We start from the raw sequence: 142,767 nt of genomic DNA, 5'->3' as shown, positions 1-142,767 counted from the left end.
CCAGAAGTTCAGGAAGGAACTAGGCTATTATTTTGGTTGGCTTTGGATGCATTTTCTTGCAGTGTAAATAGAGAACAGTTGGTCGTGATGGAACAGACGCTGCTGGGCTTCACGGATACAGAAACAAGAATTGTGCCGGCTTCCCTTAGTACTGCTCAGGCGCCACTCCTAATCTTCACCACAAGATGGCGACGGTGCTTTTCCCTATTCATATCCAGGGCTACTCAATACCAACAATACCAGTCAGACGAACCCCAACACGCTGCAGTGCTGACAGTGACACGAGCTGTGCTCTCCTCCAGATTCCCCGCATGTCCACTACTCTGACCTTTGACCCCTCCGGTCGCGGAGGATAACCGGTGATGGATCTGGCGGAGGCGCTTAAGGCCAGGAGAGAGGCGCAGGCCTGCAGGGCTGGTGATACCCACAAGGCCACCAGCCCGTGTCGAGCACTGGCGCCCCAGATGCCCGAGGCCTGGTCACGGTGGACAGACCCTGGCCCTTCCCTCTGCCACTTCAGGAAGTAATCAAGGAAGACTGGCGACATTTCTAATAAAGCCGCCGAAACCTCATGATCTTCCACACAAGGTGGTGTACGCAGGGAATCTGACAATCATTCCCCGGGAGTTAACAATCTCTCGTCGTCGTTGCTTTGTTGACGGTTCCGAGCAAATCCCACAGCAGGTCTGCAAGAGCACTGCCACACCCCCCAGTCTGACGAGTCAGCCCACACCTGAGAGCATTTCGATCTTCTCCACTAGATGGCCCCCAAAATCGAAAGAACTGTGAGGCACCTGTCCCCAAAAGGGAGCTTGCAGAGGGCACAGCCTCTGCGTCCAGAGCAGAGATGAAAACCAATCTGAAATACCACGCTGTCCCGTCATGCGTCCACAGCACGGCCCAGCCCAAGGCACAGCCACAGAGCTGGGAGCTCCTCCTGCCCTCTCCCAACCCTCTCCAGTCTAACATGTTTTGGGCTGCTGATAAAAAGTTTTTAAAAATTCTTGACAGAAAAGTCCTGGAGTCAGACATTGTGGGCTCCTCTGCTTTCAACGTGTTCCAGGCCCGGAGGAAATGCAGAACCCAGAGAGTTAACCCGTGTGACCGCGGGAGCACAGCGCAGGCCGAGACACGCTGCTGACTGAGGCTCCTCTGCACTGGGGAGTGCTGCTGCGCCTCACATCTGACGAGTTCATCAACAGCCCCAGGGGAGCAGGTTAGTGTGAACCCGGCACGCTGAGTGCAGCTGAGGTCACGCTGCCTGTCAGCCAAAAGGAGGCCTCTTCAGACAGCAGGACTGTAATACCGTTCTGTCCCGGGAACAGAGGCTTCCAAGAAAAACCAGGACGCTGCTGGAGGTAGTGTTAGTGAACAACAGGTGGCGCTTTTTCCCCATAACACAATTTCTCTTTTTACACCAGTTCCCCAGAGACAGAGAGCAGGCGCACTGCTGCAGGAGCTGTCAACCTGAGCTTGCTTGTGGTCTTCTGTTCTTAAAGGCTTAACACTTAGCTCTTACTTTGGTAGAAACCTTCTCAGTTCTATGAAAGGTCAACAGCGCAGAAATTAAAATTTAGGAGGGAAACAGTAACTGTGCAGGTGTGGAACAGGGCTAGCAATTAGGGGAGAGTCCTGCTAGGTATTTTAGACTAAAGACAAAAAACACAGGAGAAAAAATCAGACCAGGCATGCATACTCAATATAAATCAAAGTTGTATCGACGTGGGGCTCCCTGCAGCTGCAGAGTCCTGAAACTGCTGTCCTTTTCTCTCTGTAAGAGAGTGCACCCCCTTCACTGCCTTGACCTGCGCTGAGACAGTTCACCCCGTTTTCAGTAAGATCCGGTCAGCCCTTATCTTAACAAGACTTAGCTGCCCTCCATCTGCCTGCCAAAGTGCTCTGTGCCACAGAAGGCACAAGTCCTCGTGCCCCAGGAAGCACAATTCTTAGCAGTGAACAGCAGGCTGCCAGCTTGTGACATATGTTGTAATGTCTTCTTAAATTCCATACACAACAGTTACATCCTCAACTGCGGAGTCTCTGCACACACAGCTCGGCCTCCTTTTGCTTCAGGAGCAACTCCTGTACAGTATGTGCAAACAAGCCGAACTGAACATTACTGAAGATTTTCTCGAGACCTGTAATTGCATTTCGGAGAGCTCGCGCTCCAGATCTTAATTTCCCAGGTTAAAGTGTTTGTGCTTCAGTGCACAGCTGCTTTCACCGGAGGTAAACAGTTATGGCTAGAAGGAAAGGCACCGAGACAAGTCCTTGTGCTCACTCAGGAACAGGAGCAAAAGTCATTAAGAAATCTTCAAGAGGACCCACGCATAACCCACATACATGTATATACTATATTACAGCAGTTAATAAATAAAACAAGAGGCGGAAATGCAGCAACTATTTATGCTCACGTCTTTGGTATTTAGTTTTTTTTTCCACAGCAGAAACTTCCTGAGCTCTCTACCATTAATTCTCTCTCCCTCCTGACCTCTCCTGTGGCGGGTCAGTTTCAGCCCTGACCTTGCTCTTCGCCCTGGGCACACTGCACTTCTACAGGCATGCTGAAGCCTCACTTCCTCGGTTGCAGAGACCCTGCGTGTCCACAGGGGGCGCTGTGGATCTCATCCAGCGAAACCCTCCAGCCCTCTCTGCAAGTGCCGTAGCCCAGCCAGGCCCCACCGTGCTGAACGCATCTACTCCCTGCCCCAGAAACAACGGGCTTGCCAGAGCCGTTAAAACATACTTTGGCCACAGTCATCTGCATACGGACCTGCATGATGTTGAGGGTTCGATCTCCAGAAGAGTAAGAGAAGGGGCGCGTGACACCCATCATCATACAGTGGCACTCACAGCCCATAAGCAGGCTTTTAAAGTGCAGGTACAGCACAACACGTGCAAGCCGCGTGAAAACAGGTGATTTTCCTTCTCGTTATTTCCCCCCCTTAGGGAGCAGAGCACAAAGGACTCACACACCGCAGTGAGCGGAGGAGCAGGACCGGCCTGTATGCTCCCAGTGCTCCCAGACCACGCAAACGCCAGCTGGCGCAGAGTGGGCCTTTCCCCGCCTGTGTGGTAGAACTGTTTACCGACCTGCCCTGCCGCACACACACACACACACGGAAGAGCACTTTCACAAACAGCTGAGCTGCCTGAGCCTGCGAGTGTCAGTCCTGCCACAGACTGGAGAAGAAGGCCCGTCAGGCCCGGAGGAAAAAAGGGGGGACACCGAAACGCCAGGCGGCGGCCTCAGGGTGCCCCTCATTCTCCCTGCACTCACCAGGGCCGCTCCCTGGCAACCCCAGTGGCCTGCAGGGCGGCACACAGCCAGCAGCCTGGGCGAATCCCGCCGGCCCGGGCCCAGCAGGACCCCGGACAAGTGGCCGCCAATAAATCAATCGATCGATCGATCGATCGATCACTGACAAGCGTGGCTTTCTTCCCATTAAACATTTCTGTTAAGGATAACCACATGGCCAGAACAGAGAGAAGTGAGTAATTCACTTAACACAAGACGTTAAGTGCAGAAGAGTGAGACGGAGAAGGAGTGGGACAGACAGGCTCACGCAGTAGTATTGGGGTCCAGAAAGAGGGTTTTTAAAGTGTGGGTACAGCAAAAATGCACAGGCAGGCTACAAACTGTCCATTCCTACCAAATCTGTCTAAACATATAACAACAGTCTCTCAGGTTTACTGGGGATGGATGCAAATTTCTCTAATCCAGCACAAATACTGACTATGTTCCTATCTCGGGTTGAAGTGGAAAGACAATGGTCTCTGAGCTCCGGGCCGGTGCTGTATGTGCGATCCCACCGGGGATCAAAGCCACAGCCCCCACTCTTCCCACACCGCGGGGTTCAGGGCTCTGTTTACTCCGGCACGCTGGGGGGCGGGGGCGGCGTGGACATCAGGAAAGGAACTGGTGGGCTCACTGTCAACGACAAAGCCAGATGTGCATACTGAGAGCTCGTCTGGCTGAGATCAGGTGTCTCCTGATGAAAATCTCTCTCTCTCTCAAGTGCTTGCGGGTGTCGCCAGGAAAATCCCACCAAGAGCTCTTGGAGTGGGATCTCACGTGGGATCAGAGCCTTCACACCGGGGCGTAATTTCATGCAACTCCTCCAGGAACGTCCGAATTAGACTGAACACTCGTTTTAAAGAACCCTGAGACCTGCAGCTCGAGACGACGGATTTAAAGTGCGGCTCGTGCGTGCCTGCACACCCCAGGAGCTTTCAGCTCAGTATGGCCTCTTCCTGTTGCAAGATCCTCTGTATGTCCAGCTCTTAGCTCAGGTTTCGTTCCCTGTGAGCAATGCTGGGCTTTTTTCTCGTCTTCATTAAGAGCTGACCTCTGTCATTGTGTTGTGACGAGCAGTTTTTTAGCTCTGTTTGCTTGTGGAGTACAGAAAAGTTTTGACATGGTACTGTGTTTTAGGCCAGCTCAGCCGGGTACAGGGCACTGGATGCGTTTCAGAACCGCACGGCGATGTCCAGACTTCAGATGCATCATGGGAAGAGACTGCGAAGGTCAGCGGACAGCCAGAGCACACAAACAGACACACCAGGACAGTTCCTGTCCCACTGGACAAACCTAATACCACCGATGTGTCCTGGTTTGCTTGCTGATGTTGTTTAATACTGCAGGAAACTGGATGTGGACTCTGCATTTTCTTTTAAAATCAGGTAAGCTTAACCTCACAGGGTTAATACTATCAAGAGTAGCAATGCATTCTCTCTACCACTCTTTCGGTAGTAACGGGTGCGAGGCAGGGTACGTCTTGGACAGGACACCATTCTACTGCAGGGCAGACAGACACACACTCGCAGCAGGGACAGTTTTCCCAGAAGCCAGTCGACCCACCAGTATGTCTTTCAGCTGTGGGAGGAAACCCACACGAACACGCAGACATCAAGCAGACACCACGCAGACTGCACCCCAGGAATGGGGCAGATAACCACTGCGCCACCAGAAATTCATACTGCATTTAAATTAAAAGAGTTTTGTAAATTTTTGAAGACAGATTGCTTTTTATTTTCTGTGTATACTACCTGACAGGATTAGTTATAGACATACCCAGTGTTCTGACAGCAACTGACAGCAGCTATTCGGCGTATTTTGCAATTTATTAGCACTGTGCTCTCGGCCCATGCTGTTATACTTCTGCCCTCCCTTACCAACAGCAGAAAATTAACATAATTTCCAATTTCACCGAATCCAGCATCCAGGTGAAAGGCTATTAGTGAGAGGCACGATAAAAGCTACCGTGTCTGTCTTTCGATAGGCACTGGGAGACCTTATATTACTATATCTACACCCTATTTCAATCACTGCAGAGCTCAGGTTATTAATATAAAGGCAAAGAAATTTCTTCTGGGATGAAGGAGATTTCATGTAAGAAGGAACATTCAACTTTGCACCTGGAGGATGTTTCCCATTTTTCTAGGCTTCCTGCACTGAGCAGCACCTCCTGAATGACTCTCCTCTCAGAGCTGCAGAGCTCTCAGGTCACACACACCTAAGGGCAAGCAGAGCCAACCCTGTGCCGCAGCAGTAATATCGTGTCATATATTTTTTCACGCAGTGCCAGACTGAAGCATTTTGCACTCTTTGCCAGGGTGGTGCTTCAGCTGAGAATGATCCTCATCAGACCAGCAGCAGTATTTCTGAACTCGTTACACAGTTTCCTGCCACAGTTGCCACCTCTGTTAACGACTGATACAAACTAGCCACCGAAGAGTCGTGTTTCTTACAGTATCTTACTCCCGTGTGGATGGCTGAGCTGAGAAAGCAGGGTACCAGAGCACACAGAAGAGAAATGGAGATGCTACTCACCTGCAGGGGCCATCTTGCGGTCTTGAGTTAGCAAGGGACAGAAGAGAAGAGAGAGGACAATTAGCAAGCAGACAAGCAGAGAGGCTGTGACAAGGAGTGTGTGGGGAATAATGACCCTTGATTTACACAGGCAAGTGCTTTGAGAACAAAAACCCACTGACACCGAGGAGCAGGGCTGAGAGGCACCGGAGACAGGGAGCAGGGAGAGAAACGAGGGTGCAATCAGGACGTTTATCTCACGGTTAACATGGACCAGTGTCGGGCAGAAAAGATTGAGCCACACAGCTGCAAAGACACTCACAACAGGAGGGAGAGGGGAGGGGGGGGGAGAGAGTGGAGGTGTGGGGGCTGAGAGAGACACAGCACCGTTTGAAAACTGGAAGCACTTCCAGTCCCAGCCCATCACAAGACTTCACAAGACCCGGCAAAGAAGAGAACCCGCCTGCAGACCCCAGCCAGAAAGTCTACACCACGGTTCCCACAGGACATCAGATTATTAATTAGGTTTATAATTAGATTCCAAGAGCCATAAGAAAGTTTTGAAAGTTTAATGATTAAGAAAAGAGGGACTGTTTTCTTTTCATTGATGTTTTGTGAAACAGGGGAATTCTGCCCTTGCTTTCTCAAAATCCTTGGCTTGTTGCCCTTCCTGCATATTTAAAGGCAAAGAAATTTCTTCTGGGATGAAGGAGATTTCAAATGAACCTCTTTCCTCCCACCAGCGCAATCCACTGTGTTGAGATGGGATTAGGGACCGACAGGTTCACTTGCAGCGCAGTGCTCTTCCCTATGGACTGGAAAAGCCCTGCGGAGCAGAGTTCTCACCACCTGAGCGAAGGGGCACCCGTGGGAAACTCTGCTGCTTCGCCTCTCCATCGTAAGAATCACAGATTAACCCTCGCCGCTCCGCTCACAGCAGAAACCCTCACGCTTGCAGAGGAGAGGAAGCCAGCTCCACAGCGACCAAGAGGGCCAGCTTGTGGTGCCCCCTTTCCACCAGACTCTGAGCTAATCGCAGAAAAACATCTCAAGTGATCCCCGATCCCCGATCCCCGATCCCTATGAGCCGAGCGAGTCAGGTCACACAGAATAACCACACCGAACATCAGGCTAATGATGCTTCGCGTAACAGCGAAAAATATTCAGGCAGAGAGCCAGGGAGTCTGGAGCAGGTTAGGGGTGCTGCAGTCTTGTGCCTAAACCCCGTTCCGGACTCTGCACGCAGCGTGAACAGTTCACCCGCTGCGGCTGAAGCTCAGCTCGCGACCAGGCAGCTCTAACTTCGGAGTCTCACAGCACGGCCTCGGGCTCAGCCCGGTCATTTGCGCAGTGCTCAGGGACGCCCAGAACGACTCACAGCCTTCCCCCCCCGGAGCCCAGCCGCGTGATCTGCAATAAAACAGGCCTCGTCCTGCGCTCTGTGTGGCCAGCCGGACTGATTTGAGCAGCTCGGGAACCTCATAGTAAGTTCTTTTCAGTGTCAGTCCTATTCTCATGCAGATTAAGGATGGCTGGAGGAACAGCGCCTACGTGCAGGGGCTCATCCATAAAACATGGCAACGCTGGGGGAGTGTTTACCCCAGAATAAAAGCATGTCGCACAGCCATGTATTATTAAGACCTGATTACAGAAAGACCCTTCCAGCAGCGTCAGAGACTCTTTGCAGCCCCCTTCCCACTGTCCTTTGCAGCAGCCAAAACTTTAAGCCTGTGTGTGTGTGGTGTAAATGTGGAGCTGTATCCGCTGCTGAGCCCAGGCTGAATGCTCACCTACTTTGTCAGCTACGCCTTTCTAGTTAAGTTTGTGCGTTGGTGCTGAGCAGACACTGGTCAGAGAGAACAGAGCCACAAGACCGCTTGCCCACAGTGCTTGTTTGTCTGTGGGCCTGTGACGTGCTTTAGGAGGACTGAAGCGCGCTGGGGGCTCGGCGGGTCTGGGCCGTGGAGCGGTGGGCTTCAGAAGTCAAGGGCCTTCGTCCCACCCCAGCGCCACTGTGCCGCCGCACCGCGTGTGCAGCATGGAGGTGCGCGATTTGGGTTCTCATATTTAATGATTTCTACATGCAGTGCGACTGGGAGGCCACAAATATTAGGCTACTGTCCCCCCCAGCCCTTTTGGAAATACAAAACGAAGGCTGCCAACTCCTCTGTCAGGGCAGGGCAGCATCATGGCGCAGCTGGGCACAACATCTGACACTTGGGGGCGCCGTTTCGATCCGTCCCAACTATCCAAATCTCAGTTCAAGCGACAGCAAAATATAACAGTCAAGCTTAAAGCACAAACACAGATGATGTTAAACAGCAGCGTTTGATTAAAATCTCATTTCGAGACGCCTTCTGCTTTTTTCTTTTTCCCCAGACAAAGTCTCTGGGGTTTGTTAGTCAGTAGGAACAGAACTTTAAGCTACTGCCAGCTTCTGCTGGATGTGAAGTGTGGCTCAGTGTTCGCTGTGCCTTTAGGGTTAAAAAAAAACAGCTTTGATGAAGTTCAGGATAACATTACTTGATAAAAAAGATCCAAAACATTCCAAGTCTTTTTTGTTTTGTGTCTGAGAGACAGAGTGAGCGGTGGTGTTTGATCTGAATGGAACACTTAAGCCAAGTACGCTGTGTGTGTGTGTGCGTGCGTGAGCGTGTGTGTGTGTGAAAGTGTGTGTGTGTGAAAGTGTGTGTGTGTGTGAGAGTGTGTGTGTGTGTGTGAGCGAGTGTGTGAGAGTGTGTGTGAGAGTGTGAGTGTGAGTGTGAGTGTGTGTGTGTGTGAGTGTGTGAGTGTGTGAGAGTGTGAGAGTGTGAGTGTGTGTGTGTGAGAGTGTGTGTGTGAGAGTGTGAGTGTGTGTGTGTGTGAGAGTGTGAGTGTGTGTGTGTGTGTGAGAGTGTGAGTGTGTGTGAGAGTGTGTGTGTGAGTGTGTGTGAGAGTGTGAGTGTATGTGTGAGTGTGTGTGTGTGTGAGTGTGTGAGAGTGTGTGTGTGTGTGAGTGTGTGTGAGTGTGAGTGTGTGAGAGTGTGTGTGTGTGTGTGAGTGTGTGTGAGTGTGAGTGTGTGAGAGTGTGTGTGTGTGTGTGAGTGTGTGTGAGTGTGAGTGTGTGAGAGTGTGTGTGTGTGTGAGTGTGAGTGTGTGTGTGACCCCTGGCTGTCGGGGTCTGTGATGAACTGGCAGGGGTTCAGGACTCACAGCCAGGGGAGGAGGGAAAAGAGAGAGGAATCACGCCTGCTCGGTCTTCGGGCCTCTGCGGGTCTTTCAAAAGACAACCAGTTCACTGCTTCCTTGAGCAGCCGGGTCTGTTGCTCTTTGAAAATCCTGACATCATCAAAGCCCGAAAAAGTGACTGCCTGAACAATCCCGAATCCCGAAGATGAACTCGGAACAACGGCTCTGCCTGTGAGCCTGCGCCGGCGGGCTGTGAATAGGCTATTCTCTGATCCAGATTCAAGCGCGCTGAGGCAGAGCGCTTTCACACAGCCGGGACCCTGAGCCCTGAACAGCTCCATCAGTGCCCAGCTGTGTGAGGAGCACAGTGCCCTCGGCACTTTGTCAGCCTCTCTTTCCCAGAGAAAGTAAAGCTCAGGCTCTTTACTTCTCTCCTACTGCTTCTCTCGTCTTCCTCTCCCTTCACACGCAGGGGGACTCCCAGACTTTCTGTGGCAGACAAGCAGGTTCAGGGACACAGAAAAGAAAGAGATCAAAAAGATGAAGGCGTCTGTTCGCCTTCTAATCTGAGCGCGTCTCTTCCGTGCAGATACATTTCAGACTCTCAGAGCGGCCTGACTACACCACTGTTCCAGTCCCAGGCCCGCGGAGGCTCAAAGCCCAGGTTCTGACAGGTCAACCTCCTGCATCAAAGACGCAACACCAACTTCGGGTACGACCGGCAAGTGAATTTCAGAGCCTGCGATCATCGGCCCCAGGTCCAGCATCCAAGCAGGCTCATGTCAAGCAAGCAGAGAGAAACGTGCTCCTGCACTGCTGATGACCTAGGGCTCCCAGGAACCCCTGCTTTACAAATGAGACGAGCCAATCTCAGGCGATCAATGCTTCAGAGCCTGAAGCCTGTTATCGGACAGGCTTCACCACGCCAGGCAAGCCTGCTCTTATCTGAAGGAAGGGGGATACAGATACCTTATTTCCCTCCACATTAGCAGAATTTCTCACTACCTGAGTCTGGCATTATCAAGGCCTTTGTGACTGCCTTATTTAATTTAGCATCCGAGCAGAGATTAAAGCACTTTGCCATGCCTGTCAGAAGCACCAAGCGATAAAGAAATCCCACTCTTTCATCTAGAGGGAAGCCGTGACAGTGCAGAATGCCTGCTTTTTTCTCATTCCTACACGCTGGGAAGATCTCCGCTATATTAGAATGTGATTTCGGTTTAAAAACATATATATTTTATTTATTCTGGGACACTCTCCAGGCAAAGGGGAGATGGGAAGCTCATAAACAAGCCCGATTTGAAAGGGGCGCCAGGAGGGAACCGGTGTTAATCTTTAGAGCCGACTGATTGCCCTTCTCCTCCACACTGGAATTTGTCCGTCACTGTAGATCCCATCAGCTTAACTGCTGGGTGAGAGAATCCAGGAGGCCACAGTCCGGAGGGATCCTCCCTCTGCCCAAGACAAACCCCGGGTCATTAAGACCGGTGCAGCAGCCCTGGATCATCTCAAGAGTCGCAGGCTCTCCCACGGAGCCTTGCAGCCTCCTGCTCCCGGGGTCAGGAGGGCCAACGCCAGCGCGCTGATGCCGATGCGCCCCAGCTGTGCTGTCTGCACCTTTCCTTCCTAATAGAAGCGAGAGCACAAAACGAGCTATCCAGTTGTTGCTGAAGCCCCTACCCCAGCATTTGTGGGAAACAGCTGGCTGAGATCCAGGGATCAATCAGTCGCTGACTACAAGTCTTCTCACTTCGCCCCCAGGAGGGTACTTCACTGAATCACTGCCTGGAGGACCTCAGGGGCCCTGCAAGCCCTCCACTGCTCCCGCGCCAGTGGGGAGAGGGCGAGAGGAGCAGTGTCTCGGCGCCCTGGGTGATCCCGAACATTAACCACAAAAGCTCCTGCTCTGAAACCGGTCTGTCAGACTGATCATGCCGTGGCCCTGTCGATGCTTACTCGTTTCTTCACTCTTCCTCAATAATCTTCATCATAATCAACATGGTTTTAGTTGCTGACCTCCGCTCTGGACCACACTGGTGGATGCACAGTGACAAGGCCGCTCTCTATATGTGAGACACTATTTACATGCAAGGAGATGCTGCTTATTATCATGATACTGCTTGTCATCACCAGGCTTTTCGAAACCTGTGCTCCAGCAGGTAGAGGCACTCCTGGCACAGTGCCTCCCTTGAGGAAGAGCTGGAAGACTGAATGTAAAAAATTCAAGCTATCTGCAAACAGAGCCTCTTCTCATTAAACAAATTGGCCTGTTTAATAAAACAAAAATCACCCGATTCAAAGCCAACGGCTTTTAATCACGCAGGAAAATGCCATGTAAAGCTCCTTCAGTAGCTATGTTAATTTACGGCCTGCATGTTCCAGGCACAACTCCAAGCAGAGCTAATGGGTGGCAAGTGAGCAGAGCTGCTTAATTACCTGCGCCAGTGACAGCTCCAGAGCGCTACTGCGGCTCCCCTCCGCGGCCTTTTTCATTTTCCTCCTTTCTCTTTCTCTTTTTCTGTTTCCCCCCCCTTTAATTAATGCCACTGCAGGAATCACACAACTTGCACTCATGAAAGTTTAAGTCTTACCCTCCGGAAAGCTGGAAAGACAGAGGAGATGAGGGTCTCTTGTCAGATTGTTCTCGTTTCTAAGAGCACAGTCCTTTCAGCAACACTGCAGAGCGATCAGCATTAAAAGCGCTTCTCGGTTTTACCCAGAGAAAAGGAAATATTCATTATGAGAATATTCATCAAAAGGCAACTGGAAGCCATCTGACCCACCCAGCCACTTGCAGTGAACTGACCTGACGATCTCATCCAGCTGTTTTGATTTATCCACACAGCTGGTTATTCACTGTCCCTCGTGTCCCTCATCTCAGGGAACTGAGATGTTCTGGCACGAGAAAGCTTGAAGGAGAGATGAGAACGCTTCAGGATCTCACAAATGCAACAAAGTTTCGGATCATAAATATAGGAGCTTGTCCTGAGTGTTTTAACCTTTCACACAGCTCTCGCACAAAGGACATTTATTTCACATCAGCCCTTTGGGATCCACGGAGGAACTGCCCCTGTGAAATGAGCATTCCCGGGAAATCCATCCTGGGATCCCGGGCTGTCTCCAGACACATGCCAGGGAGGGGAGATTATACAAGGATTTATGGCCGTTCAGCGGCAGGGTGTAGCCTCACTAAATCTCAGAGCAGTGTCAAATGAGGGAAGAGGAATGAATTTGCTGAAACAATTTCCACACTGATTAAGTTGTCAGCATCATCACAGAGGAGACACGAAACAGACCTTGCTCTCCGAACAAAATATTTAGCCTAAATGGCAAACCGAGGACCTCCTGACCCCAGAGGGACTGCTGCGTGTCAGAGCAGCGCTCATCAATCTTAATCAATCCTAATCGTTACGGCACAAGGCTCTGCTCCCCGCGCGCCAATGAAAACCAGTGACTTGTTCTCCTCAGCAGGTAATTGATCAGGCCGGAGAGAGCCGCTAGGTTAATCAGCACAGCGGTAATCCCAGGAGCGCCGCTTGATCGAGCACGACCGCGTGACGGCGCCACACGGCGGCCAGCGGAGAAGCGCAGAGCGGCTCGGCGGTTTTCCACGGAGGGCTGCCGGGACACCTGCGGCCTCACGGAGGAGCCCGGGGCCGCTGAAACGGAAGCAATCAGCTGGCGGGGGAGGGGAAGGCAGCTTTGCATTCGGAGCAGCTCGCCCGAGCCGCGAGCCGCGCGGAGAGGGCACTCCAAAGCAATTGCCTTAAGTGATCTGGCTGACAGCGAGGAGGGGGAATTAAACGAGTGCATTAGTTCACTTGCGATGATGCTCGGACCCCCCCCCGCACACAGCCATCCCCCTGGAATATCAATAGAGGACCTGAGGAGACTGTTCTCTAATGCGCTCTGTCTCTGCGTCACACAAGTGCGCAAAACCAGGTGACACTCAAGGTTAAACAGCCCATCATCCCCATCTCTGGCTACTAGCTCCATTAGGAGAGTCGTGGGGGGGGGGGCTGGCCCCCAAGCCCTCCTCTCAGTCTTATCCAGCCTTCCAAGGAATAGCTGGACAGGACAGCACTAGTAAGAGAGCAAGCACGATTTAACGCGGCACGTCGACAAATGCGCTCCAGACAGGTCTCAAAGACTGATGCAAAACTGGACAGAACTTTGGGAGTCACTTCATAGAAACGGCATCTTCGGCGGAGCTTGTAAAAGCCACCTACTCACTCCTTCAGTAACAGGGAATCGCAGAGTATGAACTGTTTGTGTTCTGTGCAGAAAACCTGATTTATTTGATGATGTTCAGATGACTGTAGATTTTCCTGTTTTCTGTTTAAGCAGAAGCGTGAGGCCCCCTCCCCCCTGTGCCCCCCCAGTCTCAAGTGAATCAGAAACAGGAAGCACAGCGCAGCGACGAGGAGGGCGAACTGCTGTGCAATATCGGCTTTGTGAGGTGTCATCGTTGCCTTTAACAACTCCTAGAGTGCGTCTGGGGCCTTCTGAAATGGTTTTAAGCAGGGGAGAGCCTTGCGTGTGTCACCACTCTGCAGCCTCGTGCTGGGTCGGGTGTCAGACACTAGTCCGCCGAGTGGAGGGGTGACCAGAGACCTGCCCTCCCGCCTCAGAGGCTGAGGGTTCACATCCTTGGCAGCAGAGCCACTCCTGCCGAGCCCTCAAGGGAACAGCTGTAGCCACTCTGCTCTAGCCAGCCTGGTCCTCAAGCTGGTAACTTCAGCATCAGCACAATCAACTAAGACAGAAATAAGAATTATTTACGGCTTCTTCAACTGAGCAGTTGTCAGTGAGGCCTCTTCCTGGGTTGGCTAAACACCCACTTAAGCATCAAAAGAGGTATTCAAGTGATTAAATGACTTTAAGATTCAAGGACCCAAACATCTGTCAACAGCTGGATTCCTACCTCAGGTCAGTAAACTGTACCTGCTTAGTTCTCTTATTGATATCAGGGGCCTGGCGTCAGAGCTAGTCTCCAATTCTAGTTTCCCATACCCAGGCAGTGCCCAGCCAGGAGCCCACAGGGGAACTGTGTCACAGACAGCAGGGGAGCTCGGGAGACCCCTTGAACCCGCACTTGAACCTGCGAGAGCCACCCGGAAGACCCCCAGACAAGATTCCATTACCTGCAACATACAGAGTCTTCTATGATTGGGAAGAATATAGATCCACACATACTATAGGCTCACACACAGCTGCATGGCCCCCATAGGAAACCTCAAAGCCCTTTCCATGCGTGCTGATGGAGCTCCCCCTGCTAGGGGTGTTTTGTTTGCTAAACCGAAGAGAAATTGAGCCCTGAGGTTAAAGCCATTATTCTAAGCCAATCCAACAATATCCAGGCCCTGAGCAGATGTTCTGCCATTATCTGCCCTGATCTTTTGATTGGACTAATATCATCCATTCATCCACACTAATCTAGGAGCTCACAACACAATTACAGCACTCAAAGCAGAGGGACTGTATTTAAATAGCGCCGCCCCCGACAATCCGACAGCAGCTTTGGAAATGCAGTTAATAAAAGAGCCTTGTTTAAACAAGACTGAACATCATCCATCCACTGAGCCACTGCAGTCATCATTTAAACAGCAAACCTGTGGCACAACCCCTCAGGCTCCTGCCTTCACCTCCGTTCAACAACGGTCTTCTCCAAAGGGGCATGTCTTCCTCTGCTCCGGCTTCATAAAACAGACCTATCTGATCTAAACAGAAGCACGCGCCGCCGTTTACAAAGATGCACATCTTTGTGTGGTGATCGAAAAAGATTTCCAGTAGTTAACTGATACAAGGATCTTATCCTCAGACTTCAGACTGCAGTTCTGGAAGTTAAGATTGTTGTACTGGTTTTTATCCTGTATCTACAGAAAGAGTGGGAGTGGTGGTCCAGTAACTAAGGTAGCACACAGCTGGAGGGGAGGGAATTATGGGAGTAACGCTCCCTGGCTAGACAGCAGGCTAGGACCACTGAACTCTTACTGCACCACACTGAGCAAGCAGCGTGTAAAGGCAGATCTTCCCAGCTTACATAGATAGAATACAGCTTTACTACAGGCACCTCTGCTCTGCTACAGAAAACATTTTAGCCGAGCAGATGAGAAAAACTACTACTAATGAAATAACACCATAGGAAACACCTGTCAGGTAATTGAGCAATAATCAGGTATATAAAACCAGAAGTGTGATTTATCCTCTCAGCCAGAGCTCCTTCAGTCTGCTTTTCCATAACGAGAAGACCTCAGAAAGCGGTACAGACTTTCTTTCGGGTCGCTGATGTGGCCTCCTGTCTTTGCCAATGCCAGTGCCCAGCCTTTGAAGTCTCACTTTAAAGCGGAGCGAAAAAAACAAAATTCATGAGACAAAGGGCCTGTCAAATCGGCAGCCGGGCTGTCTGGTGCACCTGTAGGAGGAGCAGACACACAACACAGAGCAAGAGCAGCCCTCGCCGCAGACCTGCGTGGGGAGAGGAAGCGAAGAAAGGACTTCAGAAGAGCCCGGAAAGCTGAAAACGGCCCAGATAATTAATATAAAAGGCATTTCTGCAACAAAAGCTTCCTGGCTGCTTTCATCTTTGCGAGGCGAGGAGCAGTTCGTTTATGAGCACAGCCTCTTCAGGGGTAATGTGCCATCAAAGAGAGATGTCAGACACGAGAGGAGATCGTGCAGGTTTGACCCTCTCACAGAAATATGGAGGAGGGGGCACTGCCACACAGGGGCAGAGACTCCAAGCCAAGGCAAGCTCCACCTCGCCAGAAACACGTTCCCCGATGGAACAATCCCGCTCCTGAAGAGCTGGCCTTCAGACTGCAGGCCTTTTATGGACGAGGCTCTTTGTGCTGATATCTAAACACGCGCTCCCAGTCCCAACGACCAGTCGCAGCCTGCCCATAAAAGCACGGGCAGCGCTTTAAGAGACGCAGCCTGGACACCGGCCGACAGGGTTTCTAATCTTGGCTGTCGACGGCGCAGGAAAACTACAGCAACAGGCCCAGGCTCCAGCCTCGCAGTGTTTTAATCCATTTCACCTTCAACCACCTGCAGCAGGAGAGCAAGGTGTTCCACAGCCCTCACATCACAGTGCTTGTCCACAAACACCTCCTCAGAAATAGGGAAAGACTGAACTAAACAAGTTCCTTCCCTGCAAAAACAAAAACCTCTCCGCCTGTGTGAGGCTCACCCACATTACCCACAACGCTCATCAGCTCTTCCCTCACTCAGCTAATTGGCCGCAGATGCGCCGGAAGTCAACTGCAATCAGTTTAACGAAGTTTCCTTGTTCACACTAAGCTATTAATTCCAGGAGCTGGAGAGGACTGCAGACCCATTCCCCACTGGGAGTGAAAGGCACTGGCGGGAGGGTTTTGTGAAGGATGTGGAGAGATTATTTGAATTGCTCACATCCCAGCCTTGGATACCACCGTTAACCACAAACCACTGCTGCAGAGCCCTTGCCTGGAACATTTCCAGGAACCTTGGCTGTTGTTGCTTTCACAGCTTTTCTTTCAAACCCTTTCTATTTCACTGCTCTATTTTTCTCCTCCTCTGCACCCTTTGCTCAGACCTGTGACCCAAGTAAACATGTTCACTTTAATGAGTCCAACACATGTTCAGTTGCAGATGTGTAGTTACTCACTGCAAGGGTCAGTTCCTCCGATGTTACAGAACCAGCAGCAGAGTCTGCTCCTGCCCCCTGCTCTCCAGACAGTTATGCCTCATCCATCCAGCAGGGGGAGCACATGGCAGAAACTTTTAGACCACTGTAGAACTCGGATTATTCAAACTCCTCCGGCCATTGTGATCCCGGGCCTTTTATTTGGGAAATAAATGGATCCATTATACAAAGGGCCTCCGTATTATCCCCTCTGCCGGAGCTAATTCAATTAATAGAGACGTTGAAAAGGAGGAGCCCCTGTCAACAGAGGGAGGCGAGAAGGGGGGTTGGCGCAGAGGGGGCTGATGCCTGATCCTACTGGCCAGGGAGGTGCGGCTCCCTCTCCCAGCAGGCGGCTCTCCAGCCCCAGCCAGACAGTCCACCTCTGTCTGCGGGGGCAGGGGATTCTGGGACGGCTTCCCGAGCCCCCGGAGCGGATGTAAAAGGAGCCCCGTGCTGGGAGCCTTTCTTAGCTTCGGCAGGGGTGCATGCAGCCGGGGCGCCACCGCGGCCACCTGGAATCACGGCGCTCGCTCCCAGACTTCAGAAACACCAGACGGGACCCTGCATCTGAACTCCTGAAGCCCCCACCCCGGCCAGCCCTTCCCCTCCTCTCCTCCAGCCCTGAGCCAGGCCAGACCAGAGAAAAACAGCAACAGAAACGAGTACAAACGCTGTTTCCTGCTCTGTTCTTTGCTCTCAAGCCGAGGAACAGGGAAGAGAAGGGAAATTATTAAATAAAGGTATTCTTGTTGCTACTAAAAATTTTGCCGCTCCGTCCAATCACTGGGTTGCCTGCTTGCTGGGAATGGAGACAGATGTGGTCCGCGCAGAGATCCCCAGTTAGTGAAAAAGAGATCGGAAAAAGTCCCTCCACTGCCCTGAACCTGCAGACACGCCACATTTTCCAGCTGCCCATCCAGCCCCTCGTGAAGCTGTTTTACGACAGCTCTTACATGAGCAGAGCTCGACCCTAACGCGATTTAAAGGACGGGGTGAAATCTGAATCCGGCGACAGAGCAGACAATTAAACGCGTTCGGGACAGAGTTTCCAGCAGCTGGTTTCCCCTCGTCTGAGGGCAGAGGCCTGTCAAGAGCAGCTCTGCTCAGCTTGGGAACAGCTCAAACCACGGAGATTCAGCAGGTGGATCTCAGGATCCCAGCCTGAGTGGAACCAGAGAGGCTACTTGAACTCCAGACAAACACACACTTGAACCCATTCCCACGGGGCTCTGCAGCTTACAAACCCCGAGACGGAACAGGCCGCTCTGCGACGGGAGCCTTACGGACTCCCCATCGTGTCCCTGCTCTGCCACCGCCCTGCAGAGGGAGGGCCCAGGTCTGCAGCATCTCCGCCGCTTCAGACCTCAGCTTCACTCAAAGCGCTTTTCTGTGCTGCAGAAAAAGCCCCACTGTGCCCCACAGGCCTTTCGGGGAAAGAATGCAGGGCAGGTCAGCACAGGCCTGCCCACTGTGGAGGAGCACTGCCTCTCGCTTCACAGAGCAGGCTCCAGCCTGCGCGCCCCAGACACACACATCGCACACACATCACACAACACACACTCATCGCACACAACGCATATACATCGCACACAACACACACATTGCACACGACACACACAACACACACACATCACACAACACACACTCATCGCACACATACACAACACACACTCATCGCACACATACATCACACACAACGCATATACATCGCACACAACACACACATCGCACACGACACACACATCACACACACAACACACACTCATCGCACACATACATCACACACACACATCACACACAACGCATACACATTGCACACAACACACACACATCGCACACGACACACACACATCACACATGTGCAACGTCTTCCAATTCCCAGACCCAGAGCCTCCCCTTGCGTCTCAGAACAAGGAGGGACTTTTCTGCAGACACACAGGGGACAGTGCAGTACGTCATCACGGCGCTGGTACCTAGCAGGCTCACTTTACACCGTGTGCGGAGGCAGGGACTGCCAGCGGTTATCAGCTCCACAAGAAGCCTTACTGTGATCCAGCCCATGCCTGCATTTCAGGCACAGACCCGGCCGGGCAGCGATCGGATCAGGTTCCCCGGGCCGCTGTCAGACGATACAGGGAGAGGTGTCACGAGTCCCAGCGTGTCGGTAAAAGAGCTTTAATTGTTTATGAGAGCCTGACTGACACACACACACACACACACACACACACACACACACACACACACACACACACACACAGCTGGGTGAGACAGACACACAAATTCACACCTCTGGCTCGATTCGCCCGAAGGTGACACAGCCCCTTGCCTGGCACAACATCCTCCTGGTCCGGAGGAACGACTTCTGCGAGATTCCAACAGACCCGGCATCAACACCAGACATGAGTATTTTAATCATTATTACAAATAAATCTCTTTGTGTCTCGTCCAGCTCATACGACACCACAGCCCAGGAGAATCAAGGTACCAGTCAGTGCATGAGGAATCCCAGCATGGAGCTGCAGTGCTGACCAGGGGACCAGAAAGCCCAGGTGTCTTCCCTGACCCAGACCCCCACTGCAGGCCAATTCACTCAGCTGCTGCCATGACGAATCTAGGCTCGGGAATCCGCACCAGAGAATACAGGCGAGCTTGACCAGCGAGCAGCTTTCAGATCGGAATGAAAAGCTTTCTCTCTTTATCTTGCATATTGTTTGGACATATAATACTGGATAGACCAAAGCGATGTGCCTGTTTTTGTTCAGTTCACTTCAGAGCACTCTGAGACATCCTTTGCACATCAAATGCAAAATACAGATTAAAAACAACAGGAATATTTTTTTAAAGATTTTTTAAGAGAGATTGGCACCTGTATGTTCTTCATAATTTATCCATCTTTTCCATCTTTAGTGTTTAACTCGATTGCGGATGAAACAAATCATCACGTTGTTTAAGAACGGACAATACTGATCCTGGAGTTTGAACCTATACAGCACAACGAGTTAGTCTGCCAAGGGCAGAGAGCAAAGACTCAGTCTGAAAAGGACACTGAAAGGGTCACAAACAAGCCCTGTGAAGGGACCGCGTGTTTAGAGTTTTGTTTAGAAAAACAACTCAGTTCTCAAGATCTTAATTATGCATCAGTGTTCAACACATAAAAAAATAAATCAAAATATTTGGGCTTTGATTCTTGCAGGAGACTTGGATTATTAGCCATTTATTTTCCATAGAACAAAAGGATTCTAAATTATTCGCACTTTTAAAAAAATCACTGGAGGAAACATATTCAGATATATTAATTTAATTTGTTTCCCCGGCTCCGGAAGAGCACAGCAGGGCCGCTAACAGTTAAAACGTCTTCCAACCCCGAATAAATCCGATTACGCGTCACAAAGAGAGCGCTGTTCCAGCCTGAAGCAGGGCTCCACTAGCCCTCCGCCCCTGGGGGGGACACAGGCTCAGTCCTGCTGGCTGGCTCCCCAGGGCAGGGAGGACAGGGATGGCCAGGACAGAGACAGAGACAGACAGAGAAGACCAGGGCAGGACCTCCGAGGACCCGGCTGGGGGTGGCGGGAGTTTGTTCAAGGGTGTGGGACAGGGACCCCGTGGTGCTCATCGCCACAGGAGCCACCCGCAGCAAGAGGGCAGTAAACACAAGCCCACCCCAGCCTTCCACTGGCTTTCCAGCTCTGCGGCGGCCTTCAGACCTTCCAGGGGGAACACCACTCTGAAACAGTGGGTGCTCCCTTATTTTTTTGAATAAAACAGTTCGGTTTTTCTTCTTAAAGTCAAAGCCATGCTGACCTGTGGCCGATTTTCTACAGGTCACGAGCCACGTCAGTCTCCTCCCCAGCAAACTCACACCCCTGGGTCCCAGATTACATTTACAGCTCCTGGCTTCAGTCATTAAACACTGCAGCTCGAAGACAAATGCTGGCAGATGTATCTTAGGCATATCCACTGGAACAGCCTAACGACGTTTGGCTGGAATTAACGAGATCAATACAGATGGCTCGATAAAAAAAAAACATTCTTCATAAATTAAACTGACATGTTCCAGAAACGGGGAGCCAGCCCAGTTATCTGCATCTGTAAATACACTTGTGAATCACTGGCTTTGGGACTGCACTGGGGCAATAAGACAGAACAATTAAAAAGCTGAAAGGCCGGTCTCCCTGTGTCTTTAGCCTGTTCGGGAGAGGGTTATAAACCTCCGTTATGAACCTCTCCTCACAGCCTCTGCTTGGCCTGACAGCTGTGGCAGCACCAAGAGCTTGGTGGGATGGGACTTCTCCCACCGTTGGGCACAAACAGAGCAGATGAATGAGTCCCCTGCACTTCTGCGAGCTTGAAGGAGATTCGAGATCCCCTCCTTCCACACAGCACCACAATAAATATTGAATGGGTCTCTTTCAGGCTCCCTTCAGCGCCCAGCGTAAGTGTTCTTGTGCAGACCGGTCGCACCTCTCTCCATTCGAACAGCAACGAGCCCGCCGACGATGAAACAAGAGCACACAAAGCCACACCAGACCAGTTTCAAAACACTTCACAGCCTCCTGGTGTCTCTACGAAAATCGGCAGCAGTCACCGGTGTTAAAATAACCCATTTGAGAAGCGCAGGTAAAGAGGACATCTGCGGCAGGCAGGTAACTACACTGCGCCATGCTCTCACCACTGTTCATACATGTGCGTGCAGGAAGGAAAGCGTGTGTGTGTGTGTCTGTCTGTGCATGCCAGTGTGTGTGTGCGCAAGGAAGGCGGGTGACTCCAGCCCAGCCACACGCTCAAAGGAAGGGAGTCATGGAGGAAGCTATTTTGCAGGGAACTGGAAACAGTGTAAAGGAAAGTTCTAAGCCCATTTGCACTCCTCAGGCACTTTACTGACTCGAAGCAGCCTGTGTGGATTTCTGTCCGACCGTGCATGTGATCCCGGTAGCGAACCTGCAGTAGTACTAGAATTAAAAGCTCAGCCTGAGCAAATCCAACGCCAGGAGACTAGAAGGACGAAGACGAGGCGCTCGGCGGAGCATGGGTCCTTCTGAAACACTGGAGCGGTATCTTCACGCTGCCCAAGGCCATGCCTTTACTATCAATCAGCCGTACTGCACCGTGACACAGCACACCCTCCTCTCCTTCCCCGTGCCTCTGCCCTGCTGCCCAGGAGCGCCCTGAATCTCGCCTGCTGCTCCCCACACTCTGAGCAGCCCACAGCCCCAGCCTGCACCAGCAGGCACCAGCAGGAGAATGGCTGATGGTGTCTTAATAATGCAAGCTGCTCTTATCACATGTACATAATTTAAAAATGGGGGTCTTACCTGGTAACAGCATATTCCCAGCATAGTCCCAGTACGCAGGGTGGGACAGCACATGAAAGAGAGAGAGGGAAAGACTCTTGTTAGTGGCAGCGAGCAGCTCCACACAAAGTGCTCCTGCTTCACTGTTTGCAACCAGCAATGCAGCAAAGCAGGCAACACCATATACAATGATGTAGGTCACACGCAGCACACTGCTTTCTGTGATGCACACAAGTGCACATTTAGACACAGGAGAGAGGACAGTTGTGGCCTCTGGTATGTGGTAACCAGTCACCACAGCTCACACCTGTCAGCGGAATCACCTGTCACCTGAAAGCTCTCAAGGTTGTGGCCAGACACCTGTGCGACCTGTGAGCACCACGGCACCTCCTGTTTCCAGCCATCAGTGCACCACCAGCTGAATTAACTTCCAGCTGAAAATGGATACCGTTCTATCAAACGTGTTGCTTTGCTCACTGATTCAGATTTCCTTTTGAAAAGGTATGGTGACGTGATAATCTAAAAACCAGACATCCAGGTTTGTCACAGCGCTAACTGTCATCACTTTGGCTTTCACTGAAGTACAGAGTAAATGACTTACAAACGTAAAGACACAACAGTCTCAGGCGTCTGACCCTGAAAAGCAGGATAAACTGTTGTCATGCAGTGCTCTTCAGCAAAAGGAGTTAAACTACAAAAGTCAGCCCTCCTGTGACACCTGAGACAGGAGAAGCCATGAAGGGCAAAGTGCTCTTCTCTTATCTCTCATACCTTGTGTCTTAGATGCCCACCTTATCTGCACTAAAAAAAGGCTTGTAGTCAAAATAACCCTAAGTCACCTGTGCAGATATGGATCTCAAGTCTCCTCATGTTCTTTTTCCTGCGCTCGGGTTTGCAGAACCTATCTGATCCCCATCACAGCCCTCGCTGGAGGAGAGGAGCCTGACGCAGGCCGCAGTGCTGCTCAGCTCTTGCTACAGTACTAACGCTGCCACAGAATCCAGAACACCAGGGTTTGTCCACACAGGCAGAGCACGACCCTGTGATTACAGAATTTCTCAGACTGCTTCAGTCCCTTTCAGCAGCTGGTGTACTCATAATCACGCGATTCTTAAATCTAACGTTTGCCTTGAACCATGTTAAAAAAACAGAATGGTGCTCAAGTTTAAAGCAGAAATTCCCAATGAAGTTCACTATTTCTGCAGCTTTGCCATGTTAACCATCCCTAAGACTACACTGTTGCTTTGCTTTGCTATGACTTAACATCTCACCCTTCGCTGCACTGCAGGAAATCTTTTCAGAATCGTGCTCCAGACTTTCAGATAAAGCATGAGACAGGGATCCCCCAGCTCAAGCAAAAGGAGCTAATATAGTGTTTCAGGAACGGTTTTAGCCAGTTGAAACGACTTAACAGAATAACTCACAGTTTTAAAGTAATTTACCAAGTTGCGCCTCCTTTGCAGCACTCAGAGTGAAACCCTACCCTGCTGTTCAGAATACAATTGCCTTTGTTATGTCAAAGTGCAGACGCAGCCATTCCCTCCAATGAAGGCAAGCTGACAGGCTGGTCGAGATGCTCCACGTCTGCGCACGTGGGAGGCAGCCCACAGAGAGGCTCTGTCCGGTACGTCCATTCACAGAGTGAAATGCGCAGCCTTGACTTTAATGCACTGAAAGTAATGAAGTTACTCAGCAATCCTCATTACGAGTGAGCACTGCACTCAAATTTGTATTGCCATTCAGCAACAGGGACCGCCAGAATGCTAAGGGCATTATATTGATTGCACTTAAAGTAATAAGTACAGAAAATCTAAAAACACTTTAATTTGTTTTCAGGGCAATGCGCTCCCATCTCTTGCTGGCAGCCACAACTGTACACGCTTTATCAAACTGAGGCCTAATGAGAAGTGACTGGCTAAGGCACAGAAAAGGACCTCAACATTTTCATTCCCTTTGCAGGGAGCGAAGAGGATCCAGAGATGACGAGGTCTGTTTCTAGTGTTTCTCTGCCTCCCCGGGACCATGTCAGTCAGTACTGCAGCCGAATTGTAGACGAGATGTGTATCAGATGCTTGTGGAACAGATGACTGTCAGCAGGTACTGTGTGCACATCAGTGTGTTAAAAGGGAAAGATCTTGTCTTCATTGCCTGAGGCAGAGAGGGTTTTAATGTCACCCACCCCAGATCTTCGTTAGGAGGGAGGAGAAACAGGGAAGTGTAGTGATCCCTGAGCGAACGACAACAGAAAGGAACATTCTGCCTGGAACTGCAGACAGTTTCCTTGTACTGCGTCGAGCACTCAGGCTCCTGTGACTCATGGCTGACAGGAAAGGTTTTAACTCCTGAAGAAACGTTTCACTGGAGTCTGGATGGAGGGATGAAGCCAGAATGTTCCTCAGAAGGAACATATCCCTGAGCTGCTGGGTACTGCCTCAATTTTCATAGTTAAATCTGCCTTTTCCCCCTATGAGCTGTTAACACCAATACCGCTCCTCCTCTTTTGGCTGGTGGGGAAATGGCCCCAGAGCTCCAGACAGAAGAATTCAGTCTCGGCACCTGAGCCGTAGCTCCCGCGGGTCCAGCTGTTTTCAGTGCGCAGCGATAATTCCCTCCAGATGTGACCTGTCATCAAGGTGCTCAGGCAGGTCGCTATCCTGCTCTGGTGCAGTGAGTCCACCACGTTTTAGACCTTAGATCCTAATTAGTTTGGTTATTTGAACAATCAACGTCTCATTTGCCATGAGATGAGGTCAACCATTCGATTAAGCTCAGCTGCTAAAAACATCGAAATGCCCATGCTTATCTGTTTCCATTTAAGAAAAACCAAAGTTCTCAGCGAAAAAATATAATATTAAACGCAAAAGGGCTTCCTCTAGATAGCCTGCTTGAACTACTTAAATTCATAATATTCATCATTTTGAATTACGTCCTATTGAAGGTTTGACATAAAGTTGATCATTTTTTAGGATGTGTAACGAAACAGGTTTAATCAAGACCCGTCTGAGCTAGTGAAGGTTTCCCCTGTTCTCCAACCAAATCACAACAACAGTTATAAGGCGCCTATTTTAAATGGCATGCCTAAACAAAATTCAAAAGAATCTCGTTTTTTTTGTATTCAGCTAAATTACATTCAATATAATATCCAATTTCGATTCCGCTTTCACAAACACAGTTGCATAGCGATTAAAAAAGTGCCAAGGCTGCTCTCGAAAGCTGTGCTTGTTTAGCCAGCACCCGGGAGAAGGGGCTCTGAATGAAATGAGAGCCCACGGGACACATTCATCAAACCCACCGCAAGAAAAACGAAAAAAGCAACATGAAAGTAATTACTAGAGTAGGAAAAAAGGGAAGCACTTCTAAATCATAGCCTCGATGTTGTCTTATTTAAAAAAAATAAATTTCAGGTCTGGAAGGTGTAATTACCTGACTGAGTCACAAGTGTTTTTACAACTACGTCCCACTCACAGCACATGTAGCCAGGAGGCCTTTTTAATGACAAGTGCAGTGGTGTGCAAGAAGCCTCAAAACCCCAGGAAGCCCTGCATCACGGACAGTGTGTAACTCGCACCAAGCGCAGCTCACGAAATCAACACCCCCCAGCCTCCCGTGAGGTCCCACTTGTTGGAAAAGTGCTCAGTCTTCACGATCTCAATGTCTCTCATTTAAACTATGGCTTCTTCAAACCACGAGACCATGAGATTCTTTTACAAAAGGGCTTAATCGCACACATTGTGACAATGGAAACAAAATATCCCCCCCCCCCACACACACACATGCTTTGCTACAAAATCCACTGGCTCCAAGCCACCCACAGTCCAGAGTGGGTGAGGGTGAGGCAGACAGGCTCTCTGTGGTTCAACGAGGGCTACAGTTACATCTCCAAGATCATCCCCGAGCGAGTGACGCTGATCTGATGGCTGCTGGAAGGGCCTGAACTCCGGATAGATGTCTCTCACGGCAACTATCACAGTACAGATACTCAAGCACAGCCAGAAAAGGTTCACCCTTGGTGCGCTCCCTCTCTCATGTGCGGACACACACGCCGACGCAGTTCAGTCGAGTTCCAATCATGGCAAAACGAGTCTTTGAACATGAAGGGGTGTCAAAATTTGGCGTTTAACTCGACCGGCTGAGGAAATCGGGGCTCAAAACTGTCACAACCCTCCGCGCTCATAAGGAATGAGCCAGGGGGGCAGCTGCGATAGTGCTGTTGGGGTGGAGGGAGGGGAGCTGGAAAGAGGAGCCCAGAGCTGTGGGCAGCCGGAGAGTATTTGAACGTAGGAGAGCGGATGTGCAGGATTAGAATTTGACCTCTTCCTGACCTTGTTAAATAACACCCTTTATTATTCCAGACTCCTCTCAAATGAAACTACACACAGGGTAAGAATAGAGTAGAAACAAACAACTTTGACACCGTCACTTTAAAAGAAGAAGCTATTTGCTTTTTTAAAAACAAGTCATCTACACTGCGGGGACCCGCCCACGACTACAATCAGAGCTGCCATCAGGAGTGGGTCCAGTGCCTTTGTAAAGCAGTACAGTTATTCAGGCAGAATTCATGGCTACTGTCAGGCTACCGCCGTATGCAAACTGCTGCTTGGTTTGGAAAGTCATCTCTTGGAAGGAAGCAGATCGGCAAAGCAGCAGCAGTAGAGACTGCCAGGGAGAGACCTTTATCCACGCGGTTGAAGGCTTGTCCAGGACATGTCTGGGACATGTTCCCGGACATGTCTTCCTTCCTCGCAGCACTGCGCCCCGCTGCCCTGTTAACCAGCCCGACGAGGGAACTACACGAGCTGCACAGCGCGGGCATCTGCATTCTGCAGCCAGCTAGGGCTCGCTGTCCGTTTCCAGGGATGCAGTTGGCTATTCAGGCAGTCCCTGAGAAAACCGAGCTGGATTTAATGAGTGCGTTCTTTCCCCGACTGCCCTCTGACATCCCCTCCCCCTCAGCAAAGGGGAGAACGGCAAAGAGGCTTGATAATCAGGGCCATGTGACCCACACTACTGTAGGTTTAGCCCGGCGGGGGGGCCCCCTTGTCATAGGTCACCCCTTAAGCAGCAGATCACATAGACCGCTTTGCAGGTCTGCAGGTCAGTAGGAGGCGCTCTTCATAGACCTCAGTCAGCTGACCAGGGACAAGGTACAATAGATGGCGCCATTCTTCAGACATGTTAAACAGAGACCTTGACCCCTTGACACAGACACTGGGGTCCACTCTGGGCCTGCACGTACTGACTTCCACCCTGTTCCCCCTTAATTCAACCTCTTCTGGTCTGCTGTGTACACTGCCTGCCCCCGTGAGGGGATCCCCCTACAGGATCCTCTGGGGTCTCGCTATTAATTTATGTTGTCAATCCGAAGGAAGCGCAAAGGACTTCACCGAACACACACCCGATGAAGAGGTAAACAACCCCCTGTCTTTGGACACCTGTGACTTCAGTCAAAAGAGCTGTGCTGGAGTGGCGGAGCTTGGTGGCTCATCGGGTCAGGGCTTCCTGTGGCCCCTCTTGTCAGTGACTTCAGATAAGGGCGAGAGGCCAGCGATGCCCGACACGTCATCGTCTTGCCGAGTCATTCCGCGACGGCAGCTCCTGCCCGCTGCTCACTCAAGAGTCCTGCAGCGACGTCATCGCAGCCTCCCCTGTGGGAGACGTCAGCGCGCACCTCGACGCCAGGTGGATACGCCTGGACGCAGCTGACCGCGGCCGCGCACTCAGAAAGGTCTGAACTGCGTTATTTATCTTATTTCCGGGCTCTTGTTCCCACTGCCACTGCACGGAGCCGCTGATCTCCACCAGCTCTTCTCCCTGCTCGTCTTCTGTAGCCCCATCTGAGACGTCCAACACAGAGAGGAAGACAGCAGAAAGGCTTCCACTTTGAGCTTTGAGCTTTAGGCTGAAGGGCCTAACAGAGAGGAACAAGTCTTGCCCTGCCCTGTGCTGGTTTCTACCATGAAGCCCACTGAGGTGGGGATCCATGAAAGACACTATAAAATAGACATGCTTCAGTCTTGAACCATTGTCAGGTATTACTGAGAATATACTATAAAAAGAGCGAGCAGAGCTCCAGTTCTGCCCTGGCACTGACCACTTTCTACATCTTCTCTGGAATTCAGAAACAAACCCAGAAGCCATTAAGGCACTGCAACACAATATCTGTGTCCCCAATGACTTTTTTTGTGTCCTGCCAGCAGAGGATTGTCTGGAGTAGAAAGATCTTTATCATTTTGGGGTAATTTGGAACAAAACAAAATGAGTCACGGATGAGCCATCGACTTCCGGCATCGTTTGATATCATTACTTTCTGCCGTTTCAGAACATAAATGGAACAGCCAGCGCAGGGCTTGTACAGAAAGGAAGGAGTCACTGGAAACAAAATCTGTTCTGCAAAAACAAAATAAACAGCCGTGTAACTGATCTTCTGCCCACGGTGTCTAACAGCGCAGATGGCCTGCACCAATTTGTGAGCTAGCGAGAATGCAAGCTGCTACTTTGTGTTATCTTAAATGTAAACAGATGGAGTCAGAAAAACCTCCGTGCTTCGCAATGTTTGTGTAATCCCCAGATCCCTCAGCTTCACTGCAGCCTGGCGGGCTCTCCCAGGGCCAGAGTCCATGGCTGAAAGGCCTGCCTCACACATCAGCCCAGGCTCGATACTCCCCTGCCTCCTCCTCCCCCAGGATCTCTCCCGGGTGGCAGAGATTTACAGGTGGGGCAGGAAGAGGGTATCCCAGCATGCCGCAGGATCAGCTGGTGGACAAAGTACACAGGCTTTACTGCTTCTCTGGGTAAACAGCCCACTCAAGTGTGTTATAACAAAAAGGGTTTCAACAGCACATGGAGGCTGTAAAACCGGGTTGACACTTAGGAGAGTCTGTAGAAGCCAGACCTTGGTTCTGGTCTAGAGGGCGCACTCCTTTCGCTAAGAGGCACCTTGTGAAAACACTTACGCACCATGGCCACCCTGTACCACTGGGAACAAAATGACTAAGCGATTCTCGCTTCTCGGGAAATTAAACTCACTCCTGCTCAGGTGAAACTGAACACGCATTTTGTTTTACAAATGAATACACATAACGGAGACCAGAAGAAAAAAAAACACTACTGCAGAAAAATACACGTGTGTGAGTTCTGAAACACTGGGTTCTAACACTTCACCGGGATCAGATTACTTCCCAAAAGCGAGAAGAGCAACAGAGGACACAACCGTGAGGAACTACACCCTCCTCACCAGCACATACATCCACACAGGATGGACATCTGGCCCGTTTGGTATGGATTAGTTGATCCCATGATCTTAACCAGCTAATTCATAAAGGACGTCAGGGTATCAGGGCTTCAACAACAGGGCTGACCAGCCTCTTCTACAATCCCACTACCCCTTGCATTGGAGAACTGCTTCCTGTTTTGGCTTTAAACCTCCCCTGGTGTTTTCACTGCTTTGTTTCACTGCTCATTCTGAAGAACTCAGCCAGGCTGACCTTGCCGGTGCCTTTGAGGACTGTGAACACTTATATCAGGTCGAAGGAGTTCAAGTAGGGAGCTGCGTCAGCATGCGCAGGCTGCGAAGGAACAAGTACAGGTTTATCCCCTGATGAAAAGAGAAGAAAATAAATACATCGTTTCGGCTGTGCAGCCTCCTTCTTGAAGAAGCCTTCTTCTCTTTTCAGCAGGAATTAACCTTCACTTGTTCACTTGTATCAGGTCCCCTGTACACCTGTAATCTTCTCTTTCCAGGACTAAAACGGTTCGCCTTCCCCTTAAACCGGCTCTGAATTTCCAAGAAACAGACGGAAACTGAGTGAAAGCCGTCCGGGAGCCGAAAGCCAGCTGCCGTTAGCAAGAGAACGCAGGCCGCAAAGGACTCCCTGCACCGCCCTGTCCTGCTCTCGCCTCGTCACGCTGGGCAAAGATCTCCTGCCGGGAATCCTTCACTCCTGATTAAACAAGCACGGGACTGAGGGAGGGAGGGGGGCTGCGCTCCCAGAAATCAGAGAGGGGCAAGCCGCCCCCCCCCCCCCCTCCACACACACACGTACAGCAGGGAATTCTAATCCCCTCTCCCCACTTTCCCCAGAGCCGCCCCTCAGCCTCCGCAGCTCCGCGAGATGATGCTCCGCCTCCCCGGAACCACGCAGGGCCCAGGCCTGGGACGGGTCCAGTTGCTGTATGAAAAGCCTGGCTGCTAAATAAACTCCAGCTGGCCGCCTGGAAGCCTTCGAGTCTCTCCGAGCGAAAGTGCTGGGCTGCAGAGCGGCCGAGGCCACGGACACAGCGTTCAATCCGCAGGAATCCTGTTCTGGACTCAGCAGTTACAAGACAATGCTGTGCAGTCTCTCTTTTTCTACTTAATCCCTCCCGGTTCAGGGACAGCTGGAGAAAAAGACTACATTGTAATCAAATATTTTCTTTAAACAATGATCGCCTAAGTTATTTGCAATCTCCTCCCCCCCTGTTCTCACTGTGGGGAAATTCCAGGAGGTTCAGTGTGAAATACAGCTCCCGTCTATTTATCTTTCAGGAGCTGTTAAGTAAACTTGACTAATCATTTTATTTTTCTTTTAATGCAGCGTGACACACAGCTTTCTAAACACAGCTGCCCACTGCGCAGTGCTTTCCCTGCAGTTTCCTTCCTCAGCTCAACTCTGCACCACCTTAAACCGCCCCGAGACCCCTCGAGGAGAGACTGTTAGGACGCTCGGTCCACAGCTCTGCGCAGCACCGACCACAGGGGGGCAAAGAGGGCTGGAGCACCAGAGCCGCCCTCGGACCCCGAGAGCAGACGAGGAGACGGTGTTCTCTCGGGGCGCCACGGCCCGAGCCCGAGTCAGCCCGGTCCAAGGCAGGTTGGCCAGGAATCACGCCGAGGCTGGCTCTGTTCACACCAAGGCCGCCCCCGCAGCCAGACGCGTTAGGAGCGGTTTCCCTTTCATTCCCCTCTCCCTTTGATCAGGCCCAGACAGGAGCAGAGCCAGGTCCTGACCCCGATGGCGGAGAGCAGATAAGATGCCATTAGCTCCTCGCTGCTTCCTTGAGGATACGGGGCTCCTGTTTCCACATCCGTCCCCAGCGCTGCTGTCAAAACCCCATTGAGAGGCTGAGCAGCATTCCTGCGGGGGAGGGGCAGGGACGGGGGAGGGGCGGCCAGTCCTCACTCCTCTCCTGGGCGTCTGACCCTGATCACCAGGCCCGTACGTCTGAAGGGAAGCCGGGATTGGGGCGGAAGAGCTTTTCCCACAGGCCAACCCGTCTCGGATTTTACTGGATATCTCAAACACGAAGGCGCAGCGCAATGCTGAGACCCGTCTTTTACTTGAACAACCATCAGCGCACTAATGCAGTTTTGGGAGGGGTTCAAACTCAGGACTGCTTTGCACAAATAGCTGGTAACGTTCTGACCCGTTTCAAGGTGGTATTTTAATTAGATTTCTGTTGTCTGCAAACACTCTCGCAACAATCACTGTTTGCTAGTCCTGATGCTGATGACAATAGCTCACCTCCTCAATGACAGGGGGGTAATTACCTGCTGCGACTTTCCTCTCCCCTCCCGTGAAAGTCACCTCTTCTCACAACAAAAGGCAAATTACTGTCGGTCGTGTACCAGGCTGTCACACAGGGGCTGGCCTGCCCCGGCAGCCCCTCCCCACGGCCCGACTTCTCCAGCAGAGCCCCAGAATCGCAGGCCGCCTGTGCAGGGGGATCCCCAATCTCCCTGAGTTTGAGGGGAGTATTTGTCAGAGCGCATGAAAGGCCCTTACAGATACAGAGATCATTTCATTAGCCGGAGAGGGGCATAATGCCAACAAAATGTGCTGATGCAAGCAAGCCTTCCATCCAATATTGCACTTACACACACTTCAGAGGGACTCGTGGAGTCGCAACAAGGTCCACAGGACAAGCTGCGGAGGACGGGTGTTCCCAAGAGGAACGGCTTCCTGCTTGATTCGATCTGCTGGGCCGAGTGGGACCGATCGGACCCCGCCTGCCCGCGTTCGGCGTTCGTTCGGTGCCGAGTGGCGAGAGAGCAGCGCGCGCAGCTGGCGCCCTGTCTCCCCGGCTCTGCAGCACGACGCGCCAGGAGGTCGGACCGCAAAGGTGACCCAAACGCGCAGGAAAGAGGGCCGCAGAGGGGCCGTCCCCCCGGGGCCACTGGCCGACACAGCTGCAATCAGCACAGGTCATCGACGGCACTTCACACCGCGAGACACACGCACGCCCGCACACACCATCCATCAGCACAAAGAGGCTGGCCAGGAAGGGGCTGAAGGTGGCAGCCGGATTGAGTTGGCTCGGGCAAATCAAACTTCCATGTAATCACGGAGATGATGCTGTACAGTAACTGTCCCCGTGCTGGGATCCCAGCTGCAGGCAGAGTGTCCCAGTGGCTGGGCAGGGGGAAAGGGTGTGGGGGGGTCTCTGGGGTAACACAGGCCAGGACAGAGCCTCTAGGCCCACTCATTCCAGAAGCCCTTTTTCAGAAGCTCCCAGGCATTTTCTCTGAGAATCCCGACTCATCCGTAACAGAGCCTTCTATAATTAAACAGGGATACAGACAAGGGTGAACTGAAGCAAAAGAAGAAATCATCAACTAAGAACAGCAAGAAAAGTCTCGTTATTTCTCTCTTCAACTGTAAATCATTGCTAATACTTAATAATATTAGCATAACACTCTCTCGTCCTATGTTAATGAATGCATATGGAAACAATTAAGTATTTTAAATTGACAGCTTAGGGAAATTTTCGTTTGCTATAATCTCATTAGTCCCAGCAATGCTGTGAAGATCACAGAGTCCTACAGCTATGGAGACTTGCAGGAGGCCTTACAGTTAGGTGTAGGTTTCCCATCCTGATCCTGAGAAAATGCAGGATGCTAGATTACATGTTTTCTACAGCAGCTACATGAAAAATACGTTCTGGGGATATTTTAATTTTTTGTCTTTTTTTCATGGAGATTTTTTACAAAGCAGTTTTGTCACGATATCCGAATGGAGGATTGCACAATACTCTGCCCTTCCGATGTTAAAAAGAACTGCAGTCGCGTTAGGGTTTTCATTCCTGACGCAGAGCGTCTGGGAAACTGGAAACTGCCCCCGTAATCCAGTGATTTTTCATTTCCGTCAGACAAGGTCACGGCCATTAGCAATGTCAAGAGGATAAAACAATGATTTCCTCTCATAAGAAGTCTCGTCTCTCAAGAACAGGCAGGCAAAAAAAACACTTCTGCCTGAACACTAAATCCACATTTTCTGAGTCGCATCCACGCTCAACTGGCAGGGCACGCGGACGGCATCCACAACAGTACCGTTCGCTTCTCATGCACTACAACTGGGACAGAGCTGACCAAGCAGGCGCGCGTCTCCCCCAGACGGGACTGCGCGGTACCGCGGTCTGGCCGAGCCAGCGCCGCAGAGACGCACTTTCCAAACGCGCTCTCACCTGACGTCTGCTTCATCACCTTCCTGCACCCGCAGGAGCGAGAACAACCAAAACAAGCAGAGAGAAAACCCAGGTCAACCCCCAGCAGTCCCCTGCAGTGAAGGAGAAGCTGAAGGCAGGAGGATGGGGAATCTGGGGACCTGCGGGAGCTGGAGCTCCGTGCAGACTCAGGGTTCCGAACGGGCCACCCGTCGGGATACGGAGTGCCCTGGGAGAACCGCGGAAGGATCGGGGGTCTCGGGCCTCTGTCGGCCTACTCGCAGCTCACGCCAAGGACAGGCAGGTCTCCTGGGGGGGCGTGACTGAGGACAGCTTCGGGGAGGGACCGCCTCAGCTTCTTCGTTTTCCTCGTACAGGTGTGGCTGAGGGAGGGTGCCAACGGGAGGGGATGATGCCAGTCTCCTGGAGCCCAGGTGCCCAGCCCAGCGGGGCACCTGGTGCCAGAGCAAGTCTGAAAGGATGGGCTTATTAACCAGGAGCTGGGAAAAGCAGGGACTTGACACACCGACACACCGTATCACACTGAAGGCACCCCAGAAACCTGCACCCCCAGCTTTCCCCCTGGGACCTGATGCCGACCCCCCACTTCACAGACGTGGCTGGACAGCAGACAGAGGGAGGGACTGAAGTTGAAGGAAAACTGAAAACACCTGAGGTTAAAATCGAAAATCGAAAACCTGTTCAAAACCCCCTTAAATGTAACTAGCGCTGTATTAAAATAACAACCAGACCTTTTTCATTAAAAAAAAACAAGTTAAAGGATTTTATAACCACATCCTCCTAATTTAATTATTCTAAAAGGGCAAAAGAGTAAAAGCCACCAGATGTTGAGGACTGTTTTTATTTGCCAAAAAAAAGGCCGACATAACAGGCAACACACTTTGCCCATTAGGAACACAGGCAGAGCAATCTGTTCTTCATTACACACAGCTAACCCCACGGCACTGCGCCTGCTCTGGAGACACACCAGCAACAGCTGGAAAAGACCCAGCCGCACGGAGGCTGACGACAAGCAGAGACGGCCCAGCGTTCCGACGGAGTCGCCCGGGCGGTGCTTTCCCTCAGCCGCGTCCCTCGTCATCCTCCCGGCGCGCAATCGCACACGCCGAGCCGAAGCCAGCCTCCTCCGAGCGGAGGCTCATAACACACGGCGGGATCCGGGCGGCAGACAGCCCCAGACGACGGAGCCGCCCCCCCCCGCCGCGAGGCGGGTCGATCCGAGATCTCCGTCGCAACCGGCTGCCAAGCGTCTCGGACACGGAGGGGAGGCGCACAGTTCCCAAGACCATGGGGTTCAACCGGTGAGCTCTGACCAAAGTCAGGTGCTTCAGAGCATTTCCCTCTGTGAAACATTCAGGCTAAGAATCCCTGTTTCCCTGCGTCGTGCATGCAGGCTCAAGACCCCCAGCTCAGACATGTCAGAACACGGCTGCTGTGATATACCGCAGTCCTTCATCGATCCACTCGTCAGTTTTCTTATTTCAAAGACATGCTGCACCAACAAGCTGGTGTCCTGAGCTTCACATACCTGTTCCGCTCCCTGCTCAGCAGAACATTCAACTTTGTGCCTCAGGCCAGGCCATGAAGTTTAACCCTGGGTGCACTCAAAAGACAGCTAGAAGATCTCAGCACACAATACGTGTGGACTGGTTCTCAGTGGTTCCTACAGTGGTGGGACACCTGCTGTGTCTTCTCTCCTCCAGAGCCCTGAAGCCTGAAGCCCCGCCCCCTTTCCTACAGGCTCCTCCCAGAGAGCGAGGTCACCAACGTCAACCTCCCACTTCCTGAAACGTCACGGGTGCGAGTCGCTCCCTTCATGGGCCAAAACACACCGGCAGCCTGGGTGGGCGCGTGTCATCGCCAGTAAAACGGGGTCCACTTTCTTCTCTGTTGGCATTCCAAAACAAAATAACAATTCTGAAAAACATCTCACCATAATAGCAAAGCTCAGCTCAGGCTCCGCGCGTCCATTAGCTGCTTACATTGGGCCACATGTGCTTCATGTCACCTGCACAGTGCCTGGCTGCGACACCAGGGGACAGCCTTAGCCTCTGTGATCACACAGCAACTTTGTTTACCTGACGGGCTGTGATCTCACTACTGCTGTCCTGGAAATGCATTAGGAATCACTGCCAGCGCACCTGTGCAAGGCCTGCTGCTTGTTTCCAGCACAGTGGCTCTGCTACTCTCCTCTTAGTCAAATACCAGGTCTCCTCAGAGCCTTGAAAACCAGGGGGGAGCTCAATCAACAAAGCTGTTACTCATTCACTCTTCAGAATGCAGCAGTGCGGCTCTGGGATTCCTGTGAATCAGTACCGGTGCATCTTAATGAGGGCAGCCTAGTCCAGCTCCAGCCTCACTGACGGGGGACCAGACCAGCACTCCGGAGAGGCGACTAACTGACCGGTCATCACTGAATCACCTGGCACAAATACAAGGCGCCTACTAAAACAGTGTCTTTTTTACCCACAGTGCTTCCTCAAGCTAGCTGGTGCCGTACGGACTGCAGACCCTGCTGTTGCACCTTAAACGAGGTGCCTGACTCCAGCTGCTCGGCCCACCCCGATGTATCAGTGGGGGCCAGTATTGCTGATGGGGGGGGTTTCCTGTGACAGACCAGTGTTCCATATCTGGGGGGGGCAGGAGGGGATGTTCTCTACTTTGATTTACGGTCCGGGAACTGGGGCGAGTTCTGGCCCAGTGAGCCCGTGCGGCTCCGATATGGAATTCACCTTCTTTTTCTACGCAATGCTGTAAGAATAACAACAGCAGCCTTGACGTTAGACGGCGTTGAGAGTCCTGCGCCATTCTGCTGCGTCTGATTTCTACAGAATCGACACGCTGGCCTCTCACACCAGCTCACAGCTGGGCTGGTCAGTGCCCCCCCCCAGAGAGCGAGACAGCTTTCCCACGCACCCCGGGGCTGTGTGAAATGTCCGGGGGGGCCACGAAGTTCGGACCGCGAACAAAACACAAACACCGGAGAAGGGCTCCGGCGCTGCGGCCAGGCTCCAGCGCGTCAGGAGCTGTGAGACCAGCGGGGTCTCGGCTCCAGAGTCTGCGCCTCCCGCCCAGCCAGGGGGACCCCCCGCCTCGCTGGCGCTCTCTTCCTCACCCACGAATCGGAGCACTCGGGAAGGCGAAGGCTCTCGTGAGCCACGCCGGCCGGGAAGCACAGCTCTCCCTTATTGGCCTCGCACGCCCTCTTGCTCAATCCATCCCGCTCCGGGGCACAAGGTTCCTTTTGTTTCCTGGCTGCAGGTAGTGGAGCAGGTAGGGAGGACGGGGGGGGAGAGACTCTTCTCCCTCACAACTCTTCTGTTTTGTGCCTTTGAACACCTGTGTCCACACCCAGCCATTTTCACTAAGCTCTCCACAATCGCAGGTGCCCACAGAGGGGGGAAAAAGACGACACGCAGCACAGACCCCCCACCCACCCACCCACAGACTCAGACACACACCCAGCAGCACTCGCCTGAGCTGCTGTTTGAAGTTCAAAGAGCACTTCAGTCCCATTAGCAGAGCAAGGGGTTTAAAGCACTCCCGTGCTGTAAAAACACTCTCTCACAATTCTCATTCAGCCAAGGAGGTTCAATTCTCATTGCAGGTTTTTTTTTTGTGGTGTTTTTACTGTTTAAAAATGAACTAGAGCATTAAAACACTTTACGTCAAGAGTGCGGTAGGAGCCCAGAAACCCCTGAGAAGAGTCAGCTACACCAGAACGCAGGGGCTGATGGGACTGGCTGTGCTCCTAGCCCAGGGGTCCTTGCCTTATATTTGACAATAAAATAGCGGGGAGACACTGCAGCTCAAAAACCCTGCTCTTTCTCTGTGAACCGGGAGTGGGGGAGTCACTTATTCCCAGTACACAACAGGCTGCTTCTCTTCTCCCAAACAAATGCGAAGCTTTCTTTTCTTCATCCCTTTCATCGTGAAAAGAGCAGGAGCACAGACCGGCCTTCCCCTAAAAGCACAGTAATGGCCGAAAGCTGCAGGCTCACGCCTGCGAATTTCCACAGGCCACGCTGCAGCCCAACTGCGCTGCCCCACTGCCAGGCGACCTGCACAATCCGACAGCTTTTTAAATGTGCAGAAGTGTAACAGGGGGAACTCTAGAACCTGGCATTTCCTGGAGTTCATTAATACAGGAAGTAATTGAAAGTTTTCCAATTCCTGTCAGGGGAGAGAGTGCAGAGCTTACAAAGCAATCGCTTTGCATGACTTGTGCTAACTTAGCAAACAAACGTATCTCTGTCACAATACATCACACCACCGTACAGCTTGAGAACTGGAGCCCCTGTTATAAATTCCCTATATTTCTCTTTTGAAGGCCAGGGAAACTGGCCATTAATTAGAAATGGCTTGAATGTTTCAGAGAGAAGGAAACCAGACGGTTCAAAACAAGGGGACAACAGAGGTTCGCCAAGGTGCCACCTGTCAACCAATTCCACGAGATTCCCGAGCTCGGCAAATCACAGATCTAGATGGAGCTGCAGAGGATGAGATGGAAATTTGGAAGGAAGAAGGCGACACAAATTACTACAAGGACACAAGCAAAGAAGTGCACCTTATCAGAGTGCAATGAGTGTAAAGGCAGAATAAACTGCTGCACAGCTCGCGAGGAACCACGCTGAAGCATCTTTAAATCAAATGCAAGACAGGACCCACCGGCGCCACCTTATTTATATCCCTCTGATCATAAAGCAGAATAAACATCATGTTTCTGGTAAAAATATGATGAATCCTGGACTGGAATCAAGAATGAAACACGAACTAGGGGACAAAGGTGGAAAGCAAGGCAAAGCGCACTTCAGAGCAAGAAGTGTGAGAGGGTGGGACAAGTGGCCCAGCCATGTTGTTCAGGCTGATACCCCGACGTCTTTCAAGAAATGGATGGATGAGACACTGGGATCCATTGAGATCTAAAAGCCCAGTGTTTTCAGGGGGGGGCACGTCTCTAAGCCCTATGAGGTGCAGTATTCACTCTCAGGGGCCACAGCACGCGGGCAGGGCAGAAAGCTCACCCTCGGAGAGCGACAGGAGCTGATGGAGTGAGGGGGGGTTCCGAACAGGTCTGCCGCGCTGCTGAACAGCGGCCTGGCTGAGGGACACAGGGAGCGGAGCGAAGTGCGAGGTCACCTGGCGGCGGCAGCTCTGGAGTTTCCACCCCCCCCAGCCTGGCCACCCTGTCACACCGCGACAGACCCCCGGCTGCCCCGCGCCGGAGAGGGCAGGACCCCAGGGCGTGCTGCCGAGGCTCTTCTCAAATCCTGGCTGGGAAAAACATCTCTTTCAGCACGAGCAGCCTGTTTTGGAAAGGCCTTGCTGGCAGGTATGTGTTTGTGCTCAGAGCTGACATTAATGCCACAACCCCACGGGGGCACCCTAGAGCAGAGGAGTGGCAGGGCAGGGAGACTGAGGGAGCGTGGGTTATGGGTCCCGGGTCTGGGTCTGGGAAAGCCTGAACTGCATGAAAGTATGGAGTGGCAGGCAGGCCCCGCTGGCTCTTATTAAGAGCTCTCCGCAGGTGCGTCATGTCAGATAGATTCATTCCAGATGATTCCGATGAATCGCTTTTGTTACATAAACCAAACCAGGCTTCTCCTGGGAATCTGGTATTTGCTTAATGTGAACCTGCCAGAGTCGGCTTTTTTTTGGGGGGGGGTGGGCTCCTATTCCTCTCCCCCGTTCTCTCAAGGGCTCTCGTTCGCACCTCGCAGGCCACTGGTGTCAGAAATGAACAGGAGCCCCTTCTCCGAGAGCAGCACACGTTTCAGCAGGAGGCCTCAAGGCTATTCACTGCCACTGCAGCGCGTTCATGCTGCCGGAGCTGCTAGCGAGTGATCTATTATCCGCCCGTTTGATGAGTTCACTCCCAACTGGGGCGGCCGGCAGCCCGGGCAGAAAAATGCGTCCCTTTTAAAATGATTCCCTGTGCTCCGTTTGTCTCCCCGGGATTTCGCAATAATCAAATTACTGCAGACGGATGCGAGCCGTCACACAAAGAGCCCGGGTCGCTGCGAATCCGCTGTGCTTGGGAGAAAAAAAAATCGATTTAATTAAATGGAAATAATAAGGAAGGGAGGTGGGGGGAGGTGGGATCGCGAATGGAAGCCAGCACTGAGGACTCGGAATGCTTTCCGATGGCCGGTTTTCCTACGATACTGTGTGCGGAGGCCGTCTCGGGCTGATTTTCAGAGCCTGGCTCTGATTGTCCCCAAACAGAAAACGAGCAGGCAGGCGCGCTCTCAGCTAGAACCCCCGCCACCTGTGCCATGCTTTGAAGAGTGGCAGACTCACCTGCGGGGATTTCAAAGGCGGCACCTGCGCGGGGTGCCTCTCATCTACAGGACCTCAAAGGCGGGCCCTGCGTCAGCAGGCACACTGCTGGAGAGGACTGAGCCCTTTATCAAAGGCCCTTGTGAAGGAATTTAACAATCCTGTCAGGTGCTGCCATGCCAACAGGGCCTGTAATTTAAGTGGCACAGGGGCAGCAGATACCGCCCTGCCAGCGTATTAAAAGCTGCATGCCTACGGCCTGGGCCTTCAATCCAGTCCCGCAGCAACAGCAGCGTGTGTAGCATTCGAATCCGTCTGCAGTTCTCAGATTTTACTTGTGTGACTTCTGATTTTATGGTCACTCGTGTATTATCTTTTCCTACATTTTTTAGACGTCACACGGAAATCCCCGAGAAACATTTCAGAGTAAATCTGGGAGGAAGCTCAATGTAGCCTGCGCACCACTGATAATCTCCCCCAGGTCACTTCCTGTCAGTGCTGATAACCGCCTTAAACTCATTCTGCAACGACAAGATCTTGGAAAGAGCAGCTCAACGATTTGGACACTTTCGTTCTCAGACACACGAAAACGAAATTCAGTTTGGGTTTAGATATTGGAAATGCCACTAGCCCTGCAGGCCTGGACTCCCGCTAAAAATCCATTTCAGTCAACAGGACCCCAGTCAGTCACAGAACGGAGACAAACTGCAGGTGACTGAGCCTCTGCCATTAAACTCACCAAACTGCGGAATGATCCGCACATGTCTACAACAGAGACTCTTTTTTAAGTCAGACTTTTGCGGAGAAAGGGTCAGTCTCAGAGAAGCAGACTTTGGGGAAAAAAACTAAAAGGATGTACTATGCCTTGCTGCCCTGCTAAGAACAGGAATCCTTTCCAAAATGCCATTCTGCCCTGTGCCCTGTTTTTTCGGGACGGGTTTGGGTTGCTGCGAACCTTGTTAGGAATAAGCAACTTCCTGGTGATGGCTGCATGAATTAAGTTCAGGTAAGTTCCTTATATGCAGAAATTGTCCTTCTGTGAGTCCCTGAAGATCACCACAGTCCTGCTGGTCTGTGCTGAGGGAGTCTCAGCATGACAGGATAGGAAATAAGCTGCCATGTGCTCCAATTTGTGATGGATTACAGTACACCGTTATCTGCGGCTCCAGATGTTACACCTCTGCCTCACAGCTGGTTTTTATTAGGAGAAATCACTTAGCCCCAGCGCTCCTCACTGGAGCCAGACACCGCAAACGAACAAAGAGGGCTGTTTGTCTTCGTCTTGTTTCGTCTCCCTCGGCAGGCCGAAGGGGGATGTCACGGCAAATTTACGGCTTTTGTTAACTTTTCCGCTGGGAAATTTGTGGGAAAACATGTTGCCGGATGACAACAACAACAGGCTTGCCTAGCAACTTCCCCTGCGGCCCCGCCCGAGGCCCGGCCTGTGGTTCCGTGGTTTTCCGCTACCAGGGCCAGAGGAAGCCACGACAACCGAGTAGCGTTGTCTCCCTCTGCCGAATCTGAGCTTCCACTGGGCAAGGTGTGAAGGGGCAGGGGAAGGAATTCACAGCATGGGCCAAAACTGCACTTCCACATTTCCACATTTCCGTGAGAATTTTCTTCTTTATCAACGGCCTGCACCCTTGCGGCCCCTGACGCAAACAGGGCAGATTTCCATCCCGGCTCCACCGCGGCGAGCCGCGTCTGAGGGCTGGAGTCCGCTGACCAGCGGCGGAACAGCAGTGCCCAGAGTGAGCACCCACACGAGACTGACCCTCCAGACCCCTCTCCGCTCGGCAGGCCGCCCCCCCACAGCAGGCATGTCCTCGAATGTCAGCCCGCTCCCCCTCCTCACCGAACCCCGAGACCCCCGCAGCCCGGCCCCCGACCCCACACTGCTCAGTCCAAGCGTCTTCTCAAGACCCTCAGAAGGGTTTGGTTCACCTTACGTGAGGCTGATGAACTGAACAAGAAGGTTTTGGAGACACAAAACAGCGCTTTTGCAGCCGTGAAGAACGCAGGGAGCACACGTCAGTGAGACCACAGGAGCTGCAGAGAGAAGACCACAGCTCGGCAGAACTGAAATCTTCCCATTTCGACGCTTGGCCGTGCACAACCGAGCACAGCCTTTTCACCACAGACGGACGACAGGTCACAAGGAGATTGGTCAATATTTCTCATGGACAAAACAAACATATTTCATTTCATTAGTCCAGCAGTTAAGCAGGAAGACTGCAGACAAAACTTACAAGAATACCACTGACAGCTTTTGAGTATGTAGCTATGAAAAGGACTCACTGCACAGGATGGATAAGACGCCAAAGTATAAAAAAAGCAGCAGACATGACAGCGATAAAAAAGCAAAGAGAGGTGCAAGTGTCTCAACGATCTGCCAAGTTCAAATCCATCATTAAAGCTGTTTAGATGGTGCAGTCAGATCAACCACATCAAGCATCTCCCATTCCTGCAGAGGAATGAAACACACCTCGATAAAAATACATTTTCACAGAAAACCTCTCTCCCAGCCACCCACTCCGTCTGTGCCGAGGCGAGGCAGACCAAACATCTGCGCTCATGTCTGCCAAGAGCCCTGCTTTCCTGTCCCGGCTCCCGCGGGACTCTGGGAAGCGGCGACTCGCACGGGCTCCCGCGGGGGCGGGGAATGAGCGGGCGAGCTGCGTCAGGACAGGCCCGGCTCGCTCCCTCGCCCTGCAGAGCCTCACGGGACACAGACACCGTCCCAGAGCCCCCCAGAAAGTCTCGCCGCTCGGAACAGCCCCTTCCTTCTCGTTCAGATTTCTGGGAAGGGAGTTACTTTCCAACCCTGAAAACTAATACCTCAATACAATGAGATATTAAAGAGGCAGTGAAAATGCTCCTTAGACTTTCACTTTCTCATCTGAGTGCCCTCTGGCCAACCACGCGTGCCAGGCCCATCACAAACACCAGGCGATTTCCCGCAGCCCAACATCGAAGGCACCCCTGTCTGTGCGCGTCCACATTTACAGCACCGGAGCGCCGGCAGCCAGGAGTCGAGGGGGCTGCCACACGCCCTCCCCGTCCCCCCCCGGCTCGGCCTGGGCCCGTGGCTCTGTGTCAATGCCACGACACCAGTCCAGCTGTGGGGCACCAGCACTTCCTTCTTCTCCTCTTCCCGGAGACACGGAAAGATGGGGAATGAGCTCCAGTCTGTTTCTATTCTAGTGAGCCGCACTATTAGAACAGAACTCCATATCTGAACAAATGCGACTGCCCACTCTCATCGCCAATATCGCCCCTCTGGAGCCTCCGCTGTGTGCCCCTAGTCGCCATGGTGATATGGCCCACACTGACTCCTCCCTTCCACGCTACTAGCAGAATGAAAATGTTCAACTCCAGTGGTGCAGTACTTGAGTACAGTGCTTAAATATTCCATTTCTTTTTACTCCTAGAATCTCAGCAGGATAATAGCTACGCAGCAGTGAAAAGCCATAACCAATCCGAAGAACTTACACCACATTCATCAGCACTGGCTTTTATCGCAAGAGCAAGAATTTCTATGCTTTCTATAATTCCATATAGTTCCATAATTTCACTTTCCTTTCCATGAGCTAGCTGTTCAGGATTCGCTGGCATCAAACGCAGTCCGATTAAACCAGCTCGTCCCCAGAAGGCCAATGAAGTGGCTCACTGGTTCAGACAGCTCAAACCCCAGTCAACCCTGCCTCCCATTCCCGTAGATCTGTTCTCATGACTGGATTTCTGCTGATAGAAATCGGACCTTCAGGAAACGCATTTCCGCAACCCCGGAGATTCGATCAGCCCGTCCGTGATTGCGGAAACAGCAGGGAAACTCCGCTCTGCACGGCGCTCGTGACGGGAGGGAAAGACAACGGGAAAGGCTGCTCCGGCGCTGGCGGCCCACTAGGGTCTCCGATCCGCTACCCTCCAGCCAGTGGGGCACACCGAGAAATAACACGCGTTGAGGGGCTTCACTGGCACTGAGAACAACGAGAAGAGAGCTGTTCACAGGCTTGGAGAAAGGGGAAAGGAATTCAGCCTGGCCTGCGCAGCAGAGGACAATGTGACCGCGAGAACAGGAAGGGAGTCTGTTCGGCAGCTCTCTGGCTCGGACCTTTTCTTTCCGCTTTGATGAACATCCCACAACAATGCTGCGATTCTTCGGAGCCAGCATGGTCCTCTCCTTAATCCCCCCCTTTCAATGAGCCTGCCGTTCTATAGCCGGGAGACCGAGGGGCGCGCAGGGCTAGCGCCGGCTTCGCCTCTGTCTCCCTCTCTCCCGCGGGCAGGAGCCCCTCGGACACACGGCACGCCTCTCTCCGAGGGCCGGCGAGACACACCTGCTGCTTCACAGCACGGCTCGAACCCCCAGCAGGCACGGAGGCTCCACTGGCTCTTAGTGCCTCTCCGGAGACAAACTCCCACAGGGCCCTGAACGTCCCCTCATGAAAGCTGACCGCAGCACCAAGCACTGACTGCCTGACTGCCGCCTCCTCTGGGTGGCACCGAACCTCTCCAAGGCTTCAACACGCTTCCCCCTGCTTTCTGGGACCTGGATAAACACTGACACTAATCTTACAAGGGCCTGGAACATTCTGAATGTCCCCGGAGACACGGCAATCCATAACCAAGCCTTTCCATCAGGAGATTCCTTATGTGTGCTTCAAAGGCAAACAAACCACAAATTAAACACTGGACCCATGTGCAAAATTTGACAACAAACAGGAAAGCACTCTCAGCCCAGCTACAATATTTGTTTAAGAAAATTATACAAGCCAGAGGAACTACAAGAAACCCACAGTTTTAATTAAAAAGCGCAGAGGACGAGCAGAGAAAAGGAGCACTGCTCCATCTTCCTTGATGTTGGTGAATACATCATCACCTTGTTTCAATTACAATTCTACATGGAGCTATCACACCACAGTATATAACACAGCTAGGCAAACAACCAATGAGGCTGAAGGCAGTGCATCTTTTACTTGGTTTGACACCAGTGAGGAAAGATGTTTCAGTTCTGAAAGCTCTGGGGAAAGAAGTATATTCAGATCTCAAACCTTTCCACAGTAGCTGGGTTCTGAATGATGCCAGGGGACCCAGAGCCAAATTTTTCCAACACCTCCTGCTGTTTCAGAAGAGGACTAAACTAAAATAAACAAAGAAGAAAGATAAAGGCAGGCGATGCTCTTTTTCTGAGCCCACCATTGTCTAAAATCTTTTCTCTAAAATCCAAGCTATTAACACACTAAATTAGGCATGTCAGGCTCTGTTAGAGGGAGGCAGCTCTTCATTCTCTGCGATCCTGCTGTATCTTCTCCCACCAGTTGTTGAGCAACAAAGCTCAACAGATCACACCTCTGTTTTCTTAAGAGAAAAATGCCTGTATAGAAAATGGGGAGACAACAACATCCAAATCACCAGCACTGAATGTTTATCTCCTGTAAAGCTCCAGCAAAATGACAATTTCCTGGCTGCACTCTGATTGTCTGAATGCTTCAGCGGACGCCTGTAAAATACTAAGCAGCACACGCACGTTTGCGAAGCTGGAATTTTGCATCCTTGTCTCAAATGCCTACATTAAAGACGAGCAAAAGAAAGAATCGTTTTGCGGCGCCGTGTTAATGACCGGCCACTGCGATTCCTGGTAAAAAATTCATGACTGTGCAACATGACCATGGTGTATCAATGGAGGGGTTCATGCAATGAAAAACCAGAAGGCAAAACCCATTTCATTATCTACAGGCGCTCAGAGCTTCCTGTGTCCATAAGGAAATGCGGAGCACAAAACTTCTTCAGCCAGGAGACGCATCGCACACGCTGCTCAGAACGAAGGAATTAAAACCTTCCCAGAATAACGAATAAAACTGCTCCGCCTGGCCAACTGTCTAGAGCTTCACTCTGCCGAAGACACAGCTGGAAGGAAGAGGCTCATCAGGATTCCACTGGCATTCCGGCACGGAGCACAGCGCACCGGAGCTCGGCCTGGGAAGAATGGACCAGGGGGCGGGAGGGGGCTGCGGGGAGGGGGGGTGGTGGAAAAAGGCTTCCCAACGGCCGGCATTCTCAGCCCTGCGGAGCTCCTGGAATGGGGATAGGGAGGGGAATGCTCAGCAGCGCAGGACACATCCGCCCGCCGTGCGCGGCACCCCGACGAGCCCTTCCGCATGTTCAAACGTCAGAGGTGTTTCGGAAGCGCGGGCGCCGGGGGGGAGGCCCTCCCAACAGGGGAGCAGCAGTCCTGCTGGGAGGCGCCAGCTCCTGACCCAGCAGGGGACTGGTACCGAGCTGCAGTGCCGTGACCTGGGAGTCTCGCCCCCCGGCTCATCGCGGAGGGGCCACAGGCCTGGCCACCCCTGGGTGGGCCTGTAATCCCCCCGCCCGCCCGCGGGGCTCGGGGCATAGCGCACATTCCTCCCGAGGCCCAGAGAACAAAGGCAGCGGCAGCGCCGGGCTCCGATGGCAGGGAGGGAGCGGAGCCAGATCTCAGAGGCTTAAATAACTCCTGAGGCCCCGTCACCGCGCAAACAAGCGCCACTCCCTCTCCCGCTTTCCAAAATCAATAAAAAAAGCAGCTCTTCAGCCCTGGGCTATTTTCTAAACTGGAAGCCGCATCATTGTAATAATCCACTGTGGCTCTGGTGTCATGCCGTGTGCAAACTTTACACTGCGATCGGCACTGCAGGGGGGCAGCTTTGTGCTTCCTCGTGAAAAGACTGCCCAGAGTCAGCCCGTTACTCAGCTCCGTAAACACCGAGCTTCAGATCTGGAGCTGGGAAAGCAGGGCTGTGTTTGCTGAAAGCCCAGCATTAGCAAACGGCACTTTCTCTGCAGGGGCCACACCAGCGGCCTGGCCAATTGTCCCAGCTTGCCTCTCAGCACAAGGCAGGGGAGGGAGGGCTCCTCACTGCTCGGGCCAGGCCGGAGCAGTAAAATGCTTATTTTATGAGCTTCCGTTTAAACAATCTTGTAGGGCTGAAAGAATCCAGCTGCTAACCCATTCAGCACCTGCAGAAAGCACTTGTTACCAAAAAAGTAGCTTACCATCACCACACATCTTTGACATCTTTTTGACACGTTTAATTAGCAATCCCTTTTAACAAAGTGAGACCGCAAACTGTCAGCTTTTGTCAAACACAAACCATCCATGCTTGGCTTAGCCATGGGGTTCTATCATGGCCTGCCACACTCTGCCACATTTCACCATCTCCTGCATTCTCGCCCCCAGTATTTCACAAGGGAAGCCCTGCATCATCTCTGTAAGGCTCTGCCTCGCACCCTGCTCTTGAACACAGACTGGAGGTCGCTCCCCGCCCGGCTATAAAGAATGGGCTTTGCCGATTCTCACTCGCAGCTGTGATGTGATTAATACCCACAAAGCCTGCCCATCAGCCACTGAGAAAGCTGAGCAAAAAGAGGATTCGTGTGTGCTGCTTAGTTACATCAGCAAGGTTACAAGCGCAAAGGAGGCGAAGTGACCCCTCTAGCATGTTCGGTAGCAGTTAGTTGATTCAAGGATGTCGTCTGTAGTTTCCAGTTCTCTCATTCGTATTTGGCTGCTGACGCTGAAGACCCCCTCCCCCGCCCGGCTCTGTCGATACCTTTGAAGACTTTCAATACTTGAATCGTTCTCTTCCCCGATCAAGACTAAACATGATGTTAGGCTGCGCTCTGACAGGATAAAGGAGCTGGCTTGCTTGGGACGTACGTTACTGTTATACTGCCGGCAGACATCCGCCTCCGTTTAAAAAAAGACCCTTCCCTTTAAAAAACAAAACAAAATGCAATTAAAGAAAACACAGGCGGCCATCCTCCTCCATGTCTCTTCATCTCATTCAAGCACTAAAAGCAATGCAATTAGGGCACTACAGCTTTAGTACCTGCTATTGTGGCCTACCCAGCTCATAGACAATTCATTAGCGGGTGTCATCGGATACTTTGCTCTCCCAAATGGCCTATTGTTCACACCATCAGAGCTGAGAGGAGAGCCCCAGGGCAGTGCTGCCTTAAGTGGCTTTGCTAGGACAGTGCTGCCGGCCCCATTCTTTGACGTAGGATACCTGTACATACAGCACTCTTTTTTTAAATTATAAATGCCCTGGAAACTTCAGTAAGGCACGCTCCCAGCCCCTGCCCATCGGCTCCGAGGCGAGGGAGGGGCAGAGCGCCCGTACCGTCACGTACCTCTCGTCTAATTTTCCCCGCTGGAGTGGGACATCTGACCCCCAGGGTCCCATTCTAACGGGGCGCTCAGGGAGGAAGGAAGCGCAGTGGGGTTTCCACTCACACAGACACCAGTTTCCACGCTCTCCTGACGTTTGGGAGATAAAACGCCGGAATGGAAAGCTGCTGCCGCTGGAAATCATAAATATACACCAATGCTGTCATGTACCATTCTAAACGATCCTCCTAACTGCGCCTTGGCGAATTTCAAACACTGCTCCACTTATGCTCACATTACACCCCCTTTCAGCACACGGGCCCAGAGGGGCTCCAGAACTGACACTCAAGCACCCCACTCGCACGGTCTCCATCGCACCCTGGTCACCCAAACCCCCAGACGAGGCAACAGCGAACACGAGTAGACGACAAGCATGAAGGCAAAAGAATGGTCCATAAAGGAGGGATGTGGGATTTGCTGGGCGCAGGGTGAAGCGGTTTAATCCACCTCTGTTCTTACTCACTGCAGTACAATCTGTATCGGAACTGATCTGAACAGAAAAGACCATCTTTTTATTCTGTGACAAAACCGTGCAAATTCACTCCAGCCCAATTAAAGAGCATCAACTGGAGAACAGCTACTGTGAGCTTTTAAGCGTCTGCAGCCATGAAGCAGACAGGTGTGGCGTGTTACTTCAAGGATCCTGTTATCTGAATGCCCCTCATGTACACACACACACACACCCCCCAGTTGCTCAGTTCTGACCTATCTGCGCACCATGCAGACTGGAAAGAAAGCAAAGAGACCAGCCAGCAGCACCTGTACACCGAGGCCTACTCGGCCCACACGCCGAGTGACGGGCATCGGGCAGATCAAAGCACTTTAAAGAAGCGCACAGACACCGAGCCCTCAACAGCTCGGCTGCGCCGCAGGAAGAGGGGACAGGAGACATGAACAGTCCATTCTTCTCCCTGCTCCTGCCATTGGCCAAATCAAAGCTGTCTCTGTTTCGACTTGCTTCTGTTGCAAAGCTGCATTTCAGAAATTCCTTCTCCTGCTCAAATATGTGGAAACTATTCAAGTGCCGCTGACTACCAACATTTCATCCCTAATTACGAGAGGCAGGCAGTGCTGAGCGCCACACCACCCACTCCATCCTTCTCCTCCTTTGAAGAACATTTACACGTCGCAGCTCTTAACTTTGTTTTCTTTCTCTACATCACAAGAAAGGAGAGCTGCACGGCGGGCGACAGGCTTGACGTGATACTCTCTCTGCCGTCCTCGCAGGAAGTCATCACTTCAGGTGTGTCTTTGGGGGCTGCTGAACAATTTGGAGATCAAACTCGAAGGGTGAAATTCTGCTGGCAGGCAGCTATAAGCCATTCCCTTTCCGCAGCACAGATCATTAAGACCATTTCACCAAAAGAAGACCCTTATCAAAGTCTGCCACAGTAAATGGTTGTAGCGTTTTTCCAGTTTTCCGATGAACGTATAACCTTCCTTTGCTGCAGGGTCCCAGTTCAAACTCTTCACCCTAGCCCGAGACTGCCCTGTTATCGGCACTGACCAGGGTGAACAGCAGACAGCTACAGCCAGGCAGTCTGGCCTGGGGGACACCGTCACCAGTGTCGGCCCGGGGAGGAGCAGGAGGCAGGTACCCGGCAAACAAGAACAGCGGAATCCGGAACAGCTGCCCTAACAGAATCCCTAACTTCCCTCGGAAAACTGCGCCGCCCGTTAAAGGGGATTCAGAATCGCGCAGGTCACTGGGAGCCCTCACCAGACGCTCCCGGCCAAGCGCCTCCGTTTCTGTCATCCGGAGCAGCACCATGACCGGCCGCGGAAACCGCCAGCCCTCCCCGGGCACCCACCTCTGCCTCTAATCGCTCCCTGGAGCGGAGAGCAGCGCGCTCCGAATGGGAATGCCAGACTCCTCCCGCAGAAACCACATCCGCCAGCTGTCCCCGGCGAGACGTGTGGGAAAAGGACAGCGGGACACGGAAGCCGCCGAGAGGCGCACGTCACAGAAAGGCCGGACTCCCTGCGCGGTTTCCCACGTGCGGACGAGCGGCCCTGTGGGGTCCACGGCCAGGGCTGTCCGGCCTCGGCAGCAGCCACGTCGGAAAGCTCATTCCACGTCTTAGAGCAGCGCGGGATCAGGAGGCTCTCCAGCAGCCGGCCGGAACGGGAAGGTCATGTGACCGAGACTCGGCCGAGAGTGTGGTAATGACTGATCTCTGGACCGCTGGCCCATCTGTCCCCGGCGGCTACTAACCACTGTGAAAGGAATCTCCCGCGTCTGGAGGAGATGAAGACAGCTCCTTCCTACCCTCCGCACATACCAGCAGGGCAAGGTTAATCCCCCTCGCTGGCAAGTGCCACATAAAGGTTTGTTCAAGGTGGTCATTAGAAGACACCAAGTGAATATGCACGCATCGGTTTTCACAAGGAAAGCAGATGTTTAAAACACATCAGTGGAAGCTGTGAACTAATGCAAGCCAGCAACACAACCAGTTACTTAATTCCAGTAACACAAACCCACAAAGGCAGTCACATGGAGCTCTTGTGGTGCTTCCCTTGTCTCCTTTCCCAGTTCGCCCAGTGTTCAGCGCTTTGTCTGGTCCTTCATGTACTTCAAAGCCAAGCTCGCCTACCAGTGCCCTGCCTGGTGAGATCTCAGGGGCTCGGTGAGGCTGGGGCAGGTCAGCGCTGGCAAACCGATGTGCCACCCGAAGAGGTGTGCTGTTAGGGGACGCTGTGCTGTAGGCAGAGCCAGACCTCAGAGGAGACATTAAACTGGGGTCCTGACTACTTGGTCTCTGAAGATCCCATGGCTCTGTTTGTGAAAAGACATTTACTGCTGGTAGCATTAGGGCCTGGCTGAACCCCACTCTCTGGGTGAACCCCTTCCTCCCTCCTGCTCCTGACCACTGTGCCCTGCAGTGACGGTGACGCAGGTCCCCCTTGTATGTGGGGCTCTGGCAGCCCTTTGGGGTGAAAGGTGGTATCCAAAAGAGAGCCATCATTATTCTTATATTATTATTCCTACTGCTACTACAGCTTAACGGCAGGAAGTGCAGGGAAATTGACACGATTCCCTTCAGACCCACAGACAGAGCTCTTTGTTCGAGGTTTACTTGACATGGAACATAGTGGGAGGTCACACCCACCTGTCCTCCGGTCACAGGTTTCCCTCTCAGAGGCCCAGGAGACGGAGGAGTCTGTGTGCGTTTTAGAGGTCTGGTATGAGGGCTGCATTCTTATGTCCTTAGACTTAGCATCCTCGGAGAGAAGCTGATCAGCGTGCTGCCCACCGGTAACCGGAACCATCGTCCCCTCGTTTCAAACTCAACAAAAACTCGTTTTACTCTTTACGCCTCGCAGAACACTTCATTAAAACGGCTGATCTCCGTTCCACATTGTTTCACTGACTTCTGCAGGACAGCTCATGAATGTTTGATGTCAGTGAGGGCGCCGGGCCAGGCAGACTGCGGACTGCGAGCCGCGTCCCGATCTCCGGGCGTGAACGGAGGACTGACCCCCGGAGTCTTTCTCCCCCCGCATGCGAGTGTGCCCAGCTGCGGGGACCGGCACACGCAGGGCTGGGGGGCCGTCCCGTCTGCTTCTACACGCCACCGGCTCCCGGCCGTCGTCGGCCTAAATCACAGGATTCCCGGAGACGGGATTTCTCCCGTGGAGCTCCTCTCCCGGCTCAGCCCTGACAGGTCGGAGAGCTCACGCCTGCCCCCTCGCTCCCGTCGCGCCACGAGCACCCGGACACCCGGAGTCAGCTCATCGAGCCCCGACACTTCGCCCCCAGCGATCGGCCTCTGAGCGCGGCGCTCTTGCTCTGCTGCTCTAAAGCCACAGGCGCCCCTGAGCAGCCATGACCACATCCCAGCAGGGACAGAGGGGTCCTCCCCACGCACGCTCATACCCCTCCTGACCCCCCGAGGACACCCAGAGAGCCTCCCAGGCAATAGTGTCTCCCTCCTGCTCGAATTCACCCCCTCCCTAGCGTCTCCCGGCCGCAACACCAACTTGTAGAAATACCCCCTGAAATACCCCAGGCCTAGCAGTAAAAAAAGCAGTGCCATCGGTCATTAAAAAAAAGGAGCTGTGCAGAACGTTTCAGGACTGAGGAGCCTACTGCCCGTGTCTGAAAGAAGCCGCTGTCGCTCCCTGTGTCCGCGGCTCCTGCCTTGTTATTACAGGTACAGTTTTACTGCCCTGGATTCCAGGGTGATTACAGGGCCAGCAGGAGAGTGGCGACCTGCAGGTCTGTGGGGGTGGATCAGCGGATCAGGCACCAGACTGCAGGGGCTGTCGCCCAGGTCAAGTGAGCCGTAAAACTCAACGTGTCCTCTTTAACGTTTATACGGCCCTGTCCCCATGGAAAGGTACACAAGGAGACCGGCGCTGTGCCTCCCTTCTGAATCCTCCCTTCTGAATCGCTACAATTCTCTTGCACACAAAGGGCTTAACCCCTCGGAAAGCCAGCAACAATAAGAAGCTGCACGCTCGTCGGGGGACAGGAGGGGCGTGAGCAGAGTTAGTGTTTACGCCGCAGACACAGCCCACAAGCAGCAGCTCTGGGGTCCTCCTTCTGAACCAAGAAAAACACCACATGTCCTGCTGAGACGAGGATCTGTTGTATTACTAGGCTTCAGGATGAGCCCCTGATTTTGAAAACGCACCCATCCGAAGGTCGAGCAATCAGCACTACGACAGGCCCCCGCTGCACAGAGCCGGAGGAATGGTTCTCCGTGAGAACGACTCGGAGTCGACTGGATGCTTCTCCGTCTGGAGAGCCCTGCCTTTCGACAAGTGTTTACCAGTCTTCTGGAGAGGAACGCATTTTGCTGGGCACCTGTAAATGGAGCCAAGCTGCTAATGGGGCTTCTGGAATTAAAGCAGAATGTTAAAACCAATGTGCGCATAAACTGAGCGGTACAGACCGCACTTTTCAGACCTGCAGTTCAGCGACACCAATTAGTCCCACATAAAATGCAAACCAGAGGCACACAGGGAGAGAGCGAGGCAAAGCCATTATCTGAGCAACTGGAAGGTTCAGCTTCTTGTCAGACGGTGCAGGAGGAATCCCAATGAAACGCAGAGCTGCCTACTGCCTGCCTGGCGCCAGCTGTGACAGCTGCTGATGCAGAACCTCGCCTGGTCGACGGGGTTTTCCTCAGGCACAGGCCTACGGCAGGTCCTGACCCTTCACACTGGCGGCTCGAACAGAGACGTGGCCCGCAGGGCATTCGTCTGACCTTGGTCACCAACCAGCACCTGGCTTCCACAGCCAGAAGACACAAGAGAAAAGGTGCACTCACACGCACGTACGCGCCTCGTCGGGAGAGACCTCTTGCCTGCTTTACCACAGCGAACAAAGCGAACAGCTCTAAAGCCATTCCCCCTACATGCAGTCCAGCCGCCCTGCAGCGCTGCCCTGGGCCAGACAGGCCGCCCCCTAGCGAGCCAGACCACACTGAGTTGGGCTGGCCGTTCGTCCAGATAAGTGGCTGTTTACACTCTCAGGCGGAGCCCTGCACCAAGCAGGAAGTAATAAGTGCTAAAACTGAAGCAAGCAGGGTTCAGAAGGGAAATGTCCCCAACGCATTCATCTCCACAGCTCGCAGAGGTATGTTTTTTCCCCTGCTTTTCCGCAGAACGTAGCCGTTTCTTTCCATTCCCTTCACCTATAAAGTGTAGGAACATGCAAGCACGTGTATCTTTCCAGTTTTTCATCAAACTCCTGCAAGATCTCCCCACTGTGGCCCTTCACCCTGTTTCTCTGAGCTGAGCAGCCCCGCCAGTCCCAGCAGACCCGGCACACCGTCTGACAGGTAACCAGGGTGCAGAAACCCAAACCTCCGCGGCCGTCACGGCAACACAGCCCGTCCTCCGCGAGGCCCGGAGTGCAGCGGCTTCCTGAAACACCGGGCCGAAAGGAAACCGGACCGAGGAGATCGAAGTCGTGAAAGGAGCACAACAGGTCGGCATTCACTAAGCCAGAAGTCAAAAGTCCAGCAGGCAGACAGCAAGCACGGAAGGGAACACTGAGATAAGTCATCTCTGCCGTGAGAGTAACGAGCACGTTCCTCAACCGCGTGGCTAAGAATCCTCTCCGGCCCACATCAAAGCTGCTTCGGAGGCTCTCTTCTCACAGACCACTCTTCCCCTGCCCCAGGGGGCTGTCTTCCCCACCGGCCGCAGCAGCTGGACCGGCTCTGTCCCGGGCCCGGTGAGGAATGCTCATCCCCGGACCCCTGACCCCCCTCTCCCCCAGCCCGCGTCACAAACCACGACGGACGCAATGAGCCTGAGAGTGTTTCCCTTGATCGCGGGACACGGCTCCAGGGGCCCTTCCCAGCTTCCCAACCTGCGCAGGCTGGGGGTCCGGGTTGTGTTAGGTTCTACAGAACCTGCTGCAGGAGCTCACGATACTGGCAAACTTCTGCGCACAACGGCACCGCTTGGTCCGAGACCATTCCCTGGAGGTCAGGACCCGGCCCGGGTGTGCCACACAGAGGGGGGGCTATTACACGCTTTAACGATTCAGTCAGATCTGTGTTCGATCTATCGAGCTCTGTCAAATTTAAGCACCTCTGGTACAGAGTCCAGGCAGCTGTCTCCCCCTCTCCCTCTCTCTCTCGATCCCTCCCTCTGCCCTCCTCTCCCACACCATGCTGGAACGATCACAAAGCAAGTAATGGCCGAGCAGTCTTCACCCCACGCTCAGCGAAACGCGCTCCGCGCCTCTGCAGCCCCGCGGCCACGCTCCGGTCCGAGCGTCAGTCGCACAGGCACACGCCTCGCGAGGCAGGAGAAACTCACAGGGCCCCCTGGACCACGGAACCCGGCAACCCAGACAGGGCTGCCAGGGCTCTGCAGCGAGGCGGGCCGCTCTGCCTGGCTCGGTCCGGCCCACCTGAGCGAGCCCGGCGTGCGCCACAAGGCAGAACCGCCCTGCTGGAGGAGGGGTCGCAACAGTGGCAGAGGCCAGAGGACCGAGCAAAGGCCAGGAACACCCCGATCCCTCACGTGCTCAAAGATGCTTCTGGAGTCCGAGTGCCAGTGGATTTTAAACGAAAGCACTGCCCAACGGCATCTAGTTTTGTTATTATTAGTAATTATCCCTTATTATCAAATACTCACAATTGTCTACTTCTTAGGGGAACCTCAGGGAAAGACAGGGGCCTGCACAGAGAAGGATCTGTGCGTTCTGTTCACTGCAAACCAGGCCTTGAGCACTTCAGCGAGAATCGATCTTATCGTGGCTATCTGCCGTTGCCCGTGCTTGTCTACGGAAAGATTCCTCAGATGTCTAAGCCTACCAGCGCACCACCGAAATATGTGTAATGTGCTGGAGCTGTCAGAGCAAACTGCAGCTTTGTAACTGTTTTTTCTTGCCTTGTTTGGTCTTTGCTGCCCAGTCACGTCCCTGAGGACTGCAGAGCCAGCCTGGAAGGGGAGCCAGGTTATGACATGCAGGTTCTGCTAACAGCCCCTGCCTCTGCTTTTCATAGGTTTTCAGTTTAGAGGCAGTATACATCCCAGGAGAAGGACCAGTGCTATCACTGGCATCCTACCTTTTTAATAAACACAATCTAATAATCTCTCAGGATTGTCCCAGAGCGTCTGTGTGGCTGGCAGGCAGGCCCCTGATCTTGCTTTGCTGGAGAGTGACAGAGCACCCGGTCCAGAAAGTCCAGACGACTCACCCTACCCACTCTCACTCCTGACTCCTGTCTCACTCTCTCAGTGTGCTCCGTCACTCCCTCTCACTCTCTCTCTCAGTCCCTCGCTCTATCCTTGTCTCACTCTCGGTCCAACAACCTTGACAGCCCTTGGACACGTTCTCCCTCTCTCTTTCACTCTCCTCCCATCTCTCACTCTTCCACTCTCTCCCCACCACTGTCCAACTGCCTCACCCTCTCTCACTCTCTTCTTCTTCCTCTCCTCTGTTCTCCAGATGGCATGATCCTGGGAAAGCATCCTGTACTACAGACTCCCCAAATCCCGAGAGGATTCAGCCTCTTTCCTTAAAATCCCTGTGAAGCCCTAGATGTTTATGTAGATGCGCTGCAGGAAATGCACTGAAAGTCTGTTTTCAGTTGCTGAGACGGAGTCATTATGCTCATTTTAGATAAAGGGTGCAACAATCCACATTAAGTTAATTCCACTCTCTCAAAGGGTTGACAGAAGCCTTAGAAACCCTGGGCAGTGCCAGCACTGGAGACAGTGTCTTTTGAGCTGTGTGCGTGTTTTGGGGGAGCAGCCTGTTTTCTGTGAGCATTAAAATGTGAAGGCCCACTGAAAGTGAGAAATTCATGAGGTTTCGCTCATGGGTTTCGAAAACAATGAAAATAGCTGGATTTAAAAACCCTTGGTAAGAGAAGGGACTGCTCCTGAATCCGCACTCTTCCTCCCTGTGCGGAACAGGCCTCTCAGTATTTGTTTCACCCTGGGGGCAAAGGGCTTAATTCTCACAAAAAACAGACACATTCGCTCATCCTATATCTTAAAAAAAAACGAAGAAGGCACTTCATCACAATTTGCACGATCTGCGACCGGCACACCTGAAGAAGGCTCAGCTGCGCTGGGGCGCGTGCCTATCTCTCGCCTTTCAGGGTACAGCTGTGGAATTTACAACTACTGGTCACATTGCAGACAAAGCACACCGATGACGCAGCTCCTCGCTCAAGCTCCTCTTCTGCGTAACATGGAAATTTCAGCGGGGGGGGGGGTCAGACACTGCCCCCACACAGCTGGGTCTGGGATGCGCTCCCACGTTTGCAGAGCTCTGTGCTCTGTGCTCTGTGCTCCCCTTCGACGGCCGAGGCCCACAGACTGCGCCGCAATACCGCTGATGTGAGTGTGCGGGACGAGACACACAATAGAGCCTCAATCCTACAAAGCAGCCACTTGTTCGAGCCCTTGAAGAATGACTGTGTTAAACAGGAACCTCAGGGGAAGTGGAAACCTGTCCCCAAGACCCTCTGACTCATTTCGTGAGGGAGATAACTGTAAGGCCATTATCTTTTTGTCTGCCCCGGCAGAGACACAGATGATGCCTTATTCTCAGAGAAATCGCGGGCCAGTTGCTCACAGAAAGGCCGTGTTATCGTGCAAGCTGGAAGAGTTACTTTACTCTCAGATCTTTTGGAAAAAAGGGTAGTTTAATGGCCGTCCACAGAAAACACAAGAGTGGGTCACTGCGGGGGTGAGAGGAACCAGGGCTGGTGTAGAAAGCATTAACTGCCCTGAGGCCTCCTCCTTTCTCAAACACAAGCACAAAGCCACCTCATCACAGCCTCACCTCTCTGCAGCCTCACCCCTCTGCAGCCTCACCCCTCTGCAGCCTCTATACAGCCTCACCTCTCTGCAGCCTCACCCCTCTGCAGCCTCACCTCTCTGCAGCCTCACCCCTCTGCAGCCTCACCCCCTGCATGGCGCGTCAAGGGCCTGGAAAGCATCCTGACGGCCCGTAGAGTCGCCGGGTGAGCAGCCAGATGTGAGGTCAGCCGGGAGAGACCACCAGCACAGAAACCTACAGCCGTTACAAGCGTGTTGCTTGTTTGACTCCTGGCCGACCTCAGCCACCTGAGCACCTCCGGGTCCAACTGCAGGCTCACGCCAGCAGCACCGGGGGAGCTGGGAAAACAGCCCACGCTACACACACGCACCGCAGCCCCGCTCTCCGTCACGCCCAGTCCAGGCCAGCACCAGCGCAGGGCCGGGGCGTGGACACGTCTTCTAGTACTGGGCAGGCACCACTGCTCATGCTTGCAGGCACACGCCATCAGGACACGCGGGCACGTCCCTCAGAAGCGTCTCCGCCTACCGGGGGGACGGCACGAGCAGAGCTCAGAACGACAGAGGAACGGGCTGCACCGTCAGGCCCCCGCGGGCAGAATGAATCACCGGGGTATCTGTGCACATGTAAAAGCCCAGTCCAGCCCAAGCCCGAGACCAGCAGGCCAGCTTGAGGGAAATGCCCCATGTGACACACCAGCCTGTACAGCGGCAGCAGTAACTGCACAAATTCGACAGGCTTCTCTCTCTTCCCAGCGCCGTGGCGAGAGGACAAGGCAAAGAGAAACACGCCCCTCCGGGCTGCTCGTCTCCTGGCACGACCAGCTGTGGTGCAGCCCTCCTGTGCACAGGCTCTCCCGCGGGTTCCAAGGCTCTGAGGCGCGGCGCTCCGAGACGGGGAATGCGCCGCCCCAGGCCCTCCCTCCTCCCTCCTCCCTCCCCTGGGTGAGTCAGGAAGCACCACGCGCCGAGCCAAACACCGCGAGCATTCCAGTCCGCACCTGAGCGAGGAACCTCCTGCGCAACGCAGCCCTGCTCTCTGCCCCGCTGCCCCGAGCCCTCGCCCGGGAGCAGCCGACAGCACCGCCCCGGTGTCCAGGGTGCCGCAGAGACGCAGGAGGCCCACGCAGACACCGGGGTACAGCCCACAATCGACCCGCGGCTTGGCCTCCGCGCAGCTCCACTGAGGAGCTCTGACTTCGCTCGGGGAGCCGCCCGGCACGCACGAGTCATCACATCGCCCGGGAAATCAGCCATTAACAGTGGCTCAGGATCTTTTTCTTACACATCTCTTTATTGACGGGCGGCAGATCCAGGGGACAGACTTCTTTCGAAGCCGTGTCGCCCCAAAAAAAAACGACAACTGAGAAACGAAATCACTTTTCCAATGATAAACGTTTTGTTATACCACTGAAGAAAGCGGACCCTTCCACCCCCCCGCTGTCGGCTTGTCACGGGGTCTCAAATAAAGCCACTTGCTCTGGAGCTGCTGCTGAGGGGCCGTCTGTGGTCCGTGCTATGTTAAGCAATGAGTGAATGCACTAATGCAGTCTCTCGCTAATTAAAGTACTTTTCCTAACGAGATTTATAGCACAGCCTTCCCCAGCGTTTCCACATAATGAAACTTCTCCCTCAACAGGCGGCAATCATTACTTAGAGGCAATCAGCTAAGATGCAGCAGGCACTCATTCTGAAAGGCACAGTGATGGAGTCCGAACGTCTCTCATAAATGCTCCCAGGTATTTCCACATTCAGATGTGATGGCCACTCACATAACAACAAGAAGCATACGACAGCGCCAATTATTTCTCTAGAGCACAGGTGAGCAGTGAGATTTCAAAATAGACAAGAGCTTGATTAAATTTAAATTAAATTAAAATTGAGGGGTTGTGAAATATTTGTCTGAATAAAAAAAAAAGACCCACTCCATTAAACAAAACAGCTTCAGGACTAAAAAGGACACAAAAGAGAAAACCAGTAGACGAAAACATATAGAATTCATAACCAAGTTAAATATTGGTCTCCCACATGAAAGATTCCTAAGCGCATTACCACATTACCTGAAGACATTATGCAGTACGAGGACTATGCACTAATCACGTTATGGTTTATTTCAACAGGGTGCAGTTTAATAGGTGTTTTCAGGCAGGGAAATCAAAACCTCAATTATTTATTTATTTCCAAAAACACAGCCCTTAAAGGGCAAACAATATTGGGGCTTTTGAACGTGGGTGCCACTTCTCTGTCTGTTTTTCATTCCACCCCAGACCTTAATGACATAATTGAGCACAGCTGCGTCTTAGTCAGGTGCAGATTAAATATTGCGTCTAAATCCTGCGGGTAGCCAGTGCAGCGGCGCCAGGACTGGAGTCGCCCTCCCCTGCTCTGCGCTCCGCCGGCGCCGAGCCATCGCCCTCTCCGCTCGAGGGGGCTGGAGGGAAGCAGGAGGGGTTTTGCGTTCTCAGACTGATAAGGAATGATATTTGGTCGACTATCACAAAAAGCCCAGCCGCGAAGATCCCCTCCCGAGGAAACCAGCAGGAATTAGCAATAACCACCCGGAGCGACTATACACGCCGAAGCAAAAACAAACTACAACAGGAGCTTTGTATATTCTTCCCTCTAAGATACAGCGGTACGTGTCACAGACTGTAGCCCCGCCCAGGTGCCAGTGCTGTCGTTCAGCAGTCCAGCTGTGAGGTGGTGATTAATTCTGCGCGGAGGAGTGAGGATTCTGAGGCGTAAGCCGGGTTGCGGCAGCTCTTTCGGACCGGCCTGCAGAGACCCTCGCTCATTTCCTACCTGCGGAGCTCTGCCAGGAATTCCTTCCCCAACCCCCAGCGCGGCGGTAGTGCTTGACATTCCTTTCTGACCTTCTGTTTTCATACCCCAGCCCTGCCCACCCCTTGCATTTACACGGCACACGGCGCCGCTTAAACTGAGACCTCTTTCCTAGCTCCTTCAGGCTCTCATGGAGTGCAGTTCGATAGGAGGTCATGCTGTGGGCCCGCACCTCCGCTCTCTCACTAAATAGAAAGGATCGCCCGCTGAGCCCCCCATCTTCACCCCCACAGCTGCCTCCCTGGCTCATTCCTCGCACGTTAGGAGGGTTTTGTCAGCCTTGAGATCAAGGCCAGCGCCGTCGTTGCGTCAGGTGATGCCAAACGCTGAAAATACTGAGCCTGCTGTCCCTTAATAATTGTCGTCTGGTCGCTTCAATTAGAGAACTGCTCTTGACCACCCGCCTTTAAGAAACATCCCGGATTGGGACTTTAAACCAGGACAGTGAATAAGGAACAACAATCCGGTCCAAAGAGCTCATTTTCAGAACAGCGGAAACAGGTCAGGACGCGGACAGGAGAGGGGGGCCCCTCTCCGGTCTCACAGGGGACCGGACCCTCGCGTGGGAGACTGGGGCGTCCCGGCACAGGAGCGGCTGTGCAAAGAGGATCTTTCCCGCCGGCAGTTTCCATGGTGACACATTACCGAAATGTTGCTAATGTCACTGTCTGCAAAACACCTGGCTGAACGCTCGCGCGGCACACAGCGCCTTCACATAGTTCAGAAACAGGAAAGCACCACGCACACACACACACACTCACTCACACGCACACACGCACACACACGCACACACAAACACACACTCACTCACACGCACACACAAACACACGCTCACTCACACAAACACACACTCACACACACACAAACACACACTCGAACGCACACACAAACACACACTCACAAACACACACTCACACACTCACTCACAAACACACTCACACAGTCCAATCTGTCCGGCCTGCGCCTGACTGCGGATCTGAACTGGTTCTGCCACAGGAGCTGCTGCTTCTCTCAGGTTCCCAGGTCCGACTGCCTCTCCCCAGGGGGGAGCAGAGCACCTCTGCACCTGGGCTACCCCACCTGTCCAATCACTCCCAACTCCAAGGTCAGGGCTGATCCATCCCCTTGCCAAAGCAGCTCGGAGGCCCATCTCCACGTGACAACATCGAGAACGACCTCGGTCAAACCCCCCATTTCCACCTGTCCACCCCTGTCCCAAGCCCTTCATCCAGCACAGAGTCACAGGGGAGACGGGTCCTATCCCAGCGGGCACCAGACACAAGGCAGGGTGCACCCTGGACAGCACGCCAGTCCATCGCAGGGCACACTCAGACCAGGGCCAGTTTTCCCAGATGCCAGTTAGCCTGCCAGCATGTCTCAGGACTGCGGGAAGAAAGCTGGTCACCTGGGGGAGACCTACACACACACCAGGAGAACACACAGACCCCACCCAGAAGCCAACCCCTTCCAGAATCGAACCCGGGACCCAGGAGCTAAAGAGGCAGCAACATTAGCAACCATGCTGCCCTCGCCCCCAACACAACTCCCAGCGTGCTGCCCACAGAGGCTCGGCATTAGAGAGGGGAATCCCAGGGCGGACACGGATCGGACACGGAATCCCAGAGGACTGCCGGACGCCGGAGGGGACAGTCAGACCAGCAGCCCTGCCTCCACCTGGGCAACAGATCTGGCTCTCCCGGCCTCGGCGCGGGTTCGAGGGGACTCACCCTCCACGCAGTGCTCCACCTGCTCCAGGTTGCGCAGCGTGATCCTCATCAGGCTGGAGTTCAGCATCAGCTCGCCCCTGTGCGCCGGCCACAGCTGCGCGGGCGCGCGGTTGACGAAGAAGATGCGCGTGTCCCCCGTGGCCACCTGGTTGTCGCAGATCCCGGGGTCGCCGAAGCCCCCGATCATCACCTTGTTGCCCCCGTCCAGCAGGACGTCCCGGGTCACGACCTCCCGGCCCTTCAGGTAGCGCCACACCCTCACCTGTGGGGCAGGGAGAGAGAGAGACAGGGGTCAGAGACCCAGGCGCCATCCTCCTCCTCCTCCTCCTCCTCTCAGGCCCCTCCCACACGGAGCCAGGCGGACACTCCCCCGTCCAGCCCTCCAGGGCACCGACTGGCAGGGGCACACTGACCGGAGGGACACGCTAGCAAGAAACTCAACTGGAAACTTCCGGGGCACCTTCGGGGACTGGCAGTCCGGGGCTTCCCGAATCCCACAAGCTCACATGATAAAAACACGGACATGGACGGTGCTCTCACAACGCCGAGAGGAAACTTCTCATCAGGGCCCCGGGCCCCTCCTGCCAGACCCAGACCCCCCCGTATTGAGTCACACAACTCCAAAGCCTAATAATTAAAACACGAAAAACGTGGCACGCGCGGCCGACCCCCCCCTCACCGCGCGGCCGAGTCGCTTTTATATTTCCTTCCGGTGCAGCGAGAGAACTGCCCGCGTGCAAGGGAATCCGCCGCGTGACAAGCGCCGGCGGCGGTTACGTAGCAACAGGCGAGCCGCCGGGCCGCGCGTCCTCGCCCGCCTGCCTGCCTGCCTCGCGCCGCCGCTCGCGGTCAGTGGGTGCCCGTGGCCGTGCAGGGCAGCGACGATCGGTGGGGATTGAACGGATCGGATCAAACCACGCCGGGGACCCCCCCCCTCTTCAATGCACGGCGATGTCAAGTTAGCGGCAGTCTCCCGCAGCGCCCGGGGTGTCTCTGTCGCCAGAGACGGAGTTAGACTGAGGGTTGGAGCACAGTGTCGAGGTGCATCTGTCTGCCACCCCGCAGCGGGCTGAGTCGGACCGGGACAGGCGCTGGGACTCACGGCTACCTGCCCCGCCGAACTTCAGCTGGGCGAGCCGAGCCTGTCCGCCCCTGGGGACGCGCGCAGGACGCAGCGCGGCGATCTCCTTGTCGGGCCGGCTACCTGGGTCTTCGGTTGACGCTCTCTCACCCCTCGGAACCTCATCCCGAACCGAACTCACACCACAGGCTCGGTTCAGGGAAACCACGTGTTGACGGATCTGAGGATACTCGACCCGGGGATCATGTTCAAAAGCGATTCTTGTGATGTTGTTGGGGGGTTCCAATAAAAGTGTGTTAATGACAGAAGAGGCTCGGTTGTTTTTTGTCATCAGACAGTGGCGCGGTATCGACTCGCACCCCTGTCAGAAACACGCGAGCGCCGTCTGAGTGTCGCTCTCCGCCGCGAACGGCGAGCGAAGAGTTAGCGAGCAAACAGGTGCAAAATTAATCATTTCCAGACTTGAGATCTTTTCACGGTCTGGGGGGTCTGTGAAAGAAGGCGGGGCACCCTCCCCCCCTCCAAAAAAATAAGAAAAGGCGAGAAGGCTCTTTGTACATTAGAAGAGGCAACAGTTGAGCGCTCATCGACTCTCCGGGGGGGGACCTGCCCGGAGGCTGTTCCCGTCCGAGCGGAGCCGGACCGGGCCGGGCGCGGTGCTGTCTTACCCCGGCTCGCTCGCTCTCCCGCCGCCCCGGAGCCCCGGAGCCCCGGTGCCTTACCTTGCAGGAGTACGTGTTGTGCACGGGGTCCATGTTGAGGATCTCCTCCACGGTCCCGGTCAGAACTATGTTCGCCTCCTCCTCGCGCCGCTCCAGCGCTCTCTCCGGGCAGGTCGCGCGGCAGCAGCGGGCGCACAGCACGGCGAGCACGAGCAGAGCCCGCGAGCACCGGCTGGCCGCGGTCCGTCGGCGCTGCGTGGCCATGATCACGGCAGAGGCGTGTGTGCGTGTGTGTGTTCTCTCCGAAATAATCCCCCCACCTCCCAGCCCCGCGCAGGACTCCTGCTTCTCCTCGGGCACGGCGGAGTTATGAAGACGAGCCCCCCTCCTCTCTGCAGAAGAGCGCTCAGCTGAACTTTCCTGCAGCCCGCATCGATCAGGCGCTCTGGGGCGCCGGAGTCTCACGCCTCCACACTGCCAGCTCGTAGCAGCAGGGAGAACAGAAGCGAAGTGTTGCCCATAAGAGGAGGACCGAGGACGGTTGAGTCTCTCTCTCTCCCCCCCCCCTCCTTCACTCCTCCATCTCCTCCTCCTCCTCCCTTGATTTTTTTTTCGCTCGCAAGAAAGAAATGACGATGACGCTGCCGATTTGCATGCAATCTGAATTGCTGATAAGGACCCGAAGAAAGAGCGAAAGAAAAAAAAGCCCTCTTCTGCCTGTTCCCTCATTGCCCAGGCTGGTGCGAGACGCCACCCCTAGGAGGAGGAGGAGGAGGGGGACTGGGGGGGGAGGGGGTCTGCCGTCCAGGTTAATGGACAATCAGAGCTCCCGGACGTGATCTGAGTTGTTAATATGAATGAGTTTCGGAGACCTGTTACGCTCGCTCTTTCCCCGTCCCCCCCCCCAGTGGAAGAGCGGCCGCGCCGAGCTCGCGGGCTGGAGAGCCGAAGCGCCACAGCGGCTCTCGAGCGCGCGACGAGCTCGCGTTCTGTTCCGTCTCGTGTTTTTTTTTGTGTCTCTGAGCCGTTTACGGTCCGGCTCGGCTCGGCTCGGCTCGGCTCGCACCCGCGTGGGACCTCAGGCCCAGGGACTGTGAGCTCGCGTGTTCCCGAAACTGACAGGGGAGCGCAGGGCAGGGGCCGAGCGCGGCGCGGATGAGGGATGTTTGTTCCGCACATTAACAGACCGAGTCTTTTCCTTTGCTTTGCTTTGCCGCTGCTGCTGTTGTTGTTTTAACTAGACTGGCATGAATCAGATTACAAAACATGCAAATCCCCGGAGCTCTGAAGTATGGACCGGCAGTGGGTTCGCAGGCTCTCGGCATTCATCAGGAGCAGAGGCCCGATCCTGCCCCAGTCGCGGTCCAGTCGCGGTGCCGCTGTCCTGAAGGGAAGCTCAGCTGCTGGTGACACCGGCCGCAGCGGTGCTGGGATCTGGGGCAGCTCCGCCCCACTCCCGTCCGCCAAGCTCTTTACCCAGTACAGGGTGGCAGGGCGGGCGGAACCCGTCCCAGCGGGCAGCGGCGGGCCGCGCCTCGGACGGGACACCAGTCCGGCGCGGGACGGACACGCAGACGCAGACGCGCGCATGCTCGCAGCGGGGGCCCGGTCTCCCACAGGCCCCCAGCATGTCTTCGGACAGGGGGAGGGCACACCAACCCCGCCTCAGGTCCGGAACTGGACCCAGGGCCCCTGGGTGCGCTGACCTCTAGTGCGCTGAGGGCAAAGGCCAACCACTGCACCACAGCGCCGCCCTACAGGCGTGTGGGTCATCGGATGTAAACGGGGCCACTGCAGGGGGGAGAGGTGTCTGTGGCTCTGCAGGGAGCTGTGAGCACAGCGACAGTTCCCTGAGCTCCTGCGCAGGACGGGACGGGGACAGGAAAGGGACAAGAGCAAGGGGCCGGGCTTGGAGGAGCAGCCCCAGCATGCTCTTGCTCAGATTGCAAAACAAAAGGGCCCCTGAACCTCCCAAGAGCCTTTGCGAGCCAGTGGAGATGGCATGACTCTGCACGCTGGTCAGAGTGCGGGCCTTCCGGGAGACGTCCGTTGTGCAACGAAGCTCAGGAACACACAAGGGCACGGGCCCCCCTTCCACTGCGTGGCTGTGTTGTCTTCCGACCGGATCAAGGAGCCGAGGTGCTGCCCCCAGGGGGAAGGAACGCAGAGCCTGCCGGCTCGGACCCCGGTCCCGGGCTCCCTTCATCAGTCGAGGAGCGCGTGCCCCCGGAGGACCCCAGTGGGTGGGGTGGAGGAGACACTGGCTCTCTCACCTGGGTGACCATGAACCTGCAGCGCCAGGCTCCCTGCGGCAGGGGAGGAGAGAGGGAGGCGCAGCAGGGATGTGTCATCAGCGCCGCAGTGCTGGGGCCCGGGGGATGCCATTAAATCTCCCTCCTCCATCCCCTTCCCGGGTGTCTTGTTAATTGTAATGCGTCTGTTTGCTGCAGGAGGGACTCCAAGATGTGCCGCTGGCATCATCCCAGAAGAGCCCACGGCAGGCTCAGGCTGTGCTGCTTTCCAAGCGCGCGCTTACGGCTCAGAATAAACCTCGGACTACTGCGACAGTGAAGCAGCACAGCGCCCACAGCCATCGCCCGGCACCCAGGTGGAGCTGACGCACAGTTTAAAGGGAGACGACGAGCGGAGAATGAAAGCAGAGGAGCCTGGGACAGAGGGAGGGGCCCGGTGACCTCCTTCCCTGTGAGGGGCTGAAGAAAGGCGGTGGAGGCTCATGTGAGGCGCAGCCCCAGTACCCTCCCTTCTGCAGCCAAGTATGTGAACATATTCTTCTGCACAGAAACAGGCTGTAACAAGCTGAGCGCTCTTTCAGGGAAGCGCTGTGCATTTTTTTCCACTTTACATTTTCTGAACTTGATTCATAACCTCAGCTATGAGGTCGCTGGCAAGCAGTCGGCAAGCAGGCATTCCCAAAGTGAAATATCCGGGAACGGAAGACATCCCTTGCAGGCACAGAATTAAACGTGTCTGAAACAAACAACAGAGCCTGTCGAGCTATATTTCGGGGATTGTTATGAGGCGCCTCCGCTGCGCTGCCAGCGTGACCTGACCTAAAAGTGGTTTTCCAAACTGCGCAGATTAAAAGGACCGGGAGGAGCAGCGACTCCAGGGCTGTGTTATTGTTCCGGATGTCTCCCTGGACCAGTCCTGTCACAGCTATTGTATTGTGCAGTCGCCACTTCACCTGGGCTGCAGTTCCACTGCGTATGAAGTGGAGGACAAAACCTTTGTCTTCGCAGAGACACATCGCACCAGAAAAAGGGCCCTAAATACTTTTATTTTTAGTCCAAAGAAATCACAGCACGAGGGCCGTAACCTTATCTGAGCTTTCCACGAGTCTCCAAGGAGAACAGCTCCATCTCCGACCCCCAGGGCCTGAGGCCGGTCCGCAACCTCTTCCCTGTTTGTCTTTTAAAAGGCCTTTCCTCGTGTTCGCTCTGGAAGCCAGCAGCCGGGCTGCGGAGAGGGACGTCATCGTCGTCTCCACACACGGGCACCTCTCTGGGCGCAGCCCGCGAGCAGGGAGCACACTGAATCCGCCAGCAGAGGAAGGAGAAACACTAGCAATCAGAGGTGGAACCAGCAGCCTCTATTGTACGTGACAGCTATTTTCCCACTGGCTTTGTTCGGCTGTCAATGCATTCAAAAAATTCCCATGATGGCAACATCATAATATACTGCGTGTATGTCTGCACAGAAGCAGAATTCAATTGTGCATGGACCATTGTCTCCAAGACAAGACACCTGTCTGGAGGTCATACAGCACAGAGGAAGTCAATAGAGGAAACTTTATCCTGATTGGAGACGAATATTTCCCTCTGCTCACATTGGCATTTGAGTTCTCTAACAGCAGACACCACCATCCGCACGTCCGCATGGCCCGGCCCTCTGGGGAGTTTCCCTCAGCTCTCCCACGGGTTTTCCATGGTTTACTCCGAGAGGCCGAGGGCCCGCTGCCGACCTCTCAGACAGACAGCAGGGGCGCGAATCCGGAGGCCTATCCCATTGGTAACCCTGCTGTGAGTCCATCAGGGCTAAATAAGCCCGACTTTGGATGTGTTGGGATGGGAGGTCAAGAGCAGCAGAAGCCTAATTCTGCCCCAGGCTCTGGGCATTAACCTCCAGCTGCTATTGCTGATGGACTCACTGAGGGGGCTTTGTCAGAGGCGGGTAGTTTGTTTTCAGGATTGTTTAGACCAGTCGAGCCCCACGCTGTCCTGCAGGGTGTACAGGTCTCTCTAGACCTCTGGCTGTGAAGAGTCACCCCGACAGTATCTCCCTCCTCCCCTCTCTTTCTCCACATGCGCAGCAGCTGCGCGCTCTGTGTAAATACACGGGTTCCACAGCCTTCGCTTCCCAGCCCCAGACGGAGCGTTATCGCCTCCCGTGATAAGCAGGTGACCAGAAGAAAAGCAGACAGATTCTATCTCTTCCTGCCCCCCGGGCCGAGCCCACAGCCCGTGACACATTCCTCAGGGCCTGCTCATCCTCGCAGGGAGGCCGGGGCAGCGGCGCCGTGGGGCATGTGGGTTTGGGGGCTCAGGCAGCAGAGGAGGGGGCAGAAGACTCCGTCCTAACTGTGCTTAAGAACAGATCTAGCGCAGACCTGTGCCAGTGCTTCCCTCCTCCGATGAAGAGAACTGACGCCTCTGGTTCGAATGTAAACTTTACAGTGCTTTTACAATGTGTTATACATAAACCAGATATTTCAATATATTCTCTCATACACGTTACATATAAAGTCACTTGATATCAAACACAGAATCCAGAAATAATCATTTCGTTGCACCTGTGCATACGATATATAAACTGAACTAAAACGGGGATGGTGTCAGATACTAAGTCTTTTACCAGAATCATTTATTGTGACTTTGGTCTCTGTTTAGGAAGGACCGACAAGCATTGCGAAAGTGCTGCACAAACTTTTTACTCTGCCCCCGTGAGTAAAAAAATACAACAACTGTTGAATAAAAGCAAACCCAATAAGCGTTTGACTGAAACGGTGCTATGGGCTGCACCCTTTTATTGATGAACAGTTAACTTTTTGGCTAATTAGGAGCTGTATAAGAGAAGCCGAAGCTGCCAGTAACAGGGGAAAGGTCCAGCATCTCTCCTGGGAGCAGAACTCAGAGGAACAGAGTGGAGAGGGTTGGATTCGGGGGCTGCGATATTTTATAAAGACACTTATTTCCTCAGACCTTTGGCAGCCAGGATGCTGAATCAATTAGAAAATGGATTTGGGGAGTAATTCAAGTGTCTCTTACTGTCATAAATTAGCCCTGGCTGAAATGACCGTATTAGCTGATTGCCTTTTTGAGATGAAAATTGAAGGCCTTTCAGCTTGTGGAAGTGGGCTTTCCCCTCGCACTGGGAACAATGAATGTGATTAGTGGTCACTCAATGAGATGGGATAGGCCTGCATCTGCTAATTTCCTTTATTTGCTCATTTTTAATTCCAAAGCTCTGTGCATTTTTTTTATTAAATATATTTTGAATGCAATAATACAGTCTGCCTTCAGTTACCAAGAAACCTCTGGGCCATAATTTAGGTTTGGATCAATACTTCCCAGCTGGCTGTGGTATTCTGATGATCAATAAAAAACCTGGTGAGAAAAGCTAGCTTAGATTCAAACTCCCTGCATGCCAGGAGACAAGAAAGTCTGTGTTCTGAGAAGCATCAAGGAAGGTTTCTTCCAGCAATTTTCAGACCCTGGGGATTTCTTTTGAAAGACAGGTCAATCATCTAGAAAAGGTGAAAAGCTGTTACTTCCCCATCTGGTGTGATTTAAGTTTGCCTCTGCTGGAGAGTTCACTACAGAATCCTACCCCTAGTTCCTAATTCCTTGTCTCGTTCCTTTTTTATGGGGTCAGCCTCTGGTTTTGATCAGAGCAGAACCCAGATTCTGCTTACTCAACCCCAGGCTGAAAGTTGTACAGTATATGGCCCCGGAACCCCAAGAACAGAGAGACAGAGAAAGCATTACTCCTGCTCCACCTTACTTGAGCTGTGACAGAGCAGAACCAAGACTCCACGGCACTTACTGCCGCTGTTTGAAAAGAAGAGCTCCCGAGTCGTGTTCCCGTGTTGATAAATCCTTTCGTCTTGCAATCCAAAGCTGCAAACAGCGCTGAGCCCAGCAGGACAGCAGGCCTTATTTCCTGTGTGCGAGTGAGGTGTCACCTCACCCCCCATGAGGCCAGGGCAACCTTCTGTAGGTCCGCAGCTGCAAGCATAGTCTTGCATCAGGAAAGATGACAGCAGCAGATCTAGGAAGCAGAAACACCCCTTAACATCTGGAAACAGGTGTCGGAGCATGTTGCCGGAAATGTTTTTGGTCCAATTTATGACAAATATGAATCGCGCCACACAGACTGAGCCTGTGAGTCTCCAAACCATGACCCACGCTCTGCCCCTCTTACCGACACATTTTCTCAGTTGTGTTCATAAGACATAAACATGAAGAATGTGATACAACGCTTAGAAACCTAGTTTTCTAACAAACATTCTTTGGCATTGCAAAGTTATTACGGAATTACTGAGACAACAGGAAGGCCACTGCACACATGTACAGTATAAAACAAAAACAACAGTGAATGAAGATTCATTGTGTGTTTATAGCAGATCTTTCTCCCTTAATCAAATTGCAAAAAAACAGAAGGAGAGTCTCCCACACTGTGTCTGTTTGGTTCTCTCGACAAACTGTCTGCTGTCTTCTGCCAGAGCCAGAGCTTCCAGAGACGTGTGCAGTTTTTATCGCACGTGTGCAGTTTCTTCTGGAGAGATGGAGAGACAGAAACGCTGGGCTCAAATGGAAATGAAAGGGCTGTGTGTGTGTGTGTGAGTGATGAAAGAAAGTGCGTTCGTGAACGTGAATGTCTTTGCTCACCACCTGATAAAAGATTTAGACACGCTTGTCAGAACCTGCAAAACACAAATGCCAGAGCCGAGCGGCAGAGTTCAGTCCGTGGGCCGGTCACAGCAGAAAAAAAACTTTTCCCCGAAAAGACAGAGCTGCGTCTCTCTCCTCTGTGTCAGTTCGCGCTGCCAGTCTGACAGGGAGGGCCGCGGCCTAGTCCTGCTCAGTGCAACAGCTGTGTTGGCATTTCCTGTCCGGGTTCATGAAGGCAGAGTAGTTTGGGAAAAGGAGGCCTTGAGGGCTGACTTCCTTAGTTAATGTTTTCTTTTCAGCAGTGTTTCGTTGTCCAGTCAGCGTCACCGGCAAACTCATTTTCATTGCGGGGGACGAAAGTAGCTCTTATTTAAACACTAGGGCCCTTTGGAATGGGTCGCTCAGCTCGACGTGCTAGAGGCAGGGCATGGCACAGTCCTGGTGAGCCTGTGTCAAAGCATGAGGCCCGCAGTCAGGAACAGTGTCTGAGGAAAGGCAAGGTGTAACCATGGTAACGTCACGGACAAACTACAAAGGTGCTCGGTAGAGTTACCACAGTAAAGGTAGCTGAAGGGTAAAGGTACGATTACACAATGCATATAGTGCAGGTAGAGACTCCCAAACCCTGCTTCATTCCACTACTGCAAAACCTTTCTTTTAGTCTGCATGCATCTTGGGTCAGTGCCCACTGACTGTGGCGCCCCCTGGAGGTTGGTTGCAAGAACAGCTGTTCCACTGGGGGCGTGCTGTGCAGATGAGCAGACTGGGTTCGGCTCTTGCACAGCCCCATTCGCACCCTCAGGCGTCCCTTGCTGTACTGATTCAGTCGGCTGGCGCATTTATCCACGCCAGTTTGGTTTCCTTTTTTTAATTAAGCCCTCAGCCGTCGCCCCGGACTCAATAAAAAACCAAAAAAGACACCATGTGACTTTTCCCTTTGTGGGCAGAGTGAAGATATTCCAGCAAAAGCTGGACCACAGCTTGGAAGAAAGATCAACCCTGGATTCTGGACCCGAAGGTCTTGGGTCAAAGCCCTGCTGCTGTAGCCCAGAGCACTCAGAGCACTCCAAGAGCCCTGCTGTTCAGACAGGCAAACTAAATAAGAACAGAACAATCAACTTTCCAGGCAGTCATTGTAAATGAGAGCCTGTTCTTGCTCTGCTCGTGTGGTTCAATGAGGAACTAAAACAGCTGAAAACATTCTACAACGGATTCCTGCCGCCCATTTCCTTCTAAGCAGAGCCGCTGTCCAAAGCAGAGCTTCCCATGCAAACGGTCTGATCCTGTCCAGCCCCTGACTTGTGCAAAGCAGTAATCAGCTTGTTAACGATCCGCCTCGTCTTAGCCAGGAGTCAGTCAGGCCGCTGCATGCCGGGGGGGGTGTGAGTGACAGGGGGAGCTGGGCTCTGCTCGGAGGCCCTGCGCTGATCACAGCAGACATGCCGTCACGCAGGGGAAAGCTGTCCTGTGTTATCAACAACAGATAACGCCATGCTGCGCGATAAAGGCGAATAATCACCCTCCCCTTCCAGTCAGAGCCAAGGCAGAGCTTGTTAGCCTAAAATAAAACATGCAAAGTATCTAGCAAGGCCATCAAACCATAATAGGACTCCAGTCCCATCCAGGGCCTGCTTATCCAGCAGGAATACCAAGAAGGACTGAATGAAGTAAGGGAGATCCCCGGAGCTCGGGGGCTGCGTTTGTCCTTGTTGGGAATCAGCGAAGGTGGAGCCACAGGAGGTCCATTCCCCATGAGCTACACCGGGCCTTTGCTGGCTAAACCCCGCCACCTGCAGGCCTGCGGGGCATGACCGACACCCCCCCACCCCGTGCACGGAAACATTGCATGTTAGAACCCCTAACCTGAACCCTAAATCCACAGGAGCCGTGGATCGGCTTCATCAGATCCACCTGCTGGGCACAAATAACGACCACTGCCCGACACCACGTCTCCTCCGCACTGAAATGAACGCAGAGTCATCCAGCTACTGTCCAGCCCACAGCATGAGCTCGACAGTAGCACCTGTTTCTCTGGAAACGTCCCTCATTCCTGCATATCAGCACCAGGGGGGAGTGGATGCAGAATGAAGCCATAAGTGAGCACAGAAACAGAGTCATGAATGATTTGCAGCATAATTCATTCACGATGTTTGGCAGCTATTAGCTACCCGCACTGCAGTTCCAAATTGTTTGTGAGCCAGAAACGCTGGGGACGTGTACAGTACTGTTGTGTAAATGCGTCTTCCTCACGGGTATGTCTCCTCCTGCTGGTTAGTTGCTGTGCACGTTTGCAGTTGATCAAAAATACAATGAAAATGTGAACCAGACAACAATCCAGTTAAAATCACTCTATTGGCCATGTACAATTTCTTGTATTGGGAATTTGTCTTTTCACAGACCCCAGCTTGCTCTCCATGAGACACACAGACAGGGAAGCTGGGGGTCAGAGCGCAGGGTCAGCCACTTATACAGCACCCCTGGAGCAGTTGGGGTTAAGGGCCTTGTTCAGGGGCCCAGTAGGATTCCTCTGCTGGCCGCGGGATACGAACTGGCAACCCTCCAGCCACAGGCGCAGATCGGAGCCACAGCTCCGCCCTTAGTCCCACCTCAGGAAGATAATCATTTTCTTTAGAAGATCAGGGGATTAACAGACAGTCTTCTGCTCTGATCTTCTGGAGATAGGGAGGCACACACATGTCAAAGAACACTGTCATTTTTTTGTTTAGAAAAATATGTTGGGAATCTGTCCATTTTAAGGTGGGGAACCTATCGATTTACTTGTTCCAGTATTAATCTCACCCCCTCCCCAGGCTGCCCTTAAACAAACCCTGGAGACCCAGGAGAGCTCGTTCTAAATCTGGCCAGGGGATGCCATGCTGACCAGGCTAACGAGATCTAGCACCTGAGAGCTCGGTGGAGCAGGTGAGAACCAGCAGGTGAGAATCTCTGACCTGTTCATTCGAGGTGGGAGGAGTCCCTAATGCACCAGCAGGTACACTGGAAGGCCAGGACATTCGGGCACCCCACGCGCACACACGCACACACGCACACACGCACACAGAGCTCTTTCTGTGGCACCACGTCTGACTGGCTGGAGGATAGTCCCGAGACAGGCATCCATCTCCCAGCTGGCCAGCACAAGTCCCGGATCTCCACCCTTGTGGACAGGTGGTGAAACACACGGATCCATCCCATGGATCATTAGACCTCAACACTCCCTCGACAGGCCATCCTGCTACCAATGTCAGCGCCCACCACAGTCTCACAGAACAACCTGGGGGATAGACAGACATTGTACACCATTGTACTCAGTGTCACGGACAAACCTTCACGTTGCATTGTATTCAATAGAGGGTGGTGCAGTGTTTAGCATTGCATTGCACAGCGCTGGAGCCTGGGGTCTGTATGTTCTCCCCGGGCTCGTGTGGGTTTCCTCCCACAGTCCAAAGGCGTACTGGCAGGTCAACTGGCTTCTGGGAAAGCTGGCCCTGGTGCGAGTGTGTGCGTGTGTTTGTGACTGTCTGCCCTGGCGTCCTGCACCATTGCTTGGCCATTGCCCCACGCTGTGCACCACTGTGCCCGCTGCAAGCCCAGACAGGCCCGGGCTCCCCCATGACTCTGAACTGGAAGCAGCAGTTAGAAAATGGATGGATGGATTCAGAAGGAAATATTAAAGGGTGAGTTAGGAGTGTTATCAAAATTACTTAAGTCAGACAGCTGTTCCCTGACTGAATAAAGTTTAAGAGGATTTCTGTTCTCTAATTCATTCATTCATCTTGCTGGCAATACTGCAAAAACTTCTAATTCTGCAATCTAATTTCTGCAATATCCCTCACGGGATCAATAAAGTATCTATCTATCTAATTATCTAATTATTGTTTAGTCATTGGTCACTTACTTCCTCTGATGTGCTGTGTACTGCAGCTCCTGTGGGTCACACAGGTGGGGAGCAGCCCTTCAGTGGCACTAGAGTGGGTCTCCACCTGTCTGAAGAGTGGTGTAGAAATGCAATGAAATATTACTGTTTCTATTCTCTCAACCCATGTAACGAACGAGTCTCAATAGTTTACAAAGAGGAGTTATCATGACACCTTGTGGCTAAACCCTCATACTGCAGCCCACATACCGACTAGATCAGCAGCGAAGCACTCTTAGCAGGTATAATAATAATAATAATAATAATAATAATAATAATAATAATAATAATAATTCCTTACACATATATATTGAGCTTTTCTGGACACTCCACTCAAAGCGCTTTACAGGTAATGGGGACTCTCCTCCACCACCCCCAGTGTGCAGCCCCACCTGGATGATGCGACGGCAGCCATAGTGCGCCAGAACGCTCCCCACACCCCAGCTCTCAGTGGGGAGGAGAGCAGAGTGATGAAGCCAGTTCAGTGATGGGGATTATTAGGAGGCCATGATTGGTAAGGGCCAATGGGAAATTTGGCCAGGACTCCGGGGTAACACCCCTACTCTTTTCGAGAAACGCCCTGGGATTTTTTAATGACCACAGAGAGTCAGGACCTCAGTTTTACGTCTCATCCGAAGGACGGCGCCTGTTTACAGTATAGTGTCCCCGTCACTATACTGGGGCATTAGGACCCACATGGATCACAGGGTGAGCGCCCCCTGCTGGCCCCACTAACACCTCTTCCAGCAGCAACCTTAGTTTTTCCTACTACTAGTAGTAGTAGTAGTAGTAGTAGTATTACTATTACAAATATAATAATAATAATAATAATAATAATAATAATAATAATAATAATAATATCACACCTGCTGAGCTTCAACGAGCAGCCAGTTTTGCTGCAGGGTGATATGGCAGCTGGTACTTTTCAGCTGACACTATATATGCAATTCCTGGAGCTTGTCTTCAGCATAAATGTAGAGGAGGTGTAGGCGGCTCATCACCAACGCCATTAGAATACCCAGATACACTGAACGGCTTTGGTCAACACCGCTCCACCCGCGTGCCCCCCGCACGCGCCACGGGACGGCCGCGCGCCATGCCCTGTGTCTGCGCGCTCTTTGAAAGCGAGGCTGAACTGGCAACGTCACGACGCGTCGGTTGAAGACTTCATCGTCGGTTAAACCGAAAACGTGAAAACAACAACAACAACAACGTTGCTTTTATTCAATAACGCGGACATAAAAACACCACTAACCAGAGCCATCGACGTGTCGCGTCCAACGGGGGTCGGTTGTGGCTCAGAAGAGTGACGGAAACGAATCGTTTACTAACTTGAGTTTAACCGTCCATCCCAACCGGTGAGTCACCGTCGTTTATAATTACGACTTACAATGCAGACAACATGTAGTCGGAGGTGCTCTATAGTAGTTTACAATAAATGAGTTTTTCACGGAGAACCTAAAACCAGCTAAATTACTTGTACAAACCCCCCAGATAGGTGGCGGTCGTGTCGCGGGCGTCAAAATCCCCCAGAGACGGGGATTCATATTTTTACCGGTTGGTGCGAAGGGGTATTTTGGGAGTCTACCAAACGCGGGTGAGTGGGAAGTGTGTGAAGCGATAACATTTCTGCACAGTTCGGGTCATTTGAGTTGGGGAGGAGCTTGACTTTCACACGAGTGTCGCTCGCCGCCCCGAGCCGCTGTGAGGCGGTGTCGCCGCTAGGTGTCGCCCGATATCCGTGAAGCCACAGAGCTGGTTCAGGTGCCCAGCGGAGCGCTTAGAAAAACTGGTCCTTTCGGTAATTATATTTGATGTTTTTATTTACTAGAAGTGAAGGCTAGATTTCGTTTTTGTTGCTCGAGTTTCCTCTCCCTCCTTCGTCAAATGGCAACTAAGCATTTTGACACGCTGTTGTCTTTCAATTTGTTTTGCTGTAGCGCCATATGTGTCATGCTACAATGGAATTAACCTAATAGTCTTTTCCTTAGCTACTGAAACACGTCCTTTATGTGTGCTGATTGTGTTCTCGTAAGTGAAAACAGCTTTCGCACATTAGGTCGTGGTGTCTGACATCCTCCGTGAGTGCACACACGTGAGAGTGCGCACTATAGGCAGCGCGGAATGACATTTTCTTGGTGAACTGTGACTTCGCTGTGTCCTTCTTGAACGTGTCGTAATTCAACTCGGGTGTAAGCGGCACACGGTGTTTTTTTTTAAACGTCTGGATCCTCGTAGCTTACAAAGGTCTTATTCAGACACGTTTTTTTTTTCCGAGATGACTTTGATGTTGGGGGGTGAAAAAAAACAAGAAAAAAAATAAAAAAGAAACTCCCACGGTTGTGAGTTAAATGTATTAAATGACAATAGCACAATTAAATCAAAGACCCCATTCAGGCTGCGTGTCAACAGCAGTGGACTCCAGTGCATTTTGGGCAATAAAGTTGAAAATGTCTGTCCGTTTCCTCAAAGGGAGCCGCCATCGTGTCTTTTCCAGGGCGCTTTGATTTAGCCTAAATGATTCAGAAACGGGAACCATGGTTCGATTTGATTTGGGGGATTAAAGGGGGGTCCCCTCTCCCTGTTCTGCTGTTCATGAAGTCGGGAGAGGGGACAATAGCCGGCTCGGAAGGAGCATTCCAGCCGGGGTATCAATCTGCCATCGGGAGGCACGATAAAAAGAGGGGAGCTTGTAGAAATGTGCTGCAGTTGGCTCGTCTTTAGATCAGCGTGCGCTCTCCTGCTGGGCCCCGTCCAGCTCTGCTCCCCGCCTCACAATGCACAGAGCTGCTTCCTCCTTCTCCAGATGCCAAACATGTGCTCCCTTCGCTCCGACGTCCTGGGACTGGTGCGGAACCATATGGCCCCGGTGAGGGGAACAAGCCCTGACTGCCCCTCCTTCATGGGCCGCTTGTCTGGGAGCCTGTCCATACCCCCTGCTGCCACCAGAGGGCGTAAATCACTGCATCACTGTAGGATCTGTGCTGAGGCTTTATAAAATACACAGACGCACCTGAAGAAAGTAGATACACACGAAAAAGGCTCCACAGCCTGTTCCTAAAATACCTAATATCAGGAAGGCAACCAGGCAGGGTGAGGTAGGGCAATAGTAGTGTGGAGCTATTGGGTTCAACTGCCCCCAAGTGTCCAGAAAAGCGCTATATAAGCGCTTATATAATAAGTACTAATTATTATTATTATAACTCTTTCGGTCCATCTAGCCCATTTGCTCGTTAGTAGCTGATTGACCCCAAGACCTTATCCAGCTGCTTATTGAAAGAAATCGGGGTATTGGCTTCAACAGCATGGCTGGGCAGCTTGTTCCACACTCCCACAACCCTTTGGGTAAAGACGTGTCTCCGGATCTCAGTCTTTAATGTACGTCCATGTATTTTCCACTGGTGTGTATTTCACTGTAAGAATGTGGAGTGACTACAATACAGCGTACTGAGCGTTTTATAGGAGGAAGTAGCCAGGTTCACGAGTACCTGCTGACCTTTCAGAAGCTTGTTTATCATTTAACTCATTAACTTACATGAAACCAGTGATGGCTTTGGGGCCAACAATCATACATTCCTGGGATGTCAGCGTTTCACTCTTGCTGAGGTTTTAGAAGTGAATCATTTGCCACATTTTTGCCTTTTCTCATTTAAGGGAAAATGTTTTTTAAGTCATACTACTGCCGACACAAAGGTTTTATCTTTGACGACATCCGGATCGGCCGCAGTTAAGAGTAAATCTTCTCAGACCGGAGATGGGTCACCAGGTTTAATTTTGCCCTGTTCACTCAGCATTAACAGGTGCCCCCCCCGGGTGACTCTGTCACCGCACAAGGGGAGGGTCGGGCCTGTGCAGCCCTGACCTGTGGTCACATGATCATGTTAACAGTTTCCAGGTCAGTGGAAGGTAATGTGTGGAACAAAGAGCAGCATGTCAGAGGCTGGCCCAGAGGGAGTGTGTTAACACTTCATCAGCCTGGCCTGGGCCCGGCTGTGCTGGCTAGTTAGGGATATGAGGAGGAGGGGGAGGGCGAACAACTGTGGGTAATTAAAGAAATTCAAGATTCACTTAGCATGATCAGGGGATGTGACCCTCACTGATGTCTCATTGCAGTGAGGATGTAAATGACCTTTTTAAGGATTTAGGGTTGCCCGTTCCAGTGTCTTTCTGTCTTTTTGCTACATGGCTGGAAATTCACTTGTGTTGAAGAAGATGCCCGAACCGTAGGGCATCCGAGGAGCCAGTGTTTTTATAAATCAACCCGGTTGCTTGACACGAGTCACCTCCATGTCCCTCCTTCCCCACAAGTCACAGAACGGCCCTCTGTGCGGTTTCCCCTTGCTCGGCCTCGGAGCCGCAGGCGGCGCTGTGCCTGTTCCTCGTCCTGGAGCCTGGCGGAGCACCTGACGGCGAAGCCGATGGGCCGTCCGATCGCCGCCGTTGCGCAGTCGCCTCTCGCTGCCGAGCCGAGCGGCCTTTCAGAGCTCCCTTTGGGCCACACACACCGCCGCGGCCTGCATTGACAGACCTCCGTTAAGGCAATGAATGGCTTATTTATAAGCCAGAGCCCTGTTTTTTGGCCTACTTTCAACCCCCAGATTCTGACATTAACTAATGTTGACATACTGGCGAATATATTGCCATTCTGATGCTAATGATGGATTTAACCAACTCCTTAAACACACTCTCCGCTTTCTTGTCAGAGGAGCCCGGAGGCTCTCTTGCCCTTGGCTTGTGTTAGGGCCTGTGAGGCAGCATTCTTTGCCTACCCTCTCTTTTCTATTCCGGGCTGAGAGCCGGTCTTTTCAGAGCAGCAGGTTGGAGACAGAGAAAGGAGGTGCCCACCTACAGAACTGCAAAACCGCCGCGGTTCCTTGTCTTTTGTTGTTGTTTTTTTTGGGGGGGAGTGTAGCGTTATAGTGTATCTGCAATTGAGTGTCTTTGATTCTCCCTGCGCGTAATTCCTCCTCTGTTCCAAGACACCTAAGAGATTATAAACAAGAAGAGGCTATTCGGCTCATCTAGCTCGTTTGGTTGCTATTAATTAATTGATTGGAGGTTCTTATCCAGCGATTTCTTGAAAGAAATAGCAGTGTCCACCTTTGCCCTCTGGCTGATGCTGTAAAGACCGTGTTCATCCTATTTTGTCTTCCTGTTAGTGTCAGGGAAAACAGTGGGTTTCAAGTCCTGAAACTCTGTTTTGAAATTAAGGTTTTCCCAGTTCGCATGAATATGAAACCTGAAGAAATATTATTTTTATATATATTGTTCTTCAGAAATATTTTGTATTTTTATAATATCACTGCAGATTCCTATTTACATGTCCTCTCAGCTGTATATGCACTATTTAATTTGAAGCAAGAAACATTTGAGAAGATGTCCCTAATGAGTGATTTTGGGATGTCTCCACAACAGAAAGTTTTTTTTTAATAAACTAAAGGGCACGTTCTTTTAAATTGTAAAGTGCCTTTGTTTGAGAAATGCTTTAACCCTGTGTAGAGTTTAATTTCTCTGATTGGAGACTAGTGAACAGAATGTGAGTCAGTGGGAAGTCCCAGCAGTGACAGAAAAGCAGGTGTGTTTGTCTGAAAGAGAGAGTTGCTCGGCAGAAACTGATACAGATCGGCGAAGCCCAAGAAGCATGTCGCTTTACTGAGAGAAATGTGATACATGATACATACTGCTTGTGGTGACTGGTGGAGGGGTTGTTGAAACGTTACATACCTGGCAGGGACAAAGAAGACGCAACAGGAGAAAGGAGGGGTTCACTCGAGCCTCTGCTGGTCTGGGGACCCACAACTCAGCCCCATAACTTGCGCAGGGAGTGAGTGAAAAGTCTCTCTCCAGCGCAGAGCCGTGGTGCCTGAGAGCAGGTGAGGTCACCACGATTTCATGGAGTTCACAGGAAATCTGATAAGCATTATTAAGTCGTCCAGAGCTTTTGTTAGGCACTTGCAATCTCATCACTTTTTTTTCAAAACATAATGTCATACTGTCATTAAGAAACTTAATGACAAAAAAAGTCAAAACCCAGAAATGAAGAACATAAGCTTAATAATGTAGGGGGATAACTGAAAAGGTTTTAAGTGAGGAAAAGGCAGCCCACCACACTGTTACTGGTTTTGTTGTAGAGAAATGTGTAACCTGTCTGAACTTCCTTCCGTGAGAAGCACTGCTGTTAACGAACGCACCCAAACTCAAGTGCAGATCAGTCATATCTTGGCCTCCAGACAGCCCTGACACTTTAAGTAGAAATTTGATCAGATTTTACAAATAACCTCTCTTCAACATGGACTTTAGTTTTAATATATTTTGGGGGGATCTTGTCATGTATATTATTAGTCTTTCTACTGAAACCATTTTAGTATGAAGTAGACCAATTGTCATTGGTACCACAGTCTGCAAACAGAGAGGACTTGATTAAAAATAATCTTGATTAAATTCTGTAAACAGCCTGCTTGATTACAAATACCCAAAGGAACTGATTGCTTAACAGAAAGTTTTTCTTTCAGAAACTGAATGTAACATTTAGAAACCGAGAAATTATCCATATCGATCAGAGAGTTTTCATTTTCTAGAGAGACACCCAGTGCTTTAGCAATGAGTCATTTTCATAACAGTGACTACAGTCCAAATTGAGCAGGAGATCGTCAAGTTATTTAGAAAGGTCACCCAAGCAGGCATCGAGTTTCGGGACTGAAGCGCAGGAAACTGTCAAACCACATCTAGATTCAATTCAAAGCATGCAAAATAACAAGCTTTCATAGGAAGCTTTCAGATCTATAGTATAAGCATGCTCTCTAGCATAATGAATTTGCATTTTGTATTTATAGTTTTCTCATGGCTTTTATACTCTGCTGTGACCTTTGCTGGTGATGCTTTTTCAAACAGTGCATCACGCCTTACCCTGTGATGCCTGTTGGTGCTTCAGCACACTGTTGCTGTGGTCTCACTTTGCTATGGTACATGAAGCTAAGTGTACTCCTTTTTGCGGCGAAATACCACAGTAAACGTTTCTGAGATACAGTACCTCGTACCCAAGGGCAAAGCACAGAACAGCTCACCACCGGAAATAGCTGTTGTCGGAGAGGCTGTAGCAGGAGCTCTCCGAGCGGAATGGGACACTGCAGTCAGAACCGAGAACGCAGGCTGTCCAGCGCATCCCTTTTGATGAACAGAAACAGACCTGGCATTCACATCGGATTCCACTGAACTACTGCTGCTGCTTCCTCTCGCTGCTGCTAACAGCTCAGTAGGGTTCTACCGTTGCTACTACAGCAGCCACTGCTGCTACTGTTACTTCAAATATTAGTCGTACTACCTCTGCTATCACTGTGCTATAGTGTGCAACTAGTAATTATTGCTACTCCTGCTACAATTACTACCTCTACTACCAAAGTTACTACTTTTTCTGCTGTTACTGATATTGTTACTGCCAGTGCTATTGTGGTAAGTATAATGAAGGCAGCCAGAAAAGCAGAGCACATCGGCCGAGCGATGTGCAAGGCCTTTCTGCATTTTCTCTTTTTAAGTCGCACCGCGGCGATTGGTTGGGTGGACACAAAGAGGGAGAGAATGGACGGGCAGGTGGTCATTAAAAGCCCTGTAATCCTTTCCATGAATAGCTCAGAGCCTCTCTTCCTCTCGGGGGCCTGACAAGGCCTGCAAGAGGGGGACCCTGGGACTTTAATAGCGGCCCAGGCTGCGTGTCAAAGCGGATGTGTTAACAGTTTCTAGCTCAATGAAGGGAGAAATCCTCACAAAGGGAGGTGTACAAATATTGTGGGAAATCCGTCTGCTCTTTAATATTTCATGAAGCCCCCAATCTATTCATGGGAGTGAATTCCTTTTCGGGATTGGTATTCACTCCAAGTTAGGCATCTCAATGGGTAGTCCTTAATTGAGTGCCACTTCATTCGGAGGTTCTGCGGGATTGTTTCTTGTGAAAGCGCAGATTCTCCTTCTTCTGCTTCGTCTTCTTGAGGGAAAAAAAAAGAACAGAGGCCGCATCTTATGGGATCAGAAATAATAATTAAAAAAAAAATCAGTTTCTGTTCCAGGGAATTCGAGAGAAAAAAAAAGCCCTCCCCACCCCATCCACCCGAGCACTAATCCTTCAAATGGGGGAAACTAGTTTCTTTTGAGAGGCGGTGTGAAAGGAGCTGGGAGCAGGCAGGGTGGGGTAGCTGTCAGAGCCCCAGCGAGAGGCTGTTTGTGTCCCTGTTGAAAAATGGCCGGGCAGCGTATGTGTGCGCGGGTGTAAGCGGTCGGCCCGGGCTTTACAAAGTTAAGGATAAATTATTGCAATCTGGAGAATCGAGTGTTGCGAAACGCTGCCTGTTTAAATGTATTTCATTCAGGCCTCGCTGCGGCTCCTGACAGCTGGGCTGGGCTCCCGTGGGAGGGAAGGGAAAGTTGTGATTCCATCGTGCTCCTCAGGAGTGAGGTTCTCATGTTCCCATACGGCACACCAGCCCCCTGCCGCTTGCTGCACAGAGATTAAAAACAATTTAACATAACGGTGCGTTAATCCCGACTTAAACTGCCAAAGTTAAATGTGGCCCTGATGTAATGTTCTCAGCATTTTCATTTAGCAGTTTATTTATTTGTCTTTTGGTTAGGTTTGACCTTAACCTGTCAATAGCCTGTCTCCATGGATCCCCAGCATTCTTTCAAAAATATACCAAGGTTTCATCTGAATTTATTTTTCTCCATCTTCTTACTGCTCTTGCTTCAAAATAAGCATCTGGGTTTGTTTTTTTTGTTATCAGCAAAAAATGCCCAAAAAAAGTGTAAGCATTTTTCTATATCTTAGTTGTAAAGATAGATATCAGTAAAAATAATAATAATAACAACAATAATAATAATAATAATAGTTTGTGTGTTTATAAAATGTATGAAGTATATGAGACTTCATACTGTTGGAATTTCAAATTCAATTTGTTTATAAACAGCTTTTCTGTTCTTTATGGATATAATTAAATTATATATAAATACATTAATTTAATTCATTCTCAGGTTCAGAATAATAAGTATAAACATGCTGGCTGTGTAAAAATTTTAGGATTATTTCATATAAGGTTTACATCAGAGAAGTGTTAAATATAGATACTTTTGACTGTTTCAGGGTGCTGACTGACTTTCCTTGTTCTACATTTCAAACTGCAGGACAGTCTGCATGAGGTGTTTTTTTGCAACTGGCCACAGGGCCACACTTTAATTTTTATCCCAAGGAGCACAGAGCATGGGCACATTCTATAGGGTGCCTATGGATGAAGTATGTCCATAATTCATTTGAATATTTTCAGAGTTCCTTTCCCAAACTCTTGTGGGTCTAAAAGCGATACGCATTTTTTACATTTTACTTGGCATTTCTATTTATCTTATATAGTGCTAGGCAGTAACTCAGCTTGGATTTCAGACGATCAGGTATGTACAGTTTAGGAAGGTGTACTTACTTCAGGGGTAGGCTCTTCCTTCTCTTCTAATTCCTGCATGCCTGCACCACACACCCCTTCATTTCTGCATTCCTGCACTGAAGCCTACTGTATTAGTGCCTGGCGCACTGTGAACCAAGATTTATTATGGAAACGGCAATGATGTTTTCCAAGAAAACTGGAAGTGTTGCTACAGATGCAAGGCATACTTTACTGAGCCTTTGTAAGCCTGTTACAGGAGTACCATCAAAGCCCTTTTCTCCTGCGATGAGCTATGACAGGGTTCACCCTGTTGGTGTTGTTTTCATGTTCTGGGAAGTGGGGCTCAGCTGGTGAAAATAGAAGCTGCCCTTGAAACAGACCTTTCTTGCATTGCTGTTAGCGGATTCCTTCACCTCTGTAGCATTTAATTAATATGTGATTACATTGAGAAATGTCTGAACAGTGAGCATTGGAAGAGTGGCCCCTCTTTGATTTTTGCTTATAATTTTGCATAAGGACCCAAACAGCTTTGCCTGGCTGACCGGCGGAAATTGTGCTGCCGCCTTCTAAAGACGCAGAAGGAATATATGAAAGTCAAGACTGAGCTGCCTTGCAAGGCTCCAGGAGTAATGTGATTGCACCTTGCTCGTTAACCTAACAAGTAGAAGATTAATTCAGGGGCTTAATCCCTTGTAACTCAGTGAGGAGGAAATAAACCCCGGCCGTTAATCCGTGCCCCCGGCAGTCCAGAGCGCTCACTGCGCCACTCGACCCCAGAGCCGCGCCATTGTGTCCGGAGGTATTAGGCCACAAGTGTGGGCCTGGGCCAAAGCAATAACAGGATTGTGTAGGAGAGGCACAATATGAGTGCAAGGAGGCAGGAAGGGGCTTTGTGTGTTTAGTAAGGATAGAATAATATTATATTAGTGTTTTCAGCTGTTAAGTCTTTTTCCTGTTTTGGACTGCTGTGCAGTAAACTTCATGCACAGAATAATGTAGGAATTATCCTGTTCTTAGTGTATTTTGTTATTGTCTTTGAGATTATTCTGGTCTCTGCCATCCCAGGTGCTTTCAAGAGGGATAGACCTGAGGGCACCAGGTGCACAGGAGCACTTCACTGTTATGCCACAGTCGATATATACAGTATATCTCTCTCATCCTTTTTTAACCACGTTAGTCTTATTCTTGGAGCATCACCTGCAGCTCTTCAGAACAATCCATACTGGGAATAACATGAAGGCCTGTTATTCTCACAAGTATGATGGGCAGCAGATGGAAGGTGTGAACAATAATAAACACATGAAGTCACCGTGTGTGCTGTTACCCTGTTCTGAAACGGGCGCAGCTTTTTTTCCCACTCTTATAACGTAATAAAATAAATGGATGAACAGAAGAAAGTTAACAAGCTCTTCTGTGTATGAATAGCCTAGTCTGATTTATAGCGTGATTTTTGTGTGCATATTCCTGAAGCTGTCTGTTAAAGGGTTTGACCCACAGTTCCTCTCCCCAATAAATTAATACTCTTAAGTGGCAGCTTTCAGCCTAAAAAATATTTATTCCTTTACCATGTGGCACCGGGTGTCTTAGATAAACACTTCGGAGGTTCATCTCCTCCGCGACACAAAGAACATGAGTGTGTCGCTGCCACAGACATTGGCGCCCTCTGACCCCCAGGGGTCACAGGTAGCATTTTTCTTTCAGTAATTGGACAGAAGGGCCCTTTCGCTCCTCATTTAACCCTTTCTGAAGGTTTCTTTTATTTCCCTGCTGGAACAAAAGGCCCAGGCCTGACCCAGTTGTATTTTGTCCATCTCCTATGCTTAGCCTGGGCCTTTGAAACTCTTTGAAAAGCAGGAGTGTGTTGTCCCTGCCAGGGACAATGCGGGGGTTAGTGACCCTTGAACTGTGAGCCCTGCTGCTTTGTTCCTGGATTAGGGTCAGTCTCCTTCTGTGGGCGGTTATTGCTTTGCTGCCATGGAGTGGAGAAGGAGTAAACACTTGTTAAGAGGGCAGTTCTTCGTCTCTCTTTTCTCTTTCCCCTTTTCCTTTTGCTGTAGGTAGTGGCGTACAGGAGTTAAGGCTGTTTCATTTACTGTGTGCAACACTGCGTCTGTTTCAAACGCTGCCACCCAGTCCGTCATTGTAACAACAGCTCTGCACATCTGGAGTCCAGCTGCTCCAGTAAAGGTCAAGAAGATTGATCAGCCTGCGTGAGGCATAGGACTGGCATCTCTGGTTCCATTTATCTGCTGTCTGTTTACCTTTAGGCAGTAATATACAGCAACTTTCACATTAACATCTTAGAGCTCTTCTCAACAGTCAAACAAGAAAAGGTTAGGCAGGTAAAGATGTAGGAAAATCAGGTTTAAACCAGCACATTTTGAGTCCGCTGTTAAAGATGCAGACCCATCCACAGTTCAGGTACATACAAAGCCTTGGCTTTGACTGTACAGAGCATTTTCTGACTGACACTCCAGAAGCCACAGTTGTGTGGCTGGACTGTAATTGCTGGTGGTGTTTTTAAGATAACAAGGAGCCCAGCCATGAAATGTTTAAGAAGTCCAAGGAATGCAAATTCAGCCTTCATCATAAAGAAAATGAACTGATCTGTTACAACTGTCATTAAGTACAGACTGTAAATCTCAAGTCTTGTTACCAATGACCAGCTGATCATTTGTGAGATATACTCTTATAGCACAGAGATGCAAACTCAGAAATCATATACTGTAGATATTTTTAGAATAGCAGCATGTTCATATCTTAAGAAGATCAGATGCCTAGGCTTTATATTTTCAATAACTGCTCAGTGAGGTGAACCCAAAATGGGTACTGTTATTAAAAATAAACATTGCTTGAATATTAACATAAAGGTTATCCTTTACAGTTTCTGTATATCTTGTATAATAGTGATAAAAGGCACAGCTTAGGTTCTGTGACATTTCCTTGACTGTTCTATGGATTCATTCAAATCTACATGAAATGCATTGCACAAAAAAGTATTTAGGAAAATATTTAAGTAAAGTCCTTTTTCCTGTCAGCATGTGAAATGATCGTTGAGTAAGGGCCCAATTGCTTTTACAGTGACTGACCGCTATTGTAGGCCGTTGCCTAGGACACCGAAGGACACCACTGTCTCCTCCCTTACCCTCCCATGGAGTGTCCCTGTATCCACGGCAATTGCTGGTGTATTCATCATCTGTCTCCAGATGTCACCCATGTGTCCCGGCTGGGATGGCAGCCTGGGACCAACACAAAACCATATGGAGTCAAAGGGACATTGACAGTGGTGCTGACATCCCAGGGGACAGATGCACATTGTCTCAGTTCCTCCCCTCTGCAGAGGTTAACAGTGCAGAACCAAATTGTACAGTATTGTAAACCCAGCCATGGATCTGGAAAGCCCAGAGCAAAGATCCATGCACTGTGCTGTTCAGGAGTTTATTATTGCTGCTCTTTCTTTCCCTTTTAACTGCTTCCCTTTTCTACTTCTTGGAATGTTTTCTTCTCCTTTTCAGACTGTGGCATGGCTGGGATGCAGTCCCAGCTGGCAGATGCTTGTGTTGCTCTGATTTGGGTTTCTACCGTATATCTCTACAGATCCTCCCAGACCGGTTGCTGTTGCAGCCCTTGTTCGAGTCTCTAGATTTTGTGATGTGGATATAAAGAAGTTTGCTTAAGGGTGTTATTTTCAAAGGTTTTATGCTCCAGAGTGAAATATGCTTTCACTGTTCTTACAGTGTCTCTTTTATTTATCGGTTTCTGTACAGTACCTGCATTTTTGTGCTTCTCTACCCTCTTTTTAGGTTTCCATCTATCCACTCATTTTCGGCTGTCTTAAGAGGATTACAGTGAGCCAGAGCTCGAGAGGCGCAGGGCGCGAGGTGGGATATGCCTTAGAGGGGGCACACACACACCTTCACTTGCACAAGGAGGGCACCTTAGAGACCCTCATTAACCTGCAGAGCCAGTCTTTGAAAGCTGGAAGGAAACTGGACCACCTGGAGAAAACATCCATACATGGAGAACCATGTATCACAGATTTGCCACTGTGTCAGTATCGTAGCTTTAATTTAATCCAGTGTATTGTGAAAGAGCACATTATATTGTATATATGTATATATTGTTGTATGTTATGACGTATGATAATAATAATAATAATAATTGCTTACACTTATATAGCGCTTTTCTGGACACTCCACTCAAAGCGCTTTACAGGTAATGGGGACTCCCCTCCACCACCACCAATGTGTAGCATCCACCTGGATGATGCGACGGCAGCCATAGTGCGCCAGAACGCTCACCACACATCAGCTATCAGTGGGGAGGAGAGCAGAGTGATGTAGCCAATTCATAGAGGGGGATTATTAGGAGGCCATGATTGGTAAGGGCCAATTGGAAATTTGGCCAGGACACCGGGGTTACACCCCTACTCTTTTCGAGAAGCGCCCTGGGATTTTTAATGACCACAGAGAGTCAGGACCTCGGTTTTACATCTCATCCGAAGGACGGCGCCTGTTTACAGTATAGTGTCCCCATCACTATACTGGGGCATTAGGACCCACATGGACCACAGGGTGAGCGCCCCCTGCTGGCCCCACTAACACCTCTTCCAGCAGCAACCTTAGTTTTTCCCAGTTGATGTTTCCCTTGCCCTTGCCCTTGTACTTACTACGTATTTAAAACATGAAGAACCCCAGCGAAGAGTGTCTGCTTACTAAATAACAACAACAGCTTCATCTAGCATGAAATCATATATAGCTACAGAAAAAATAAACTTTTTTTCTGTTTTTAACCTTAAACCTAGTTTTGGAAAACTGAATGGTGTGTATTAGTGCAGAAAGCAGCAGGAGATGCTTAATGTACACGCTGAAGCAAACATGGCTTGGGTCTTGAGTTTCTGGCATCCGCTGAGAAACTTAGATGAATTCATACTCACGAAAAAAAAAAGGTTTCTGCTGATTCTAAATTGTACCACTGTGAAACAAACCCTTTAACTGTAAATGTTTAATTTCTAGTTTTTTGCTACTTCTAGAAAGTTTTTCTTAACTAGAGGGAAGCAAAGTGCAATACATCTTTCCTGAAACAGCCTGCAGGGCCCTATAAACCTGTCTGCAGCCCGGGGAGAGCTCGGGTGAAATACTTGCCCCTTAATTGACAGCTCACGACAGCAGCTGCTTGACAGATTTGCCCAGGATGGTTGCAGGTCTGCTATGGCACACTTTTCGGTTCAGCCCCATCATTGTGCCTGTTGTGTCACAGATGTTGCTTTCTCTTTTCTTCTCCGGTACTTGTTTTTGTCTTTCCGTTTCCTTCCGGTCCATTTACCAGGCCTTCTGCTCCCTGCAGCACGTGCCCGTGTGCCTGGGGGGTGGGTCCGCGAGACACCCCAGTGAGCCCCGGGCCCCACCCCCGTCGACAGCAGCTCCCTGGGCTGTGCATGGCGGCTCGGCCTCAGCGCCCTCCTCCAGACGAGCTTCGCCTCATATTTCTGACATTGCAGCCTTCCCCACGCAGGACTGTAAGGCATCACACTTGGGCATCATGCTGTTTTTTCCAGTTAAATCTCCGTTAGTAGTTGAAGTATTGAAGATCGTAGCTGTAGGCTCACCGGTGAAACTACTGCAAAACCCCTAGTCAATTGAACTGACTCAGCAGAGGACTAAAGAACCAAGAAACAAGACTCCCCACGACCTCCCTGGCCAGACTGATCCCCAGGTCTCAGTCCTGTTAAATAACTGGTGCCAGCAGTGGGACCTGCAGTTCAGCCCCACGCCTTGAAACGTCAGGTCAGCCTGCATGGGGTGGGATTAGGCAGGAAATATTTCAGAAGATAAGAATTGTTTTGAAAAGTCTCAAACAGATGTTTTGTAAAAACTAAAAATCATCATCTGCCAGTTTATGCAGTCTTGATCTTAAAACTTTCTTTGATTTCCTTTGCTGATTCCACAGTGCTTGTTAATCCTCCTGTTTTGGTGTGATCTGAGAATTTCACTGGTTTACCATCTATATTAGAATCTAGATGATTTATGTAAGTTAGAGAGAGCAGTGGCTGTTACACAGATCCCTGTTTTACTCTATTACCAATTACATTACCTGCACCAATACCAGGGAGCATTTACACTTTATCTATACAGCCTGTTTCCTGTTTTCTCCTATCTATCTCTTAATCCATATGTATAGATTTTCCCTCAATCCTACAGTTTCCTTGTGGAGTACAACCCATGTCCTCCCCAGACAGTTACTGCTACTCACAGTGGCCCAGAATTGTATTCACTAGGGGTTTCCTGATGTTGTGGTTGGTTAAGTTTAGTAGGGGTAATTAGTGGAGGGACTAATTAGTGTTGGTAACAGCAGCTGTAACAGTAGTAACTTCTTTGATTTTTTCTGACTAATCTTATCTAATCTAATCTTTGAATCCTGAACATTCTGCCTATGTTGCTGTGTGACCATGCCTTCAAGAGCTCCCCTCCCTGTTAGTGCACCTCACACTGTCATAGCCGAATCAGGGAACACTCCTGTTTGCTCAGGTGCACTGACATATACAGATGGCAGGGCTGGAGTAAGAGCAAGGTCAGAATTTGGGTTGGATTGAGATTATAATGCTTAAATACACAGCGGCGGTGGAGTGTACTTGTTGTGCATGTCCACATACCATGGGACCTCCTCTCTGTGCTTTTTGTTTCTTGAAGGCCTGAGGGCTGGCCTGTGACAGTGCGGCGAGGTGGTCAGATTCAAGGCTCCTGACCCGGTTGAGGATTCAAATCCTAGTTAGGGCACTAAACTCGTGAAGAATTGCTCCTGTTGCACAAATGGATACTCTGTTACGAAGTGTCTTTCAGGATGCAGATGACACAATCCGGAAGGGAGTGAACACACACAGGCAAGAGACGAGGAACAGGGATGGTAGACGAACGGGGGGGGGGGCGTGGTCCAGGGCGAACAGTCCAAAGGGAGTCCAAAGGGAAATCCGTGGGGAGGCAAATGTCCAGAGCTGGGTGATCGTTCCAAGACGAACAAGACGAAGTTAAAAGCCGGAGCGGGATTCGGCGGAGGGTCGGGGGGGAAAGGGGGGAGGGAACCAGGCGCTCCAGGTCCCAGTCCCGGCTGGTTCAGAAAACCAGTGCAGAGCCCAGAACAGAGTGAGCGTCTGGCTGTTAGAGGTGGGCTGGAACAGGGAGCAGGTGCACAAAATCAACTCAAAAGTGAATGAGCCGCTCCTTGAGAAGGTAGTGAAAACCAGTTTCTTAAAAAGGAGCAGCTTAATAGCAACGGGAAAGCCTAGGCCTTGTCGTTTTTAGAGTTTCTTTTATAAAGGAATGGAGTCCCTGTATCTAAGGGTTCAGAAACTTGTTGTTCTTCCATTATGAATTAGACCATGCTTTTCTCCGAGGTGGGGTGTGTGATCTGCCCCTGGCTTGTGCCCTTCTTGTTCATTCATTAGAGGGACAGCCTGAGCTTTTCTTTCCAGCTGATTGGGTTCCTGAGTCAGGAGGTGTGTCCATGTCATTGGGACAGTTCTCTTCCTCCTCTCTGTTCATTAAGCCACGTGTCACAGCCAACACGAAACTTACATCATCTTGAACATGAGTAGGTGACACAGAAATGGAGGGACGCAGTCAGAGAAAATGATAGGGAGAGAGAGGGTTAAGAGAGACAGTGCTACAGATACATTTTATTTGCTGTGTAACACAAACCACACAGGGAATTTGCACTGATTCCGCAGAAAACTATACCATTCAGTTGTTCTCACAGATGCAGACATTACATCATGCTGAAGAAACTTCACTACTAACATATAGACAGTTACAAATAGATTTCACCAGTTATAAAAGCACCCAAAAATAAGGTGTACTGAAAGGATTATGGAGTGTTAAGCAAAAATGTGGCTTAACCGGCTTGGCTGAGGGCTGACCTCCTGGCCAGAGCACGAGGAGGCTGGGACCCCCCTGCAGAGTGAGGGGTGACCCAGGGGCAGCTGCAGAGGTGGGGATGGGGTAGAAGTGGGATGCAAAGATACTATCTCCTTCTCTCCCTCACGTACAGTATTTATAGTGTTTTAGGAGAGGAAATGACATCAGGAGTGATTGCTTATTACTGACAGCCGTGTCTGATGGGACTTGGCAGTTGTCATCCCTCCTGAACTTTCAGTACAAACTCCATTAAGCTTTGACATGACAAAGTCTGTAGAACTGAATGATTACACTAGAATCTTCCTTCACTGGCTAGTTTCTGCATTCACACATACATAGTTTCAGCCAGGTGTGCACTGTGTCTTTTCAGTTCCAGTGTTTCTTCGCCTGTCAGTCAGGCAGAACTGACATAATCACACCCAAATTTGTGCCCTTCACATAGCCACCCTCAGAATTTGCCACAGTAATTGTGCACTATGTGATACCTCTCTGTGTTACCATGCTTTTACTGTAATTTCATGACAACACTACCTTTATAAAGTCAAACACAGGAAAACGAGCTTGTGGTGTATTTAAATGGTGACTAAGAGTAAAACATCAATGTGTCCACAAATAAAGTAGCTTTTTCCAGAGAGATAAAATGAATAAATCAAAACTCAAACTCCAGTGTAGCAGCGCTAAAGCACATTTGTAGCAACACATTTAATGCGTTCACTTCATTTGTTTTCTTTGTCACCACAGACACTTCCTGCCCGAGGCACACAATTTCTTTTTCATTTACTCAGCGTTTGGCTTGGGGCTCAGTCAAAATCAAGACTGCAGAAGCTGTGGTTTTTGACATAATTGCTGTTACAGGATACCTGCTTGCCTGGAGGAGAAGGGTGGGGGGGGATAAGGGCAGCATTAATGTCTGCTAGTGCGTTTATTCTTCTCATTTTATTAATCTTGAGCAATTTAGAACGTCTTGTAGCAAAATGCCCAGCCAATTATAGTCCACAGCTCTCTAATAAGGTGAAATCAGCTACCGCTGACGAGGGCAGTGACAGTGTGGTGCCCTCTCTTGTTCTAATGTTAAATGAAGACGGCTGCTCCTGGCCATCCTTCACGAGTCATTATCATCATTTACCCCTCACTTTGCTCAGAAAGTCGTCACTCGGGATCAGACGAGTTTCACAAATGCAAACCCCTCTCCTCCTCAGCCTCCCCACCCGCCCCCCTTCATTGTTCCAGTAAATGAGAATTAATTGGTTCACATTCAGCTCCTATCCTGGCTTGGATAATAGTTAGCTACTCCCTGTTTTTTTTGAAAATGCAGACCCCACTTCTCCACAATGGAAACCAGAGCCCAGTGCAGTTTATACATGGAAATGTGCTCTGCTGTTCAGGGTGAATGGATGACTTTAATCTCAATAGAGAATAAACAGCCATCAGTCTTGGCACACCAAAAATGTGCTTTGACTGTCCCCTCCCCCAGGTCAGTAAAGAAAAGAGCCCTCTCTCAGATAGCCCCACACTAAGTCCTGTTCGCGGGGTGTACCATTAGCTTGAGCACTCCTGTTCCTTTTTCTTTGGATTCACAATAAATACCCATCTATCTTGTCCCTTTCCCACTTTCTGCATTCCCTGCTGCCCACAAAAGGTCCGCAGTGAGCTTGAAAGCCGCTGTGTGAATACTGTGAGATAGAATGGCCCAGAAGGTGAGGTGATAGTAGATATTTTCATTTTAACTTCCCTAAAACAAAATAGCGTGTTTTTCCTTATTCATTTAGTCATAAAACCTGGTGCTGATGTTCATCCTCCTCTGCACCCAGAGCTCATCAGGGCTCAGGATGGGATTGCACAAAGTGGAATAGGGGCTGCTGGTGTGGGATGTCCTGGTTAAGCTGGGCTCTTAGGCCCAGATTTCCTCTCCCTCCACAGTGCTTTTTGCCTGATTGCAACCCACTGAGCAACCGTGCACCTTAAGTGGGAAACCAGAAGTAAAATACAAAGAAATGTATAAAAAATAACCGTCTGTGAGCCCTGTGAATCTGCCGAACAGGATGAGGCTCTGAACAGCATTTTCTTGATAAACTGACAGTGTAGACACTTCAGAGAAACGCGGGGGGAGCTCAGAGAGCCTCATGTAGAAGGCACGGGCCCCAACAAGTGTCTGCATAAGGAACATTCACTAGCCAGCAACAGGTGCTGCCTCTTGTTAGACCACTTCTTCACAGAGTTCATATTTCCTTGTTTATTAATTTATTTTTTTAATGAGATATTTAATTTCTATAAGACCTCCTGCATCACCTAAGGTAAAGTACTTATCTGTCGGATCTCTGACTGGGGCTTCTGCAGGAGGGTGACAGGCAAGATTGCAATCAGTTGCAGGAAAGCAGCTATAGATACACAGACAATCCTGCTCCACTTGTTTTCTTAGTGACACGTCGTCTTCATTTGGTTCTGTTATTGTGCTGTTTGTCCACTAATCCATCACGTTTGTACTTTGGACAGTTTGTCTTTTTTGCCCTCCCCCCCCAGCCCCTCCCGAAATGTAGAACTGGCACTAGCCCCCAGGAGAGAATGAAATGTGTCAAACATTAACCCGCTTGGAGAAAACAGAAAAGGGTCCCGAGAACAAGGTGGCTGTGATCGATGCTGCCAGGGGGTGAGAGTGGTGCGCGGTGTTTGCAGAGTCGTCATGTTGAGGGATTGGCCCTTGTCCCGTCTTGTCCTGCCAGAGCTCTGCCGGCTTTTTCCTGCCACGTTCCAGGCTTCCAGCACACCTAGTATTTGAAGTTTGGGTTGAATCAGTAAGAAACAAACAATCATAATAACTGAGTGAGGCCACTGTCGTTCTGAAATTGCTACAGCTCAGAATACCTACGACCAGTTCTTTTTTCTTACAGGTTTGTTTGCGCCGTTCCTTTCAGTTTAACATGTTTCCAGCGGAAAGGAGGATTTATTTAATGTGTTCTTGTTTATTTGTAAGCTGCGTCTTTACAGGAAAGAAAGTGGGTTTTTTTCCTCGCCAATTGTTATCAGTTTTAGTCCTGTTTCTGGGTAGTGGAAATACAGAATAAATCCATGGTGTACTCAGACTACTTGTACACTCCTCTGAGTATCTCACTCCCTCAGTGAACTGCAGTTGAAATTGAATAAACTGAAAAAAAGAGTTCTGCTTAGATCAGGAATGAATCTTGAGGCCCAGAGCTTCATCTGGTTTTCATTCCATCATGACATGTAATTGCTTAATTGCTCAAATAGTTAGATAAGAAGTCAGACTGTGTTCTTTGTGTTAATCAGCTTTTACTGGAAAAATGTCTGTAAACTCTGCAGGATTCCTGTCCTCAAGGACTAGAGTGACCCACTCCTTGCGTAGGAGTCCGAAAGTCACAGTCAAAGGGTGAATAGACAGTGAGTTGGGCTCAATGTCTTTTCATTACATGTGACTGTGTAGCCAGTACATTATTCTGAATGTTGAAACTAGCAGGTTCATTCAGACAAATCTGTCTCCTTTTACTATCTGCCCATGTATGTGCGTTTAGTTTTTTCCAGCTTCCAGAAATTCAATGATTAAGAGTTAAAAAATAATACTTGAGTAACTGTAAAAGGTCTTATTCTGCTCATGAAAAACAGGATAAAAATGTTCAATCTGGGGACCTCCCAGCAAGCTCATTTGAGTCTGTACTGAATCCCCTGCTCTGAAGACAAATGCCTTTTTGAGACAATGCTGCCACAACGATGTTCTGGGTGGCGTCTTATGATTAACATGCCTTTAAAACTTTCAGTGTACTTCTGCCAGAAAAAAAGTTTGAAAACTCAAAAAACGGAAAGTTTTGCTTGCATAAAAGGGAAGAAAGACATCATGAAAGACAAAACAGGGGGTGGCGCTGGAAGTTGGGGGGGGGCAGGGGTGTGTGTGTGTGGGGGGGGGTCATTTGCTAAGCGATCACTCACATCTAAGAGTCCAGGCCTTTGCAAGATTGTTCCCAGCGCGCAGCACTTGTCAGGGCCTTTGTGGCAGCGGGGCACAGAGTGGCTGCACAATGGGACGGGGATCAATTAAAGCTTCGACAAAGCCACACTGGACTGGGCTGTCACTCGCGCGCAGCCCTTCAGAGCCATCTGTCAGCGGCTCTGTGGCACACCGAGGGTGTGTGGGTGGGTCAGCCCGATGGGAGAGCGGGAGAGGAGATGGGGACTGGGAAAGGAGGGGTGAGCAGGGTGGTGGGCCAGTCATCACTGTCCTTTTTTTTTTTCAAAAACTGCGAGACTCTGGGGGGGGGGATACAATTTTTTTTCTCTCCCAGGCAGTTTCTGACACCTATGCTGCCTTGCTATTGTAGCAGCAGGGGTGTCGAAGTGGGGGCAGGGCCAGGGCTGCTGTCAGAACAGAGCCTGAGAATTGTGTTAATTACAAAGTGTTCCTTTGCACCGGTGTGATGGAATCCTCCAGCCCTTAGTGCAGAAACTCCCCCCCCCATTTCTACCGCGAACTCCCAGTTTTTTCCCATGGGATCCGGAGTGTACAAGGGAATCTCTCATCTACTGATCTGTGGCTCATTCTGCAGGGAGAGCCAGTGCAGCTTCCCTTAACTGGAGGACCTGAGCCTCTCAAAAGGCCATGTCACAGCCTACATTGTGAACTATCTACAAATACAGAGTTAAGCTACAGTTAAGCTACAGTAAACCCTCACTATAACTATCTGACAAAAACTGGCAGGAGAGTTCTTCATTTTCAGTTCTCCTTGGTCCTAAATGCTTCGTGACCAAGGGGAAAACCACTGAATTGTGAGCGATGACCTACATGGGGAGGAATAGGGATGACCTATTCCTGGAGGAATTCGGATAATTTTAAGAAGTCTTTCTCTGCAGTGTTTTAGCTGGTATCTGCTGTACGTAGCTTCTGAATTCACTTTTGGAAATTGCTTTCCCCATTCAGGAACTGGCCTTGCAGGCACACTCCCCTTCCGAGACCTTTGGTTTTCCGGTCCCCTGTCCAGGGTGTCACTGAGCAATGAACACTGCCAGCTGCAGTATCGGCCTCTGTGGTGTCGGTTTCCTGTACAGGTGGGATAAGAGTGGAGAGTTTGTTCATGCACCCCCTCTGCGTTCCTCGATAGAGCCCACCGTTCCTGAACCTGAACTGCTAGTGTCCCTCTGCAGCAGTGGGGGTGCAGGGTTCATGTGGGCTGTCCGGGGTAATGAGAGGAACGCTGACCCCTGACCCCCTCCGGTGACCCTTCTTGCTCCAGGGGTCAGGGGCCAGGGCAGCTGTGGGTAAACTGCTAGTGAATTTGTGAATAGGGAATGCTTGTTAAAGAGGTCTGCTTCTTCTTTTAAGCTCCAAGTAGGGCTGGAAGGTACTAATTGGGAAGGCGAGTTAGAATGTGCAGTTCAAATACCTGTCAGCACAAAGAAAGGACAATGGAAGAATTGTGACATTTGGGAAAATAGGGGGGTAGATTCTCCGAGTGAATTAAGCATGATATGTGTAATGTATATGTGAGTTACCGAGTAATTTTCAGATCGACTGTTTTTTATCATGGGTCCAGTTCAGTGCTGACGTTACAGATGTGCAGAAGTGTCCCCTGAAGAAGAAATCTGGTGGAATTTGACTTTCCGAGTTTGCTTTAACTTGGTGAACCTCCTCCTTGCATTGACCTTAATAGTCATAAATTAACTGTCCATTCAAAAGTTAAAGCATTGAGTTTGATTTCCTATGTTTCTACATTCCTATAATATTACACTAATGCCCACTACACACGGTGTAGCTCAGTGAAAGTAGGCAGCAGCGTCAGCATGCGTAGGCTGCAAAGAAACAGGGGGAGGTTTTTTTCCATGCTGTGAAAAAAGAGATGCAACGTTTCAGCTGTGAAGCCTACTTATTAACACCTGAAGAAGGCTCCACAGTTTCTGTTTTCTTTTCCTTACAGCATGGAATAAACCTTTACCTGTTCCAGTTGCTTTTTTTATTTTTACAGGGATGAGAAACAAAGTTGTAAGTAAGAAGAGCCGTAATTTTGCTTTTCTGTACTTGGCAGTGACGTGTCTATTAACCGTGTCTTGGCTTGTTAGATAGCCCGAGCTGTGTTCACCAGGGCACAGGGTAGCTGACATCCACAGCATAACCGTCACGCTCAGCCATCTCACAGGACAACCCTTCTTGTTCCTCGAGCAGCACCAGGGCAGGTGCTGTCCCGCAGGAGTGGCGTCGCGACAGGATGGGCCTGCAGGAAGGGCAGCCAGGGGCGTCCCGGGACCCTGCGGTGCAGTCAGGCTGCCATCAGTCCCACTCTGGGAGGGTGTGTTGATCGTTGATCTTGGAGAGGTATCTTAATGACTCGTGGTGACTTGTGGCCTGTCATTAAGTGCAATGTGTTGTCTTACCAATTTTGGAAAAAACCCCGTACTGTATGTGTTTTTTTGAAGTGATAGGTGCATAGTGCTTAATTAATTTTGATGCCTGAAGCAAGACAAAGGTGCACACTCCGACTGCTGACTCAATGTATTTATGAATCAACTATCGTGTTCCTAGTACAGGGCGGTATGGTGGTACAGTGGTGCACATTTCTGCCCCAGTGTTGGGGTCCTGGGTAATAATTCCTGGGATGCTATCCGCGTGGAGTTTGTATGTTCTCCCTGTGTTCCTCACACAGTCCAAAGACATGCTTGCCGATAGGTAAATGGCTTCTGTAAATATGATTGTGTGCGTGTTTGTGTCTGTGTGTGCCCTGTGATGGAGTGAGGACCAGTTTGTATCCTGCCTTGTGCGCAGTGCTTCCGCTGAATCGATTAAGGGGTCCTGCAGGTGATGTGATGTTCCCAGCTACACGCGGAATGTCCTCTCCGACATGGAGCTGTCGTTCTCCGTTGTGCCAGTACCGAGATTCCCCACTAGAGAGCGCTGTTATGTTGGATGGCGGTCTGATGGATCCCGTAAGTGAGAAAGAATACCGTTTGATCTTGCACGCGTCGAGCGTAACCTAGTTCTTCATAGTTTTTTTCTTGTACAGAATCTGTTCCCTTCTCTGCTTTATTTGGAGCTCGAGTGAACTCGGTCCTTTGTAGGGGGAACTCCGAGACTGTACGGTGACCTAAAACCAACCGTTATCACGCCCTTTTTTGTGAATGGTTAACTGGGAAAAGGTCTTTGCACATTTGTCTCAAGTTTAATTTTTTATCAAGGGATCATCTACAGATGCATTTAAAAACGAGGAATAGCATGAAATCTCTTTTATCAGACACCTGTCTCGATTCGCCCTTCAGGCTGAGAAAGAGAGATCATTTTCCAATTCATCGAAGCAGCAAGCGAGTCTGTTGGGTTACTGAGGGTCAAAACACGACAGTTAAAGAAACGTCTTTATTACTACACTGCTATATGTGTTGCAACTCTAGCCTTGTATACCAAGAAACTTCAGTCCTGACAAAATAATATTGTCAAAACTCATTCTTTGTCAAATATTTAAATTAAAACTCGAGAAATTGAGCCGCAAACTTGCAGTTTTAGTGTCCGTCACCAGGTGGTGCACTTGTACCATATTGTTACGGGTGGACTTCGGGTCGGATTGAATTTTCCAGATAACGTGCTGATCATCTGAATTTAGCGATTTCCTTAGCACATTTTGTGAAACGTAATTATTACAGCGTCGAATTAACTTCCCGCTGAACGTTAAAACTCAATAATAATTGTCACTGCTACAGCAGCAGATAAGCTATTGAGCCAAATTGGGCATATTAGAATTTCAGAATTAGCTCTGAATGGTTTAATATTTCGTCGAAATATAAGGACAAACTGTGACAAACTGATTCGATGCTCATTTTGTCTTTGAGGATGTATGGTTTTATGTTAGTTTATAGGCTGAATCTTTGATCCTCGTAAATTCGTTTCAGGAAATGAAGAGTCGGTGAAGGATATGTCCTCACTGCGCCGAACGCAACTGGCGTGGCGACGGGTTTGTACAAATTAAGTTTTAAGAGTCGAGATCATGTGCAAAGTCAGTAGGACAGGGTATGGGGTTTAATATCTTAGTTTTGTGCTGTAAAAATGAATCGGCCTGTTGCATTCGTTGTGGTGTCGTACCCAGTCCCCTGTAAATCTGTATTCGCTCTGGAGCCACAGCGGTGAGTGTCCCGTCTGTGTCTGGCTACCGGCTTGCTAACCTCCTGGCCCCTGGTCCGGCCCAGCTGCACACCGGACCGAACTCGTAATTGCAATCAAGGGACATGCAGAGCGGTGTTCCTGTCATTGTAACTCCAGTCACGGCTCCAGAGGTTTAAGAGGATTGCAGGCTCTTCAGGCTGGTTTTCATCTGGCCCGTCTCGACGGGTAAAGGCAGACGCACTGCACGGCCGAGAGGTCAGAGGGAAACGTGCTGTTCTTTTTTTACATCATAACGATAACAATAAGCTTTCAATACTACCATCAGTCCAATATCATTACTGAAGTGATGCCATTCAGAAAATTAACATGGCAAAAATCATCAGGCTAATGGATTAGTAATGCCAGGTTTTCCTGTTGAATGTTTTAAAACTACAGTGCTAATCAAAGTGCAACTGCGACTTCCCAACACACAAAGGAATAGCCCTGTACACAGCAACCTAATTGTGAGATCTGTATTTTGTGTCAGTTTGCCTTGAAAGCGGGTTATTATGCTTGCACTGTTATAAAACCATGAAGGGAAAGTGCTACTTCTTGAGCACCTCCATTACCAGCAGTGTCGGCAGCATCCCCTAAACCAGTTCCTCTGGTGGGCTAGATTAAAATGAACGCAGGGCTCATTTGTGAGCACTCCTGTCCTGTAAGAAATGTTCATTTTGGAAACTGTCCTGCTAGGTCTGGTCCAGGGTGACGTTGCATCTCGGTGGGCTGAGAAGTGGTGACCGGGATTAAGGACTCGGGCGGCTCCGGATCCTCGGACCTTCCGGTAAGTCATCTGATCCCTTCATGTCTCCTCTGGCGTTCCTGCTTTCCTGCTGACCTGGCACTTAGAGTGGATTTTTGCATGTGGGAGAGAATAAATTATTAAAAAGGAAATCAAGCTGATGCGATAACTCTATTCCAGCCATCATAGATTTGACTTTATAGAGAGAAAATGAGCTGAGGTGGTGTGCATTTCTCCGATAGACCTGCGTTTCAGTATGTATTTACTTTTTAATTTATATGTTGAGCTGTTTCAATGACAGTATACCAGGGTTGTGCAGTGTTTTGTGTTAACGTTTAGTATTCTGGATTGGTGGCCACTTGCTTTTTTCCCGTTTTCTAATGAGATATTCCCAACCGGGGAGGAATTCAGTTAGAAATCCAGCGCAGGCAAGTTCTTAGCCATTTTTCAGAACATCTGAATCTGAAGCTTGAAGTGGAACACAGCTCTGCCTGTGACGAGCAGATTCCTTTGGGATTCTCATCCATGTCATACGTGAAAAAAGGCCTTCTATGATTAAATATCCATTATCTATATGTTTTAAGAGAGCATTAAGGATAAAACAGGTGGCCGCGCACACTCATACAGTAAGTTCTTATCTGAGCTGCAGCCAGCTCCCATGGAGTTGGTGTCTCACAGGTCAAAGTGCAGGAGCAGGGAGCACCAAGGTGGGCAGCAGACAGGAGTGCCCAGTCAATCTGGCTGCCATTGCGAGGATGAGAAGATAACGTGCGCGGAATTTCACTGCCTCAGTCATCTTGAGTCGCTGTCGTCTGAGACACGGTGCTTTCAACTGCTGTAGGGAACAGGGCGACAGCCTGGAGCCCTGGTGAAGCACTGGCGATCAGATGTAAATCAGCCAGAATGGGACAAGGCTTGCTGGGCTCCAGTGCCCTCTGCTTGTGCCCTTACATTCTTGCTGCCTCCTCCTTAGAAAGGCAGGGTCCTGGTCTGGCCCTCTACTTCATGTCAAAGAGGGGTTATAGCCGCATCAGTGTCCTTGTGCAAGACTTTCATTTGTTTTCCGTGACAACAGAGTCATAAATGCCTCATTTCTATTGTCTCCTATCTCATTTTGGACATTGTTCCCAAAGATCTGCCCACCAGTAGCCAATAAGTCTTACACAGTCTCCCTCTGAGCTCCAGTCTTGCATTCCTCACATTTTCAGTCGTCTGTCCCATCCATTCTAGCGCATAATGATTTTGGTTAATTGATGCATTTAATTATTTTTGGACTTGTCGTTCAGGGTGGAATCATGAACAGACTTTGGTTGTGGAGTGAAAACTTATAAGCCTAGTTATTGTAACATTTGAAGTATATTTACAAAGAGGAGCTATACTGCCTTCTTGTCTCCATAGTAAAGCTTAATAATAAGTATTAGTTTAAAAAGATCAATTGAATAATTACTAGCTAATAACGATTGTCTAAAAGTGGTGCCAAATAATAACATTTTTGAATTTGGAGTCCAATTTATCAATTTACAACAAAAGCACACTCCAAACCGAAATGTTTCCAGTCTTCAGCAATATCTGCTGTGCATGTGCCCAGAGATGTGAAGATCTTTAATGCGAAGTAAGATTGATATTGACTCCCATATGCTGTGGTGTGTTTTGCACTAGGATGAGTCCTGTCTGTGAGCAGCCATCTGATTCATGGAGACAGTGCAGGGCCATCGTTCACCGTTTACAGTGGGGACTGCTTTAGGGTGCATGGTCTTTACTCTAGCAAATGTCAGATTTACCCTCAAGATAAAAGAGATAAATCGTGTGAGTATGGTTAAACTGGGTGAGCAGTTAACTCTGCTCTCCGTCCTGAGGACGATGCGTCTTATTTTTCAGAATGTAAAGTGTATTAACATGAACATTGTTACAGTGAATAGAAGGCCCCATAATTCCATAACAGCATGAGTGAGGCTGGAGCTACACGTCAAGATATCAAGTAATAGTTTTGGAAAACCGTGATCAAAACCTTAAAAACAAAATTGTTTATTCTAATCCCTTCATAACATAGAAAATTGTTGAGAACTGCTTTTGCAGTCCCAGTGTCAGTTATAAATAATTGTAGTGGGGGCTTATGAATGAGTGTTGTTATTATCACCAGTGTAATAGCCTTGCATTTGTCTCCATTCATGGATTTGGTATCTTTTCTGCACTTGATAATCCACTCTTAGCCTGTGTGCGTGCTGAATGTTGCCGTGCTTGAAAACCTTACACTGTGCTGCCTGCACAGAGGCACCCTTGGAGATGAGCCTTTAATCAGGAGTTTCCATGACTGAGCAAATAAATCAATAAATAAGAAATGAAAGGGTTACAGTGAGCAGAGACAGGCGGTGCCAGAGCCTGCCCTGCCACTGGGTTCTAAGCAGGAATCTCCTAATCAAGCTTCCAGCAGGAGTCCCTCCAGTTTATTACCAAGCCCTGCACTTTCCCAGGAAGGTTACCACGGGCTTCAGCATTTTATTTTAATATGCTGTGTTTAACCGTGCATTCCTGCCCGAGTGTTTTTTTAATTAAATGCCCCATGCAGGCAGTGTGCATGTTTTTTTTAAATACCATAGAAATTCCTTATTGGAAAGGAAAGACTTTTTCCATCCCTTTTCAGCCTGCTGGCGAGGGCTGTTTCAAAACAGTTTTTTTTCCCCATTAACAATTTAAAAAGTAGAAATTAAATACTTTATACTTTTTATTCGTGAATGTCTTTCACCTTCTCCTTGTGCTCTGTAGTCTTCTTCACTTAGTTGCACTGACTTCGGTTTTGTGCCCGAGCTGCTCTGCTCGGCCTGTCTGTGTGCCGGCGCTGTAGGTGAGCCGATGTGTCTGAACAGAAATCTTTGTGGGAGTCCCTTGAGCGACGGCCTTGTGGGTATTGCAGCACTGTTCGGATTTGGCTTGAACTGGAACTTCCGGAACTGGACGACACGTCCCGACAATGGGTCTAGTGGCAAGAGCTACTAGGTAATTTGTAAACAAGGCAGTGATTATCTAGAGATGATTTAGATGGTGTCAGCTTAGTTTCATTTTCTGTCATTAGGGACAGCGCAGCCTCCGTGTTTGAAGCCTGCTGTGCACAGTAAAGCAGTCCTTCTGGGGCTCGGGGCAGACACACAAGATTCCTACAGTGAAGCAGAGAGTTCAGGAGGTTATGGCAAGCTTGCAGTCTAGAGTCCGTGGTCACTAGGTTTTAAGAAACTTGTGCATTAAAAACAAAATAACAGCACTTAAGCTACTGTACCTTCAAAGCAGCCCAGTGAAATCTTGTATCAAACGTTACCATTAAGTATTGCTTAAAAGTGTGTTTTGAAATACCTGTTCCTCTGGCTCTCTGTTGTGATCTTTGTTTTGTATTTGTTTTTTAATCTCTTTCTTCATATGTCTGGCGTAACCTTTCACTGGAAATCACTATGTATTTATCTCGACAAAGATCCCATTATGGTTTTTTTTCAGATGAGTAAGGGAAAGCCAGTATTGTATAGTATTTACAGGTATTTTATGAGAAAGCGCATAACTTTAGCATTACAATGGAAAAAGACTCAGTCATTAATCTGAAGGATTAAAAAGAATGAAAGATCTCATTAAAAGCTGGGAAATGTCTCAGAGGGAAGAGAAACCTATATCAACAAGTGAAAGAGCAGAGTAACTGCTGCATGTCCATTACAAAGTAAGGCATTAGGAGGAGAAAATTAAAGTCCCATTATTGATACATTATTAACCCTAATCTAGCATGGGATCCACACACTCTAAATTGCCCTGAAGGGCTCAGTACTATTAAATGAGTGGGGGATCAGGGTGCTGTATTGAGCTGTTAATGGAAAAGAATTCTCTCTGTGAGCATAAGAGTCTGCTGAGGCCATCACAGTTGCTCTTACACTTTTAACATGTATCCAGACCGCAGCTTGTGTTACAGTTAAACAGTTGATACTGAACCTACGGCACGTAAGGGTGACAGTGTGCATGTACAGTACAGGTCTGCCAACATCTGCAGTGTTTAAGCACTTCATCTGAGGGTTTTGCATTGCTGTTACCTGTGGTGCGCGGTAACCCTGGGGGCAGCCGAAGCCATTAAACAGGAGAGGCAGGCAGCAGCCCTTTGAAGACAGGCTTCCCAGCGGCAGTGCTGTCGCGGCGGCTTCTTCCCTCAGGACGCAGGGAGCTGTCCCACCGAGCACGGAGATTGGGCCTCCTCTGGGAGCACAGAAAGAGAGGTTTAAGCCCTGAGTAAGGGCATGACCAAAGGGATCTGCAGTTAGGTCAGTGCTAATCCAGCAGAAAATGCTTCGTATTGCATCCAAATCGGAGGCTTACGTTTCATTAATAGTTCTCTGACCCAAGGATTTCTGATTTGCTTTAACAGACAAATATAAAACATGACCAATATTAATATGTATGGACTGTCTTTGCACTGTTGAGAACTTCTAATCGTCGAAAGCATGGTGCCAGCGATGGTTAGCTTTACTGGTGGAATGATAGGTGGTACAGTATGTGTCTTACTCCAGGCTCCCTGTCACCTCCGGCCTTAATTTCCAAACTGGGTTTTGCCTCTGCTTTTTTACTGAATTTAATTTTTTTTAGCTCGCGTGAAGAACTCTGAAACGTTCCGTGCAACAGTTTTGCTATTGATGGATTGGTTGATCGGTGGGTTTGAACATGTTTCAGTTGTGATCATTGAGCAGCGTGCCACCTGCATTGGTCCTCCACTCGTCACATCAGGAAGGTTTACTCACACACCGGCCTCGTTCCTGCCTGCTCTCTGCAGTGCGGCGGTTGTGCCCTTCTGCCAGAGGCGCAGGGTGGCCATTGTGCGGACAGACCAGGGGCCCTGCGGTCGGGCCGAGCTCTGTTAGCAGACCCCAGCGAGGTGCCGTCCCAGGAATCCCCACCCGAGGCCGTGCTTCATCATGAAAGTGAAACACACGAGTTGAGGGATTCCGACAGGCTGGGCCGCTCCTGATCCACCCCCCCAACCCCTTAGAAGATGGTTATCTCTTCCCCGCTGTTACTTTCAAACCAAATGTGTCCCTTCTCTCTGATCAGCAGATAGGAAGGGAAGAACAAAATGGCCTGAGGGGCAGCAGACACCTTTGGATAAAGACAAAAGCATAAGTTGCATGTTTATTTTTTATTACTGTATTTATAGCCAGTTTAAAGTGGCGCAAAGATTCCCTAAAGGTTTTTTATAACGTGTCACAGTGTGAGCCAATGACATGTCAATTAGAATCTATGGGCTTGTTTGAGAAAAAGTGAGTGTGGTTAAAATCAAGCATGGGGCCACTCTCTCCTCTGCACTGTGTACTGTATACCGTGGGCAGAACCTCAGTTTAAAGGACTTTGGATTTTATAGACAAAATCTGTTGTTGTTTGTACAGTCAGAAATACCATACTTTCGCTGTAATAACAAAGTATTGGGCTATTGGTATGGGGGTGGGCGAATAGCTTGCGATCAGTGATTGTGTTTTGTATGCTTTAGCAAATGGGAAAAAAAAGGTTGGAAGGTGCTTTAGGAGTCTTCTGGACTAGATTTGTAAATTCTGGTGAAATTCCCAAATCTGAGTTCAGTTGGACTTGTTGCTTACATGCACTGAGAACATACTAATGGAAGTTAGTCATTCAGTTCCAGGATATAAATTATTTTTAGATTCAGTTTTCTTGTATTTTTCCCTGTATGTTATCATATAACCACTTCAGATCACTGAAATGTGCTCAGTTTGCATGCCGAGAAACAGATCGTATCACGATTGGAAGCAAGTCAGACTTGAGACCACTAGAAATGAAACATGGCAAGCAGTTCATTTATTAAACATTTTCAAAACCCCCTCCCTCTCTCTTGTGACCTGATAAGTGTGGCGGGTTTTAATCACATTAACGGAATGACATGCATGCACTGTCCAAGTGCTTCAAGCTAATGAGCACCGGTGCTGTAAATTTCCCATGTGAAAAAGTAAGGTGGGTGAGAGACAAAAAGAGAATTTTTTTTTTCTCATTTTACATCAGTAGGGTAGGGGAAACTAATAACTAGGGGAGGAAAAGACACTCCGCACACTGGAGGTTTCTGCGAAAGGCATGTCTGCGGTCTGCCTGTGTGTTAATATGGGTCAAAGAGACATCAAGGAGGATCAATTGTGCATCCCTGTCAGCCCCCCCACCCGCGCTGGATACCTGGTGACCTGACAGTAAAAACATTATTAGTTCTGCAAGGATTTGATTAAAAAAGCCATGCAGGGAGGAGGCCAGGGACTGGGGGGGCATGACAAGTCAATATTGGTTTTCCGAGCAGATGGAGGAAATGGCTGCGAGCCGTCCGAGTGGTGCCGCTGGCTCAGGCCCACGGCAGGCTGCTGCTCCCGCTGTGGAGTCCCATTGTCCCGAGCCGCAGCAGGGCAGGCAGGACACAGGAGCCCAGCAGACTGGCTCTCCGCCGGGGCGAGGGAGAGAGGGGTGGAGGGACGAGGGGGGCAGGAGGAGAGGTGCAGAGATGCAGAGGCCGAGAGAGACAAAGTCCTGAAGAGACTGAGAGGAGAAACCGGGGCGTAGAAGCAGAAGCGGTTCATCTGCTTTGGTACCTCTCTGATCGCGTTGCAATCTCAGGAGATATTAAATGTCATGTTTTGTATTTGTTTGTGTCTGAATGGTTTGGTTCACACCTGCTGTCGGATAAAATTAAATGTGGTGCTTGGTCTGGAGGGTGGTCATCACCCATCTGAACTCCTAAAATAAAGTTTACCAAGACACAGCCTATTTGCACGGCATCCTCCTGCTTTCCTTCAGAATGCATCCTCTCTCACTGCACTTTCTGTCTCTTTATCCTAACGGTACTGCAGACCGTTTTGCAAGGAGCACTCCTGCGTGACGATTTGTGCTCCTGTCTTAATGGCCCTACCTTTATCTTTTGTATTTATTGAACTGAATCTATTTTTTTCTGATGTCCTCTGCATTAACAGGATTAACACTGCAGGTAAAAAAAAAAGCAACAGTTGGTGCACTGAAGGAGTTAATCTTTTTTGGAAGCTCTTGGTAAAGGTGTCCCGTCCTGAGAGCAGGGACAATTAAAGTGATTTGGTTGAGCGGGCTGAAGCGGAGAAGGTTTACACCCGAGAACGGCAGGTTACTTCCAGCCAAGCGCTGTCTGGCTGCGCTGTTGCTGCTGCTTATACTTCACCGATCAAGGCTGCTCCCCGCTGGCCACAGCCCTGCCCAGACCCTAGGTGGGCAGACTAATGAGTGAAATCTGGGCTCTCCTGCAAGTTCCCATTACTAGCGGAGCAGAGGATGTAAGGTCAGGGGGCTGAGATCAGGCCTTGGAATAAGCCGGAGATCAGAGGGAAGCCACATGCGGCGTGCACGGTGCCGCACTTGTAAGCCTGCAACAAATATTAACACCATGACATCGGGACGCGCTGGCAGGGCTGGGAGCGCGTTAAGTGTGACGAGAAGCATGCGCAGGAGCAGCCTGCCGAAGGATCCTGCTTGCTCACAAATTATTTTTATGGAGTCCTGCCGTATCTATGAGCTGACGATCTTTGCTTAAGAGCCGAAGTCCTGTCCCTCCACCCAGGGGTCTGAAAGTTGCTTATTTTTCTGATCATGTCGTAAGGTCTCATGCTTTGTGCTTGACGGTATGTTTCCTTTTACGGACAGAGTCGAAAAGATGTCATTCAGCCCATCTTGGTTGTGTGGTTGTTAGTAGGATCTCACCCAGCCGTCCTTTGCTGAAGAACCTTAGTGGAACCAACTTCAAGAAAGCTAGAGAGCTTGTTCCTGACTCCCTCGACATCTTGAATAAAGCCTTTTCACTGTCAGTCCTGCAAGATTTTGTTGGGTTGGCTCAATTTTAAAAACATGCCTAAAACAACATAACACTTCAATGAGTTGTCAATACTTTATGTATTTATGTCAATGCTGTATTACAGGGGAATAGGACTTCACAATCCTCAAAGGAATTGACCAGAAAACCACTTGACTTGAATTATTAACTGACTTGAGATAAACTTAGCCAGGGAGGGTTTATGGGCTGACATCTGTGCTGCAGTGTGCTCACTGACATGGAACATGACAAACCACTTCTGCCAGAAGTCAGGCCTGTCACATCTAAAGGGATGAATTGTTAGTTATGATTTTTGATTGGCTAGAAAAGACACTACTGCTGTTAGCAAAGCACAGCTAAGAGTTACTTGGCGTAAGTTCAATTTATACCCCCTCCCTTCACCTCTCCCCCCCAGACTAATGGCTGCATTTCCTTAAACATTGCAATCCCATCTTAAGAAGTGACATAATGTTCATGAAGAGATCAGAGATGACAAACATTTAGCATTTCTCTGCCAGCGATGTCTTCGTATCTCAGGTGTTTTTGATCTGCTTGCTACTTGGTGTTTTGGGGAAAACACAACGTCTCCTTGCACCCTGTTTGGCCCAAAACACAGCAGGGACAGGCGGAGTTCACAGAGCCTTTTCATCTCCTCTTGACAGCACGAAGAGCAGCACCGCAGTCCTCACTGGGTGGCCCTTCTGCTCCAGCAGCCCCACCACACAGATCAGGTGGAGCAGAGAGAAACTTGTTCACCAGTCCAGATAAGGGAGAAGTTTAGGGAGCCAGATCATACAAGCCTGGAGAGCATTTTAGCCAGGATATTGGGGTTAACACCCCTTCTCTTATGAACATCCATGGGATCTTAAAAGACCTAGGAATCGGGACCGGTGTTTAACATCTCATCCATTTTGTTTCTTAAATGAAAACCATTTTTGTGGTGAAATTTGAACTTTTTTGGGATTTCTACTTAGCAGAAATTGCTTTTTCCTTTCTCAGGCAGGCACAGGTCCAAAAAATGTACTGAGGCCGTTGTCCAGTCTCACAGTCTGGAGTTCAAACTATTTCCTCGGCTTAGAGGACTGCAATTTTGCGGGGCGTCTGCCTTTACTCAATGACAAAAAGACTGTTTTAAGAGGCCAGCACTGAGGGCGGGGTGGAAGGGCGGGGGGTCAGAATATTAACCTTAAAATTAGCACTGATGTCTTCGTCTAATTGATCTGTGCGCTTAGCTTTCAGAAAGCAGCTCGCGGACAGGGCACTCAAAGACATTCTTACATTAAAGAGACTTGCAGGAGCCACCGCCACTGCCACAGGCCCCAGGGCTGCGAGCTCTCTGTGCGTGAGAGAGTGGAACACAGAGCCGCTGTTACAGTGGTGGGCGACAACCCGTACGGAGAAAGTCTTGGAGGAAGAGTGTTGCTGAAGAGCAGGTCTTGTTGAGTAATTGCTTGGGGGAAAAATGCTGAAAAATAAAATGACTCACTTCTTAATTTTAAAATGAAAACTTAAACGGGGGGTCACGATTTTTTCAGAGTTCCGCAACTTTTGTGTAAGGCCCTATAAAAATCAGCAGGGTTTTTTTAAATCGTAAGAGTGGGACAACCGTCTGCAGCTCTTTAACTGCGTCCTGTAACTGGCCAGCAGCTCCTTAGTTAATGAATTTGCCAAGTCGGTTTTCTAGTGGGTCTTTAATGGGAGATCCAAGCTTGGCTTGTTCTGACTCCTAGTTTTTCCTCCATGTACCTCTAAACCTGCATGTGAAGGTCATTCAGCACTTGAAAAGTTTCTTTTGCTTGATATATACAGTATATATTAGATAATCACTCTTCCCCTCTCAGATTGTATATTATGTGTACCAGAATTAAAAATAACGTGGCCGACAGGTTTGGTGCAAATAGCCCTGAATATGGAACAGGGGCGGGAAGGGCCGGTTGCTCAGCCTGCTGTTAGCAATAATTTTCCAAAGGAAATTTTCAGCATTAGTATTCTTACAACCAGCTCTTTAATACACTTTCCTTTAACAAGGACTGTTGAGTTTCTCATGAAATTATCCACGGAAGAGTTTATTGCCAATCTTTAAAAAACTGGCGTCTCTCTTCAACTGGAATCTTAATTTTATAAATAAAATGTAGACATGCATGCTTGACTGCCCATTCGTATGTGGGTGTTGCTAGGAAAAGCAATAATTTTCTAGCATTCCAGTCTCAATAATTAGCTCCATTGGTCACAGATCAGTAGCTCTTGTCCCCCTCCTGTTGCAGCCTGAGGTGTAAGAGAGACAGTAAGTCAATAGAGCACTGTGCTAACTTAAGAGTCACATTGACCAGCTTGTGACTGGCTGCCCCACGTTATCTGAAGTCAGCAGTCAGACAACCTCTCTTCACCAGCCCGGAGTCACAATACCTCACTTGGAAGACGTTTTCTGCCATCATTTTAAATTGGTGTAATTTCAGGCTTATTTCGGGATTTTACATCCAGAATTGTTTCTGTTTTGTTGCTCTCAGAATATCCCATTGATGTGTAGTCGGACTGCAAGAACAGTTACAGATGAGAGGCCATTTGGCCTATCCACTACCCAGTCCATTTGGTAGGAGGTATTTGATGCAAGGATCTCATCTAGATCTTTCTGAAAATAAGCCAGCGTGTCTGCTTCACTGACATGGCTGGGGAAGCTTCCTCCAGACTCCTATTACCTTTGTATGAACAAGTCTCATTTTACTTGTGTCCTATGTTTCGTATTTCAGTGTTTATTCTTACAGAAGTAGGATTGGTTAACTTTGTCAGGGCCTTTGAGGATTTTGAATGCTTGTATTAGGTCCCCTCACAGTTTTCCCTGACAAGAATGAAAGGGTTCAGTTCCTTAATCCTGTCAGTGTAGGGATTTCCTTTAAGCCCAGGAATGTACAGTATCTGGTTGCTCTTCTGTGAACTAGTGACACAGCAGCAATATATCTTCTCTAATGTGGTGACCAGAATCCTACAAAACATTATAAATAAAAGTCTCAGTTTCCTTAAAACTTAGATGTTAATTTTGATTAAATAAATGAAAATGAGACATAGATGGTAGTAATGTTTAGTGTAAGGGCTTTTATAATATTATTTTTATTTGTTACTTTAGTTTTTCCAGTCTAGGAGTAATCTTTGCATAAGAATCTTTTTTTTAAGTTTCCATTCCAAGGAAGTCGAAGAAGAATAAGGAATTGTTTTTGTTGGTAGTTGTTCTTGTTGGGCTGGGAACGTGTCAGATTCCCGGTGTCCATGGCTGTGGTTGGAATTAGTCATCAGTGGTTACTGAGGAGCTCTGGTGGGAGCACTTAATTCTGCTGGTGATACATCAATGCTCCTACAATGGAGCTTCTCGGAGCAAATCGGGAGCAAATGATATTTGCTCCGTTCATTTGTTAACCAGAGAAGTCTTTGAGGTTTGGCCAGTGCCTCGGATTTTGTGGCTTGTTTTGTGTTCCCTTTGTGAGAATAAATAAAGTGCTTATTTTTCACCAACAGGAATGGCATCTGCTGGAGTTCCTGTGGAGCTGGTCAGGATCGGCTCCAGCCATAAAGGAGCCTTTGTTTCAGAAAAAAGGTCACCTCTCCTTTTCTCGCAACCAATAAATACAAAAATTCAATACTTTTGTATGTCCATGGACCAGAAGTATTGTGACATTATTTATTCACAGAAAACATAAAGGAGCAATTTGCATTGATTTCACTTTTCTACAAAAGAAGTCAAGTTTTTGGTGAAGGGGACTTTATAGTTTGTGTCTACTGGGGCCGACTAACTGACCGAAACAGAAGAGATAAATGGCACCTTTTCCTACGGTTATCAGGAGAAGAAACCTTCAGATTGTCCTTTCTCAATAATATTAATTTTGAGCATTTTTAGTTTTTTTTCTCAGTCTCCATAGTTCTTGCTTCTCTTTCTGTTGGAATGCAAATGTATGAATGAAAACGCAGAAGCCCGTGTGCGAATTTGAATATATTTTACTATTGAATATCACAATAGAAATAAGCCTGAAAAGATTTCTTTTTAAACCAAACAGATTGGAAGAAATAAGAACGACTCATGTTTTTTTTTTCCATTTTGCTGTTTTTGCCCCCATCTTTTCAGTATGTTAAACAGTATTTGTTGCAGACGTGATTTAGCGTAAGGGATATCTTTTCTTCTTTTTAAATGTCTGTGTTAGATTTTCCTGAACGAATTAGACACAATTTAAGAGGCTACCAGCATGTAAATAATGCAGATTTCCAGCTCTTGACAATCAGTGACCAGGACATAAAGGCAGGTTTCTAAACTAAAAATGTTCTTTTTGATCAAGGTGGCTGAATATATAAATCTTCAGGGACATGGAGCAATTGTTAAAATCTGTTCAATTAGATGGATTGCATATAATGATGTTATTAAACTACATTTGTCAATTCTTGTCTGAACAGTTCTAGTGAAATTTGAATTTGATTCATATGCTTAGAATGTTCATCCTAGTGCCTCTGTGGTTTATCAGACCTTGGTACAGTCTTTGCTTTTCTATTTTTAATCCTCTGATACAGCTGTGCAGCAGTTGATAGTTGCTGCTCCTCCTAGCAAGCTCGTAATGTTACAAAATATGTTAATTGTTGCCTTTTTTTTCCATACGTTAATGCAGAATGTTCCCAGGAAAACATAGTGCGTCTTAAAGGTTTGGTTCTCAATGAGCTGGTCTGCAAAATGCGAAACAAACATTTTGCACTAACTTTCATGGCCTCAGAAACACACCTAGTGTGAACAGCACTAAGATGGTGATGTCAAAGCCGTCATTAAGGGTTTAAATTTCAAAATCAGTTCCTACGCTGGGAGCACAAGGCACTCCTAACCAACTGCAGCATTAGTGCCTTTCTTTGTCACCTGAAATAATCTTCCAAATCTCAGGGCAAAGAAAATATAGTGTAGCATTTATCCTGGGAGTATGTTGGAATAGAGCTGCTCACAGTACTGTATAGGCCACAAATTAAGACTGGAAAAGTGGAGCTTAAGGATTACAGCACCTTCAAAACTTTTAAGCAGAACCTTATTGTTACTCTGTGCATTGTGCTCTGTGTGCAATAATTCACTTGACTTTTCAGTTCTGATCAAGGATAAGCATTCGCATGTCAATCCACTCTTAGTATCTTACTCTTCCTAGGTGGTTCTGAAATATCAGTTAAATAATTGGGTTTCTATCAGTTGTTTTCTATTTGATCGGCTGTGGCTATTTTCTGCCTACCTCCTTTGTATTTGGGATATTTTCTGGGGAAGAGGCGGATACTTAGTGGGCTATAGAACCGGACAGGTCATGTTCTAGTCCAGTTTATATTTCCTATACGAATGAGCAAAAAGAGGTGTTAGTGTAACTATAAAATTCGAGGAATATCATGAAGCATAGTCATGCACACAAGCATTTGTTGATCTGTCAGCGCATGTTTTGTCTTCCATTCAGTAAGCATGGTGCCTTGTCTTCTTTCGAGGGAGGCCTCTGCGTTGAAAGAAAGGAATCTCTCTGCATGCATTGTCTTCATTGTTTTAGGGAGCCTGTGATTAGTAGGGGAATCAAATTACTAAAAACCACGACAGCACCCGCAGGGGGTCTGGCTAAGAAAACTAATAAACTTCTCAGCAGTTTTTGGGTACACTTGATTAAAGTAGTGATCTTTTCTTATTTTTTATAATGTGGATGGAAACCAAAGGCAAAAAAAATCCTCTCTCAAGGGATTCAACAAGTGTCTCAAGGAGGAAAATTTGAAACAATAAAAGGAGACAGTGGAGTGGCAGTGGAAATACTATATAATTATAACCAATAATGATAGTCAAAGTGTATCTTAGTATTAAAATAAACAAGCGATTTTCCCACTGACTGCGACTTTCTACAGCTCTGGTTTGTGCGAGATCTGAAGCAGTCCCTGATAATATAAGGTTCGATAACAGCAGTGTAGATTTCATCAAACTGATTTAGAACAAGACATTTAAGTTGCACATTATCTAAATTCTCCCTGGGTTTGATAAACAGGTCTGAAATTATGTTAAATTCTTGGTTTGCATCTATCATTCCTAAGCCTCTTCTACACAAAACCAGTAGAAATGTCATTTGAAACATTAATATTAAAATGGTGTAGGATTTCACAAGCGAGTGGAATATGTTGAGGGCAATTGCTAGTCAGAGATATTATACTGTCCTTTCTGTTTTTGCAATAGTGCACCTCTAGGAAAAAGTAAATACATCATTTAGTCAAAATTAGTTCTTGAAAAGGTTTCATGTTCTCAAAATAAAGGACAGTACCTTTCCTTGGAGGTGTTTTTTTAAACAAATTAAATTACAATGTGAAGAACATACACTTGTCTGCATTTGCAAAATAAGACAATGGGTGTTTGTGAGCTTGTCTTTGACTTAAGTAAACAACCATTGGCACTATTAGTGTGCTGAAAATACAGCTTGATTGCATTAGTGTTGTAGTGAACACAGATTTCTCAAAATATTTATTTTCCGAATCAAATTAAAGGTTCCAGCAATTTGGAAATTCAATTTGGCTTTTTTTTTTCTTTTACTGACACTAGCTGAAATTTCCAAATGCACCATTGCACAACTTTAAAGAGTTTCGCGCTGTATTTCAGTGTAGTGACCCATTCTAAATAACCTATATCGTTTGAGGAGTGTGGTGGATAAAGGAGTCCATTGGAAACTGCTTACAAAAGATTTTTTTTCTTTCTCCCCTGCCTTCGGTGAAAAGTGTACATAAAAGAGGAAAGAAAAAGTGTTCCTAGATGTCAAGACGCCTTTAGAAGGAAAACAAACTGCTGTGGCTGATCTGAGTTGACTTAATCTGATTAGGCCAAGCTCATCAACAGCCCACTTAAGAGAGTGAAGAAAGCAATGAGCTGAGGAAGAAAGAGGCTTTTCTACTATCAGAGGCAGGGAGGTTCCGAATGAAGTGCATTGTTGTGAACATGCTGGCTCACAGATGGCAAAATGACAACAAACATTTTGAAAAGCAGAACAGATATAATAGAGCCCAGCTTTTATTTTCTTTTTTCCCCTTTTTTAGCAGGTACAGGAACAAAAAAGTAACGAGATTAAGAGGGTAGAGAGGGCAGGCCTGTGTGAAAGGCCTCGGTCGCCAGTGCTGGTCAGCTTTGAAGTTTTTCAGCCAAATTGACTTCTTTTGTCTTCAGTCTGGTCTGGCGCAAAATAGTATATTTCCGTATTATGATTAATTCGGCTGGCAGACTTTCTTTCACATGGCCTCTTCGAGCTGGTCATAAAACCTAAATAAGAAGATCAAAAAATTCAAAAGGGGAATTTAGAAATATCAGACGTGACATTTTAGAAAACATTCCTCCATTTATTTTCTTGAGCCCCCCTAACTGTAAGCAGAGTGCCCCCTTTCCAGAACAAGTGCTTGTTTTCTGAGGGGACACATTTATTCATTGATGGGTGAAGCTGTTTCTCAATCCTCCCTTGATATATTGTGGAGTGGAGCAGCACTTCAGTGGTGAGTGAAGAGTGTCTCCTTCTATGTGGAAAGTGCTTTGGGATCCTGTGAGGTGAAAGGCACTATATAAATCCAAAGAATTATTATTATTTACTCTTCATCTGTCTGGACTAAGACCTTTGTTTCTAGACTTTCAGACCAAAGACATTGTCAAAGTGCAAAACCTTTAAAGTTCATCTGGAGTTTAATGATTATTTGTTCTTAGAAACACTTGTGTAATTATATTAGTTGTCTTCACATGCCCTTAAAATGAAATGTTATTTTAGAGAGTGACCTTTTTTTTCTATTCGGTTAATAGCACTGTGGGATTAGTTAAGACACGTGGATCTAAATTATGTTTGTGTTCTATTGGTTTCCAGATGGGTTTAAACAGAAAATAAATGTGAAAAATAAAAAAATAAAAGTGAAGAATGTATATTCTATATAATGTATAATAAAATGTATATTTTAAAATAATACTTTTAGAAGATGAGATGACTAGTGCACGCTCCTCTACCTCTCTGTAAGAGGCCGTTGTTTAGGCAATTGTTTTACTATTGTCATGGAAATGGTGTCACAGTCAAGGGCTTTACTGTAAGGTGCAGCTCTGAGGAATATTGTAAAGACTGTCCCCTGCCTCCACTCGGCTGGAGGAGTGAGCAGTGCCAAGTTCCTCTCTCGTGCTCTGCGGTAGCCTGGCGCACACTGGACAGGCCGAGAGCCCAGAGCTCTGACCACAGCTGGGCAGTGGACTGGCTTCTCTTTCCCTGCCTCTTCCTGTTAGCTGGGTGTGAGTCCCGCGTATCTGAAGCGATGAGTCACGGTTTGTAAAGGAGCTGAAATCAGATGTGTGGCTTTAAAACAAGGGATCTGATCAAGTTGGGAGCGTTTTTGAGCCACCCCACCACCACTGCCACTCATAAACATAAAGAAATAATAAATCTCCACTCTCCGCCAAGACCTGATGCAGACTGGATGGTTTTCTTCCCAAGCTGTGTAAATCGCAAGGGTGTGCATTTTCGAGTCTGAAAAAGCTGTACATAAAAAAGGAAAATTTTGTCTGAATTAAATTGCCTAGAGGTGCTTTTAAAAAAAAACAGCCAAAATAGTAGAGTAGTAGAGGATTTTATTGCTATATGTACATTGGAATTCTTATCCACACTGATCTCTCAGGACGTATGACATGCAGTACAGCAGACAACACCACACAGTGTAGATAGGACATTACAAACATAAAACATGATAACAGCAGGAACAATAAATGTGGAGTAGTGAGAAAACACGGTCGACCATGCAAAAAGTGCACCGTGCATGTGCATAATATCACAGTGTGAAACCGGCAAGAAACAAGTGGTTTATGGGAAGGTCCTGCCCACGCTCCTGGGCCAGCAGCGCAGCAGACGGAGGGAGATGCTCACCAACAACACTGCCCAGAGCAGGGTGAAGAGGTGGCATGTGAACAGGCCGGCTTGGCAAGGCTTGCACATACAAAGACAATCGACTCCATTTTCTGGGTTTTTGCACATGGAGTGCTGGGCCTCGGGTTCATTATCCAGCAACAAATTAACAAGATCCCGGTCAAAGGAGCTTGTCGCGGCCTCGCTGGCCGGGGAGAGCGGCGCGCTGGGCTGTGTTAAATCTGGACACAGAGAGAAGCCGCGGCCGGCAGCGCTTTCATCCCCACCGCCTTCCCCAGACGTTTCTGCTGAGCTTAAGTCCGAAAGCAAAGCACTTGGGCAAATCTGTTTGATGTGGGTTTTTTTTGGTCAGGAGAAGAGGCATCTAGCCAGGGTTGCTGCTCACTAATGAAGAATCGGGGAAACATTAAAAAGGCAACCAGCTGGAAAATATTTTTTTGGAACGGTGCTAGATTAGGTCTGTAGCCGTTTCCCCCACAGCTTTCCCCAAATGAATCTTTGCGTTAAAAAAAAAATAAGGCTCATGTGGCGCATTTTCAATAGGCAGTAATGACATAGACCTCCTGAATATTTACAATATTAACTTAATCTATTAACCTGTTCAGACGTGATTTTCAGTGTTAATGCACTGTAATATGTAACGCCGTATACCCCATAAATACAGATGAAGGGTGACAATGTTCATGCAGAAAGAAGCACATGTATTATGTGAGATCCTTCCACCTAGTGAAACGGGGCTTGCTGTGTGGTCCAGGAGTTTCCTGGTTCAAATCCTGGCTGTGCCGCTGACTCTTGTGTGTTCCTGACACTGAATGAGACGTCAGACACAAAGGGTTCTGGGAATCTGGAGCAGCCCATCCATGCATTCTGCTGACGCAGCTTCCTCCAGGATCCTGCAGGAAACCGCGAGATGAGGCACTGGCAACGAGCCTGTCTAGGAAGATGGATCTTTGCACATTTCCCTGCACTCTTGAGCCCAGACCCAGCTGTCTGTGACTGCAGCAGCTGGTGATGTCTTGCTCACCTCCTGGCCTGTTCACATTGCTTTGGACTTACAGTAAGGGACTCAACAGCAGAAACGTTGTGTTTCTCTCTACTTTTCAGCACGGAATTAACCCTTTCTTGCTGAAGCTACTTTGTTAAAGTTAATCTCTACTTAATTTACCTTTGCAGCCAGCGCAGGCTGACGCGGCAGGTTGGTTGCAATGGTTATTATAATCCAGAGGGCTACAAGTGCTGTTACACTTGCTGACCTTTCACAGTTATCGGAGGTCATTTTTTTTAGGAACTTCAGATCTGGTGTCCATACTTACATACAGTTGCAGACGTGTGTACACATTATGTACGTCTACTGTATCTGAAGGACGACGCCATAAAAAGAATCAGAAGTCCATTAAGATGCAGAATGGTGCATCTACAAAAAGAAAAAGGTCTCTAACTCGCCAGAAGATAAATAACCTTGTATAATCCTGTTTGGGCACAGGCCACGCCTGCAGAGCACATTATCTCTCGGGGAGATTCGCCAAGTCGCCTGACCTGGAGCTGAGAAACAGAAGTGTGAAAGGAAAGAGAAGAGACTCACTGGCTTGAGGAGAAGCAGACTGGGGGACAGGGGGACAGGGGGACTGGGGACTGGATAAACCAAGGGAGGATCCAGGGCAGCTTTGCATCCTTGTCTCCAAATCCCTGGGTAAACAGGGTAAACTTGTGCAGCCCCACGTTCACTGTGGGCCCCGGGCCCCAGGCTGCCCCGAGCGAGGACAGAGCGCTGGAACAAAGCACAAACGTGCTTCCGGAAGCCAGGGCGCACGTACAACCGGGTGGACTGGCCACAAACCCCAGGCCGGTAAGGAGTGAAAGACTGGCGGTTCCTGCCCTTGGACACACGAGGGTTCCCGACGTGCAACAGTGCGCTTGCTAGCTGTTTGCTGAAGGAAAAAAATGGAAAGGATTTTCAGATCACTTTATGGGTGCGGAAAAAATCTGCTCAGCTCTGGACTCAACCTTGGAGCAAATCTATGCTTTTAAGTGCAGCGGTGACCATGCTGTGCTGTTTTCATCATCATCTTCATCCTCATCGCCTGAGCCTCCCCTGCCCTCCTCTGGTCTCATGGGAGCTGTCTCTGTGTGGAGTAGCAGTGCGAGTGAGCATGCACCTGCCCTGGGCACTTGACCATTTCTGGCATCTTTTCCTTCGGTTTGTTTCTATACAGATTTCCTGGAGTGGCTGTGTGAACAGCGTACTGTCTCTGAATTGCGGACCCAGCAGTGTCCAGAACAGTGATTTCGTTACATTACTACAACAGTCGTAGGCTGAAACAAATAACCACACTCCAGAACCTGGATGCATGTACATATTTTTGTTTCTCAGTTGGCAGAAGCTGTATCGCACTTCAGTGCAGCAATATCTGCCTTTAGAGAGACTAAAGCCGTTTTGTTTTCCTGAGTGAAACGCTAGCGGTGTTTGTAAAAGTTATGGATGGCTTTATCAGTGTATGACAAAGACAGGGCCTTTCTTTAAAGAGGGGAACACCTGCTTGTAAAACATTCCACTGAAACATCATTGCAAAAGTATCTGTGGAGCGAGAGGTCTGCCATCTTTGCTCTGGGGCTGCTGCACATTTCTGCAGGGCGTCTGTGTCTTCTCGACTGTTTTCTACTGTTAAAATACACTGGCAAAAACTTGGAGTGGTTTTAATGGGATGGATGTATGAGTAGCGATGATTCATGCCCATGATCTACACAGTATAGAGCTCACTGAATCCAATCCAATCATTCTCCGATATGACCAATCGGAAAACAAGGAAACGGGGTATTAAAGTAATCCTATACAAGCACACCTCACTGCTTAGCTGAATAAAGTAAAAACGGAGAGCATACACTTACACTGTATAGAGCTCATTGAAGAATCCAATCTCCTTATGACACAACTAAAATGATTATTATTATAGTTTAAGTTTTGATTTCATGTAATTGACAGATATGTCGAGAGAGTCGGTATTTAAAAGTGTAGTAGACGTCCGCAGTTTGTAGCGCCTATCACGGTATTAGTGCAGTTTCATTACTGTACATAGAGCGCGTGTGGATCCTGCGTGTCTCGTGCGCTGCCTTCCCGCGCGCGGAGCTCGATCGGCCCTCGAGCGGGCGGCGGCGCCCCCTGGCGCACGAGAATGACTGACGCGCACGGCCGCCTTCTGCGCGACCTGCTGCAGCTGCGCCAGGAAGGGTCCCGCCTGTTTCGGGCGGTGAAGGCTTCAGAGTGAAGTGATAGGGTCTCCTGTGGTGACATTAAGCGCCATTATCAATATTGCAAAGCTACATTTACTCAATACTCAAAGGCTAAATTATACCTTCATTTCGTTTAGTTGGGTGTAATACATTTTCTTACTGGGTTCTGTCTGTGACTTGAGAGCGCTTACCAGCAGGGTCGCGATCCCACTACTTTTTTTAAAAGAAGCTACTTTTGTGTCGCAAGTGAAAGACGGAAACCTGTGCTGCGATTCGCGGGGGCGCCAGCAGGCGTCACTGTGGGGTTTGAAATGGACGATGGCGTCTGTTGGTACCGGGGTGAGCTGAGCCGCGGAGCTCAGTCGTCGCTCTGCCTGCGTGCGCGGTGTGGTGTTTGGGGTGTAGAGGAGCGAGACACAGCTGGATCAGAGTGGCTCTTTTTACACTCGGCCTTCGGGTTCTGTAAGATTTACTGCACTGGCAGGCACTGCTAACGGATAGAGCAGGGAAGGGTGTCCGCAGGAAAAACAAGCTGTATTTAGCCAGTGTTCGGGATCCACGGGGGTAGCCGACAGAGCACCAGTCCTTGTGTATAAGAGCCCAGTTCCCGGAACCTATGCGTGTTTTCTTTGGAAGGTCATTGTAGATTTATTATTTATTATTATTCTGGGACTGTTCTACCCGATAACATTTTCAGATTTTTATAGTTAATTATCTTACTTTACTATATGACTTGCTCAGACTAATTGCGTCTGCCTATCAAATCATGCATAATTAAAATATATTAATGAAAGATTATTAGCTAGCTGAACCCCGGCACGCGTACGTGCTGCCCCGGCACAATCCCTTTCCTCGTGCCTACGCTTGTGTAAAACACCGGAGGATTTTAGATCTTAATTTTCCTGGAACTAAAAAATGTGATCTGACCGGCTGTATTTACACTGATCAGACAGACGGGACGACGCGGTGTTTACAAGGTGAGGTTACTTGCGAGTAGCAGCGCGCAGGAGGAGTGGTTTTCCCAGGCTCCGAGCGCGAGGATGTATTCCTGCTGGAGCGGTGCGCGCGCGCGCTCTGCCCGCAATCACAGAGCACCACTTTGGCACGTGCTTCACAGAGGCAGGAGTGCACGGAGCAGGCGCACACAGTGAGGCTGGCACGCGGACCGATGGAGTCCCCACCCCCCCACCTTTCCGCTCGCGCTGGGATGATTGACAGGTCGAAACTCCCCTGGCCAATCAGCGTCCAGTGCACGCAAATCCACATCAAGTGCCCGGCTCCCATTGGCTGCCTGCCTGCTGCTGCGAACCGCCTCGCGTGCCGAAACTGGCGCACCCCCCTTACTTTCAAGAGGCTGACTGACGGATTACCTGGGGTATCTCGCTATGAATAGTAAATAACGGGTTTCTCTATTGTGTTGGCTATTTTATCTGCACAAGTAAATTGCCATTTTCACCCCAATTAAAGAACTGGATTATTCTCTTCCCATCTCTTGTAGTTTGTGTGCATACACCAATTTTAGTCGTTTAACTACGCTCATCAGTTTTTATTAATGCAGAGCCGAAGGCATTTGAAGTTTGCAGGTCTACGCTCCTCCAACAGGGAGATATACACGTTTATATCGAGCTACCGGTTTGATTCCGTCTTCTGCCGACGGCAGACGGGCTTCTCTGAGCTCTGATCAACCGGCGACACAATTTGTAGACAATTACAATGTACAGCTGGTTGTGCACGAACGCCTGCCAGGACTTCGAACACTTATTTTTACCCCCGTCAATCAGGGGGTCGCAGGGACATTACAGGTGATGACGCCCTGCTCAGGTGGGCGCAAGCGGTCACGATGCGGACCGGCGTCTCGAGTGCTCGGCCGTGATTGCTGCGGCGGCTCGTGCGGAGAGGGTGAATTCCTGGGAGCGGCAGCAGGAAGCGCAGAGGAGGGGACGAGTCCTGGTAGCGAGCCGCCGCCGCCAGCGCTCCCTCCTCCTCCTCCTCCTCCTGCTCCTGCTCCTGCTCCTTATCACTTCACAGCCTCTGCCCGGCCGCGCGCGCTCGCCGCTTTGTTGTTTGTCCCTCCAGGGCTGGTTGAGCAGCGCGTGACTGACAGCCTGCGGGGGTGTTGACCAATCAGCGGCCGGCCCCGCGCCCAATGGGCGAGCCCGCGCGGCGATTGGCCGCCGCGAGTGTGGGAAAGAATGCAGAGAAGGTTTCACACGAACTGGGAGCAGGCGCGCGGGCTATAAATACCGCCGGCGTGTGGCTCGCGGAGGCCAGAGTCGCTCGGCGCGCTGAGGGTTGCAGGCGAACACACGCGCAGACACATGACAGAGCGGCTCGGGAGCACGAGAGCTGAGCGGCCGGACCTGCGCACTGCCCTGCTGTCGTCATAGGATCTCCGCCAAGCGTGTTCCTTGTGGGGTCGCCGCCGCTGCTGGTTGACAAGCTGGAGAGGAGGGAAAAAGGATAAACACTTTCATATCCGCATCTGGCTGAATAAACTACAGCTCGCACGACGGCTGCCAAGCTCTGAAAGGATCAGCTTTTTTTCTATATAAAGACGCTTTACTCGAAGACAAGGTGTGTATCCCAAGGAGCGAGAAGATGCCGGCTGACACTGTGGAGAAACAGGCTGCCTGTCCGGCCGCCGGGGCTCCGGCCAGCGGCGCTCACACCCCGGACAAGCCGAAGAACGCCAGCGAGCACAGAAAGGTAAACCTGGCTTTCTGGGACAAGCCTCTCGGGGTGCACTCGGGTTCGAGCCCCTGTAGCCGGGGGAATTGCGGCCAGGCGTCGTGATTAGACTAAATCGCCTCGAGAGGATCTTGTCAGCTTTTCAAACTGTTCGGTCTCGCTGTCTGTGGCGTGAATTTCACTTTTTTTTTTTACCTTTTGCACTTTTGCAGTCTTCCAAGCCCATCATGGAGAAGCGGCGCAGGGCTCGGATAAACGAGAGTCTCGGGCAGCTCAAGACGCTCATACTGGACGCCCTCAAAAAAGACGTACGTTTCTCCCCGTTTCTTTTTACGGTTTTAAATATCATTTGCAGACGAAGCGAGCGCGGCTGCGGCCGGGACGCGTCTGCCAAGAGGCTCACGTGTGTTTTTTCCCTCCCGCAGAGCTCCCGGCACTCCAAGCTGGAGAAGGCCGACATCCTGGAGATGACGGTGAAGCACCTGCGGAACCTGCAGCGCGCGCAGATGACGGGTAGGTGTCTGGCCGCCGGCGCGAGGGCGCTGGGGTGGGCTGGGGTGGGGGGGCATCACTCAACAGACCGGTATCGCGTTGCAGCCCGTCTCCTTCTCGGAGTTGAGACGGGCTCCCAGGTCACTGACAGCCGTGCGGCCGGGGCTCTGCTCTTCATCCAGGAACCCTAAAACAGCCGAGTGACCCCATCTCTCTCTCCCCTCTCCCTGCAGCGGTCCTGACGGCCGACCCCACCGTCCTGGGCAAATACCGCGCGGGCTTCAACGAGTGCATGAACGAGGTGACCCGCTTCCTGTCCACGTGCGAGGGGGTGAACACGGAGGTCCGCTCGCGGCTGCTGACCCACCTGTCCGGCTGCCTGGGCCAGGTGATGGCCATGAGCTACCCGCCGCCCCCCGGCCAGCAGCCCGCGCACCCGGCCCAGCCGCTGCATGTCCAGCTGCCGCCCGCCGCCGCCGTGTCCGGCAAGCTGAGCCCCAGCGAGGCGGGCTCGCCCAAGGTGTACGGCGGCTTCCAGCTGGTGCCGGCCACGGACGGCCAGTTCGCCTTCCTCATCCCCAGCCCCGCCTTCGCCGGCGCCCCCACCCCGGTCATCCCCCTGTACGCCAACGCCAGCGCCAGCCCGGCCCACGCCAACCCCGCGCCCACGGTGGCGTCGCCGGTCCAGGGGATGACCTCCTTCCACGGGGTGGCGCCGGCGGTCAGCCCGCTCAGCGTCAGCGCCGGGCCGGACAGCGGCGAGTCCGTCTGGCGGCCCTGGTAGGCGCCCGGGGGGACGGGACACCGTCATGAACTTTTTAACTATTTTTAAAAAAATTAAAATTAACGTTCCGTTGTAAGGAACAGATGTGGCTCTTCTACTGGACTTTTTTTTAAAAAAAGTATTTATTTCCTGGTTCCAAAATTTGGGATGCTGTGGTATACTTGTTCTTCGTGACGTCACTGAGAAGCTGTTTGTATCGGAAGGTCTTTTTTTCTGGAAAGACCTTTTTTGTAAAGACCTGTGAAAGTGGTTGTTTAATACCAAAGCCGTTTGTTTTTGTAAATAGTTTTGTGTTTTTTTTTAAAGTCCCTTCGTTTTTGGGGTGGGGGGGATTTGATTAAAAAATAAAAAAATGTTTGAAATACAACATCATGGGTTCCTGTTGTCATTCCCTCTCGTCCTAGACGAAAGGATTCCTGCGATTCGTGTTGTGTAACTGTGGAAGCTCTGTCCCACGGTGAGCCGCAGGTACCGGGGGCGATCGCTCAGGGGCTGGGGAGGGTTAGGGTTAGGGCAGCTCGTGTTTCAGTCACGGGGGTGGGAGAATAAAAATTAAAAACAGGCGAAAGGCGATCAGCAAGGACGTTCTCGCGGAGCGTGAGTTCGGAGAGACGGGCCGGACGGGCCGTGACAAACCGGGACCGCGCGCTCCAAGGCCGGGTCTTTAAATTTTAAACCTCCCCGCCGGCGCTCCTCACGAGCTGAGGACGCGTTGTCACCCGGGCCCCCGCGAGCTGGGGTCGAGTGGGCATCAGGAGGGCGGTTCCGAACTGCTCGGCGCCCACGGAGAGATTTCTGTTCCTGCGGTCACGATGTGGTCCCCAAATAAAACATCTGTCCCCGCACCGTCTCTCCCAGAAAGGCGGGAAACGTCGAAGGCTGAGGAGGAGGAGGGGGAGGCGGATTACTGAGAAGGTATAATAGACTAGTGCCACAAAGGCGAGAGAATATTTTCTCTTTTGCAAAAAGGTAATTAAAAGTATGAAAAGGAGCTTCATCCCGTATGCAGCGGGATCTTTTAAGCAGCCTTAAGCCCCATTCACGGCCCTGGGAACGTCGCTTCGGGGCTCATGTCACTAACAGATCGCCACCCTGGAAAGCGAGTGTGGAGGGACCTCGGGTGCTTTTGTGCACCCCAATTGCTCAGTTCCACCCTGAATACCTGATGAGAGGACAGAGGGTGGGGGCAGGGAGACGAGTTTAGCGCCAGTTTTCAGCCTCATGCGTCCACCGCAGATTCAGCGCCGGGGAAGTCTCGGAGGTGGAAATGTAACCCAGGCAGCGGCGGGCGCACCGACCCACAGCCAGGAGGAGAGCGGCCGCTCCGTTAGCTGCTAATTTTAACATTTTAAAGCTCCCACTCTGTGAGTCACACACGGCGCCCCCCTCCTCCCCCGCGCGTCTTCCTCCCCCCTCCCCGTGGGTTAACCCGGGGGCGGTAAGGCTACACCTCTCCCCCAGCGAGCGGGCGGGCGGGGGTCGTGTCGGCTGGGCCTCGGGCCGGGTTGGGTTACACTCGCGCCGCCGGGCACGCTCCCCTCTTCATCTACCTGTCAGAGCGAGCGCTCCGGCCCCCCCCCCCCGCTTCTCTCGGGAGGGAAATAGCGCCGGGCGAGGGGGTCTCCACTGAGCGGACCCGATTCGTGGACAGTTACGGCAGGCGCCTGCGGTGGAAGAGAGCCCTTGCTCATCCTCTGATGATAGCGCACCCAGCTGCGGCCAGACTCTGACAGCCGCACCGCCTCGTCCCGCCCGCTCGCTCGCTCGCTCTCGGGGAAAACGCGGCGGGTCTGTCGCGGGGGAGACGGCGGTATCGGTCTTCTCTCAGCTCACTCAGTTATGGGAAACTGATGACGCCGAGAACTGCTCGGTGTGACCACGCTGAAGTCAGGCATGAGTCCCCACTGCCTCGATCCTAGCAGCGCGACTCACTGGGAGCTTACCGTGTCTTGCTACACTTTGGTCTCATTTAGCACAACCGTATCTTACGTCTCCCAGGCCCTCATTAGCCTATAACTTTAAAAAAAATCTCTTTTCACCTTTGAACGTCAGTCTCCGTCAATCGACTGGTTAGTGTTCTGCATTTGCCTTAACAAACGCAGACTCGTGACTAAAAAACAATCTTTGAACTCGGCTTTCTCCCAAGCTATTTGACGAAATTGGTGTTATATTTTGTAGTAGTTCAGGTGGGTGCGTCACCACGCGTAGGGTGCAAAGGAACAACAGGTTTATTCCTGCTGAGAAGAGAAGAGAGAAAACACAACGTTTCGGCCGTTGAGTCTTCGGGTGTGCGTGGAACGCTGTGTTTTCTCTTCTCTTTTCAGCAGGAATAAACCTGTTACTTGTTCCTGTGTTATATTTTTACAGGCAACAGCAATAAATACTCCTCACTGAAATAAACAGCAAAAAGTCCAATATGCTAACACCGTGTTATGAAGTAAATAAAAAAGACCACATACAATCTTTAACTTTGTGCCCTCTTGGCTAAATGTTCGACGGAAGGCTGTTAGTGCTGCCTCAACCCCTAGAGTTATCTTTTCTGAAAATCTCGCGTGGTTAGAGACTCGTCGACTAATCTATCTCTCCAAATATGACTAGGATGTGCAGAATCAGATATTATACCGGCTGCTGGACTTTTTCAAAACCGTCATGCTGAGAAACAATTGTCACTGGGCATGCACATTCCATACTCCGTAGTATGTGACTGCACCCTCCACAAGAAGTGCTCTTTAAAACGCATCTTTCCTCTCTACCCGGTTCACATACAGCCTCTGCAAGCTGTCAGCGAACAATATCCAAGTTCCTGAATGCAACACGTCACTGAAACGCTAGCTGGCAGCCTGCGGTCTCTGCGGCGCTGCTATGGGCTGCGTGTCTGTGTTAATAGTTCAGAGATGCCTGTGTGGTGCTGAGGTCGTGAGAACTGAGCGAACTAGACTGCTTGCGGCCGGGCACGGAGCCAATCAGCAATTCCCCACAGGCTGCCTGGACCGCGCGCTGGCTGCGCCGCTGCCGGCCCGAGGCGAGGGAGGCGCACGTGCGCTCGCGCCCGCGCCCGCAGCGGAGCGAGCCCGCAGCCGGGCGGGCCCGCGCGGGCGGTGCGGTCTGATCCCCCGAGTTTCCTCTTTCCCAACGGGGCCGGGGGTAGGTGTGCTGTCTTTTAGTACTGTTTAGGATAATGCAACTAAAAACATTAGAGATAATCACGGGTTAGGAGCTGCACTGTAGGCCGATTGAGAGTGAGCCCTCACATCGCGTGTGTGGGGTGAAACGGGGCCTGACCACTAGGTCATGACAGATCCCTGGTGTCCCAGTGGGGGCGTGAACCCCTAAACTCCGCTCTCGCCCTCCGAGCTCCTGCTCAGTCCAGCGGGCGAGGCGCTGCTGCGCGGCCGCCGGCAGGGGGCGGCACTGCAGTGGGGAATGTGTGGGAGGAGCCCACCCACCCCGGAAGCAGCGCCCCCTCGTGTCCTGCACGTCCCCCGTGTCCATCCCACCCATTTCCACGCACACGCAGGGGCACAGCGGGGCGAACAGCGTTACCAGCGCGAGAGGGCACGTGTCCTGGCGGGTGCGGGGGTTTTGCGGTGCTGAAATAAGGTGTCTGTGAGTGTCTGCTCCGTGAACTTCCTGTAGCCCCCTACAGACAGCGCGAACGACCAAACTCACCGCAGTCGTCAGTGCTGCGGTTGTGCCGGTTTGTGTCGCTGTAAGTAGCGTTTGTGCTGCTTTTGTTTCCGAGATATAGCGCCTTGTGTTTTCGGGTAATCACGTGACTATCTAGAAGGAAGTTTACAGGTACCAACAAACTCGGTGCTTGAACTCCTGATTGTAATGAAAGCAATGGGGGCAATTTGTTTCCCGAGTCTGTCCGGCCTGGTGGGGTGGATGTTTCAATATATTTCAATATAGCGCCTTCTTTTCCTGGCTGTGACGTTCAAAACAGAAAAGTCACGACCACCAGATCTTTCAGTTGTGATCTTTTGATCAGTTGACACCAGACTTTGCAGCCTTTACATGGAAAAACAGTCTTACAATTAGGGAAGAGTTAAGTTACTATGTTAGTTCATTGGGTTAGGTGTTTTCTTTTAATTTTGAACCATGTTCTCGAAAATGTATTGCTTGTGTACTCCTTTCATTGGTGAAGAGACACCAGTTTCCAAATTACCGCTGGTACAACACAAGAGCCTATATTCACATTTTTAGGTGTTAGTTTCAAGATCTATATAATTTTGAAAGTACTTTATTTTTGAAGATGTTTCCCCTGCCTTAAATATACGATTAAAATTGTTCAAATACCATGTACTCATTACAGAAAGCAGCGGAGACAGTCATATTGCACATAAAAAAAATTGAATTTCGAAGAGTACGGGACATTGTGAATTAATAAAGACGTTAAAAAATAAGCCGATGTAGTTATTGTGCAAATAAGTAAGGGTTTTAAAAACAGATTCTCATTGACAGTAAACAAGCCGATCCACCTGGCGCTGCTGGCCTGAACAACTCTCAGACCCAAGATTGGCTAAACCTCCGACAGCTCGGGCCGCGATTGGGTGAAGAGTGAGAATCGACACTCTGATCAGTCTGTCAGTAATTGTGGCAGTATGTGGGCAGGGGGCATCCCAAAAGGCCCTTTCGTAGGGTGTAACCTCGGCGTCCTGGCCAAATTCATTAGGCCAAAACCAGTCATGGCCTAATAATCCCCATCACTGAACTGGCTTCATCACTCTGCTCTCCTCCCCACTGAGAGCTGGTGTGTGGTGAGTGTTCTGGCGCACTATGGCTGCTGTCACATCATCCAGGTGGGGCTGCACACTGGGGGTGGTGGAGGGGATCCCCATTACCAGTAAAGCGCTTGGAGTATCCAGAAAAGCTCTGTTTAAGTGTAAGCAATTATTATTATTATTATTATTATTATTATTATTATTATTACTGTTATTATTAATAATAAATAATTTATCAATAATAATATTGATGACCCTGTACCTTCTGAACAGCTCTACACACAACACACACGAGCCGAGGCACAGGGACAGAACGGAACAAGCCCAAATTCTAGCTCGAACCCTGAAGGGTAGACTATTTTGTTTGTTTGTTATAGATAATAAGGAAGAGATTCAGAGCCGGAAGATTGTACAGACGTGCGTGTGAATGGTGCTGTTTTACCGCCCAGTCCACTGCCAAGGACAGGTTGCGGTAACCTGAAATCCCAGTTTCCGGAGCCTGTCTGGCAAGGCGCAGCGATAATGCGTTCCTCACTCTTGCTGGCCTTGAATCAATTTAAAGGCGTCGTAGAATAGTTATTCACTGGTGCCCCGGCACCATGTTTATGGCGTTGTTGCAATAAGAGATATGGTTTATTCACTCATTAGCTTTAAGCTCCAGGAGCCCGTCAGCGGCCTGCCCTGCGCAGGGTGACAGTCAGCTGCACGAACTCTGGCTCTAACTGGGCATTTTTTTTCAGCTGTGACATTTAACGCACTTACAGGCGTGAGAAGATGCGTTTTGGCTACAGAGCCTTGTGTTAAAATTTCTGCGCCCACTGCGCACTGTTCGCATGTTCCAAAACACAATTATTTATCTTCTGTTTAATTCCGCGCAAATAAATAGTGAAGTGAAGCCTGTTTGGTCTCCACCGCGTGCGCACTGCAGGATGTGTGGACACCCACGCCGTACGATGCGAAAAGGACTGTCCGTGTGCAGTACAGCACGCAGATGGCCGGATGTCTGCACAGAAAGAGTGAACAGAAGAGTTCACAAGCCTGCAGACAACTCAGCGCGTTTGATTTCTAGACGGCCTGCTGCTTTTGTTGTTCCTCACGGAGCGCACAGCAGAGCTCTCAGGTGAAGGCCCTCAGCCGGCTGCGGTGAATGGCACATCGCAGGGTGTGCAGGGCGCACAGTCCTGGGGCTGGGCTGGGCTTCAGGAGCACAGTGGGCTTGGCTCTCCACACCCCTGAGCCTCTGCGGTCTTTCTGGGGCTCCTGCCCATTTGTGCAGACAGGCTGACCAGTTGTCTGTGTCTCCCTGTCAACTGGACAGGACTTTCCCAGTGCCATCACACATTATACAAGTAGAAAAAAAGAAAAAGGCAGCCACACAGACGATTTCCATCTCTCTCGTCATCTTCTAATGTCAGCACAGATCAGATCATTTCTTCAGAAGGAGCTTCTTCAAGCTCAGTATTTCCTATCTCATATATATAGTTCCTGCTTGTAACACTCTCTGCATGTCTACATTAGTTGCCACCTGCAAGATGTTTGCCCAGTCTTGAATTCTGCCTGAATCGTTTATGATTTCTTCGTAGTTTGCATAACAGTTTCCTCCTCTTTTTATATAATGTGTTCGGTAGTGATCATTTGAGGCCATCTAACACTGAAAGATGCGCAGGAGGTAACAATAACTGGTAGAGGATAAAGAGACTGTACATATATACTCTATAACTCATATATACTATCGATATTGTTTTAAAGTTTCTCTGTCGATTATTGATCCTGTCTGACTTTGTGCGATAAGTGCGATTCTCAGCTTCCTGGAAAGAGTTAATCCGGGAGCACGAGTCTGAGAGGTGCCCGCGGAAACGCTGAAGGCAAATGCTCAGCGTGCTTTGGGAGAGACAGTGGCTGTGCAGCCTGGAATAAGACACTGAGAGACACCTCCTTCCAAGACACCTGTTGCCTTGCAGAGAGAGGAAGACACGCTGTCCAGCAAGCCCCAGCCAGTAAGGCAGGCTATCTATAGAACCCCTTTCTCTGCCATTTGCCGTATGTCAGTCAAGCGGGATGTGTCTCATCTGTCGCAAAAGTGCATGAATCAGGAGGGTTGGGGCAGTGTTTTGGGGAACTGGGGGGACCCTCCACTTTAACAGCAGCAGAACTGGAAGCAGCTCGACCAGCCATTGCGTCAGAGAGCTGCTGGGAGAAGGACGGATGAGCAAATCTGTCGGGCGTTCGGTGCACAACAGCCTCTCTTTGTTTTACGTCACGCTTTAAAGCCTGGGTCACGGGGTTTGTTTATACAACATAAGCGAAGAAGCAGAGAGCTTTGCTGTGAGCATCGCGGCCCAACCCGTTGTGAAATATCGGGCCCCTGCGCTGCAGTTTCCACTGTATTCAAAAGCACAACACTGGTGCAGTCTGGCCCTTAAATTGTTTTATGCAAGGAGAAAAATTTTTTTTAAGCAGCAGGATGCCATGCAGGTGTGAGTCTCTGTGGATCAGAGTGCCGGGAGCCCCTTGTGCACGATGGTACAAAAAAGCAGTTTGGGGTGTTAATGGGCAGCGGTGTGGAGGGGTGGTGGGGGTCTGTGCTTGTGAACGGGAGGGAGTTTGGGGGTTTAAATTCCTGCTTGGGCACTCCTGCTGCACCCTGCGCCTGCGAGAGGCCCGGCTGTGAGTCATTTTGGATATAGGTGCCGGCCAAATAGTTTCATCATAACGGATCCCCATGGCGCCCCTCCCTCTGTGGCAAACGAGCCGACAGTGCCTGCGTTGCAGAACAGAGGGCGACGGGGTCCAGTCCTCGCAAGGGGAGGTAGCTCTGAGACTAGCCAGAACTGATGTTCTCGTCAGGAGGCCTTGGCTCCTGGTTTAAGTTTTGCACCTGGTGGGGGCTGGGGAGGGGGGCTGGTGGGCTTTAGACTTGCCTTTCCCCCGGTTCCTAATCTTGACAGATTGGAGAGTCACTGCAGTGGCGTATCAATAAGTGATGTTGCAGCAGTACACCTTAATTATCAAGCAAGTTATGAAGTCAGGAGTATATTTTTTCCAAGTCGGTTCTTTGTGACTTTGTGTTTCAGTTCACGTTCAGTGTCACGTCCATTTATTTCCAAGTTAGACCTCAGTTGCAGTTAGCCTCTGAAACGGGATGTTTGTTTGTTTTACAGCAGCGCATTCTCTGACGCTGAATGCCGAGGCGTTCCGAACTTGCTGTTATTAGCTTGTCATTCAGAGGTTTCCAATGAGGCTCTGTAAGCCCAACATTATTTATAACCCGGCCGGGTTGTACGTGCCCAGAGGGAGCAGACAGTGTTCGCGAAACCGGGCAACGCTCAGATATCACAGCTGGCCGGGCCACTCGCGGATCAGCTCTCTGACACTTGCACTTCGCCTGGGGGGCGTATTCCTGGGTGCAGGGTTTCGCTTTTCAGCAGCATCTTATCTTTCAAGACTCCGGTGTGCTGCTAAACAGGGCCCCATGCATGTCCCGGATTCCTCAGGGAAAGACAGGACCTCCTTGCAGGTCAGAGGTTTTCCAAGTATTTATGTGCCTGATTCCTGAATCGCCCACTGGGAGCTGGGTCTTAAATTGGTAGCAGGCTGTTTTCTTGGGAATTCCTTGTCTTGGGCTAAAGGGGACAGCTGCTGAGTTCTTTCAGCAAAGGTTCAAATTCTCTAACGGCCACTTTAGAAACAGTTTGACACACTCCAGGTAATTACCAGAGTGGGGAAGTCTGTATTTCTGTTTCAGCTCGCTTGGGTTTCCTTAAAAAATAACTGATGTGATCACTAAATGCATATTGTTACTGATTGCTTAATTATTAATCAGGAGCTTTTGTGTAGATCCTGATTAATCAGACCAGATTAAACCAAAGAGTGGTGGGAGTCTGAAACAAGCTGCCCAGTTTTCTTTCAGAAAGTGTCTGGAGGAGATGCTCAGATCAATTAGCTCCTAACAGCCCGATGGGGTAGATGAGCAGTGAATCTTCCCGTCCTTTGCAGGCTGTCCTGTGTTCCTGCCTCAGCAGCTTGTTTTGAAAGCGTATGAGGTGAACCCTAAAATACAGTTTCCTGGTCACTTAACACTCGCCATAGGCCTCAATATTCCAGTGAGGTTAAAAAGAAAAATAAGCAACCCTAATCCACAGGGTTTCTTGTCACCAGAGGAGAGTGCAAGCTGGTTAACGTGTGTTGCAAAGGGCTGTCAAGTGTCTTTTGCCCTGAACAGATTCATTCACAGTCATAATGACGTTGTTAACCTTGGGGAGGCAGAGTGCCCTTATTTCAGAAGTAGCTGTTGCTACATCAATATAGCTGATCAAAGTTTAGAGAGACTGTAAGCAGTTTAATAAAAATCCACTCTTAAACCCTGTATGCGTTTTAATTTTTTTTTTATTTCAGCTAGTTAAAAGTCTACACCTTTGCAATCGCTGTTTTATACTTTCGTGCTACTTTTTTAGCTTTTGTCTGGCTGAGGCGGGTTTCGTATTGATCCCGTCTCAGGTTCCAGAGCCTGTCTGAAGGGTGAGCGACACTCGTTCGGCCAGCGTGACTCTCGTTTAGAGGGGTGGTGGTGTCTTCTTGGATAACCAGTGCCGAGTGGATTACCAGTACTGTCTCCCTGCGGAGCGCTGAGAAGTCAAGGGACCTGAGCACCCCCTAGTCGGCCCGGTGACTCTCCGGCTGCCCCCTCCTCTCTGAGCCCTCTTCACCTCGTGGCAGAGCAGGGGGGGGCTGGTGACCTGGGAGGTGGGAGAGAGGGGGTACCCGCAGGGGGATTAGGTGATTTCCCTTCACACAAATCCGGGGATTTGACCACAGCCCCAGCGAGAGCCCCAGACCTGTCAGCTCTAATGCGGTGATCTCCCGTTTGAGAAGGGCCATTTCTTCATCTTCTTCCCTGGGGGAGGGGGGCAGTGCTGGGCTGGACTAGAGCCGAGAGTCCAGGAGAGGCCGAGGGGTCTCTGCACCTCCAGGATGGGGGCATTCGGATCTGTTCTGTCACATCTCTGCAAATTTATCCCAGCAGAGAAGTGTTTCGATCATGTGTGACCAGGCAGCTCTGTGTAAAACCACTAACATACGAACCGAGATCTCCAGCGGGCTTTCATGTTGAGTTGTGCAAAACCCAGTAAGGCAATTCGTTTCTGAATTTTTTGTTTTGAACTGTGTGAAGTAAGACTGTAATTCCCGAATCAAAAGAAAAGTTAAAATGACTATTGTAGACACTTTTGATTATATTAAATATAAGATGCTTATTAAAGTACATTACAGATCTACATATGTGTAAATATGTTAAAACTAACACAGGACTGTGGTAATTCAGGTCATATTAATTTATATCAGTATTAAACTCTAGTCACAGTGTTACATTAGACCAGACCATCTTTGACTTCTCATTCGTACTTCTGCACATATAATGTCAAAGGTAGCATATATAGAGTATTACATTTCTATACATATGTATCAGTTTTATTCATTCATGCTTATTTTAAAGCACAGGATATGTATTTCTGTGTATTATTGAAAAAGAATGAGAAATTATGTTCATCAAATAGCAGTGTTGTGCCTAAACCTCGTCTTGATCTGCTCGGTCTGAAAGAAATCCGCCAGGCCTGTGTGCTGTTGCCAGCCGGCCTGACGCAGGCGGGCTGTCGGTGGGCGCGGGGGAGCGAGTGTCTCTCCGCGCACGCCGGGGGGCCGCCTGGCTCCCGCTCCGGGGAGGTGCCGCGATAAGGGTCTGACTCGTCTCGGCGAGCCGGGCAGGCCCTCAGTGAGTCAGCGTGAGCGCAGCGCCTCCTACGCCCTGCTGATAGGACCGGGGGCGTGGGAACAGCAGAGCTTCGCTGGCATAACTGGCTGCGTTAAGAAAAAACCCAGACAGGAAATAGTGGCAGTTTCTCGAAAGCGTTGCAAAATGTCCGTCTTTTCAAGCGCTTGTGGTGGCATCCCTTGTCTTTGACTTAAAGGTTTCTTTTGTTACTTGTGCTTTGAGCCTGTTAACAGAGCAGAGCAGTGGCTCTGTGGCTCAGGATCTGCGCCTGTGACTGGAAGGTTACCGGTTCAAATCCCACAGCCGGCAGAGGAATCCTACTCCGTTGGGCTCCTGAGCAAGGCCCTTAACCCTAACTGCTCCAGGGGCGCCGTACAATGGCTGACCCTGCGCTCTGACCCCCAGCTTCTCTCCCTGTCTGTGTGTCTCATGGAGAGCAAGCTGGGGTATGCGAAAAGACAAATTCCTAATGCAAGAAATTGTAAAGGGCTAATAAATCAACATTATCACATTAACACAGGGGAATGCTTCAGGATGAGCAGTGCCACAGGAGCCCAGGGGTAGCAATGGAAGTGAAGAAGATGAAGAGGCAGTGGCACTTAGTGTGGAGAATAGGAAGCGCTTTGTTACGCAAAGAGCTGGAGGTGTCTGGAGCAAGCTGCTGGCGTGCGTCACTGAGGACAGAGGGGTTAACTTCCTGTGCGCCTCACCACAGGGCCTGCTTGTCCCGTCTCCCTTTCCCACCCTTTCCCACCCTTCTTCCTGAGCAGCACGGGAGTGTCAGGGAGTGAGGTGGAAACAGGACGCAGGCCAGGTCTGTCTCCGCTGTCTCCAGCTTGGCCACTCTGGCTGCGAACGCACCTACAGTACATGTCTCAGCAAGTCTCTGCCCGACACTTGTGAGGAAGTTACTCACAGCAGTGAGTCACCCGTGAGCTTTGTCCCTCAATCAGTGTAGCCTGCGTCTTTGTTCGGTGTGTGTGCGTGTCTGAATTTCACATCCATCAAGTGGGGACCAGTCTGATGCAGGGGCTGTCTCTCTCCTGACCCCCCCCCTCCTCCCGGAAAGAGCGTTTGGAGAGGGCTCTCAAGTGCTGCTGTTTGCGTTTCATTGTGACTTCAGAAAAGTAAAGCAGATGGTAAAAGTACAGACTTACAAATTAAACCCCAGGGCAGGGGGGAATTTTTTTTAATAGACCGCACAGTAAAATGCCTACCTGCGCAAAATACAGTTGCACAGAAAGTCTTTTGTTTGTAAGCCTTTGGAACCTGATTGTTTTCTGTTTTGTTTGGCCTTAGAGAAAATATCAAAGAATACAATTTTTTTAGCATTTAAAGGATTCTTTTCTGTGTCCATCAGTATTACACCCACGGTTCTGACACATGCGGGTTCCTTGTTAGGCGCCGAGGAGCACGTGAAGGGTCTTGCGTCCCCGATGTCTGTCAGTGCTGTGAGCCTCCGGCTGAGCGGCAGCGGCAGGAATTTCCCAGAAGCCTGTGACCGGCACGTGGCTGTGGGGAGCCGCACAGGAGCAGCTCAGCCCACACACACCCGCCTATTGATTACCTGCCTTGGGCTGAAGTGCTGCTAGTGTGTGTGCATCGATCAGGAAGCGATCAATGTCACGAGGCAGGCGGGCTGCGGCGGGCGGGGGGAGCTCTCCGCGTGTCGTGCAGAGCTGTGGCGACAGGCAGGGTGCGGACTGTGTTATCTCCTTCCTGCCTGGGCCGTCGCTGCACTGAATCAGCTTTCTTAAAGACTCCTCAGGTGGGTTAAAGGCCAATCCAGGCACAGCACCGTAAAGCACCGTAAACCTTTTCAGGAGAAAAAGTGTTGCTGTGACGAATTAATCAAATATTTGGACCAATGAAGTAATTAAGCACTCGGGGTGGATTAAACTATGATACCCTGCAGATCCCCTCAGAGGCTCATTCTGACATTTCCAATGACACGTAACCTCGTAAAACACGAGCTGCATCCACTTCAACTCACACACTTGCATTGACGATAGCCCTAACTGCTAAAGAGAGATATTGGGAACTCACTAGCGCGACAGGGGCAGGAGAAGAGGGTTAACAGGGCACAGAGGAAAAGAAAGCACTCTGTGAGGGAGGAAGGGAGGATGCCGCTGCAGAGATGCTCTCTGGACGGATTTCATCTTTTTTTCCAAGTGGAAAACGACACCAGGTCCTCCCTGATGCAGGATATCCTGGTTGCCCAGTCAAGCTAGAAGGCAGCTCCTGGGTGGATGTGGTAGACGCATTAAAGCAAATCCTCTTGCCAGATGTTACCAGCTTTTCTCAAGAGCAGGCTGTTTGCCTCAGTGCTGACGCCTGTCCCTCATTCAGATTGTCAAAAGGATCCATTAGTTCGTCTTCCCCTCTTTTATCATTCCGATGCCAAGCACGTGGATTAGGATTATAAAAGCATCCAGTCCTTGACAGTAACGGATTTTTATTTAGAGAGAAACAATGACTCCAGACTAAAGAAATAAGGAGAGGGATTCTTTCTTTTTTTCCCAGCGTCGTTGGACGGTAAACCCCGATCCCCGCGCAGGACTGCTGTTTTCTCATGTAAAGCACTAGGGTAGTGTGCCCTCCAGTCAGACGATTTTATTGCTTTAATTCTCATGCGCAGAATGCAAAGGTAGAGTCAACAGGAGAGGCGCTTCACCAAACAAAGCAGTGGAAATGAATCACCAAGGGAGCTGAGAGCATTCAGCTGGGCATACAGAGGCCAGGGTGGTGGGTTCCACTCCCCATCCCTGCCCTGCTGAATGGACGCTGTTTGTAAGTGTAAAGAAGAAGGAGTCTGTTCTGCTGTTGTGCATCGGGGAGCCTGACACTCACAACACAAGGATAACCAGCAGGAACGGTCAAAGCATGCTTAGTTCTGCTGGCTGAAGTTACCCTATTTTGTGTTTTTACATGAGCAAAAACAACATTGGATTTGAATTTGTAGATGGGATGAGTGGTTGTGGATGGACATACAGTATATAGGTAGACAGAGTAGATTTCGGACTGTATAAAATGCACATTTTTTCCTTTGTCTAATAAGAAATGGCGGTATTTCTGCACTAAAGTAAAAACTACTTAATCTAAAATGAAATACTTTTACATTTCTGATTAGACCATTAACAAACAATATGTTGTAAAGCTTTCATCAAAACTGATATATTACAGTATTGGAGCCCCATTAAGAAATGATAACCTGTCTCCCAATAATGTGATCCCTTACAGGTGCACATCTGTTTCTTACCTGTATTTGATCATGTCTCTCCTCCCTTGCTGGACTCTTATCTGTAATGGATCAATAAACACTTCTTTATCAGAGCTGCCAGAATGCCCACCATGATCTCAGGGAAAATAAACACACTTAAATACTCTGATGCAATTAAACATCCTTTATCATTCCTGCTGCCAATTAGGGAAATAATTTGCACTTCAGCCTGGCTGTGCTCAGCTGATATTTATGACCCCTTAAATGGCTGGCGCAGTGAGGGGGTGTGGTCGGTGCTGTGGGCCAGCAGGGGGAAGGTTGTAGGTTCAAATTCATCGCCTCATTCTCCTTCGCACACCCTGCTCTTTATCTCTGGTGTGTGTGGAGATAGAATTGATTTGTGTGACCCTGAGAAAGGCAAACAAACCTGGGTTAGGTTACATTTTTACTGCATTTATCAGCAAGGAGCTGCTAATGGATCGAACACGTTTGGGGGTAAACGAGAGCCCAGCTTCTCAGACAATAGAGGCAGGGTGTGACCTGGTTCGAGCTTCCCACTGCTGGTTAAACTTCTTTTCTTTCTTATGTTCAGACACTGGGTGTGAAAATGTACGGACCACCCTTCACTACTGCAAGACGCGCTGTCTGTTTCTCCCCACGTTTACCTCACATACAATCCAGACATGTGTCTGTATACATGTGTACGTGCATGTATAAACTCAGAGGGACATAAAAACACCAGTGCTTACAGGTCTGGATTAAGTCAATACCCATTGCTAATTAATGTTCAGAGGAGAGCAATTAAATATTGACTATATCTAAAATGCAGAGACCAGAACTCCTTCCACCACAAGGCTCAGTGACCACAGTCACAGTGTCCACTGGTCAATAGAAACTTGACACAGGCAGACATGGCTGCCCAGAGAGGACAGGCTGAAACTCAGTAGAGAGATTGTAGCCTAGTATGTTATCTCCTGCCAGGAACAAAAAGTTTCTCAAATAACAATGGTTTTGTTGTAAAGGTCTTGCTAACTGTTGCTTTGGAAAAACAAATATATTGCATTAGAACATTGAAATAGGATTTTCATCGTGTGTTTCTTTGTAAGTAATAGGAAGGAGTTCCAACCAGAAAGCTGTCAGAGAACCGTTTGGAGCAGAGTAGACTGAGCAACTCACATGACCATGTCAGTAAAAGCTGTTGTTCTTTGAACAGGTGGCCACTGATATTTAATTTCTTTCATGGTTTCGTTTGCTTTAATTTACCTAAAAAAGAAGCCAAAACACAACCTGTAAAAATTCTTTAAAACTAGTAGCTCTATGGATTTGGATCTTATTTTCCAGAATCTCAGTCTGATGAAGACTTTTCTCCTTGTAAGAGCCTTATGCACTGTTCGCTGACTTGGGCGTCGTTTGATACTGACTTGCAACATAGCGGCTTGCCTCTTTTTTTCTAAACCGTTGTCAAAAGAATTCAATTTAAATTCACTTCACCTAGAGGTCTGATGCCTCATTCACTCAGAATCGCAGAGCACACACACACCCAAACACCCAAGCCTCATGCCTCGGCCTCAGAGCACAAGCTGCGTGACATCCGGCCTGTGAGCTGAATGCACAGGGATTTGGAGTAAATAGTTACTGTCTATCTCTCTTCCTTCTTGACCCAGGGATAAAAAGACAATAAAGCTTTTGACTGAAAGGGCTTCCCATGTGGCTGTAGACACTGGGCCCTCCTGTTTGCAGAAGGCAAACACATTTATATTGGTGGTGACACAGCGCAGGCTCTCCAGAGAAACAGGCCCCGCTCCCCCCCTACACCTGAATTTACAGCCGTCCCCCACCCCTCCGCAGCCCGGCGCCCCAGAGCTCGGCCCTGGACAATGGAGAGAGCGAGGGCACGCAGCAGCTGTGGCGCATACACTGTGTATAGGTGCATGTGTCTGTGTGTGGGGGGGGCATTAAATACAATATCCCTGAAAAGGAAGGACAGACCTTCCCAGGTTTGACCAGAGGGTCCAGTCCAAGTGTGTTCTCTCTTCATCTCTCTTCTCCCACACCCCCACTCTGAACATGTGGCTTCTCCTGCCCACGGTGATTGACAGTCTCTGTCTCCAGTGCACAGGGGCACATTTTCGGCTCAGCCACCCCTGTTCCCACTGTAAGGTTGCATTCATGGGGCACCGTGAAGCGGAACTCAGTGAGGTGGCACTGTGTATCCCCAGTATTGATTGGGGTCACCTAACTCACAGCCTTTCTGTGCGTCTTTTCTTTAAGAAAAATCAATACCTCTTTGTTCTGTCTCTTATTCACCAACGACTCATTGGATTCTAATGTTTTTTTTTCTCACTGCTTGCCAGTCAAGCAAAATCTTTTTCACGCTGACAGTTCTTATTCACACCTAGTGAAGGGATTTGTCAGTATGATCCTGCTTTCCTAAAGCCATCTTGTTCGAGGTTAATTCTTAAGATTACGTCCTGTGTGCGTCTGTTTTGTAATTTCTTTTTAATCTTGCTGATTTATTCTTGCAAATATCCTGACTTTCTTTGGGCCAGAGCTACACAGCTCCAGTCCTCTGGTGTCACAGCCCGTTTTCAAGAACTCTCTATATATATTCAAGCAACTGAAGACCATTGGGAAGCCTGCTGAGATAATAAATAGCTACTTAGCAGGCACTGTACCCCTTCTAGAATATATCTGTGCACATCTTTCGGATTTGTCAAAGTAAAACTGTTGGCAACAAATCCTTTTAAACTCTTTTTTATCTTGTCAATGAGATAAAATACTGATTGACCTGTATCCACCTTGATAGGCACTGAGTTTGGGTGCAAAGGTCACACATGCCTTGTAGCTTCCTGCTAATTTAAAAAGAAAGTGCATGCAAGAAGGTCTGAATGTAATATTAGAACTGAGGTTTCATTCTTACTGTATGGGAGAATATTATGTTGAGATGTTTTATTTGTAGAGCACAAAGCGGAGGCCGTTTTAGAGAGTCTTATATTTCCATCAAAACTGCTACTCTGGGTGTCTAGAGCAGCCAGACCTGTCTGGGTCTCTTCACTGTCAGTTCCTTATCTCCGGGGCTGAGACATCTCCTTCCTCTCTGGGGGAGGACGCTGGGGATGGTTTATTGCTATCTTTAGTGGGGGGAAGAAGATGACCGAGCTGTTACTTCAGTGAACTCTTTTTACCCTCTCTACAGCCTGCTTCAGCTCAGGCATTCGCTGCTGTGATCACCTGACAGCAGGGTTATAGAGGCAATGTGTCATTCAATAATTAGTATTAAAACCAACTGACCGTTCAGTTCTTGTGCCAATTGATATGTTGCGATTAATTTGCTATAAAATGATGAAGGTGAAATTACTGTACAGGGACTCACAGCCAAGGGAGCCCCAGTTTGTATCTAAATAGACCCTGAGCTTTCTGAATACTAGGCTCTGAGAATTGGATTCTCAAAACATACGGCTCTGATATGAAGTACATTTGCTCCTGCTCTACAATTGTCCTGGCTGTTATTTCAGCTCCATGTGCACGACATTGGCTGTGGATCACGAAGCAGTCTGTTACAACTCGTCAGGACATGAAGAATTAAAAGCAGCTCAAATCCAGGAGCTGGCCTGGAAGAGCCTACCTCTGAAAACAGCTCCCATGCTCTGTGAGTAAACAGCGACAGCCAGTTGCCTCTATTGCCCCCTGTGCACTGGTGCTGTGCAGGTCCTGTAGTACATGCAAGCCATCGTGCCGAGGGCTGTTTTTCAGTGTTTTAAACCATGGGCCTGTTCTCACGCTGTACTGCATAGAAATATCCACCTCAGTACGAATCACACACTCTCAATCCACTTAACACTATGGAAACCAAGATGAGCCCACTACTGTAGGTAAGAGTAGTGCTTTAATTTTTAATTTGCAGGAAAAGCCTGGTGCAGTGCCCAGCAGTATATTAGAGCATGCTGTGGATTGGGGATTGGAGGCCAAGCGATTGCATAGTTAATAGCAGGTTGGATCCATAGGGAAAATGTACTAGATTGGCCTCCTGCTGCTGGAAACTACAGAATAGTGCATCATGTCTTTCCAAGCCTAAAACTAGCATTTATTTTCACCTAATCACTGTGTCCCGGGTGATATTCTGTGTGTGGAGAAGCAGCCTCACATTCCAGTAATATTCCACTTTCCTGTGAAGGACGTGGAATTGAGATCTGGACAGAGATCCAGGCCCCCTCCCCTTCAACGCGATGGTTTCCTTCCACTGACGTGCAGGAGTCCTGTCTGAGTCTGCTCACGGGCCAGCTGGCCAGTGCTGGTGTCTCTGAGACGGAGCATCCCCAGCCTTTTGATGTGGCCACTGGCTGCTGCCCAACCTCAACAGCAGAGTCCGACTTAGACAAAACAGCGCAGACGGAAACGCACATCCCTGTCCCCTTCCCCTGGCCCTTGTCTCCGCTGGTTCCTACTTGGACGAGCTCGGCTGCCTGCGATTCTGGGCTGTGGTAGAGGTGATGGGCTGCGTGAGGTTTATTTTAAGTGCTGCCTCTCGTCGCTGGCAGCCTCCCGGCCTGATACCTGCGCGAGCGCGAGAGAGCCGCCGCTGCCTGTGGCGTGCACTGTGTAAAGCTGCTGTGCGGTCTTGCGGTCGGTCGAGCGTTTCGGGAGGTCACCTGGCCGGGGAAT

The 142,767-nt window shown here is 50.0% G+C and overlaps 2 protein-coding genes and 3 long non-coding RNA genes across 14 annotated transcripts in view; 2 read left to right on the top strand and 3 right to left on the bottom strand.

Annotated features, from left to right (window-relative positions):
* agrn (agrin) overlaps positions 1 to 64,137 on the bottom strand; it is a 166,342-nt gene extending 102,205 nt beyond the window's left edge. For 2 of the 10 annotated variants that reach the window (XM_088616699.1, XM_088616700.1), the window contains exons 1-3: positions 63,506 to 64,135; positions 61,703 to 61,964; positions 5,834 to 5,854 (exon numbers count right to left, since the gene is read on the bottom strand). In XM_088616699.1, coding sequence (XP_088472825.1) covers positions 5,834 to 5,854; positions 61,703 to 61,964; positions 63,506 to 63,709 — 487 coding nt within the window. In that variant the 5' untranslated portion in view covers positions 63,710 to 64,135. Of the gene's footprint in view, positions 1 to 5,833; positions 5,855 to 21,961; positions 25,671 to 61,702; positions 61,965 to 63,505 lie in introns of those variants that run through there. The other 8 variants (XM_088616707.1, XM_088616709.1, XM_088616711.1 and 5 more) reach the window with 7 other exon arrangements.
* A 4,602-nt stretch (positions 64,138 to 68,739) lies between these two features.
* On the bottom strand, positions 68,740 to 75,611 carry LOC148642223 (uncharacterized). The gene is made up of 3 exons (XR_015929608.1): positions 75,528 to 75,611; positions 74,255 to 74,343; positions 68,740 to 69,733 (listed from the first exon to the last, which is right to left on the bottom strand). It is a non-coding gene; the product is annotated as an uncharacterized LOC148642223 (long non-coding RNA).
* Positions 75,504 to 112,729, top strand: LOC148642222 (uncharacterized). Its single transcript, XR_015929601.1, has 3 exons — positions 75,504 to 75,630; positions 100,420 to 100,510; positions 111,813 to 112,729. It is a non-coding gene; the product is annotated as an uncharacterized LOC148642222 (long non-coding RNA).
* Positions 112,730 to 116,893: 4,164 nt separating this feature from the next.
* On the bottom strand, positions 116,894 to 118,615 carry LOC148642221 (uncharacterized). Its single transcript, XR_015929609.1, has 2 exons — positions 118,516 to 118,615; positions 116,894 to 118,095 (listed from the first exon to the last, which is right to left on the bottom strand). It is a non-coding gene; the product is annotated as an uncharacterized LOC148642221 (long non-coding RNA).
* A 2,566-nt stretch (positions 118,616 to 121,181) lies between these two features.
* hes4 (hes family bHLH transcription factor 4) lies at positions 121,182 to 124,761 on the top strand. The gene is made up of 4 exons (XM_088617220.1): positions 121,182 to 123,136; positions 123,331 to 123,426; positions 123,544 to 123,631; positions 123,844 to 124,761. Exons 1-4 carry the CDS (start codon positions 123,029 to 123,031, stop codon positions 124,392 to 124,394), a joined length of 843 nt encoding a protein of 280 aa, XP_088473346.1. The 5' UTR covers positions 121,182 to 123,028; the 3' UTR covers positions 124,395 to 124,761.
* The last annotated feature ends 18,006 nt before the right edge of the window (positions 124,762 to 142,767 follow it).

This window comes from Lepisosteus platostomus, chromosome 23, assembly GCF_059453375.1.
Source record: "Lepisosteus platostomus isolate fLepPlt1 chromosome 23, fLepPlt1.hap1, whole genome shotgun sequence".
Lineage (NCBI taxonomy): Eukaryota > Metazoa > Chordata > Actinopteri > Semionotiformes > Lepisosteidae > Lepisosteus > Lepisosteus platostomus.
The sequence above is the reverse complement of the archived record's forward strand: the minus strand, read 5'-3'. Positions and strand labels throughout refer to the sequence as shown.

Bases quoted from the DNA above. Each gene is read 5' to 3' on its own strand.
- hes4 (XM_088617220.1), top strand. From the start codon at position 123,029: ATGCCGGCTGACACTGTGGAGAAACAGGCTGCCTGTCCGGCCGCCGGG. The intron at 123,137-123,330 runs GTAAACCTGGCT...GCACTTTTGCAG, and splicing joins ACGCCAGCGAGCACAGAAAG to TCTTCCAAGCCCATCATGGA. The intron at 123,427-123,543 runs GTACGTTTCTCC...TCCCTCCCGCAG, and splicing joins TGGACGCCCTCAAAAAAGAC to AGCTCCCGGCACTCCAAGCT.